The sequence below is a fragment of the Eptesicus fuscus genome, chromosome 19, assembly GCF_027574615.1.
Source record: "Eptesicus fuscus isolate TK198812 chromosome 19, DD_ASM_mEF_20220401, whole genome shotgun sequence".
Classification (NCBI taxonomy): domain Eukaryota; kingdom Metazoa; phylum Chordata; class Mammalia; order Chiroptera; family Vespertilionidae; genus Eptesicus; species Eptesicus fuscus.
Window position 1 is genome coordinate 10236934 of NC_072491.1, and position 144179 is coordinate 10381112.

The 144179-nt window shown below is 45.6% G+C and overlaps 2 protein-coding genes across 3 annotated transcripts in view; both read left to right on the plus strand.

Moving 5' to 3' along the window:
• Positions 1-11415: 11415 nt before the first annotated feature.
• Positions 11416-107410, plus strand: SDC2 (syndecan 2). Its single transcript, XM_008148521.3, has 5 exons — positions 11416-12039; positions 93253-93364; positions 97309-97442; positions 105032-105170; positions 106134-107410. Exons 1-5 carry the CDS (start codon positions 11980-11982, stop codon positions 106295-106297), a joined length of 609 nt encoding a protein of 202 aa, XP_008146743.2. The 5' UTR covers positions 11416-11979; the 3' UTR covers positions 106298-107410.
• Positions 107411-128336: 20926 nt separating this feature from the next.
• CPQ (carboxypeptidase Q) overlaps positions 128337-144179 on the plus strand; it is a 356091-nt gene continuing 340248 nt past the window's right edge. Inside the window, exon 1 of one of the 2 annotated variants that reach the window (XM_054708777.1) lies at positions 128337-128405. The gene's annotated coding sequence lies outside the window, so the exon portion shown is untranslated. Of the gene's footprint in view, positions 128406-131823; positions 131909-144179 lie in introns of those variants that run through there. The other variant, XM_054708776.1, reaches the window with a different exon arrangement.

Here is a 144179-nt window from a genome sequence, read left to right on the forward strand (position 1 = left end):
TGCCCCTGTGGGGCTTGACAGGGTACCTCAGGCCACACACCCTGCCCTGGCATCAGGCTGGGGGACTGCAGGCCACGCCCTCCATCCTGGTGCTGGGCCAGGGGACCTGAGACTACGCTCCCTGCCCAGCAGGGCTTGACAAGGGTGGGACTGGCCGGGTCTGGATCTAGCCCAAAGTGTGTGTGTGTGTGTGTGGGTGGGGGGGCTGACTGGGTCTGGGTCTCACGCAATTTTGAGGTGCATGTGGGTGGGCGGGGACTTGACTCTGGGTCCTGAGGTGTGCCCCAGACTCTGACAGGAGGAAGGTTTTCATATACATTTTACTAATTTTCTTTCATTTCTGACACTTCTATTATAGAGATATTAAATTATTTCCTCTAATTAATCCTCTTTTAATGTGCACGAATTTTGTGCACTGGGTCACTAGTTATCTATGAAGGGAAGAGTGAAATTAGATCCCTACCTTATATCAAACACAAAAATCAATTCCATATGGATAAAGATGTATAGGTCACATGCAAAACTTCAACACTTTCAGAGTTCTGTAGGTATCTTTTTGACCATGTGTATTTTAAAAATGCCTCAAAATGTGCTGGCCATGAAATAAAAGCTTGAGAAATTCAACTACATTAAAACAAGGAACTTCTACTCATCAAAAGAGACCTTTCAAAAGTAGAAAGACAAGCCGCAAACTGAGAGAAGGTATTTGTCACACCTATAACAGACACTATTGTTATGAGAGTTTAAAGGACTCCTTCAAGTTAATAAGAAAAAGACAAATAATAAAATTAGAAGCAAAAAAAAAAAATAAAAAAAATGAAGAGGCATTTCGTATGGACACGGACAATAGAGTGGTAAAGGCCTGGGAGGGGTGGTGTGGGATGGAGGAGGGCAATGGGAAAAAACAAAACAAGACACTAAAGAAGACATCTATGCCCTAACCGGTTTGGCTCAGTGGATAGAGCGTCGGCCTGCGGACTGAAGGGTCCCAGGTTCGATTCCGGTCAAGGGCATGTACCTTGGTTGCAGGCACATCCCCAGTGGGGAGTGTGCAGGAGGCAGCTGATCGATGTTTCTAACTCTCTATCCCTCTCCCTTCCTCTCTGTAAAAAATCAATAAAATATATTTTTTAAAAAAGAAGACATCTGTAATAACTTTCAGCAATAAAGATATATTTTTTAAAAAAGACTAAGCCCCAAATTCAGGATAGTGGTTGTCTCTATAGTTGAGGAAGATAGCACAGAGGTAAGTTTAATTTGGGGGTTACTTGTAGTTACTAGATTGCACAGCAGGTTCATAGGTGTTCATTAAATAATTAAACAAAAGCAAAGGAAAAAGTAAATACATGAAAAGAAGATAGCTGGGCCCCTAACAAACATGATGGTGTTTTGAAGCAAGGGTTCTGAATAACCAGAATTTTTATATTTGAGGTCTCCCCTACACCCCAACAGAGAAATAAAAAAAAAATGTGTTTTCGTAACTGGCTTATTTGTGCTTTTATGATCATTTCAAGTTTTAACACACCGACTCTATACTATTTCACAATATTCTAACCCTCCACCCTCAAACACGCACTTAGTTTGTTCTTAGTGGTTCCTTTTGGGACTACAGTTGGAGAAACAGGCACAGAAGAAAATGTGCAAATGTTTTTCTAAAATAAATCAATGATGAGCTTAGAAAAATGACTTCCTAGGCTCTTAGCTCTATTCCCAACAATACCCAGTGCATACTTCAACCTAATTACAGCACTAATATGCATAGTTCTTAGTTTTTCATTTTTACCTGTGGGGCTGCTTTTTTTTTTTAAAAAAAAAAATCAAGTTTTCCTGGGGGTTAATACAGTGAACCCTTTTTAAAATCTTTCCAAAGAACTGACGTTTTTGTTTTGTTAGTTTTCTCTACTGTTGGTCTATTTCCTATATTATTAATCTTGACTTTAGTATTTCCTTCCTTCAACTGACTTATTTACTTTGTCTTTTATGACTTTTTTTAAGTTGGAAATTTAGGGAGAGCTCATGTGAAACCTTTCTTTGTTTCTAATAGATAAGCACTTAAAACTATTCTCTGATTACTGCCTTAGTTATATTTCACAAATTGTAATACACTATTTCTAATTTTAATTCAATTAAAAATATTGAGGCTATACCTTGTGATTTCTTCTTTGATCCATTGTTATTTAAAAGTATGTCATTTAGCCTGGCCTGTGTGGCTCAGTGGTTGAGTGTCAACCTATGAACCAGGAGGTCACGGTTGGATTCCTGGTCAGGGCATATTCCCCGGGCTGTGGGCTCAATCCCCAGGAGGGGGCATGCAGGAGGCAGGTGATCAATGATTCTCTCATCATTGATGTTTCTGTCTCTTTTTCCTTCTCCCTTCCTCTCTGAAATCAATAAAAAAAAAAAAAATTTAAAAGTATGTCATTTAAATGACATACTTTTATGTCATTTGGTCTTTTTTAAGTATCTTGTTGTTACTACTTTCTAATTGGTTAATAGTTTATCATTTGCTTCTGCTCTAGTCAGATAACATTCTGTAAGATTGAAATCTTCTGAAATTGCGAAGATTTCTTTTGTAAGTCAGTTTAGGGTGTACCTTGGTGAATGTCTCATGTGAACTTGAAAAGAATGTGTCTTCTGCAATTGTTGGGTATAGCATTCTATAAATATCAATAAGGTTAAGTTGATTGGTAGTTTTGTTCATATCATCTATATTCTTACTGACTTTTAAAATCTTTTAATTCTTTTAATTTCTGAGAAAGAAGTATTAAAATATGTTAGTTCTGTCAGTTTTTGCTTCCTGTCTTTGGAAACTAGGTGCATAGGTAGTTAGAATTATCATGCATTCCTGATGATTTGATACTTCAGCATTATAAAAATGCCTTTCAATCTTTCGTAATATTTTTTGTCTTGAAGTTCATTTTCTATGATACTAATATAGCTACACCAGGTTTCTTAGGCTTACTGTTTGCCAGGTATATTTTTTCTATTATTTTACTTAAAACCTATATGAGTCTTTATATATAAAAGTACATTTCTTATAAATTGCCTATAGTTCAGACTAACTTTTGTCACCCAGACTGATTTCTGCTTTTAATTTGTGTGTGTAACCCATTTGAATTTAATGTAGGTGTTTCTATAATTGGGTTTGAGTCTACCATTTTACCATTTTTATGTTATTTGCCTCAAATATGAGAAAGGGTGACCAACCATCCTGGGAAACAGGTCAGTTTCAGGCACACCGTGAGAGTTGGTCCCGATCAGATCACAATATGCACTCTTACCTTATCAAATTCCAACTCCAATTAACATTGTACCTCCTCATATAAAATGTAAGAATCTCTATAACTTCATTTACTACCTCCTCTATTCTTTTTGCTATTGCTCTTATGGGTTTTAATTATAAATTCTAAACTAAAAGGATTATTTTTGCTTTAAACAGTCATATATGTTTTTAAAAAATCAAGAGAAGAAAAAAAATTGGAATCATTACACATATATTTACCATTCCAGGTGGTCTTCATTCCTGCCTATAGATTTAGGATCTAAATCCATTAGCCTGAAGAACTAATTTATCTTATAAATATAAGTGTGTATCTGATGACTATGAATTCTCTCAGCTTTTGCTTGTCTGAAAAATGTCTATTTTATCCTCATTTTTCAAAGATATTTTCACTAGATATAGAATTCTGGGTTGACAATAGTTTTTTTTTTTCCCCCTCCTGTTACACATTAATGATAATTTACCACTGCTTTCTGGTCACCAAGTTTGCAGAAAAGAAGTCAGCTGACATTCCAATTGTTATTTCCCTGTGCCTAATATGTCTTTTGTTTTTTAGTTTTTAAAGGTTTTTCTTTGTAAACAAATGAGACTCCATCAAACTTTTTGTTATTGTAAAACTGGCAAATAACATCTCATAATGTTACAAATCTTTATGGTTTCCAACCCAACAATTCCACTCTTGGGGATCTAGCCCACAGAAAGAAAATCACCATTAACTAGGGCAATATATTGAGGTATTTCCTGTTAGATTGCTTGTAGGAAACAAAAATGAATGCCTATATCAGGGAAATGGCTGGGTTGAGTATGAAATATGCAGTCATTAAAACAATGAATGAAAGTGCTGTCAAGTGACTTGGAGGAATTTCTATAAAATGTGGAAAGTGTTGAATAGAATTCCATGTTACAATTTCTTTTTGTAGTGATTCAGGATTTATTTGAGGAATGACAAGCATCATCTTTTGAATATCATGTAGTATGAGTCTCATTGAGCCTTTGGTGTAAATCCTAGCTAGCATGGTTGCACAAAGAATACATATTGATTCGATGCAAAATACAGTACTGCCTCTGACTTTACTCTCCCTTCAATGCCACTTCTTAATAGCTATTTCATTTACTTATTTATATTTTACTTTTTATTGAATTTATTGGGGTGACATTGGTAAAAAATTATATAGGTTTCAGATGTACAATTCTATAACAAATCGTTTGTGTATTGTATTGTGTGTTCACCAGACCAAGTCAAGTCTCCTTCCATCACCATCTCTCCTCCCTATATCCCATTTTGTAGGACATATATAACAAAACAAACAAAAGCGTGTGTTGTGTGTGTGTGTGTGTGTGTGTGTGTGTGTGTGTGTGTGTCCATACAGAGTTATATGAGTAGAAAAGGAAAAGGGGACAATTCATACTGAGCACCTGGGGTGTGAGGGTGCGCCTGTGCTGTGTCAGGGCATGAAGGGCTGCTTTTTAAAAATATATATATTTTTATTGGTTTCAGAAAAGAAAGGAGAGGGAGAGAGAGAGAGAGACAGAAACATCAATGATGAGAGAGAATCACTGATCGGCTGACTCCTACACACCCCACACTGGGGATCGAGCCTGCAACCTGGAGAATGTGCCCTGACCGGGTATCAAACTGTGACCTCCTGGTTCATAGGTCGACTCTCAAACACTGAGCCATGTGGGCCAGGAAGGAATTGGGCTGAAATCTGTAGAGAACTTCTCTTCCTTTGTCATCATATTACTAATAGCTATAAGGAAAAGAGCAAAAGTGCACATTTTGAGTTCTGACTCCTTGATAGATTGCATTTTGCCCCTTTCCATTAGCATTTTCCTTAGTTCTATCTGAATTCAAAGGGGTGATTTTGTGTGTGTGTGTGTGTGTGTGTGTGTGTGTGTGTGTGTGTGTGTTCACAATTCAACTCTCTTTACTTTTTTTCAGACCTTGCAAGTTTGGAATTTTATAGTCTTTCTCTAGATTTTTATTTGGGTTTAATCTTGTTATGGTGTGTGTTTGTGTGTTTTAAAAGATAACATGACGATGGGTCCTCTTGTTTCCTATGCCCTTCCTAATACCTCTCCATGTTTTGTTTATACTTTTAGCCACAACAGAGCATGTTTCCCTGAGCAAATGTTACCAAAACTCAAATACTTTATCCTAACTTATCATTAATAGGTGAGAATTAATTGTCTTAAATGTCTCTTATTCAGACTAAAGGGATCAGGAAGGGCCACCTGGAGGAGGTGTGTGACACATAGTAGGCACTCAAATATTTGCTAACAAGGACACTTCTACACTGACACTGAAGGGGCAAGTAGGAAGTAGCCAGGAAGGCAATTGCGAGAACAGATAAATTATTCCAGGCAGAGGAAATACTAATAGCAACAACTGGCATTTATGACAACGGACTTTTATTGAGACAACTGGCATTTACTGCAACTTTACTAAACTAACTTGTTAAATACTTCACATGCATTTAGCTCATAGACTCCGCGCATTAACCCTATTATCTCCAAGCTACAGGCAAGGAAACTGAGGCTTACATTCAGTGGCCTCCTCAGGGGTCAAGGTCTCTTAGAACACAGTAGGAGGTGGAACTGGGATTCAAACCTATCTGTCTGTCCACAAGGCCTGAGCCGTCATCCAGTCCAGTGTACAGTCTCCCCACGCTGCAGGTGGAAGGCGCTGCCTATGTCTCCTTACGCATGGGGTTACTTTACGACTCATCCAGGCATGACCAGCACTCAGGCATGACCGCCCTGTTTCACATTTCACCACCTGGAAGAATTGAGTAACGGTGCCATCCTGGACATCTGTGCACTCGGCCTCCTAGATATTGTATTAAAATACAGTGAAGCCACTTCCCACATTAACCTGTAGGTGATCCCATATCAATACTATTTTATTCAGAGAAATATCTATGTATTCTATTGATTGTAGAGTTTTTAAGATTTCTATCTCTGTTGAACCTGGAAAACATTTTCCCCAGGGAAATTCAATAATTAAAACATTTTCTTTAAAAGTTTTTTTTTCTCCCTGAAAATCTAAATATTTTTATAGTAGTTTGTCTGCATCAAGACTGTTGTTTACTTACATATGCCTTATAAATGGCAAGGATTTCATTTAAGGTAGTCAATACTATGACTCATTTTCATCTGTCTTTCTGTGGGACCATTGGATTACCAGGAACAGAACTAAATGAAAACAAGGAATTGGCCTAAGGACACTAAAGTGTCTCATAGATCCATAAAATTCATGTGCCTACCAAATGGGTACCTGGCATGTGGCAGGTGACACACACATGTTTGTTGAATGGATGAATGTCAAGTTTTGCCCGTTTTTAAAGAACCAGCCCCTTCTATTAGGGAGACAGACAGGAATGTTTTGCCTGCTCCGTTTTATTCAGGGGATAATGTATATGGGACAATTCCTTGACTTTCCTGCCTGTGTCCTGCTGCCCAAAATGTGACAACTTTGCTCAACATTAGCACCAAATCAAACCGTGAACCACAAATCACACAACTTCCCTGGCAAATGGTTGACAGAGGCAAATGGCAAGAGCAGTGGAAAGCGTTGGGCTAAGGGGAATGTGTTAGATTGCCTATAGGTTTTTGTCATGAGCTCAGCTCACCTGCCCTTATTAGCAGGGGTAATTAATAGTTGGCTGGCTGGGTTTCCTCTCATGCTCATCTTTCAAGTGAATTTAGGCAGAGCTGATCCTGCCAGGCAGATTTCTAGCCTGGATGCCTGATAACATTCCAGGGAATGGCAAGTGGAAGAACAACCACGCACAATAACATGACATCTTTTCCCTTTGCCGCTTCCTACCCTGACAGCTCACCTTGGGACACCGCACCTGCTTGTCCACGGTTATAATGTGATATCTGTGGATGCCATAGACAGAATCCAATGTGTCAGCTTAGGTTAAAAAATATGTCCCTAGTAGCTTTCATTTCCACTTTTCATTTTGCCTGGTTACCTTTTAATTCCTGTGTGTGTGTGTGTTTTTGTTTTTTTTTTTTACACGTTTGCATCTCGGTTTCTGTTTATTTGTTCCATTTTCTTCTGAGATTTTGAGGCAGGGGGTTTATTCTCTTAACAACCAGGGAAGCTATTTGGGAAGTGATTGGTTTTGATCATTTACTTGCTGTGCCCGTCAAAGAACAGCCCTCAAACAGAGGACCCGCAAACACATATTAGTGAGGAACGTTTGGCTCTGGTCACAAGCTACACTCGGTGTGTTAGACATAGCCCACAAAATCCTGCTGAGTTATAGTCCTCGTCCGTTAAAAAAGTCCAATGAACGAAACACACACAGAGGCCACTAATAGGTGTTTGTGTCCCCCCAGACTTCATATATGAAAATCCTAATCTCCGAGGCGATGGCATATGGCAGTGGGACCTCTGGGAAGCACGTAGATCATGAGGACTGTTGAAAAAAAAACAAAATTCAACTGAGTAAATGTTACAGATCTTATTGGCCTTATGCAACGATTCATGAGTTGGACAGCATCCCATCCAGCAGATAGAAAGGAGCTCCTAGGAACGGCAGGTCTTTATAGGCAGGAAGGGGGAAGGAGTGGATTGCTTCAGGCCATGTCACCTTGCTTTTGTGGACGAAAGGGGTCTGACCTCACTAGTGCTGGCCAGGGAGTTCCAGCCTTCATTGAAGATTACATTCCTGGGATAGGCCGAAACTGCAATTAGGTTAGGCGTTCAGTCTCGGTTTGGTGACACGGGGCTTAGCACAAGTGACTCCATTTTGGGGCTGTCGTCTCTGTTTTCACAGAGCTCAGCCCTCATGGATGGGACTAGTGCACGTACAAAAGAGGCCCAGAGAGTTCCCTCTCCTCTTTGCTATGTGAGGACACAGAGGAAAGACAGTCATCCACGAACCAGGAAGAGGGCTCTCATCAGACACAGAATCTTCCAGGGCCTTGATCTTGGACTTCCCAGATTCCAGAACGGTGAGAAATAAGTTGTTGTTGTTTATACGCTACTCAGCCTTTGTCATTTCCAACATTTAGACTTGTTCCTAACAGCAGCGGACATCCCGTCCCTGATCCCCATTCCACTCATCGTAGGCAATTTTTTTTTTTTTTGTATCCAGCTCTCGTGTGAGTGCTGTCATTATTAGTGATCTTCCTAATATCAGATTATCCTCTTGGCCACACCGGCTAATGTGTTTGAGCATAAGATTTTAATATTGTTATCATATGCCTGATATGTTTAATTGGCAAAACGGTACCACCCCCTTATGTTACATATACTCTCAACGTCGCATGATCATTTATAAAGAACAAGTCACTGAGAGTCTCCTAAATGTAAAGGGCCTTGGGATATGTCTCCAGGGACATGGACAATACATTCCTTCAACAGATGCATCTGCTTATTCAATTTTATCAGCCTTTGCCTCTGGCTAGGTGGGGTGCCCCAATAAACAGCAATAACTGTGAGACCCGGTGGATGACTGCATTTTTTTCCTTTTTATTAGAATTCTAAATTATTTGAGGTACTCCCTTGGGAGAGATTAGGGGGTGTGGTCTTGCCGGAAGGCTCGAGAGCAGACAAGGTCTCTTTGGGGAGTAGAGGTGACATTTTATGGCTCTGCATTTCTCTCACATTGCTCATTTTTTGGGAGCCTCCTTTAGGACGTCTCTCCTTATGAAATTCTTCAACCCACAAAGAATACTTCTTCAAAATATGGTCATCATTCATTCTTCCAAAAACCAGCCTGGACCCACACTGATTCAGAGGGGCTAGCTCAATTCCTATAGAATCAGAAGCATCCAGTGTTACAACTTCCAGTGCCCTGATCTTTTCCTCCTTTTCTTTCTTCTTTGCTCACTCTTCCGTTTCTCCATATGACCCTCCTGGCTGGCCATGCCTTAAACTTTCCCACGGGAAGCTTGGTAGTTGGCACTCAAAAGCAAAGAGCTGGATGTCTGCAATTTTAAGTTGTAACTCTCCAGTTCTCGAAATTTCTTTCTTTGAGATTTATTACAGTGGAACGTTACTAAGACATTGTAATTCTCAGAGTATGACTGTATTTTATTCTAATACTAAGTTAAAAAATTACCATAGCCTCGTATCTATCTATATATCTATACTAGAGGCCCAGTGCACAAAATTCGTGCATGGATGGGGGGTGTCCCTCAGCCCAGCCTGTACCCTCTCCAATCTGGGACCCTCGAGGGATGTCCGACTGCCATGGGGATCAGGCCTAAACGGGCAGTCGGACATCCCTCTCACAATCCAGGACTGCTGGCTCCCAATTGCTCGCCTGCCTGCCTTCCTGATTGCCCCTAACCGCTTCTGCCTGCCAGCCTGATCACCCCCTAACCACTCCACTGCCAGCCTGATTGATGCCTAACTGCTCCCCTGTTTGCCCCCAACTTCCCTCCTCTGCTGGCCTGGTCACCCCTAACTGCCTTCCCCTGCAGGGTTGATCACCTCCAACTGCCCTCCCTTGCAGGCCTGGTGCCTCCCAACTGCCCTCCCCTGCTGTCCATCTTGTGGTGGCCATCTTGTGTCCACATGGGGGCAGGATCTTTGACCACATGGGGGCAGCCTTATTGTGTGTTGGAGTGATGGTCAATCTGCATATTACTCTTTTATTAGATAGGACTAGAGGCCCGGTGCACAAAATTCATGCACGGGTAGGGTCCCTAGGCCTGGCGGGCGATCAGGGCCGATCTGTGGGGTGACCGGTGGGGTGATGGGGGGACCCTCGCTGGCACCCACCTTGGCCGGCCTGGCATCAGCTGCTAGCCAGTCCCACACCCCGCAGCCGCTGCCACCGGTCACCTCCCTCTGTGGGGCAACCAGCGGGGCAATCAGGGGTTCCCCCGCTGGCACCTGCCTTGGCTGGCCTGGGGCCTGCGGGCAGCTCCTGCATTGAGTGTCTGCCCCCTGGTGGTCTGTGTGCGTCATAGCAACTGGTTGTTCCACTGATTGTTCCGCCCTTTGGTTGATTTGCATATTAGGTTTTTATTATATAGGATCTATGTATCTTAAAGGATCACAACTCTTATGCAGTACAGATTGAGTTTTAGAACAAAATTTATTCAATAAATATTTATTGTGTGTCTTATGTACCAGGAATGAGAAAACAGTGGTGGACAAGATGGCTAGAAGCAGTATGGCTTCATTATTCATTACTCTGTAAGTCAGAGAGAAAAGTAGTTAGAACTGGAAGGGGCTATGCATTTGCCATGTTCTGTAATACACCCCAGACATAGAATTGAAAAAAAAAAATTGCAACAAAATATTTCAGATCTATTACTTTCATTCGGGAAATACATGCTCATTATTTTCTTCAAACTAGAAATTACTACATCCCTCTTTTCTTTGAAGTTCTCTTAAATCTGTTATTATTCAGGGTCTCCATCCAATTTTTCACCAAATTACCCTATTTGTAGCTTCCAAATATTAAGACCACTATGCTGAAGTGAAGTCTGTAAAACGCCTTAGGGGCTTAAACTGTGTGTGAGGCAGAAATGGTATTTAAGCTCTTAATGAAATTATGAGCTTTGAAAGTGTTGCATTTTGGGTTTATAGGCGTCTTCCTCTACTTCTTTTTTATGGGGGGCGGCGGTGGGGGACTGGGTTGGGGAATTCCCTTAATACACGTTACCTGTATTGTCTTCTCTTTTAAAACACAATTTTCATGACTTGGAGATTTACGAACACTTCCCACTGCTTGAAGGCATCTGTAAACTTTGTGTGTTTTTCCAACTCTCACAGCAGTTCTTTTCTACTGGTCTAATCCTCGCAGGTTTCTCATTGCCTCATCGATCTTTCTCCTGAAAAAAAAAATGAAAGTGAAGCGAAAACGAAATAGGGAAGCACAGAGCAAAAAGCGTGGAGATGGAGAGAGGAAAAGCGGGGAGAGGAAGAGGAAAAGGGAGGAGAAAATGAAGGAGCCACTGGAGTCCAGATTGCGGATGAGCCGAAGCGCCCAGCCGCCCACTGGTCCTCGGGGCTGCCAATCGGGGCGTAATCCCGTAGGAATTTCTCCGGGCTTTAGCGGGGAGTCACATTGCCGCCTCCTCGCTCCCAGACGCCCGGAGAGCCTGGAGCAGCCAGCTCGGGGAGGAGGAGGGAGGGAGGGAGGGAGGGAACGGAGGACGGGAGGAGGAGGACCCCGGAGGGAGGCGGCGCGCGTGGAGGAGGGGCGCAGCCGCCGAGCCACTCTCCGCGCTCCGCCGCGCTCCCCTCCAGATACTCGGGGAGCTCCAGCCGCGCGGAGCACACCCCCGCCGCGCTGCCCCCAAACTTCAGCTGCAGCCACATCCCCAGCCTTCCCAATTGATTCCCCCAGAAGAGAAGCTGAGCCGCGACGCGGAGCAGGAGCCCGCGGGGGAGCCCAAGAACCGCAGAGCCAGAAGAGCTCCGGAGAGCAGCCTCCCCGGAGCAGCAGCCCCGCGGCGTCGGGAGCGCAGAAACCAACAAGTGAGAAGGCGGCGCGTCCCCGGGCGCAGCGGAGGACTGGGGAGCGGACGCCGGAGGAGGCGGAGAGCGCCCCGAGCCGGAGCCGGAGCTCCCGAGCCGGAGCCGGACCCCCCCTGAGTCCGAGCGGCGGTCGCTGCAGCTGCTTTGCTCGGATCCCTGTTCGCGGGCTGCGCCCCGGTGCTGGGCAAGAGGCTTCGTGGCGCTCGGGTTGCCAGCGGCGGCTCCCAGCCGGTCCCCGGGGAATATGTGGCGCGCCTGGATCCTGCTCACCTTGGGCTTGGTGGCCTGCGTGTCGGCGGAGTCGGTGAGTGGGCCCGGCGGGGTCGCGCGCGCGCGCGCGCCGTTTCGGGGTGCTCAAGCGGGGAGGAGTCCGCAGCGCCCGCGGGGATCTGGGAGCACCCCGTGGGGGTTCTCACTTCCACACCCCCAGACTCGGCGCTCGGTCCCCGGGGGGGGGGGGGGGGGCTGCTGGAATGGACGCGTTCGCTCCCCACCCCTCTCATTCCCTTCCCGCAGAGGCGCCGCGCGCTGGAGGTGCCCCGCGGTCCCCGGGGACGAGGGCGCGAGAAGCGCCGTTTTGTCCAACCGCAGAGGCCCCTGAAGTCACTACCAACTTCTTCGCCTTCAGAGGGTCTTGCTGTGTCCCCCCCGGGAAGGACCTAGGGGAAAGGGTGGGAGACGGGAACCCAGATAAGGCTTGCAAGGGAACCGGCCCCCCTCCCCGCGCTCCTCGCAACCGAGGGGCTACCGAGAAACTTTGAGGTCCCCTCCTCTGCACACCGTCTCCCCACGCCGGCTTTCCTGCTCGGCTGAATACAAGTTCGGAGGAGAGAGGGCCCCGATTGAAGCCAGCCGCGTGTGTTGGGAGAGGAAAGTTTGCAAAAGTTCTTTTGTTTGATCTCCGTGGCTGGGGCGAGGGGGCAGACGCGACGTGGGAACGCTGCCCGCGGAGGCGCAGTCTGCGTTCCTGCGGGGGGTTCGCCAAACGGCGGGGAAATGCTGGGGCGCCCTGCCGCGACCCCCTCCTCCTTAACCGAGGCGGCCCGCTAGCTCCTGGGGACGGGAGGACATGTTCACATGGACTGCACTCGAGTGCAGCGTGCAGGGCGAGGTGGGATGCGGGTGACACCGCTCGCCTCGGGTCTCCAGGCGGCGGCGGCCCGGGGCCGAGGCTTGCAGCCCGCCGCGCTCGCCATCGCGGGCCCTGGCGGGGGTGCACCCGAGGCCGGGGCGACTCTTCTCCAGCCCGGGCAGGCAGTGGGCACTTGGTTTCCGGCTGTGGGCACTTGGTGTCTCCTTTGGGTGCGTTTCCGTGGCTGGATCTGGTTTCCCTACGTCGCCCTACGAGCGCCCTCTAATGGGAACTGTCTCCTGGGCTTTCCCTGGTGCGTGGCGGCCCCTACCTGGGCGCCTAGAGCTTTGTCGGGGGTGGGTGGGAAGGTGGAAGCCCAAACACCCCATTCCATTGGCAGCTTCAGCGCCGTCCGGGGTCTCGGTTAAAGCAGTACAGCTGTCTCTGTGCCTTCTCGTTCCCCACGTAGCCCCTCCCTTTGCCAGCTGATACCGTGCCCGTTTCTAATGAACGGAGGTGTCTCTTCTAATAAGCAATGCCATCTTTAGGGATGGGTGCTGTTTGCCCCTTCCCCTTGGGCGTGTAACTTCCCCTTTCTCCCTTTTTTTGAGTTGAGGCAATTGAGGGTTGGGAAACCTCTTTGGCACGGAGCAGCCGATGGGCATTTTTTCATCAGTGAGGGCGCCTCTGCGCGGGCCAGCAGGTCCCCACAGGTTCCAGGAGACGGGAGAGCAGGTAGAATTGGGCACTGCACAGAGTAGTTGAGTATTTAGGAGCTCAGAACCCAAATACTAAAACTCCGAGCCGCATCAGTGTGATTTCTCTTTGGCGAATGAGCTTGAATCCATTGGGGTTGGTAGCCTCCCAGCCAGCGATGAACTTTGGCTTGTTGTGCAAACACACACACACACACACACACACACACACACACACACACACACAAAAAGGGAGAGATTCTCTGTTTATTTCAGAAAAACACTAGTGCTCATCTTGTTGCAAAATAGGGCAAAGGGAGAACTCCATTTAAAGGTTTTCAAGAGAAGCCTGCCTCAGAGCCGTACAAGGTTGAGGAGGTCCTTTTTTTTTTACTGGGTTTACAAGGAATGTTACTATTTGGGGATTTTAGAAATAGAGTGTCTCTATCTGCTGCCTCTCTGGGTTTTAGCATCCATCGGACAGTAGTGCAGCATTTTGGCTGAACTGCACCCGTCCCCCCCAGTGGCACCTCTCCCCCAAACTCAGTTTTGGGGTTCTAATTTCCAGCCAGAACTGTGTGCTCTCTGAGGGAGCTGCTGTGGTGGATACTGTTTGCAGTTCACTGGAATATCATCCAAAAGCGTGCTTAGATATTTTTAAAATGTGAACTTGGAGACCGTCGCAGAATGTTCGTTAGGCAGTGCCCCATGGAAGCTGTTCCCTCATAGTCCACTCACATGGCTTTGCAGTCTGCCTGTCTCACGTCCATCCGCAGAGATGCATGCATCTAATTGTTAAGCCTTCAGCCATCCTATAGCACGTTATTTCCAGTACTCCACATTTCTGCTTGAAAACGGCTGTTTCCTCGGAGTTAGTCGTAGTGATCTTCTGAGCTTAAAACCTGTCTTTAAAAGGAAGAAAGGAAAAATGTCTGCAGTTAGTGAATTCTTTGGTTTCAACTAAGCCCAAGGGTAAAAAAAAAAAAAAAAAAAAGATTCTCAGGAACCAAGGCTCAAAGCTGTCTGTGAAAAGGAACCGGCCGTGCGCAAGGGGAAGGCTGGCTGAGTGTGGCGGTATAGGGATACGTTGCTGTTTCTCTGTTCCATTCCCCCCCCCCCACATGACTGTTTAGCTTTAGAAGTAATATATTGCAGGCTGTTATAAATGCATAATTGGAACTGGAAATCTGTTTTTCAAAAAGGAAGTGTTTTGAACTCGTGGGGTTTTTTATACACATACTTAGGTGTGTGTAAATGAAAAGAAACTGTCAAGTCATTCAGACCCATGCATTACCTCTCAGTGTGTTATGAAAGGCCGGCTTTGGAAAGGTTGCATGGGAAGGGAAAATAAAATGGGAACAATGTAACCTTTTGCGGTGCTTTAAAAACACATGCCTTGGCTGTTGGAGCAATGAAACAAATTACTTTTGCTAGGGAATTTTACAGAAACAAGGTCCCTTTCTCCGGGAGTTGGACAGGAGCAGTAGGTAGATGTCATTTAAGAAGGGAAGATCTTGTAAGATCAGGCTTGCCCAGAAGATGGGTGCCCTGGGAAGAATGTGAGTGTGCCCTCCAACCCTTACTTCTGGAACCCGGGGACACCTAGTTTTGGTGGGGCTCGCCTTTCGAAGGACTGTGTCACGTGATTCCTCGAATGGTGCCTTGAATAATCATTAGTTTGGAAAGGATTTCAGAGCATCCTCTAGATTTTTTTTTTTTCCAAGGTAGGACTAGTTCTCATGTCTTCAGAATCCCCCAGAGACCTGACTCATCTGATATGGGCTCATCTGATAAGCTCCGCCCAGTTCTAGGTGGCCTGGGGTCTCCTGAGGTCAGCAAGGCCCCCCTGAGGCTGACCCGGCCACATCGAGCTGGGCCACCTTTGTCAGGAAGGCTTGTGGGGAGTCTGGTCAAGCCACCGTGCTGTTGGCATGTGCCAGCTGGCACTGATCCAATAGGTCACGAGCGGAATGTCATCCGAGTGTAGATTCTCATGAGAGTGGCCCTCCTCCGTTTCCTAAAATCAAACTGAAAGATCTCACCCATCGTTTTCTTCTTCCCCATAACGGAAGACTTGCCATTCCTGCCCCTGGCCCACCGTACCTTACAACGCCTCAAAATCACCGAATTCCTTTCCTGGACCAGAAGCCAACATAAAGTTTACTAAATAAAAGCAAGAAATCATGAAGAAGAGCCTTTGCTGAAAACAAGCTTCTCTTGTCATCTGTGCCTGAGCCATCTCTTTAATTGCAGTCTTTTGGATTTGAACCTGGAAGGCGCCCTTGACTCACTTATCTTTGTTGACTTAACACGGCCGGTTGGCCTGTGCGTCCACCTGCCTGTTGTTTGTTCCACAGATATTTCTTCAGCCCCCACGCGGCGCTCCGGATAAAGCAGTAAGCAACCCAGGCGAACCCCTCTGTCTTTGGGGGGGGGGGGGCTCTCATTTCAGCGCTCCGGATAGTTTTCCCTTTCCGTTTTTCCTCCCTTGGGGCCTTACCAGCGCCTGCCTTCATGTCAACAGCCTTGTAGTTGCCCTTCCTGGCCCAGAGGCTCATCTGCTGTTTGATTTATCCTGTTATCACTTTGATCGGGTTCCCCATGCTCCCTAAACTCCGTGTTTCCTTGAGATCGTGGCGTGGGGTCTAAAGATCTCTGCCAGACTTAGAAGATGCTCCCTACTACGCTCCTTCTGACTTACACCCCCTCGCTCACTCTCGGTCATGTTTCTGGGCCTTGGCCCACGAGCCTCCCTGTCGTCAATGCTCCTGGGACACGCCCTCTTCACTCTTTCTCCTTTAAATGCTGCTGCTTCAGATCCAAGTTCCACACAGCTTCACATGCACGATCCGGCCCTTGCTTTCACCTTTCCGTGGACAGGCAGACTGAGGGGCAGGATCCCTGTGAACGCAGGTAAGAATACCGATCTCAGGGCCTCCTCTCCGACCAACACCGTCAGAAAGCTGGAAGGGGGCAGCGGTCTGTATTTTTATGAAGCATCTCAGACGAGTCTACTGAATCAGCCAGCCACATGTGGGACCACTGCTCTGGGTTACGCATGTTACCCCCGATTCCAAGCTATTTTGATTTGGTCCCAGGGCTTCCGGCGGTAAGTAGCTCAGTGACCCACGGGACTAGGGGAGAGTGCCAAGGGGTTGGGCATGGGAGGTGGACAAGCCTGGGTTCCGATGCGGGGACCTGGCCACTTCCTCAGTTTTGTCACTAAACTCGGAGTCACTTAGAAACCACACACGTGCGTGCGTATAAGTTGTACCTAAGAACGCCTTCATGACACGGCCGCTGTGAGCAGAGGCGGCGGGAGCATGGGATGGGTGCTTAAGGCACAGAGGAGCTAAGTGTGTGTTTTTTTCCTTCTTCGTTTTCTTTCTCGGCATCTGCTTTCTGGACTAGGAAACCAGGGAGCCGCATCAGATGTTCCCCAGGCCTCCTGAGGCCTCTGATGTTCTAGAGAGGTTAGGGCCCCCTGAGGGGAGGCCCTGTGTCCACACCTTGGGCCCCAGCAGCGGACACCTGGTTAAGAGGATGCCGCTGTTGAAGCGCAGGCGCCTGTGGCCAGGGCAGGCGGGCTTGGTTGGTCCTGTGTGGTCTGTGGCCAGCTGAGTCCGGCACCCAGGGTGGGCCTGGGCTAGTCTGACAGTTTTGATTCTCCAGACCTCAGCTTCACGTACATGGCAGTGTTGGCCTCAAGATGAAACAAGCCGTTGATGTCAGGTCCCGCACATCATCCGTGCACGTTCGTGCTTCCTCCTGTTTCCTTGGGCTGGATTGAGATTCCAGCGAGGAGGAAGGAGAGCGTGCAGTGTGCATCGCGTGCCGGAGTGCCATCTGGAACCGCGGTCGCCAGCCTTTCGGACCTCACGGACCGCCAGTGGTCTGCGGACCGCCGGTTGGCGACCGCTGATCTAGAATGAGGGGGAAAGGGGGGTGGTGGAGTGTTGGGAAGCTGGGGACCTAGGAAGGGAGTACTTTTTTTTTAAGGGTAGACATGCATGCAATTCCTCCTCCTAGCAATTTGAGCCTTGGATCTTACTATTAAAAATCTTCATTGGGTTCTGACAAGTCTGTTTCGAGGGCAGTGTGAGCTTTAGCAACAAGGCCAGAGGGGTGCCTGCCTGCGAGCAGGAAAGAAGAAGTACTGTTGAAGCAGAATTGTGAATATGTCCTTAGGATGATGTGAGACAAGGCAGGCAGGCGCTTTTAATACAGTGGCATCGTCATGCTCCTCGGAGTTACCTGTTTGTTACTGTGATTCTCATTCCTTGTTTTCTGATTCCCTGAAGAGGAGGGGCTTGGCACAGGAAATGGGCTCATCTGATAAGCTCCGCCCCGAGGATGGCCTGCCTTTTCTTACTGGGGCTTCCTTCCCTGACTTGGGGTGGCTTAGTTCTCTGTTGAGATATTGGGGATTGCGCCGCGCCAGCACAGCCAGGGGTTCGGCGAGCCTGAGGGAGGTCCGGTGAAGGATGAAGAATAAAGATAGACAAAGAGAAAAAGCTGGGTCTAGGTGGATCTTCTGTGCCTGGCTGAGGCCACAGAACAGATCCAGATTGCAAAGCTGATGCTTTATTTTATAGTCAGAGGTAAACAAGGTAGTTTACAATGTTCTTGTAAGTTTCACTTGTTTTGGCAGCACTTGCTGCCCCTCCCACAGTCCACTAGCTACCCAGGACAGATCTAGGGAGCAGTCACAAGATCAAGCTTAATTATGCTTAGAGGACTGTGCCTTCCAAGCTGGGACTTGTTTGCGGCTTTGCCAGCAGGTCAGTCCGAGGCTTAACCCTGTAACCGCTCCCTACAGGGGATATATATGCTGGTACTCAGCTTTCCTCTAAAGGTGGGCAATGTGAGAGGGTATGCCATTGGTTATTTCTGGCCCATGAAAGACTCCTTATGGGGACTGGATGCATCTGTAAGTGTTAAGGTGTGAAAAGCCCATCTTTTCCAGTAATGTTACCTCTACAAATCTATCCAAAGGAAATAATCATAACTGGGTAAATGTGTTTATTGAAGCCTTACTTATAAGTAGTTGAAAACTGGAAGCAGCCTGAGTGTACAATAAAGGAATGGTTAAATAAAAGATTGTAATTTATACTATAATACGATATAGCCATTAAAAATGTATTTGAAGAGTGTTTATAATTTGGAAACTGCAGTGGACAAAAAGTTGGATATGAGACTATGTAAAATAAAACTGTTTATATTAAATACATTATGTATACACATATGTATACACAAACCTGAGCATGTGATAAAATTGTATCGCAGTAAATACACGCATGCATACACACAAACAAATGAGTATAAACTGGGGAAATCTGAATAAGATTGGTGGGCTGTATCGATGTCAGTATTCTTGTTGTGATAGATTTACTGTAGTTTTGAGACATGTTACCACTGGTGGAAACTGAGTAAAGGGTACAAGAGCTCTCTCTGCATATTTCTTACAACTTTATGGGAACCTACAATGATCTCAAAACATTTTTTTTCAATGAGAAAAATGGCACCAGACCTAGATGGTTTTACAAGTAAGTTCTGCTGATCCTTCAGAACAGATACTAATTGTTGTCCGAGAGTTTAGAGAATGACAGAAGGCTATTCTTTTTCATTTTATGAGGTTAGCATTACACCAGACAAGGAGAGCATAAGAAAACAAATCTGCTGGCCAGTTTCACTTGTGATCATAGATGCCAAGATTTTAAATAGAATATTCATGAAACTGAATACAGCAGCTTGTTAAGAGAATAATGATGAGTCCAAGTAGGGTTTTTCAAGGATTGCTTCAACATCAGAAAAGCAATGCAATTATTAAGTTTAAGGGAGACAACACTCTGATCATCTCAACAGATGCAGAAAAGTATAAAGATGTTCATGTAAGGGTCTCTAATTTCTGGTTAACTGAAGGTTTACTATATTAGGGTGAGTACATCTGTGCTGATAGTTCAGTTCACTTGACATGTTTAGGAACCAGAAGGCCACTGTTTACTGAGTTGCTAGGCAACCATCTCTAGTTACATGGGTGACAGGTGGGTGACGTGCAATAAAGTATGGATCATAACATATATAGGTTTTAATTCATGTGAAGTTGTAGGTCTAGCATTGCCAAGGTTCAGTTGTGTTCTCCCAAATTAAGATAATGCAGGAGGTAATTTTGAAGGTTTGGAAGTCAGGTATATTGGGGTTCTGTTTCTCGTGATATTACCCCCTAAAAACCATGAGACTGGGGGGAAGTTTCTTAAAATATCTGAGCTTTTTTTTTTTCTTTCCAGTTTTAAATGGGATTATAATAATTTGATTCTTGGATATTTTAGAGATTAGCCTCAGTAATGATTAAGAACTTCTAACACAAAACCTGGCCTATAATAGGTTTTTAAAAAGCATTTGTTTCTCTTTTTTTCTACCTTTAAGTTTTATGAATATGGAATATTTTTATATATGCATAAATATGCATGCATATGTTTCTTGTTTTTCACTTGCATTCTGACCCTTGACACTAAAGGACATGTATTTTCACAAATTTATGACTAATTTATTTTTTACCAGGCAAAAGTGCGATGCTGAAGTATCCTTTTCCTCTCCCCATCATCCGTATTTCAACATCAGAAAAGCAATGCAGTTATTCACAGCTTAAGGGAGCTAACTTACACTCAGCTATAGCTCAAAATTGACTTGTATACAAGTTGGAAATTTAGTTAAGACTTGATAGTATAATGTAATACTTGGGATTACAATTGTAAAATTCTGAAAGAAGGTCAAATTGAAATCTTATGTTGTAATCACTGATTTATCTGTTAAGTTTACTAATGAATTAAAATATTACCTTTATGTTCCACTTCTGAACTCATTTAGGTAAAGGTGGTATTTTATTTGATAACTAGAGGCCTGGTGCATGGGATTCGTGCACTGGTGGGAGGCGTGGCCTGTGGGGATCGGCCCACTGTGGGAGCGCCACTCATCCCAGTCAGCCGAGCGGTTGTGGGCTCCTGCTCTGAGCAGCTGTTCCTACTGTGGGAGCAATGCTCATCCTGGTCAGCCGAGCGGTGCTCCAACTGTGGGAGCGCACTGACCACCAGGGGGCAGGCTCCTGCATTGAGTGTCTGCCCCCTGGTGGTCAGTGTGCGCCATAGCAACTGGTCGACCGGTCATTCTGGTCGTTCCTCCATTCGATTGTTGGGCTTTTATTATATAGGATATTACTTGATTATATTTTTGTCTTGATTAATTAATAAATGAAGTTTTGTGTTCGCTAAATCAGTCAGTTAATAGTGAACTCATTTTACTACACACCAAGGGCAAAACTCTTTATTGGTCTTGAAGTTAAAAAGAATTTATGACATGACTAGAGGCCCAGTGCACGACATTCGTGCACTCAGGGTGGGGGGGGGGGTGGTCCCTCAGCCTGGCCTGTGCCCTTTAGCAGTCCAGGAGCCCTTGGGGGATGTCAGAGTGATGGCTTAGGCCCAGGGGGAGTGGGCCTAAGCTGTCAGTCGGACATCCTTAGAGCTGCCATGGAGGTGGGAGAGGCTCCCTCCCGCCACTGCCACTGCACTCTCCAGCCATCAGCCTGGTTTGTGGTTGAGCGGCGCACTGACCACCAAGGGCAGCTCCTGTGTTGAGCGTCTGCTCCCTGGTGGTCAGTGCGTGTCATAGCGACCGGTCATTTTGCCGTTTGGTCGATTTGCATATTACCCTTTTATTATATAGGATACCTACCTTTAGGCAACTGTTACCTACCTTTTGATTATTTAGGTAGTTGAAGATGGGTTGGGCCCATAGTCAATATATACATTATATAAAATATGCATCCATCAGTTCGTTTTTGTCTAAACATATCTAGCAATTAAAACTGCCAAAGAACTATAATTGAGAAGGAGAAGAACTCCCTGTAGAAGAGAAGTCACTGCTTGACAGAAAAACACAAACATACCTGCCCTGAAGTGGCAAAGTGTGTTGGAGAAAAATCAGAATTCTATTGATGACTTGAAGACACTTGATGTTTCTTTTTCTCCACCTGCTGTCCAAGGAAAAACTTTCCGAGTGTTCAGATGTACAAAAGATACAGTGAGCAAGAAATCTTTTAGAACCTGAGTAATCTGGTGATGTTTATATCAGGGGGAAAAAGAAACCTTACATTTCACCAGCCTAATTCTTCATACTCTAGAAACTCTGGGCTCTTAAAGTTGAGAGCTGGACTTATATTATGTGTGAAGATCAAATACTCTCAGCTGATGAATGAAAGAGGCATAAAAGTGTTGGATTGAGTCTCATTATGTTCTTTTGGATTCTGGTTTTTCAATATGTGATGATGGGTTAGAGAGCTGGAATTGACTTTTAAAAAGGAAAATTATCTAAAGAGGTTTAATTAATTCGTCCAAGATCACATAGTTAGTTAATGGTAGAGTTTTAACCCTTTGCACTCGCTTGCTTTTTTCTTGATTCCTTTATTGTAATGCTAACCGTGTCGAGTCACACTCGACATCCGAGTGCAAAAGGTTAAATCGGGCCTAGGCCATCTGATTTATTAGTATTTTTTTTTCTTACCATGTAACATTTCCTTCTGGCTCCTTCTTTTCCATTCCCCACATTAATGATTGGCACTAGATAAACTTACTCTGGGCACATGTTTGACGAATAAGTGAAATACCAAATGGAGCATACACTGTATGTTATAGATACTCTGCATTATGCGCCACTAACGACTTTATTTGTCTGCAAACCATTTGGCTAATTAGGGGAGGAGAATGAGAATACTAGGAGTTGGATGACCCGGAGAGGTCAGGGACTGAAGTGAAGTTGATTTGTGGAAGATTCTAGAGACTTGTGGGCAGAAAAGAAGATAAAATCTTCCTGGAGATAAGAATCAAAACTAGAAGCAAAATCCTCGTGCATTAAATGTGAATTTAATGAGGGAAATGGCTGCTATTGTAGGTTAAGGGAAGAAGAAGAGGATTTCTTGGATGTTTATTCCTTAAAAAATCCTCACCGGAGGATGTTTTTTTCATTGCTTTTTGGAGAGAGTAAAGGGATGGATGGAGGAGGAAGCGGGGAGGAGGAGGGAAAAACGTCACTGTGAAAGAGGTACACACCCCTGGACCTGTGCCCTGTATCTGTGCCCTTGACGGAATCGATCCCATGACCCTTTGGTTTGTGGGCCCACGCTCTAACCACTGAGCACACACAGGCCAGGCCATTTCTTGGATTTTTATACTTAAAATGTGACAGTGCTTTCCAGGAAAAGAGAGTCTGAGGCACTAATGGCTCAATTGTTTTTGAAAAAAGCACTTTTTCCACTCAATTGTAATAATGGATGTAGGTTCATCTTTTCTCCCAACATTTATTTCCCCTGAACACTGCTTCTGTAAATCTAAGCATAGTAACAAAGATACCTGAGTCACAGTTGATCAGAAAATGAGTTTTGGGGATGGATTTTGGAGAAATGAATTTATTGAAAGACAGTAACATTAAAAATGACCACACGGATCTACTTAGAACTATGGTAGGCCCTTTCCATTCATTGTCTCAGGTGGTGTCACCCTGCTAGGCTGTCCTGCTTGACGAGGCTGCATTTTATGTGGCCCAGCACAAGTGGGATCCTCAGTGTTTCTCGCTTCACCTAATCCTGACGTGATCACATCATCTTCCGAGGAAGCAGTGGAAGTGTTTACATGTATAACCACTTTTTCATAGGTGTATGGGTGCAGCCCCAAAGAGCGAAATGTCCAACCCTTCACGTGCTTCGGTTGGCCCATAGATCACCGTATTCTGATTTTTAAAAATATATATTTTATTGATTTTTTTCACAGAGAGGAAGGGAGAGGGATAGAGAGCTAGAAACATCGATGAGAGAGAAACATCGATCAGCTGCCTCCTGCACGCCTCCCACTGGGGATGTGCCCGCAACCAAGGTACATGCCCTTGACCGGAATGGAACCTGGGACCCTTCAGTCCGCAGGCCGACGCTCTATCCACTGAGCCAAACCAGTCAGGGCGTATTCTGATTCCTTCACCACAGTCAGCGTAGTGTTTTCGTGGCTCCTCTCCTCAAGCTTCAGCCCAGAGTGGGAGAACTAAGGAGTAGAATGAATGGGAATCTCTTTCAATTGCAGCTCTGCCAGGATTGGTATGACTTTGGGCAGGTTGCTCAGTCTCTCTAGGCCTCAGTTTTCTCAGCTGTAGAAAGGAGCAGTCCCAGCAGCCACCACAGAGAGGCTGTGAGGATGGGTGAGTTCCTGCCTGCCAGGCGTTTGGAAGAGGCCCGCCCGGCGTGGAGTCCGCACCAGCCTCCGTGTTGAGGCTCATTGAAATGGACGGCTCAGTGGATGTGCTGATCAAAGAAGGCAGGATCCTCTTTTGAGGTTTTGAACCTGAGACAGGAGAACGATGGTGCCACTGGCCAGATGGGAAAGACAGGAGAGGCGGAAGTTTTTCCTTTTTTCTTTTCTTCCTACGTGGCTGCTGTGTTTGGGTGAAAAGAGGAGGCGTTGAAACCCCTCTAGTTCTTAGTTCTCATCTGGAGGGTGAAGGGCATAGTCTAAAGTCCGTGATTCTCAGTCCTTTCTGCACATGACATTCACCTGGGGCGCTTCTAAGCGCTCTCTCTGCCTGGGCCCCACGCAGCACCAATTCCCTACACCAGAGCTGGGGCCCGGCTGTGTGTGTAAAAGCTCCCTGGTGATTCTGACTTCCGGAAGGTGTGACCATCACGGCTCCAGGTACCTTTCTCGGTCTCTTCCGGCTTCGAGGGAAGTCAAGCAGGTAAGGTTTTTGTCATCTCCCACCGTGTTCTCTCCTGCTTGTGACGAAGCCGGCTTCCTAGGACCGAGCTGCTGCCGTCCCGCTCTAACCGGGGCGGGATTCGGAAACGCTTGCTCCCTCCCAGCTTCTCCCTTTTCTACGCTTCTCCTCTACGTCTTACGCGGCTGCCTCCGACTTCTCTGATCGTCGCGTTGAGATGACTTGAGAGCTCACTTGACAAAGCATACATTTGAGAGCTCTCCAGACAAGAGGTTCTACGCCTATGCGTACATGAAGTTTATCTGAGGATGTCTTCAAAAAATACCGAAACGTTTCCCTTTCTGAAGGAAAACGGTCCTTAGTGGAACGAAGGGTGCTTGTCCTCCTGGTCTCGTTGCGGAAAAGCATGTTTGGTCAGAGTATTAAGATTTGCCCGAGTTCATGCTTTGAACAGAGATGGGGTGTTTCACCGATTGGGAGTGTATCCTAGGACTTTCCTGAATTTACTGATCGTGTATAGGCGCTGCACAGGCGTATTAATGCTGGACCTCTTGTAACTGCACTGCAGTTCAGCTCCTTGGACCTGGTTCAAGTCGAATTAACTCCGTGAACTGTACGGTTTCCGGTTGAAGTAGGGAAGAGAGAGCGCTTTAGGGCTGTCGTGTGAATAAGGCATCAGCGTGGTCTTTAGTTCTTGGCTTCCGTAAAAACGCAGCCGCCCATTACCTAATCCACTCGCAGCTTACTTTGTCCACATATCTAATTTGGGAACATGTTTGCCCTCACTCAGCTCTGAAACACAGTTTCCCTCCCTTGAATAAAACGGGATATCTTTCATTGACTCAGGGGAAAAAAAAAACCACACACCTCATTTAAGAATTCTAGAGTTTCTCAAAGCCTTTGGAAATTGCTCTACCAGAGAGCATCATTAAAATGCTGGCCCTTTAGAAACTTCCACTCAACATGTATCTGTCCTGCAGAAGAGTTGGAAGAAGCTATTCTGAGCAAGCTGTTAGCATGAGCCATTGTTAGGATTCACAGGCTCTTAAAATCAGTAAGTCTCTAATATCTAGAATAAAACTCACCGTGACTGTTTGTTATTTTGGCGGCAGTCGGGTTAAATGCGTCTGTTCCAGAGCGTTGCTAGAATACAGTTTGCGGAAGGAAGTGTTTGTTCTCCGTAGAAATGAGGTCGATTGGGTCCGTGGTTCTCGGAAGTGTGGCTAGGTCAGCAGCCCCTGCATCACCTAGGAACTTGCTAGAAATGTAGATTTATTGGCTTCCAGACCAACCAAATCAAACTCTGGGGCTGGGGCCCAGCAATTGGAGCTTTAAAAGGGCTCCAGGTGATTCTGTTGCATGCGAGAGTGTGAGAACCACTGTTCAATGAGAGCCCCTGGCTGTGGGGCCCGGATATCAGGATATGATTCGATGAGTTTCCTAAACATAGGAGGCGGTAGCAATGTACCTTCGATGTCTTATTTAATGGTTGGTAAATATGAAGAAAGGAAAACATAAATTTGTTTTTCTTTGGCTGGTTGGTAAATGCTTTCCCTAAACCCGAAACACTAATTCAAAGGAATGTATGCACCCCTCTGTTCATTGCAGCGTCATTTACAATAGCCAAGATTTGGAAGCAGCTCAAGTGCCCATCAGTAGATGAGTGGATACAAAAGCTGTGCTACATTTACACAATGGAATACTACTCGGCTATAAAAAAGAAGGAACTCTTGCCCTAACCAGTTTGGCTCAGTGGATAGAGCGTCGGCCTGCGGACTCAAGGGTCCCGGGTTCGGTTCCGGTCAAGGGCATGTACCTTGGTTGCGGGCACATCCCCAGTAGGAAGTGTGCAGGAGGCAGCTGATTGATGTTTCTCTCTCATCGATGTTTCTAACTCTCTCTCCCTCTCCCTTCCTCTCTGTAAAAAAATCAATAAAATATATTAAAAAAAAAAAAAAGAAGGAACTCTTACCTTTTGGGACAGTGTAGATGGACCTGGTGATGATTATGCTAAGTGAAATAAGCCAGTCAGAGAAAGATAGTACAATATGATTTCAATGATATGTGGAATCGAATGAACAAAATGAAGTAACAAAATAGAGACAGACTCATCCATAGCAGGCAAATAGCTGTTGAGGCGGAGCGCCTGGGAGAGATGGAGGGATTGAGCAAAAAAGAGAAAAAACTCACTGACGTGGACAACAGTGTGGTGTGTGTTGTGGGGGTGATGGAAGGAGGTGGAGGAGGGGATTGGGGGAATACATGGTGATGGGTGGAGACTTGACCTGGGGTGGTGAACACAAAATACAATGTGTAGACGGGATGTTGTAGACTTGCACATCTGAAACGTGTGTGATTTTGTTAACCAGTATCACCCCAATAAATTCAATAACAAAGAAAAAAAAAGAAAATGAAATATTCTAAATGAAATTGTTTGCCTTTTTAACTGCTAAAGATCGTTATACACAGAGGCCTTTAGTACAGTAAATAATGAGTGTTACAAAATGATGAGTTGCCCTTAAGTTTACCCTCCCATTCTCAAGGGTTTGTTTCCTCTGAGTATATATTTTTATACCTTACTCATTGCATAGAGGAGTGGAGGTGATTTTCAGGACTGCATATCTCTTCCACAGACTTGAGAAGAAATGATATAAATGGTTGACTTATGTTTATATGCGACCAGAGCATTCTAACAGCAGCCTATACTATGCAGTGCTTTTAAAGAAGAAACTAGTAGTCTTAAACGACAAATTAATACGTAATGTTCAGAATAACGTACAGTTTTCAAGCCTCAACCGAGTGCTTATTGCCCTTTTAATAAAAATGGGGATTGAAGGCACATTTGAGATAAATTAATTAAAATTTCATTTGCCCAGAACTCTGTGTATTTCGTTAATAAGATTTACCCCAAACGCTATTATTGTTGGTTTAATAAATTTTAAGAGAGCATTTGTGAGTTGCCCCTGGGTGTTTGCTGTTTCTCTCCTTGGGCATTAACTACTCTTGTGACTCTTGACCAGGCTGCTCTTGTTATTTCGTGCTTTGAGGTATAAGTAGAGACAGAAAACCCAGAAGATTCAAATAAATTCCATACCATAAACTATTTGCAGGTATGTTTAGTATTCATTCAGAAGAGCCTTTTAGTTTATTTCATATAAAACCACTTTCTTTTAGCATTTTAGATGTACAAGAGGGTCCGTTTTTATTTTACTGGGACTTTTAAAGCAACAATCATAAAAAACGTTTTCTGGAAAGTATCATCATCTAACAAGCACCAGGAAGATTTTATGTGATGACGGATACCTGACCCTTTGTCTCCCTCGATCTTAAATTCTTTGGGAAAATTAGGAATGAGAGGGGAGGGAGCTTCCAAGGAGACATGCTTGGATTGCATAAAAGGAAAACCTTTCTAAAAGGCATCAGAGATGGAACAGACCACTTCTGAAGTAGTGAGGGCTGAGCCTGGAAGTTAGCACACGTGTGTTTGGGTGGCCATTTATTTGGGATCTTTAAAGGGGATTCCAAGCATTAGCTGGCTAGGACCGTGGTCGGCAAACTGCGGCTCCCGAGCCACATGCGGCTCTTTGGCCCCTTGAGTGTGGCTCTTCCACAAAATACCACGGCCTGGGTGAGTCTATGTTGAAGAAGTGGCGTTAGAAGAAGTTTAAGTTTAAAAAATTTGGCTCTCAAAAGAAATTTCAGTAATTGTACTGTTGATATTTGGCTCTGTTGACTAATGAGTTTGCTGACCACTAGACTAGGAGATTAGCTGACCCTTACAGTCTCCTTCTAACCTTAGAGTCTGTGGTTCTTACAGTATTTTGAAGTTGAATGCTGAGCAACTTAACATGTATTTTATTTCCTCCCTGATTAGCTTGGTCTGCCTGAGACTAGACACCCTCTGTTGCCTTTAGTTGAAGCAGTTGGTCCAAGAAGCAAAATTCTTGGACCAACTTTCTGTTAAACTGATGGCAAGACCTCTGTTTGCCGAATTTAGGGGTTTATGTAACTACTGGAATTTGACATTGCCTCAGGCTTCCAGGCACCCTGACAGGTGCCTAATCAGGTAGGAAAGCCACGTTGGCTGATGGGCCATTGGGAGATGAGGCAAGCTCACGTCACAGCCAGGAGCCTTGAAGGGGACGAACCTGAGGGGGAAGGAAGAGTCTTTGGAGGTGGGGCAGCAGAGGCTCTCCAAGACAGAATTGGGGGGAAGGGGCCACTGTCCCAACCCGTCAAGCGTTTGGGGGGGAGATAGTCTTAGCCCCCCCAAGTAGCTCTTCTTAGTCTGGACAAGGCCAGTCAGGCCATGTCTAAAACTTTATTCCAAGGTAGTAGGTAGAAAGGAAAAAAATGACTCCCCCACCCCCCCCCCCAAAAAAAAAAGCACCCATAGCACAAAGCTTTCTTTGGGAGGCTTCAGTGCTCATTGTGGAAAAACACCACGGAGACAGATGGTGGGCCGAAGGGCTCTAGGTTAGGAACCGCTTCCCTTCCACTTCCCTTTCGCCCAAGAGCATACACCCTGTGTTTCCTTCTTTAATCCGGGAGAAGCAGGAGAGTGCTGGGCAGGTGGCCGGGAGACCTGGGTTCTGATGGGCTGGCCTTTCCCTGCCGGCAACCAGCTGTGACCTCTGGTGAATCACTCAAGTTCTTGTGTGTAGGGAGCGGTTATAGGGTTAAGCCTCGGACTGACCTGCTGGCAAAGCCGAAAACAAGTCCCAGCTTGGAGGGCACAGCCCTCTAAGCATAATTAAGCTTGATCTTGTGACTGCTCCCTAGATCCTTCCTGGGTAGCTAGTGGACTGTGGGAGGGGCAGCAAGTGCTGCCAAAACGAGTGAAACTGCCAACAACATTGTCGATTACCTTGTTTGTCCCTGACTATAAATAAAGCCTCAGCTTGGCAGTCTGGATCTGTTCTGTGGCCTCAGCCAGGCACAGACGATCCACCTAGACCCAGCTTGTTCTCTTTGTCTATCATTTCTCCATCCTTCGTCGCCCCTGCTCAGGCTCGCCGAACCCTTGGCTGTGCTGGCGCGGCCCACTTGTGCCTCAGTTTCCCCGTTTGCAGCCATACATACTATATAGTTCTTTGATGGCTGTGCACTTTTTTTTTTTTAAGGAAGTCATTTTTTTCCTTCTTTCTACCTACTACCTTGCAATAAAGTTTTAAGAATTCCAGTCTCCATTTTAACATTTGCTGTATTCTCCTCTCTTCCTCTTTGTCAGCCGAGTAAATTGGTTACAGTTGTCTCTTGGACGCAGTAATCTTTCATGACTAACCATTTCCTCTGAGATGCCACTCCATGGAGCTGCGGTAGCTCAGATTTCTTCCTGCCAGATAGGAGGTTGGAGGTTGCTTTTGAGAATGGGAAATGGGATTGGAGTAGGAGGTACCGTTCTCACAGAGGGGGACATGTCCACCTGTTAGAGACAGGAAATAACTGGTGTGAAGGCCAGCTGTCCTTGTTCTGTGGCTGACAATTCCCAGCAGACCCCCACCCCCCACCCCACCCCACCCCGCATTTTAGGCTCTGCATGTTGCACATGGGGTATCTCATTTTGTTGTCCTGGAATCTGTAAGTTCTGTCAAGAACTGGGCAAGGGAATGCACTCTGAAAAGATCACGAGGCTGCCGGTGCTCAGATACTGGATCCTGGGGGTGCCACGGAGTTGAGGGCCACATCTGCCCCAGGCTAACATTTCGCTCAGCATGATCTATTTACACATTTTCTAATTTTAAAATATCCCCAATGCCTATGAAATTGAGGAGGGCAGGAATTACTATGAGGCGAGTGAAAAATACTGCCCCACTGGGATCCTGCCACACCCACCCACTCACAGCAGGACTGCCCAGATGGATCTCCTGCCGAAATGCTGTCATCTTGGGTGTGTTTTGTTAAAAATGTACATTCTTGGTTCCACCTACTGCATTTTAATGTCTGCATCCGTGGTTCCCAACATGGGGCACACGCCCCACAGGGGGGCAATTTGATTTTTAAGGGGTCAATTCTAGAAAGAGTTATTAACAGTGAATTTTTTGTATTTCTTACGGTTCTCGTGGTCTCATATATAGTATGTAAATGTATATTGTGACATATGTATGCATTTCCGTTCTCTGTTACATGTTTTGATATCTTATTTGCAATTTTTTCATATCACTTCATATTATTATTTTTTAAAATAGTTTCTTAGTGATTTCTTCCTCAACACTTCAACTGTTCTTTCATTTTTCTCTTTCATGGATGCCATGTTCTTTGGAAGCTTGTGTAGACCAAATTAATGGCCTTTTAGGCTTCCTCCACATGAATAGGAGTTCACTTTTTTTAATAATAAGAATTATATGTCACGGGGGTTGGGGGACAATCAGGATTTTAGAGATGTTTAGGTGGGGCATGGCCAAAGAAAGGTTGGGAACCACTGGCATACCTAACATTACCTGGAAATTACTTTTCCATAAAAAAAAAAAATTAGTTGATTTGGCCATTCAAGAGTCAAACAGTATTATTTATTTTGTGATACTTGTAGTTAATGTACATATGTACATAATACTTAACAGCTTTCTTGAGATATAACTCACACCCCACAAAAAGTCACTCATTTGAGGTATACAGTTTAGTGGTTTCTAGTCTTTTCACAGTTGTGCGACCGTCACCACAGTGTTCTTTTAGTACATTTTTCATCATTCCCCAAAGAAGTCTTCTAGCCATTAGCAGTCGCTTCTCCTTCCACCCCCCACCAAGGCCTAGTGGTAACTAATTCACCTTCTGTCTTTATGGATTGTGCCTCCAGGTTTGCCCATTCTGGACATTTCTTATAAGTAGAATCACATAAAATGCTTTGGTGACTGGTTTTTTCCTCCACTTAGCATAATGTTTTAAAGGTTCCTCTGTGATGCTACGTATATCAGCATTGCATTTCTCCTTATTGCCGAAGAATATTTCGCCGTGTAGATATACCAGATTTTGTTCACCCATTCATCAGTTGATGGACATCTGGGTTGTTTCACCTTTTTGGCTATTCTGAATAATGCTGCTTGGAACATTCTGCACAAATTTTATTTTATTTATTTTTTATTTATTTTTGTTTTTTAAAAATATATTTTATTGAGTTTTTACAGAGAGGAAGGGAAAGGGATAAAGAGTTAGAAACATTGATGGGAGAGAAACATCGATCAGCTGCCTCTTGCACACCTCCTACAGGGGATGTGCCCGCAACCAAGGTACATGCCCTTGACCGGAATCGAACCAGGGACCTTTCAGTCCACAGGCTGATGCTCTATCCACTGAGCCAAACCAGTTAGGGCCATTCTGCACACATTTTTGTACGGAGGTACTTTTCTCTTGGCTGTAGACCTAGGAGTGGATTTGCTGGGTCATGTGGTCACCTCTGTTCAACATCTCGAGGAACTGCCAAGCTGTTTCTAAAGTGGCTGTAATATTTTACATTCCCACCAGCAGGGCACAAGGGTTCCATTTTCTCCACATTCTTGTTAACACTTGTCATGGTCTGTCCTTTAGATTACAGTCATTCTACCTCATTGTGGTTTTGTATATACTTCATGACTAATGGTGTGGACGTCATTTTGTGTCCCATTAGCCATTTGTTGTTCCTGTTTGGAGAACTGTCCATTTAAATCCTTTGCCCATTTTAAAATTGGGTTATGTGACTTCCTGAACTTGAGCGTTCTTTATATATTCTTGATACACGTCCCTTATCAGATAGGTGGTATGCAAATATCTTCCCCCATTCTGTGGGTCATCTTCTCATTCTCATTCATGATAGTGTCCTTGGGAGCACAAAAGATTTTCATTTTTATGAAGTCCTATTTGATTTTGTTGTTGTTTTTGGTGTCACGTAAGGGACCATTAGCTAACTGAAGGTTAAAGAGTTTTATTCCTATGTTTTTCTAAGGTTTTGATTTTTTTGTTATTACATTTAGGTTTAAAATCCATTTTGAATTTTTGCATATGTTGAGTAGGGGGTACAACTTTTTTTTTTTTTTATAATGTGGTATCTAGTTGTCCCAACCCATTTTGTTGAAAAGACTATTGTTTTTTTCCCCCTATTGAATTGTCTTGCCACCATGTTAAAAATCAGTTGACCATAAACATAAAGATTTATTTCTGGATTCTTAATTGTATCCCATTTACGTGGTCTATATGCAGTAATATCTGTACATAACTATGTACATAAATACATGTATATGTGCACACACATATACACACAGAAAAGGGGATCTTTTAAAACAAACTTGGTTGTGATCAGCGTATTCCTTTGGCTTGAACCTAGGAGGTGAGGAAAGGGGGAAAATTAAAAAAGTAGGAATTAAGACATGAACTACATCAGGAGACTTGACCATGAGGTCTCTCCAGCCCCAGTTGACTGAGCCCACTTCCCAGAGAAACAAAGAGTTGGGGCAGAGTGGTTGCTGCTGTTAGCTTTTATTCTTTTCTTTCTTCCTCCTGAAGTGGAGTGTGTAACTGAATGCCTTAGCTTGGAGTGCCTTTTGGTTCTCTCTGGTCTTGGCCTAGCCTGTCAGTGAGGATGTGGTTAGGTGACCTTCCTTAAGCTCTGAACACCCTCCACCCTGTTCGCTGATTCCCGGGCCTGAGTTTCTTCGGCTGTGAAATGAAGGAGCTTGGCTGCAATGCTTCCCCCGAGTCAGCTTGAACTTCTGTGATTGGTGAGCCTGGGCACCCTTAAAAAGGGGTATATGTTATTGTTGTCTCCTCACGCATAACTGAAAGACTAAAGGTGTATCCTATCAATTCCCTCGTTTTAGTGCTGATTCTGGGGAGGCTTGGAAGACAATAAATGGTAGGCTTGATGGCGGCCACTTCTCTTAAGATATTTAGTTTAATGCTATAAAGAGCCTACTCACCTGCTGTTTGTAATGTTCCTTGGCTATTTGAGTTTGGAATGGTGAAACGCATGACGTAGGAAAAGGAAGCACCGGACTTTGATGTCACACTGGGCTTCTGCCTCTGTGAGGTGTGGTCAGAGGCATCTTACCTGCGAGCAGTGAACGGTAGGTAGGTAGCGGAAACCTCTTTCAGAATGCCTTAACTGGGGGTTCGTGGGGATTTAGAAACACAGGCTTTGGATTGTCACAGCTGGTGTGTGAAATAGTGGTGATAATAATTAGGAATAATATGGTGCACCTCTTAAGCTGTTAATTTTAATCCAGTAATTTTTTTTTTTTTTGGATCTGAAGTCTGGCGGAGTGCTTGAGTGGAACATTTGGAGGAGGTCCATCTTACTTTTCAGTCGGGGAGTGGAGTGTGCGCGTCTGCCTTGTCGTGCTCATTTGTTACAAAGATTTCGATGGCTTGCTTTTAATGCCACACTCAACGATATCCATGCAGGCTTCCTCACTGCAGAGCCTTGGAGCATAAGCAAGAAGTACCAAAAGCCTGTGTCAAGCGTGTGTGTCTGTCTGTCTGTCTCTCTTTCTCTCTCTGTCTCTGTCTGTCTCTGTCTGTCTCTGTCTGTCTCTCTCTCTCTCTCTCTCTCTCTCTCTCGGAGGGGGGAGGGGGGACTGGCATCCTCCGTGTCTGCTCTGTGGGGTGGGGGGGGGAAGAGGAGAAGGAGAGGGGGGGAGCGGGGTTGAGGACCAGGCCTGGTGGAGACAGGAGCCTTGTTAGGAGAGAGAGTTTGCTTTAAGGCTCTTGTGAATGGAGGCTGGACCCAGGCGGCACTCAGTACTTTCTTGGGGTGAAAAGAACTCTTCCAATTGCCGGGATTGTGGACTTGAAAACCATAAAGCTGATTTCATGTTGTTACCCTTCCCGCCTTGTTCTTTGTAAAGTCCTCAAATTCTAAAGTGTTATGACAATTTGTTGGTAGAGTTTACTTTCCCTGGTTTCTTAATGCTCCACCGTAGAGAAATTTTTTCAAAATGTTTTAAAATGATAAATATTTATTAAAGAAGGAGTATAAAAATAGAATATTTATTCTTAAAGAATGATTTGGATGGAAGTTGTGTTCTGGGAAACTTTATAACAACAACAAAATAGATGTCTTATGAGAACATGTGATTATATCAACTTATTTAAAAAAATACCTCTTTTCCCCTGGATAATTTGGGGAGGTAAAAAAAAAAAAATCTTAAATTTACATCTCATATGTGAAAAAAAAAAGCTTAAATCTTAATTCACTGTGTTTTTCAGATGTAGTGTTATAACAGATCATATGAAGAAATTGATAGCTTCTCATATTTTAGGCTGGCCATTAAATTGGCCGAGTTAGTAAATAGTTGTAAAATAGTTGTTGGAACTAAGTGATTCTCATAAAACATCTTCACTTTTCTCACAGGACTTCCTGGAACAGATGCCTTTTGTCAGGTGTAGTTGATATAAGAATCCTATCATGAAAACTTTGTAAGGACAAAATTTTTTTTTTCTTTTAAAAGTACACATTGAAAAAAGCTCTCTTGAATCTACAAACAGAACCCATTTCATGAAGTTAAGCTGTTAGTCCCATTCTATTTCCAGGAAAAAACATGGTAGGCTTGCCTTCACTTCAGAGGGCCGGAGAGCTGAAGTAGAGAGAAGTTGGGACTTCATGGAAACACTAGATCGGAATAGAAATGAGTGTGAGATCCGTAAATTTAGCAATTTCCCAATGGGCGCTTTTTGCCGCTCTCCTCCTGACTTTTACTTTTTCATGAAATATTGCTTGTCAGAGAGAACAGGGGAGCGGGGATACTCTCCTTACTGAGGAGCCCTGCATCCCTGCCCCTCGGAGGCCTCTTCTCCACCCCAGGCTGTTGAGATGCGATCGGCTTGTGGACACTGTGCATATGTGTTTCTAGTGTTTGCTTCTGGAGAGCCGGCTCGAAAAAGCAAAGCAGGAAAATCCATTGGCATTTGGAGAGTTGAACCTGCAGAAGATGTTGTTTGCAATGTGCCGAAAACATAAGGTCCAAACAGCCGGAGCAGGCCTGGTGCCAGACAGCTTCGCTGGGAGAGCAAGAGGAGGGCTGAGGCAGGCCTGTAGCATTCGCTCCAGCTCGGCAGCTGCCGTCTGAGTTTGATTATGCACATCCTGCTCGGGGAGACCTGCCGTCACCCCGTCACCCCGGGGCCCTGGGGGAGCTGCAGGGCTGTCTTTTAAACAAAAGACTCTTCCCCTCGACACCCCAGGGCAGTAGTCCAAACAGTATGGAGGTTAAAAGAAGGTGGAGCTTTTGAAGATGGGATTTGAGAGAACAACCTGGGAAGGAAACTGATTGGGGAAGTTGGGAACTGCCCTGGTAAGACCCTGGAATTTCACAGATGGGGAGGCAGAGGCTGAGAGAAGTTCAGTGACTTGACCCAAAGAGGAGCAGTCAGAACCGAAACGCAGGTCTGGTTTTCAGGTGAGAGCTGTCTTACGTAGTACCACCTTCTTTTTAAAAAAATATGTTCAGTTTGATTTTTTTTAGAGAGAGAGAAACATCAATCCGCTGCCTCCTGTACACCCCCCACTGGGGATCGAGCCCACACCAATCCGCTGCCTCCTGCACACCCCCCACTGGGGATCGAGCCCACACCCGGGGCATGTGCCCTGACTGGGAGTTGAACCAGTGACCTCTTGGTTCCTAGGCCGATTCTTAACCACTGAGCCACACGGGCCGGGCAGAGAGGATCACATTCCTGATGACGTGATTCTCACATCAATATAAATACCAGGAAATGATAGGTTGTGTGTTTTGGAAAACTGAGCTGAAAGAGAAGAAACTTATAAGGCATTTTGGAATTATATGCTAACCACCTGTTACCTACTGTCCAGGCATACTCGGGTTTTTCTTTGAAGTGGTCGTGTGTTATCCGTGCGTAAATCTTCATAACGGACCAGTAAATAGATTATTCCAGTAAATTCTATGTGTAATTCTTAAAGGCAGAACAGGCCTGTTGGAGAGGTGTTGGGAGGAAAACCTTGAGTGTGGAGAGACCGCTCTGAAAACTGGGAGGGATGTTTACGTAAGGAACTCTTTTGTTCAGTTCTGGTTGTCTGGCGCAGGGCTGTGGCCTCTGAGGATTTATGGCCTCCCGTCTGGAGACGGTCGCTGGGCTCACATTATCTGTGCTGAAGACCATGTGTGGGGTCTTGGTGCTTAAGGCTGTGCAGGTTACAGAAGGCTTTGCCCAAGAAGGTGGCTGTCTAGGGTTCTTGGAGAGGGAGGTGTTGCTGTTTATTTCTCATCTGTGCTGGGAATTGAACACTGTTCTTGCTTTGTGGCTATCGCAAGAGCCCTGGTTTTCTCCCTTTTTAAAGGTTGGGAAGCTTCTTTCTTGTAGGAAAGAATTCATGAAGTCCAAGGATATCACTGGAATGTGGACCTTCTCCTCTTGCCCAATGGAAGGGTTGAGCTGTTGGAGTTTTGTTGGGTATAATGGAACTGTTTATTTAACATGGTTGACCCGAAGGGTTTTGACTAAGCAAGAGAGAAAAATCAGGATGATCTCATTCACTAGAATTCCAAGTGGATTTGGAATCTGGTTTTATCCTTTTTAATAGTCGGGTTTCTCATTGCTTTATTCATCTGTAAAGTTGAGTGTGAGCTGAGTATCATTTTCTGTGTCCCACCATCTTTTCTGCAAAACTTGAAAATAAAATGCTGCATTTAGGATGCTCTGTTGAGATGCAGTGGAATGTTTTTCTGTGCATTTATTCTCTAAGATTTGGTGACGTCTGTAACTGAAAGTGGGTCGGGGGAGGTCTGCAGCGCATGGTAGGATGAAACTACACTGAGTGGCCAGATTATTGTGATCTCTGAACGCATAATAATCTGGCCACTCAGTGTATATCCTATATAATAAAAGGCTAATATGCTAATTGTCCCCTCGACCAGGAGTTCGACTAGCAGGCAGGCCGGCCAACCGCCCATGTCCCCTCCCGCTGGCCAGGCTGGCTGGACCCCACACATGCACGAATTCATGCACTGGGCCTCTAATACACACACATACACACTCACTGAGTGGCCAGATTATTATGCGTTCAGAGATCATAATAATCTGGCCACTCAGTGTATACCTCAAATAAGCAAATGAGAGAGTCTTCTTATAGAGCTATGTCTTGGGAAATGTCTTTTATTTAGTAGCCTAATTAGGACATGCCTGTGTCATTTATTGATTGATGGGCTTTTTGAAGTACTTGCTGCCTGAAAAGTGAGTTTCTCAAGTGGTTACCTGACACCCCCCCACCCCCCCTCCCCCGCTAACTAAAGAAAAGTTCAGGCTGAAGGGAAAGCTATGTATTATTTTTGTCCTTCACCCAAGACACAATTTTGGGTACTTTGGAAAGAGAAGGTAACTAAAGGTCATTAATCCTTTCCTCCTTTGTTTAATTGATAGTGGCTCTTGGCCCCCTTGAGGAACACTGTCTGAATGTTGTTATTATGCTGTAATGATATCAAAGAAAGACACCAAAGTGATTTTCTCGGTAGTCAATTATTCTAGTTTATATGATACTAGAGGCCTGATGCACAAAATTCGTGCAAGGGGCTCGGCCTTGGCAGCCACGGCGGCTTGCCTCGGCCCTTGCAGCCCTGGCTTCGTCCGGTAGGTTGTCTAGAAGGACGTTCAGAAGGTCGTTCGGCTGTCCGGTCTAATTAGCATATTACGCTTTTATTATTATAAACTAGAGGCCTGGTGCATGAAATTTGTGCATGGGAGGGGGGGTCCCCTCAGACCAACCTGCACCCTCTCCAATCCGGGACCCCTCGGGGGATGTCTGACTGCCAGTTTAGGCCTGATCCCGGGGATCGGGCCTAAACCAGCAGTCGGACATCCCTCTCACAATCTGGGACTGCTGGCTCCTAACTGCTCACCTGCCTGCCTGCCTGGTCGCCCCTAACTACCCCCCCCCACCACCCTGATCACCCCAAACCACCTCTGCCTGCCGGCTTGATTGCCCCTAACTGTCCCTCCTGTCGACCTGGTCTCCCCTCACTGCCCCCCTGCAGGCCTGGTCGCCCCCAACTGGCAGCCCCGCTGGCCTGGCCACCTCCAACTGCCCCCCCTGCCGGCCTGGTTGCCCCACTCAGCCTGCTGTTCAGTCATTTGGTCGTCCCTCACTAACCCCCCTGCTGGCCTGGTTGCCCCATGCAGCCTGCTGTTCGGTAGTTACTGTTACTGTGACAGCATCCGAGACAATTTGCATATTCCTCTATTATTAGTATAGATATTATAAACCTTTTTGGAGAACTGTCTGCACTACTAAGGTAGGAGAAATCGCTTCAGGATCTATGATCTGTACTTGAAATAGTTGTTATTTAATTGGATGTTTAGAGAGTTTCAGGCTGTAGAGTTGTCAGATAAAGCCTGCGTGGATACTGCTTCCAGTGTCACCGGGACAGAAGCAACATTCCTGGGTGGTGGCTTTCTCCAGGAGTCTGTGTCTATTTCTGGAGTAGTTTTTTACATAAATGAAGTGTATTCCCCACCTGCTGCTTTTTGCCTGGGGTTGGAATATTTCCTTTTCTCTGCTTGTCGCTTGGCATTTGCATGGGAACGTGTCCTCCCTTTCCTAGCAGGAAGATCCTGTGTAACTCATCAGGCAAAAGGCTCTCCAAGGAATGACTCCGTGGCTCCATCCTAAGTGGCTCAACACTACAGTGATGAACTTCTGAATTTGAAATCTCTTTTAAAAACATTTTTTTTCCCCCTTCAAAAAATGTACACAGTGGGTTTCTGAGCAGCTGAAATCCCATACTGGACAGCACTGTCATGCTCTGTGATCTCTCTTTAGGAGATGTGGTGGTGGTTTGCGGCTTCACTAACTCACACTCACGTGCAGTGCAGGCTTTGGACGTGGAGAGGTGTTTCAGGAATAATAACCGAGAGCCTTTAGATTTCCTTGAAGAAGAAAGAGGACCGTATGTGACTATACATGGATATCACGTTTGGGAAAATGTTACTTAATAGTTTGGGTTGTGAGCTAAGCTTCCCCTGGGTGCACGGGGCCTCTTCCAAGAGTAGCAACTGGGAGTCCCGGTGCTATTGCAGAGGTGCCTCTCATTCTTGGCATTCTGGGGAGATTTCCATCTGTAAGCCGGATAAAAATATGTGGAAAGGTGATTAGTTTAATTGGCCAACTGTTATAATTATTCAGTAGGAGGTGACTGTGGGGGCTGCTATTAAAACCCAGAATGCCTGTAGGAAAGGGGGAGGAGACTCCCTGCAAACAGCAGCAACATTATACAGTGTGGTTTCAGCGTGGCTTTAGTAACAAATTACAGTGGCACTTTAAGAGGGATGGAGGAATCTTTTAACTATTTGGGACAAGAATCCACCAAAAAATAAAGAGGGAGGGCTTTCTTCAAGGATAATTGTAAAGAAGTCTGCCAGTGATTTTTCTTGCCTTAAAACAATACACTGAGTGGCCAGATTATGATGATCTCTGAACGCATAATAATCTGGCCACTCAGTGTATATCCTATATAATAAAAGGCTAATATGAAAATTGTCCCCTCGACCAGGAGTTCGACCAGCAGGCCGGCCGGCCAACTGCCCATGTCCCCTCCCGCTGGCCAGGCTGGCCGGACCATACACACACACACACACACACACACACACACACACACTCTGAGTGGCCAGATGATTATGCATTCAGAGATCATAATAATCTGGCCACTCGGTGTATATGGAGTAACAGTATGTAGTGGGTGTAGACTCGCTCACAGTGTTTGTAAATTGCAGATGGACACTCTGAGCTGCTGCAAAAGACACTCCGGGAGGCCCTCCTGGTGGTGGTGTTTTAGCTTCTTTCAGAAAAGAATCCCCGTGCCAGGGTCATGCTGTAAAGCGGAAGTATCTCCCCCCCCCCCCCCCCCCATCAAAGGGCAGGGAATGTTCTGTAGACAGTGAGCTAGGAAGTCGGGAGCAGGCATTCCAGGACTTGCGTTGGGAAACTATGTGTGGAATGCCACAGTTCATGGACCAGGGACCCCCGAGCGAATGCAGGTGCCGGCCCCGCTGCTGTTTTCCTAGAGAAGAAATGACTGTAGGCAGAAATTGCAGCCAGATGAACCCAAAATGGAATTGATGGCTTTATTGGACATTCTTTTCGTGAGATTTAACTTTCTAATGTGCACATACATCACTCCGGGGATGTCATTATAAACGCTGACCTTTTGTTTGGGGAGCTGCTGCTGGCGGGTGCAGCCCCGCTCGGTCGCTTTGATTCCGGCCCACATCTGTTGAGCATGTGATCCATTTTTTTCCTCTGTCTCTGAAGCACACTGACAACTGGCTAAAAAGATTTAATGAAAACCAGTCAGAACTCATTTCGGTTGGATTTTCCAGCTCTTCTGGGTGCAGATGGAGACGTGACGGCTTCCTAAACGTCGCTGTGGAGGGCGACGGGCGTACGTCTCCTTGGGCAGGGGACTGGGTCTCTTTGTCCTCGTCCCCACGGTGCTCCGGGTTAATGATTGCAGGGTGGCTGCAAGGCTTGTTATCAACCAGCTCGAGGAATACTGAAACGTGGTTCCTCCCCCCCTCTGCCCCCTTTTTCTCCGAGAAGTCAGAGCTCTGATGTGGTTGCACCTCATAAATACTGCAGACTTCATTGGGCTGTTTAATGGGACCTAATGTCATGTCATTTGTGCACTTCAGTGAGCGGTTCTTATTTTTTTGTGCGGTTTACTGCTCAGTCTTGAAAAGATGTGAGGTTTGAGGACTTTCCAACAATGACTGCTTTTTTATGGAACCAGAATTGGAGTGAGAAGACTCTGGTCCTTGTTTAACAGGCCACCTGGATTCCCTATGAGCTCGGGATCCTGGAGGCATTAAGGCGCAATAATACAAAACTGTGTCCTGTGCTTCAGCTCGTCCCAGAGAAATGAATGGAACCCCTGATCCGAAAACCCGGTCGTGATTTCAGCCTCTACCTGAGTGTTCATGAGGGTCCTGAGGGGCCCCTGCCCCGGGCATGCTCTGTCCTGTATCAGGCCAATCTGGAGGCAAGACATGGTGAGGCTTCTGGTCCGTTGTGATGTCACTTAGGGCAGGAGACGGCATGGTCTTGGTCATCCCGCCCCTCCCGGGAAATCCGTCCTCCTTGGTGTGGCTTCAGCCTCCTTTCCACGCCTTCGTGCCGGCCTCCGCCCGTGTTTGGTTTGACAGGAAGCCTCAAGTCCTGTAGGCGGGACTGGGCCACGTAGGTCCCTGGACACGTGCCTCATCAGAGCCCCTTTCTCATTGGGGTGCTCGCCCCCATCCCGCCCTCCTGTCCTTGGTGGCTGCCAGGATCTGTGAGCTGTTAGGGGACAGGGCGTAGATTCTTGCCCTGGGGCTGGAAGTGTGGCCCAGGTCCACTAGCCTCTGTCTTCTCGGAAGCTCTCTGGGAACAGAACCTTCTCTGCTGTCTGCCCTCCAGGCAGGTGCCTTGAACTCACCAGATGAGAACCCTAGTGTGTGGAAGGGTCAGAGGACTTGGCTAAGCCCAAACCTGACTGGCAGACTGGATTCCCAGGTCGTTATTGATTTCTGGGGGCTTCCCCTGTGATTTGTTGGATTCCCAGCCCCTCTCCACCCTGGAAAAAGCACTGCTTGGGCCTCAGTTTCTCCATATCGTAAAATCGTAAGAACACCACTGCCCCATGTAACTGACGGGACATCAGAGGATGGTCAGTGCCTCCAGAGAGAGGCTCTGGGACGTTTGCGTAGCTCTTTATAGTTTATAGAGGCCCGGAGCACGACATTCGTGCACTCGGGAGTGGGGGGTCCCTCAGCCTGGCCTGCACCCTCTCGTGGTTTGGGACCCCTTGGGGGTTGTCTGACTGATGGCTTAGGCCCACTCCCCCTGGGGAGTGGGCCTTAGCTGGCCGTTGGACATCCTTAGCACTGCTGCAGAGGCGGGAGAGGCTCCTGCCACCGCCACTGAGCTCGCCAGCCGTGAGCCAGGCTTCTGGCTGAGCGGCGCTCCCCCTGTGGGAGTGCACTGACCACCAGGGAGCAGCTCCTGCGTTGAGCGTCTGCCCCCTGGTGGTCAGTGTGCGTCATAGTGACCCGTCGTTCTGCTGTTCGGTCGATTTGCATATTAGCCTTTTATTATATAGGAAGAGCATTTTCTACACATGATCAGGCCTCGTCCTCCCAGAAACCCTGTGGGGTGGGCACCACTGTCTTTGTTTCTCAGATGAAAGCGGGTCCCAGAGCAGTTGAAAGTGAGGCTTGTCAAAACTGAGCATTTGGCCTGAAGTTTGTTAAGCCTCAGATGACAGAGACGTGGCTTTGGGACGAGTCTGCCAGGCGGTGGTGGCATGTTTTCCCTTGTAGTTATTTCCTGATGTTTTGGTGCTGAAGGCCTCCCCAGAGTGGCTCTGTACCTATTTTTGTTATGGTTCTAAAGAGGTTAGAACTCATTGAATATGCACTGATTCTATGTGGTTCTGGATCGAAACATAGGAATCTTTCAAGGGGACGCAAACTTTAAATTTTGTAGAAAAAGAAGTGTCAAAAATCATTTTACATAGGCAAAAAGAAAAATTACAAGTCTGCATGCTTGAAATAGAGCTGATCTCCCCAAAGCAGTTGCTAAAACCACCTCGTTATCATTTAACAATGTCTGTTTCTTATTTTACAGTTGCAGGAATTTCTTCCCTCCCTTCCTTGAAGTTTAAAAGGGTGGAGCAGATGTCCGTAGGCCGGCGATTTCCAGCCTTTTTTATCTCATGGCACACGTGAACTAATTACTAAAATTCTGTGGTGGACCAAAAAATACGTTTTTTAGTGAACTGTCAAGAAATAGGTCTTATTTTGACTCATTCCCATGGGATGGCTATTGTTGGGTTGGCTGTTGTCTTTTTCTTTATTGGACAATCTAAGGGAAAAGAGGTCAGTGCCCCTGACTACATAGTCAGGTATTGCACGTTTTAAAAATTCTTGTGGCACTTGGTTGAAAAATGGCAGCAGTGCCAAGGGGTGGGTTGTCTGCTAACAGTGCCTAGATTGTGCTGAGAGCTGTGGAAACTCTACATCCATCAGGGGGAAGGAATTAAGCAGTGAGCCAAAAGTGTAAACGAGCTTCTCCCCGCTCCCCTCCTTTCCTTTCCTTTCCTTTCCTTTCCTTTCCTTCCTTCCTTCCTTCCTTCCTTCCTTCCTTCCTTCCTTCCTTCCTTCCTAGAATTTTTAAGAGCCTTTGTATACAGGGTGGGGCAAAAGTAGGTTTACAGTTGTTTGTATGTAAAATAACAGTAATCCTATATAATAAAAGCCTGATATGCTAAGTGTCTGACCGTTCGTTCAACCGTTCGACCAGTCGCTATGACGTGCACTGGCCACCAGGGGGTAGACGCTCCGACCAGTAGGTTAGCTTGCTCCTGGGGTCCGGCCAATCAGCACTGAGTGAGACGAACTGGACACGCCCTGGATGAATCCATGCACCGGACCTCTAGTTAATAAATAATAATACAAGAATCAACTTTCATGTACTCACAGCTGTAAACCTCTTTCTGCCCCATACAGTGGGGACAGTAGCACCTGCCTGCTAGACTTGTTGCGCATATTATTTAAATTATTAGATGCAAAGTCTTAAGAATAACATCTGACATGTAAACCCACAATAAATGTTGGCTGTACTATTATTTGCCACCATGGGTTGTCATTGAGTAGGGACCAGGAGGGGCCTTCGGGTACAGCCAAGAGCTATCTCCTTTCCCAGTCTCAGACTTACCCCTTTTAAGGAGAACAACAGTAGTCACCTAATTGAGTTCTTGGGGCATCAGGGAGTATGATGATTGCCAGATACCCCCAAGTCTGCCTGTTGAGGGCACATTTGTTGGAGTTATTCTACGGGGAAAATGGAAAGCCTCCCTCTGCAGGCCGACGCTCTAACCACTGAGCCAAGACGGTAGGGCTGCGAGGGTAATTTTTTAAGTGTATCTTTGGGCATCTGGTGAGGTGGCCCATGTCAGGCTATTTCACGCCAGTGGCTTTTTGAGGGTGATTTTAGATGAATGGTTCTGAATCTTCTCGTCCTCTGTCCTCTTTCCTCATGAACTTTTTAGCATCCTTCTAAGTTGTTGAAGCTCCTTTAGTTTTGTCACCAGGTCCCACACCCCATCACGGTCTGTAGCCTCACTGTGTTCCTTGCCTTCTCACTGATAGATTAGTGCCCTCTCCCCATAGGATTGCCAGATTAAATACAGGATGCCCAGTTACAATGGAATTGGAGATAAACACTTTTTTCTTTTTAGCATAAGTATGTCCCGTGCACTATTTGGGACATACTTATACAGGTGACCCTTGAACAACCTCCCCTCCCCCCTAAACACACACACACTCAAAAATCTGCATATAATTTTGACTCCCCCCCCCAACTTAACTACCAGTAGCCAAGTGTTGACCAGAAGTCTCACCAATAACATAAAGTCTATTAACATGTATTTTGTATGTTATATGTATTAAATACTGTATTCTTAAACTAAAGTAAGCTAGAGAAAAGAGTGTTATTAAGAAATTATAAAGAAAGGGGAATACATTTAGAGCATTTATTGAAAAATCCATGTATAAGTGGACATGTGCAGTTCAAACCCAGGTTGTTCAAGGGTCAGTTGTATTAAAAAGTGTTCATTATTTGAAAATCAGATCTGAATGAGCAGCCTCTATTTTTAAATCTGGCAACCCTGTGACTCCAACGCTATTCCAACTCCCACTCCCACGGCTGCATAGTTGGCCTTGAGCATGCTGGGAGGAATCAGAGCGGCTTCCCAGGTACTTCCTGAGGCCTGCTTTGACTTTCTCAGAAAGAAAGTGCCTGCAGGTCCATGGATTCTGACAGCTGGTATGGGATTCTTTGATGTCAGGGCATGCGCCGTACATACATCTTTGACTTGGGAGGGTGACACGGTATAAAAAGATGGTCCTTCACAGGTCAGTGTTACACTAGGCAGTTGTATGAAATGTGGAAATGGCTTTTTCAGGCAGCTCAAAAGGCATGATGTCCAAGGAGAAAACCCAGACAGGAATGACTTGTGTTTGTCAACCAGGGACATTTACGGAAATGTCCATGGGAAGTACCAGAGTAATCAGGGGACATGGACTTGCCCCTCAAGGAATTTAACCTTTTGCACTCGGATGTCGAGTGTGACTCGACACGGTTAGCATCGGTAGCAGCTCGAGAAAAAAGCAAGCGAGTGCAAAGGGTTAACTTATGGGTGAGACATTTTATTTTTTTATTTTTAATAGATTTGTATTGATTTTAGAGAGGAAGGATGTGGGGGAAAGAGAGAGAGAAACATCAGTGATGAGAGAGAATCAGTGATCGGCTGTCTCCTGCACACCCCTTACTGGGGATTGAGCCCGCAACCCAGGCAGATGCCCTGGAAGGGACTCGAACCCGGGATGCTCCTTTAGTTTTGTCACCCAGGTCCCACTCCCCCATCACAGTCTGTAGCCTCACTGTGCTCCTTGTCCTCTCACTAATAGATTAGTGCCTTCTACTGAGCCACACCGGCTAGGGCCTGGGTGAGAAATTTGAAAATAGCATGACTTATCCCAACTTTTCTCTTCTTCCTTTTGTTTCTCCTTTTGATCTCCCTGCTGAGAGACAGAACTAGGTCAGCCAGGACGATGGTCAGGAGTAGTCAAGCGAAGGTGGGCGTGGCCAGGGTGCTCCCAGGTAGAGGTGGCACTCATGGCTCCTGGAATTTCTTGAGTCCCCGGCTGGATGGGGGTCGTCATCTTCGTATTCCCTGAGTGCCTTGTGTGGGACACAGGCACAGCCCCAGCCTCAGGGAGCTTGTGCTCCGTCACGCAGCCTGAACTAGAAGGATGTGCCCGGGCGGGAGGGAAGCCTGGCCTCCAGCTTACGCTGCCTGGATTCCTACGCTTCCCCTGCGGCACCTGCAGGAAGAGTCTGCTCCTGGCCACCACGCTGGAATCTGTGCATTGTCGCTTGGAAAGTTTATCTGATCGTAGGTCGCTCTCATCGAGGAATTTTGGCCAGAATCTTCAGGAGCCAGACTAAGCTGACAGTGGCAGGCTTTAATAAAATAGCTAGTTAACCAGTCAGTCTAGCTATTGTTATGCAATAATGATGAAGGCACCCTCCGTGTCCGATGGAATTCCTCCTAATATTAGAGCATTATCAGTAACTTGGAGGGGGGGGGGGGAGGCTACTGTGATGAAAAATGGTAGAACTTGATAAATCAAAATGACATTTTGATACACTTGAAATGTGTTTGTTTTTATTCTTGGTTTCTTTTTTAGAAAGAGAGGGAGGGAGAGGGGAGAGAGAGAGACAAACATCGCAATCGGCTGCCTCCTGCACGCCCCCTGTTGGGGATTGAGCCCTGACCGGGAATCTTACCGGTGACCTCTGGGTTCCAGGGTCGATGCTCAGTGTACTGTGACAGTAAGCTTTTTCTCCTTATCAGAAGAATTTACACATGGTACAGAGTAAGAAAGAGGAAAATGACTCTGGCAAGTTCTGATTATTATTATTTTTTTTAAGATGAGAGGAAAAATAAGCCTGATTTTAAACTAACCCTTGGAATTTGAGCCTTTGTCTATGTTCTAGAAGCTTCTGGGACTGCTTGGGATCCCCATCCTGAAGTTTACAGAACCTCACAGTGCCCAGGTATCTCAGAAATGTCACAAAGTCCTCAGGAAATTCTGAAAACAAAATGCACAATGACTGAATGTATACAGTGGAGTACCCGTTAGGGCTGGCTGGGTTGGGTTCTCTGTTGGGGAAAATAGCAAATCAGGCAGCATTGAGGTGTAGCTAGGTCAAGAGATTGCCATGGAAATCCGTGGCTTTAGGTGTTTAGGGAACTTAAAAGAAATTAGTAACTTTTCTTCTGAAAGATTTTTTTGCTTTGAAATACTTTGCTTATTTTGTACTGGTTTCAAATGCTATTTTAATGAGCCCAGTATTTTGTAGTGGGACTGGAACCACAGCCATGAATTTTAAGGAGAATTTAGGAAATAAAAAAAGTTTCTTTCCCCTTCCTTAACGGCTAATACAGTTAAAAATATCTGTCAGCTTTGTCTTTAAAATTCTTATTATTTACAAGGGACTCCTGACTTTAGGCCTAATTGGTTCCTGCACATTTAATCTTGAGAGGCACGGCAATAACACAAAGTCTTATTTCCTGTAGGCTACGTTAAATGCAAAGCTTATGTCATAATTGGGCTTCCCTTCCTAGGAAAGGATTATTTTTAATATTCCTTAAAATATTTTTAGTATTTTGCAATATTAAAAATAAAGTGGATATTAAAATATATCAAAAATACAAATGCGCCTCTTAAGCAGATATTAGTGAAACGTTTCAAACCAAAGATACTAAAAATAGTTTAAAAAGCTTTGCTGTAAGTATTACTTTTGGGGAATTTTTTCTGTTTAGGCTGAATTGACTAAAGCTTGTCAGAATCCAACGTTAAATCTCCAGAAAACAAATATAGGCATTTTTCACCCCCATTGCTTCAAGGACCGTTAGGTTGTGTTCTGTAATAGGGTTGCCTGCCTCAAATGCTGTTGTGTGTGAGAAGTGTAGAGATGCCCCGAAGTTTGTTAATTGCTAAAAGTTGAAGGAGGGGCAGTTGCCACACATGCTCTGGGTTTTCAGAAGGATCTTCTTAGCCCAACTGTGAATGAGATAGTAAGAATCCAATCAAGTCTTCAGCGTGTGGAGAACAATTGCTAAAGAAATGCATTTGCCCCGACCGCATTAGGGCAGACAGCTGGCTGGGTCTGGACTGTCCCAGGCGAGCCAGCCTGGCCAGTCCACTGACCAAGGCATTGACTCTGTGCGTCATATTGCCGTCAGCGTTGGCTATCTCTGTGAGGATCTTATAAGATAGAGGCAGTTGCACGCCGAGCTGTCTTTGGGGTTTGAAGCCCAAACATCATTAGGATGTTCTCTTTAATCTGTTATGTGTTTGTGTCTCAGGAAAGTAAGCAAAATAGAAATTTTGGCTAAAAGACCATCTGTATGCTGTATCCATTTTCCGGTTTTTCTTTTAAGTCAAGGGACAAAGCAGGGCCTGGCTTTATCTCATAATAACCAGTACTGACCGTAGAATTTTGTGTGCGTGTGTCGATGTGAGCCGTTGGAGTTCCTACAGTGACATGAAAGGAAGATCTTTTATCTCCCAGGTTTTCAAAGATGAATCACATCTAAGCGTGTATGAGATGATATGAAAGTATTTTCTTCAAACACTTTTGGGTACTCATTTTTTCTTACTGATTTTTTTTTGACGAGGTTTTGTGCTTTGCAGGATTGCACACATGGTAAAGTACCTAAGCATTTGTGTAGTCATGATATGTGGAATCTCATTTTCTGGTCGAATTTGTATTTTTAAAAAAATATTTTAAAATATGTTTTTATTGATTTCAGAGAGGAAGGGAGGAGAGAGAGAGAGAGAGAGAAACATCAAAGATGAGAGAGAATCATTGTATCAGCTGCCTCTTGCATGCCCCCTACTGGGGATCAAGCCCGAAACCCAGGCATGTGCCCTGACCAGGAATTGAACCATGACCTCTTGGTTCAATGCAACCACTGGGCCACACTGGCCAGGCTCAAGTTTGTATTTTTTTTTAAAATATTGAGTTATGTTAATAAGGAAAAAGAAACAGTGATCTTGCATTATTGCTTGACGTCAAGTAAGCATCAATCTATAAATCAGTGTGCAGTAAGTATAGTAGACAGTTGCCTGGCGCTACAACACAGGAATCAGAGGAAGTGTGAGCAGTGATCCCTGCTGCTTTTAAGCTGCCTGGTCTGACTTTCTGACCGCTTATTAGTGATTAAAAACCAATGTGACATGAGTTGAATTAGATTTCCATGGCAATGCGCTCTACTCTACTCACATTTTTCTTTTTTTTCATTCCTTCTGTTTTCTTGGGTGAGAACACATTTCTGATATTCTTAGTCCCCTCGGTCGCTCCTCTACCCAGGTTTTCTTGTTTTTCTCAAGTGTCATTTCTCGATCAAGGTGTAATTTAACCCTTTCCTACCCTTTCTATCAGGACATCATCTGATAGAAAGGAACAGAAGCAGCTCAGACCCATTAACGTGGTTGGGAAAATGGGGTCATATGGACAGGTAGAGGCGACAGAAGAAATGCTCTGAAACATAGATCAAGCCACCGCGAAGTTCCAGGGAGTGGGAGGAAAAAGTGTGTAGTGTTCGTTATGAAAATCACCTGAGATCATGCATTTCGGAGGTCTGTTCAGAATCTCCAGGTGGAGGGAGGAAGGAGAGGGGACGTCCCTCCCGGTGCAGCGGCACTGCCTCCAAGACTGTCAGCACATACACAGCCGCGCTCATCCGGCCTCCCAGAGGGCTCATCTGCCCATCTGGGGAGGTCACCCTAGTGGAGATGGTGGGTGCCCAGAGGCCCCGCCCCCAACACTTTTTTGAACTTCTGTGGTTTACAGAAGTCAGGATTGGAGGAGATCTAGCAATGTTCATTCATTCTGCAGTGGCTTTCTCTTTCCGGATGAAGAGGCTTTCCCCTTGGCCTTTGTGAAAATGGGTTTTAGCTCTGCCCTGAAACGGAAGTGCTACCATTTCAGCTGGTAAAAAGCAAAGAGGTTTACCAGAAAAATCCCAGGCCACACGGACCAAGTGAGTTAGTGAGTCATGCCTTCTCTCGAGTGATAGGGAATAGAAGAGCCTTGGAGAAGCCTTTTGTCACCTAATTTTTATTGATTTTAAAATGGCCAGTTCATCTGCGTTTCTGGAAGGAATTTTAAATATTAACAGTCCGAGAAAGAGACTTGAAATTCTCTCACATTTGAGCAGACTGGGTTCTAGACTCTTGAGGTAGAGCTACTTCATTGATGCAGAAGGTATGCTTATGGAAAAACAATTGGTACTAATACACACACACACACACACACACACACACACACAATGGAATATTATTCAGCCTCAAAAAGGAAGGAAATGCTGAGGTATGTTCCAACATGGATGAACCTTGAGGACATTATGCTAACTGAAATAAGCCCGTCACAAAAAAGACCAGTATTGTATGATTCCACTTATATGAGGCATCTGCGGTACTCGGATTCATAGAGATTGGAGGCGGGGAGGAATAACAGATATAGTTTCAGTTTTACAAGATGAAAAGAGTTCTGGAGACTGAAGGTGAAGATGGTTGTAGAACATTGTGAATGTCCTTGAATAGTACTGAGCTATACGCCTCAAATGGTGACGATGGTAAGGTCTATGTTATACTTTAACAGTTTTAAAAAAGGTATTTATTGAGCACCTGTTTTTTGGGTGCCCATTAGAGTCCAGTGATGCACACAAAAGGTCCAGGTTGAAGGGGGCTCCCAGGCCAGTGGGAGTGTGAGGGTGCGACGCTATTGGAATGGGTCACCTAATGGTTAAAAATGCTTTGGTCCTAAATGCAGGTGAACTGGACCAACCACGAGAAGGGGCCTGGCCCAGCAGGCGTGGCTCAGTGGCTGAGCATCAACCTGTGAACCAGGAGGTCACGGTTCGATTACCCGTCAGGGCGCATGCCTGGGTTGTGGGCTTGATCCCCAGTGGGGGGTGTGTAGGAGGCAGCCTATCAGTGGTTCTGTTCTCATTATTGATATTTCTCTCTCTCTCTCTCTCTCTGTCCCTGTCACTTAGTCTTTGAAATCAATAAAAATATATTAAAAGAAAAGGGGCCTGCAATGGTTCACTCCCCCCCCCTCCCCCCCCCCCGTGATGTGCTCCTCGGCCTGCACTTTTAAATCCCCTTCTTGATGCGTGCGTGTCTCCCATGTGTACGGCCCATGCCGTGTCCTTTTCCTCCTTGCTCTATACATTCCGGGAGGACGTGAGCTGCGCCCTTTGACCTTTGCAGCAGCCAGCACAGTAAACCATACTTAATGAATGTTTTGGGCGAGGAGCTGACATTGCTAATGCCTATTTAATTGAAGGTTCCTAGTGCCTCTTTAGCAGTGAAGGATAGTCTTCAGTTTCTAGCAGAGAACAAACAAGCCCTTAAGCTTTATCCAGTGGCCCCGAGGAATTCGCATTCAGGTGTTAGCCCAGGACACACTGGCCGGCACTTAGCATCCCAGAGAGGGGGAGAGGAACAACCGGGGGCGGGGCGGCTTCCCTTCCTTGTGCACAGTCAGCCAGGGGAGCGCAGTGCGGGGTGGGTCCGAAGGCTTACTTACGAGTTCAACTTACTAAATACGCACTTGCCCTTCTCTTCCTCCGAGAAGTTGGTTTTTCTTTCTACCCAGGATAGTAGTTGTAAGTTGGGTTCCATACATCCTCGTTTTTTTTAATATATTTTATTGATTTTTTACAGAGAGGAAGGGAGAGGGATAGAGAGTTAGAAACATCAATGAGAGAGAAACATCGATCAGCTGCCTCCTGCACACCCTCCACTGGGGATGTGTCTGCAACCAAGGTACATGCCCTTGACCAGAATCGAACCTGGGACCCTTCAGTCCGCAGGCCGACGCTCTATCCACTGAGCCAAACCAGTCAGGGCATCGTTTTTTTGTTTTTTTTTTTTTAATACCTGTTTTGCTGGCTTAGTTATTAGCAGCTTCCCCCTTTCACTCTCAAGAGTGCCCTGGTTTGGAGAATCAGTTATTAGTGGAAGGTGGGGAGGCAGAGGGAGGGTAGCCGGTGGCTAGAGTTGGAGAAATGCCTGTGAAGTCTGCCATGTTGGATACTCTTTCTTGGGTTGGGAAAAATTACTTGGCTTTTAAATTATAAGCAGGCTAGTCTGATCTGTTAAGAGTTTGAAAGTCTTGAGGCTGCCTGGGATCAAAGGGACATTTATTTTAATGAGTCATACTATAGAGTCTTAGTGCGGGTTCCTATTTTTATTTAGAGCTTCAAACATTTTTATGGCGAATGGCAACAGAGTTGGCTGTGAAGCGCAAACGTATGGACATATCTTGAATGTGTTCTTTATCTCTGAGAAAGAAACGCCATCTGCTAAAGTTCTGTTTCAGGTCACTTAGATAATTGTATAGTTTGAGATTCAGTATTGATTGGCTTTCGCTATTAAGAAAAGCCAAGCTGGTGATGAAGGAAATGAGGCAGAACCATATTAATATCTTCCTGTTTGTTAAGGGAACTTCACGTAACCTGAACAAAATAAGTGGTTTTTAAAAATCAGGTATCACTTAGGAGTTAGGTTGCAAGCTTCCGTTTAAACTAGTTTGAGCTGCGTTCTGTTAAGGAGATGCATAGGGTTAAGGACTCGGGAAGTCTCGCTGCCCGTGCTTTCCATTTCCCTGCCCTGGCACCCCCGGTATCTGCTTCCGCCTGAGCCTAGCCTACCCTCGCTCTGACACTCACCATAGTGCTTGAGGTTTTAATCCCGGCAATCTTGTGTGTGACTTGTATGTAAGAGCAATTTAAAAAAAATATATTTTCAAAAGTGACCCAGTAATATTGTCTTATGTTTTGAAAGAGCTTTGCAATGAGATGTGAAGGTCCTCATTCACATCCACCTCATTGGGCCAGCAGACAGTCTTCCTGGTGGAGGAACGATCATTGGTATTTTGCATGGGAGGAAACAGAAGTGTGAGTGACTTACCAAGGCGGGATAGCTGGCAAGGTGAACTTGGACTCAAACCCAGGTCTGCTGACTTGATGCTCCAGCGAGGCTCTTGATTCTTTCTGCCCAGTTGACCTCAGAAAACTTCTCTCCCGTTTCCTTTCCATTTAGGCTTCACTTAAGGGCTGTGCCACATTACTCCTTGTTAGGAAAGAAATAACCTGGGCGCCTTTGGGCTAAGTGGGCTTGGCTTACCCATCAGCAGAGTGACTTTATGGATGCAAAAATTATCCTCATCCTCCTGGTGTACCCAAGAGAGTTCAAGGGGCCTCATTCAAATATCCTTTTTAAAAAATATATTTTTTTTATTGATTTCAGAGAGGAAGGGAGAGGGAGAAACATCAATGATGAGAGAGAATCATTGATCGGCTGCCTCCTGCACGCCCTACACTGGGGATCAAGCCTGCAACCTGGGCATGTGCCTTGACCGCGAATCGAACCGTGACCTCCTGGTTCATAGGTCCATGCTCAACCACTGAGCCACGCCGGCCGGGCCAGATACCCTTTTGACAGCTCTGCCTCCATCGCCATCCCATTCCATTCCGAGCACTGGGGTCTCTCCATCATTGTTCTCAGCTCGTGCCCTTCCTGCTCACTAACCGTCCTCTCCATTGTAACCTCCACCGAACAGACTTCCTCTCGTCCCTCAGGAACCCAGTGCGGTGCCGCTGCCTCGCGCTCCGGTCTCTGTTTATTCTGGCCATCGCTCTTCCTCCCCCCAGCTCCCGGAGAGCCTGGAATTTCTCCGATGGCGCTTATCACACGCTGCTCTGCACTCCAGCTATTTGTCTCTATTATATTCCTCCCACAAGCTTGTGCTGAGCTCAAGGGCAGTGACCACTTCTCATTCATCTTGGGGTCCCCACCGCACTCAGCACAATGCCATAGCCCTAGGAAACCTCGCAGCCACTCTTTTTTTAGAATAAATGCCTGGGTTCCGAGAGGGTTATGCCCACTCATAAGGTTTGAGGATTGCAGGTTTTTAAAACACGCGGCTATGATGGGGAACCTTATGATTGGTATAATTATCACCTGGTTTGTACATAATTAAAAAGGTAATTGTATATTTTGATGCAGTAGGTTACAGTTTTACGTCGGGACTACTTTTTTTTATGGGCCTACCACTGCGTTAAGTGGCACAGGCGTTTCTGAGGGTGCTGCTGTGTAGAAGGGGGGAGAGGGCCAGAGTCAAGGTCTTTTTCAGAAGCTCGGTGACCTGGCTCCTCGCCTTGTCCTGTGTCCTATGAGGCGGAGCCACACGCAGCTGTCTCCACCTGACCCGCGCGTTTCCTCCTGCAGTTTGCACCCATTGCATCAGCCCGGAGAACAGGGTTAAAGGATTTTAACTCTTTTTCGGCCTGGCCTGGGTTTCAGAAATATTTTGCTGCTTTTGAGAATTCTGTTTTATGTATACTTAATTTTTCTCCAAGCATATTTACATTTCTCTCCATGTCCCCCCCCATTTCTGTAGAACTTGGACTGGCCTGGCTACTTGCATTGTGAGAACCTCCCCACTTCCCCCCCCCCCCCCACACACAACTAGGTAACTCTTATGTGTGGGGTCAGAGAAGAACCCCCTCAGGAGACACCGGGGCAGATCAGCATTGGGGAGTGAGGGGCTTTGAGACGGTCCTTTTAAAAGGTGGGAGATGTAGGTCCTCGGGGAGGAGACTCTTTCCAGGTAGTCTCGGGAGAGACGGAGCATGCAGAATTAGGGCCCTAGGCAGGCTTCAGCGGAAGCTTACTGGTGGGTGGAAGAGGGCCCAGTGAGCTTATTCCTCAGCATTCACGGGGCTGTGCTCCCCCCCACCCTGAAATTCGGACAGATTGGGGTGTTCCGAGGGTTAGGTGAGGCCCGGCCACTTGCATTCCTCCCAAACATCTGACTGACCTTGAGCACCCGGAGTGATGTGAAAGAGGACAAGCTGATGGGCGGCAGGGAGTGGGGGTGTGGGGATTTAAGGGGAGACGAGCGCTCTAGCTGGGAGCTAGCTCCAGGGTTGCCCAGTAGCCCAGGTGAGCGGTAGGTGCGGTGCGGGGAGGGGGGAAGGGAGGAGTAGGGGTGAAGGTAGGCCTTTTCCTCGGAAGAAGGTGTAGACAGCTGGAAAAGGAGTTCCCTCTTCTGTAAACTGCAAAGAAATTGCCGAGAAAATGCCTCTTTACATACGTTGTTGACATTGTTTAGAAAGGTAACCTTTTTAGTCCACTCCTCGGCTGTCCTCCATCGACATTCCAAATAGCTTCAGATCAGAGATTGGCTTCATCTTGGGGCTGGATTTGGAATCCGTGAACCCAGGACACACCCTGCACAAAGGACTTGGTGAGTCAGCTCCCTGGAAACACAGAATTTGTGTGGACGCACGTTACCTGGCAGAGGGTCCATAGTCTTGATCACACTCTCAAAGGGGCGCTTTCGGGGTTTAGGGTAAGGTAATTGTAGTATTTTTCGGGTTGGCTGGCTGGATTTTTCTCTCTTCTCTCTCTTTTAAAAAAAATCCAGAATAAATTCATGTTAATGACAAACAACAAAGGCGGCGCTCACCCATAGGAAGGAGTGAGGGAGGAAGACCCATTTGCTTCTGTGTGCGGGTGTCCGTCGTGAATAATGAACTGGAGGAAGAGGGGACACGGGGGCTCTTGGTAGAAGGCGTGATGAACTTTCCTGTCCCTCCCGGAGCAGTTTCAATGGTCTCAGCTGAGCGGCAGAGAGAGCTATTGTCATGGCAGGGAGGTGAGGCCTGGTTATGACTCTCCAGTGTGGAGCGGAGGGAAAAGGCGGGTGTGTGAGACGGACCGTGTGTGAATGGGTTTCTCAAGTGTTTCATTAGAGATCCGTCAGAGTGGTTAGCCTTTTAACCATCCCGGAGTCTCCGGCTTCTGGTTCCTTTGTGTTATTAAAAAATGCGTTCGGGAAGAGGGGCTGAAGAAGCCTTTTGTTGGAATTTCCCTATATTGATTAATGGGCCCAGCAGAGCGTCCTGCTGCGAATTCCTTCTGCTGATGGTACCATCACAATGAGCAAAGCTGGTCTCAAAACGGCACGTTCCCGGCAGCCCGTAGGCTGCTCTAGTGGGTGTGACCCTTTTCAAAAAGCCGCAGTGCCGGGATGAACCCCGGGCCAGTTTCTAAATGGCCTATGGATTTGCAGAACCTATTTGTGTCGGGTTGAATGGTCTCATAATCTGAGTGGAGGGGGAAATGCAGGCTTATTTTCAGCTTATTATTGTGTCTTGACGGTTTACATCTCTTCAGTGAAATTCGCCTTCTGTCGGAAGGTCTACTTGCATCTCATGTGCCTTGGTCATGCCTGAGAAAATCTGGTTCGTTACTGTAAGACTGCTGCGGCCCCACTTACCGTGTGAGTCAGTCAGTAACTATGGATCTGGAAGGCCTATTACTCAAGCTCACCCATAAACTTGGGGACCAGCTCCCCACCAACGCTGTCTACCAGGCTATTTACAGAAGAAGCCACCACAGGTATTAGGTGTTGGCCTACTACAGCAGGACAGCCCGAAACGAGTCCCACGACCTGTGTTCTCCAGACACGCTTTGTTAAAAAAGCGTGTCTAGCGCCCTTCTGTGATTATTCCTCAGCTGCACCTGTGTAGGTCTCAGTCCTTGGGTGGCAGGAGTCGGATCGCTTGTGGCTGGGTGCCCTGATATTTCTCCCTAGTCCTACTGTTGTCAGCTCTTGGGTCCTCTCCTCAGTCCCTGTGATCACCTGCCTGCCTGGTGGGGTCCCCAGGTGTGCACATCTCACACGTGACTGTTGAGGAGGACTTGAAACCTGCCTCCTGCTCAGCCGGGGATTAGCGTGTGCACCCAGGTCTTCTCGGAGAGCAGGGCTGCGGAGAGTAGGTGACTCTCCCTGGGGAACTCCCGCTTGGTTCAGGGTTCTTTGGCCCGCACTCGCCTGTGTAGATGGTGTGGGTGCACAGAAATACCTGTCACAGCCTTGCTGTGGGTTACAGCACATGCCTCCCAACAAGCCCGCAGAAATTCATCTCTCACCCCTGAGTGGGATTAAGAGAGAGAACCTGTCTGTGGTTATAATTTTCCCAATCAAACCATCTCCCCTTCCTGGGACAGTATAAAACCAACCGCTTCCTCAGTAAATAATTACTAGTAACCAACACATACACCAAGCATGTCCAACTCAAAGGCTAACATGGGCCAAATCAACGAGGCAGGGAGCCGTTCGGAACTTGCCCAAGGTCCCTGGGCTGGTGGGACCAGGAATAAACGCCACCTGTGCCGCTCCAAGGCCCAGTCCTTGACCTCTCACCTCCCCTGCCAAGTGCAAGCTGGTTCCGCGGTGGTTGTTTCGGATGCTGATGGACTTTGCAGGTGTTGGAGTTTGATCATTGATGAGAGCCGGCAGGTCGCTTTCTGAATCTGATCTGACCAGCTCGGTGTGCCTGGCAGGCCCAGCGCTCTGGGACTTTGCTCTCCTTCCCCTCCGGGTCCCACCCCCAGGAACTCGGTGCCAAGGAGTCTTGTGCCCATTTCCTTTTTCTTGGAATAGGTTTTCACAGATATCTACATCTTCCCTCCAGTCTTCTCTTCCTCCTTCCTTTCTCTTGAACAGGATCCGCCTGTGTCCACTCTGGGTGGCGGGGAGGGTATGTGCCCCTTGAGTCGGGGACTTGATTGGAAGGGGGAGGTGGCAGTTCCTGCTGCCAGGTTTAGGGAAAGTGACAGATGACCGCCTTCTTCAGCAGAAGCAGAGACTTGCTGGTGTGCATTTGGCTCGCCTCTGACTTGAAGGCGCTCTTCTCCAGCTGCGCTTGGCCCAAACACCTGCCCCCCCCCCCCCCCCACACACACACACAGACACATACCTTGTTCCCGTTAACGTCTTGAGGATACCGATAGCATATTGTCTGGAAGATACCAACAGCATATTGTCTCAGCCTCCAGGTGAAATGAGGAATGAAATACAGGTTCTAGTATCTAATATCCAACTCGAACGTGCTTTTACTCAGAGCTCCATCTTGGGACTACATTCTAGCCAGAGGCCCCGAGGGACTTCTTTCACTCCGTTGTTTTCATATATTAAAGTTCTTCAGTTGTCTACCGTGTTTATTGATGTTGGCAAATGTGGGTTGCAAAACTGAGAGAGAAGTAAAGGGTGTAAGTGTACAGTATGCCCTGTTGTTCTGTGCATTTGCCTGAATTCTAACATCTGAAAGAAGAATGATATCAAGCTGGAGTCTTTTCACATAAAATCAGTTTATATTTTGACTTTTAAAAAATGTGGCTGGATTTAATACATCCAGTGTTTGCCATACCTAAGAGAGTTCATTCTTGTTTTTATTAATTTTTAAAAATTTATTTTATTGATTTTTTTCTTACAGAGAGGAAGGGAGAGAGATAGTTAGAAACATTGATGAGAGAGAAACATCGATCAGCTGCCTCCTGCACTCCCCCTACTGGGGATGTGCCCGCAACCAAGGTACATGCCCTTGACCGGAATCGAACCTGGGACCCTTCGGTCCGCAGGCTGATGCTCTATCCACCAAGCCAACCCAGCGAGGGCGAGAGTTCATTCTGCTTCAGGAACATTACGCAGTCCTGAGTTTTACGTAGACAACGTTTTCCAATAGTCCCACTCACGGCTGCCTTCCTCTGTACCCACGCCTGGAAGAGACAGGAGATTCGGGTTATTGTCACTGACTTAGAACGTAAGGAGTAAGGAGTTTTATACTGCTTTGCAGCCCCTCCGTCTGGTTTCCTGGCCGGGCCGTTCTTTAGGAGGGACACTTGCTTTTCAGAGTGTGGGCTCCCCTCCCCACAGAGGGAGCCCGGATGATGAAATTCCCGGGGAGGCTTGCAGCATCTTGCCTTTGTTAGCAGGGAGTATGTTTCTCCAATTCATGAAGCTTAGAAGAGTTTTCTGGTACTGAATGGAAAAGAATTGTAGGTATTTCAGGAATTCCTGAGTAGCTATTCTATAAACAGACCGATGGAAAGAAAACAGTTTTAGGGTTGGGGTCCGATGTGACACAAGTTCCAAGTTTGGAAAATGATGCCAACATCAGACACCCTTGTTTTACAAAAAATGCTCTTTTGCCCGGAAGGATACATTCCTAAAAGGCATAAAAGGTTTTACTTGATAAATATTTGAAGCGAAATGTGTTTTGGGAGGCATACTTTTTAAATAAACACAACCCCTTTGAGCCAGTATTTCTGTGGGTACTCATTTCAGGAAATTTGAATTCCAGGAATTCAGTTTTGATAGCTAATCTATAAATATATAGTCTGTCCACATAGGTTGTACAGGAGAATGTTTACAAAAATTTATTTTGTTTTATTATTATTTTTAAAATAATTTTTTGGAGATACCAATAGCATATTTTGACTATCAATGACTAGAAGTGACCTAAACAGCCTAAAAAGGTAAAAAAAAAATTTTTTTTTTGGCTGGGGTGGTCTACTCAGTCATTGGTCTTGCTACATTTGATTGCTGTAGAGCTTCCTTTTAGGAAGAGAGAAGGGCACAGGAAGCTGTAGAGATAAGCGATGTGCACAGCCGCGGTCTCAGAGCACCTGGCCCTTTTTTCTTTCTCGCTATTTTTTGGCAGCAAGAACTGCACGCAGCAGTAACGGAGTAGCTAACACAGCCACTTATCCCTCCTAAAGAACCGCCGATGCTTCTCTTTCCTATACGCCCCATCGCTATCCTTGAGAAAATCGCCTTGGACCATGAGAGCCTCTTGTACTTCAACTTACTTATGCTTAATTTTGCGCTAAGATTCTGTCTGGTTTGGCTCCAAGCGCTCTGTAGCACACAGTTCTGGACTCCTACCAGTCCTATTTTTTCTAAGGGTGTTTACCCGGTGATTATTTAAAATATAAGATTCCGGTGTACTGAAATATAACATATAAGTATTTGAGCAGCCTGCCATCCATCGGCGAAGGTCATAGGACAGGTTACCTTCTGAATTTTGACATTCTTGAGTTTTTCTGACCATCATTCCCTGCGGTGAAGCTCAAGTCTCAGAGTATTAACGTTTTAAAACTGTTTTATCTTTGGGCACATGCTTCTTAATTTGTCTCTGATTTTAAAAGGAAAAAGATGTTATGCAGATTATGGTTTGTGTTTCAGCACTTAATTTAAAAAATTGTAATGCTAATTTGCCAAATACTTGACAAAGCAGTTTCCCATACGTTGACCTAGTTCCTTCCTCACAAGGGTGCTCTGAGGTAGGTGTTAGTGTCTTCAGTTGACACGCTGAGTGGGACGGAGGTCAGGCCTAACCCTGCGTGGCACCACCTGGTTTGGAACTGGGACTTGGGACTTGGGACCCCTTGGCTGATTTGGGATCCAGTCCATTTTGTAATATGCCACACACAGCTTTTTTGTTTTTATATTTTCTTCTTCTTATGCAAGGCAGGCAGGTCTGGCCGGCCTCTGCCTTCTTCTCCTGTTTTCTTACCCCATGTCGCCTGCCATCCAGCCTGAGGGCCCAGCTTCCTCCCTCCAGGGGCTCCAGCACAAGCTGCTCTGTTTTCATGGGACTCTTCCTTCCCCCTGCCCCTTATTCCCCTTCCCTCTCCCCCCAGTTAAGGCCTCACCATTCTTCAGGCCTCAGCACAAATCTTTTTTCATCGTACACTCTCCTAATTCCACTCACGTTTTCTTGGAAGCACTTCTGCAGGTTGTTTTTTGTGGTAATTGGTTGTCTCCCTCATTAGATCAAGCTCCAGGAGGGTGGGGAAGTCAGTCCCCTTTGCGGGGGTCTCTGAGGATCTGTACACGCTACAGAAATTGCCCTTGGAGAGGCATGCGATGTTAGATTATACTCCCAGGTCCTGGAAGAGGGAGGCACCCGGTAGGCCATGCAGGGGGGCATGTGGAGGGAGTGCCCAGGGGACACGCTCAGCCCAGCAGGTGGGGAGCTGAGTGAGAGTGAGGTCCTGGGGGCAAGTTGCTTCACTGGGATCAGCGTGCAGTACACAAGCCAAAGTCCTGAGGGGGTTTCACTGAAGGTCATTAGGTCATAGACAGAGGGGAGAGGGCAAGAAGGGGAGCTTTTGGCAGGGACAGGCCTTATACTGATGCAGCTGGTCGCCTGGATGTGGTGTTGACAGCCTGAGTGAGATGTTGAGGCATGAGGAAAGTATGAAGTTTTAAAAATGTACGTTATATCCCCATTATGATCTCAGCCCCCAGCATGGTCCCTAGCACATAAGAGGTCTCCCATATCTGAATGAATGAATGAATGAATGATACAGACTTTATTTTGTCTTGTTTCTTATACCATTAGAATCATGGGGAGTTAACAGAGCTCTCAGCTAGATTGGAACAAATCAGGAATCTTTTGTTTTGTTTGGTTCCTACTCCAGCCAGTTAACCAATGCTTATGGAGTGTGAGATGAGGCATGAGTGCGGTAGCTCTGTTGTCTTATTTCTCCATCTTAGCATTTTTCATATTTACGGGGCCAACGAGAATAATTCACGTAGCTGCTGGAAGCCACCCAGAAAAAGTGCGCAGATAATAAATAGCAGTGTTTATATAGGGAGCTCCACAAACATTCAAACACAAAAGTATGTCATAATAAAGTAGGCTTAATTTGAAATTTTTCCGTGGTGTGTAGTACTTCACAATCTTGGGAGTTTTCAGAAAACAAGGCAGGTCACTTCTCAATTACTCCTGACAAAACTTACCTTTCAAATATAATAGTATTTTCTATGCCAGTGTTCTTCCATTGTTCATTTCTCAAACTCCCTTGATTGACCCTGCAAGTTGAGGCATTTATACCAATCCACAGACTTCACTTCTTTGTCTGCTGCAGAGAAGGTTCGAGGTAATGTCAGTTTTCTCTTGGTCTAAGAATAGTCTATTCCTAGCTTGAGCTTTACAAGATTGCTAACCCTAATGAAAGCTAGACCTGTCAACTTCCTCTTGAGCTTGATTGGAAAAATACAATTTGTTTGGAGTGAATTCTCAGAATATCACAAATACACACATAGTCACGTGTGATTAAGTGACGACATACTTGGAAGTCAAAGTTGAACTAGAAAGTCTACGGTTTGGATTATTTTTGTAATATTTCAGATTTCCTGCCATTATCTTCCCCTCTTTGGGGCTGATCATTGGAAAAGTTAACTACTTATCAACCAGCTTTCGTAAGACATTTTAGGTTTAAAAGAAAAAGAAAACTAAACAAGGAAATGATTCTTTCTCTTCGATTGCACCCCCACCCCTGCACACACACTTTAAACCAATTTTAGGATTGTGTCAATTAAATATTTTGCCATGTCGGTTGGTGTTTCTAGGAGAATGGTGCCAATTTTTTGCTGTGAACAATATTTTTATCTCATTGATCCTTGCCTCAAACCCAAGAACACGATAGCTGTGGTAGGGAGGTCCTAGCATACCAGGCTGGGATTTTTTTAAAAGAAGATACGTAAGTCCAGGAGGAACGCCAGTACATTAAACTGATCCCGAGGATAGATGTCAGGGCGTGTCTAAACCATGTCTACATTTAGTGTACTTTGTAAATAAAGCCCATAATTGGTGCGAATGGGTAGTTAGAGCAGGTCTAATTGCATGAAACCCGCCTGAGAGAAGGATCCATTCTGTTCTTGGCAGTGGAGATTCTAAGTGCCGGGTAGGCTGTGTGTCATTTAGAAATGGTCTGCTAGGGTTCAGACACGCTTCTCCTCTGGTGGGTGGAGACGAGGCGAGAGGAAAAGAGCTGGATTTGCTCTGGTTTTTGGGGAAGGAGAAGGGGATATGGGATTCTGGCTCAAGATTTGGGTAGCAGGAGCAATGCTCACGCAAAAGAGCTGGCTGATGGTGGGTTTGTGGGCAGCAACTGATGGGCCTTTATTGGTAGGTATGTTGCCTGTTTAGGCACTTTTGTTGTTGTTGTCTTCAATTACATCCTTGGCATGTAGGGAGGAAAGCTTTTGAAAGTAAACATGACGACAAAGAATTTCTGAATTTTATCTCCCTTGATTGGCTTAGGGTTCTGTGACAAGTTCCTGACACCTAGTTGGTTCTCTGAGATATTTGTTTATCGAATGAATGAATGATGTGATTTCTAAATGGGATAAGTCCATGTAAGTCAAATATCCCATTTTTGAAGCATTTCTATAAATTAAATGCTATTTGTGTAATGAACTAAGTGATTTATATTAGTAGAGCGCCTAGATGGGAAACGCGTAAATCATATATTATCTTAAAAGTCACATATAAAGGTAACTTCCAGATTATTTCATGGATTGCTAGTGGAGGGACAGGTTTATTTGTAGACCTGTTTTTGCATGCCTTACTGGAATTGGGGAGTAAATCTACTCATGGTAACTTAATGGCTAAGCTATCTGCTTTGTGCTCTGCTCTGGGCTAGTGGTTGCTGCGTGAGATCTCTACAAGGACTGATGGTGAAACAAGGTGGCCGAATTCAGCACAAGGGTCAGAAGGGACCAGGGGGGATACGATGACGTGGGAGAGGAGAGTCAAGGGTTAAATGGTTAAGAAGGAGGTGGAATTTGAGGTGGAGCTTAAAGGACTTGGGAATTTTGACAGCTAGAGGGGAGAAAGGAAGAGATTACTAGGGAATCTCCACTGTTTTGGAGTTGGAATTGAGTGTGAGACAGTGAGGACGATGATAATATTGAGATTATTGTGAAAAGAGAAATGAGGCGGTGTGTGGAGCAGAGGATTTAGAATTTTTAAAAACATGTGTGTTGTTTTTTTTTGTTGTTGTTGATTTTAGAGAGAGAGGAAGGGAGAGGGATAGAGATAGAAACATCGATCAGCTGCCTCCTGCACGCCCCTACGAGGGATTGAGCCTGCAACCCCGGGCACATGCCCTGACCGGGAATCGAACTGGTTATCTCTTGGTTCTTGGACTGATGCTCAACCACTAAGCCACACTGGCTGGGCAGGTTTGGGATTTAATACAATAAGTGATAAGAGGCCATCAGAGAGAAGTGGGAGAATGAAACTGTGGTTCTAAGATAAGCTTGATTTTCTATATTCATGAATCCTTCTCATGACAGTATAATTTGCTGTTTCTGTAGTCATATACCAGATGTTGTCTCCAATAGGTTTTACCCCCCTACCTTTTTAACCTAATGATCAATAATGATTTAGTGACTCAGCCTTTCTAAGTATATTACATTTTTGTCTCAGTTTTTATGCCTCTCTAAGTTAGAGTGCTAGTAAACAGTGCAGTCCCCATTCCACAGGAAGGGGAGTAGATGAAACCAAGAGTCCTGATGTTGGAATTAAGCCAGGAACAGTAAGCCAGCTTTTCTCTCCCAGTTACTACTGAGCATTTCTAATGTGAAATAAATTGTAAATACTTGGGAAGGCAAAACATCAAAGCCTTCAGATAGGACCAAATGTTCGTTTTTGAGTTGGTATTAATTTTGACCTAAAAGATTACAAAATGTCAAAAATTCATCCCCTCCCAATTTTCAGTTGATGTTTTACAGCTTTATTGAGATACTAGAGGCCCAGTGCACAAATGCCTGCACGGGTGCGGTCCGTCTGGCCAGCCTGGATTGGGGCTGGGCCAGCCCGGGGGAGGGGCCGCCTCGGGAGGTTGACCAGCTGGCCCTGCCCCTGATCGGGCTGGTTGGCCAGCCGCAGTGTGTTTCATAGTGACCGGTTCCGGTCGCGCTTGGCTTTTATGTATATAGAATAGGTGTCACACACCATACAATTCATCCATTTGAAAAGTGCACAACTCCATTGTTTTTAGCCTATTTAGAGTTGTGCAACCACCACTACCATCTAATTTTAGAACTTTTTGATTACCCCCACCCTCTGAGAAGACCTTTATATCCATTACTCCCTCCACCCTGCACGCTACATTTCTCACTTTCTCTCTTTTTCCTCCCACTCAGTTCTAGGCAACCACTAATACAATTTCTGTATCCATAGGCCAGTTGATTTGTTAAAACTTGCTATTTTATGGACTGTTACCATGGCTTTTTGGCGTCAGAAATCTGGGTTCAGTCCCCAGCTTATTAGTACTATGACCTTGAGAAAATTTCTTTGTAAAGTCTTTCTATATTTTTAAAACATGGGTAATAATAACGACTTCACAGTTTATTGTAAAGATTAAGGGATATTGATATTAAGTGCTGTATGAGTTCGTTTTCTACAGGAGGTATGTAACAATTATCAAAAGATATTGAATATTAATTCTTTAAAATAGTTGGTGGAGTGGGGGGAGTAGAAGAGGGTCAAATATATGGTGATGGAAGGAGGCTTGATTTTAGGTGGTGAACACAATGCAATATACAGATCATAAATTATACATTTGAAACCTATAAATGATACTAACCCGTATCACCCCAGTAAATTTAATAACATTTTAAAAATAGTTCATGGGACATAATAGAATGCGTAACAAATGTTTGGCTATGAAAAACAGATTTTATGTTTCTAAGGCTATGGTTTTATTATTTATATGAATTTAGGGTTTGACTTTTAAGATGGACATGTTTCTGGATTTTCCCGTAGAAGCTAGTATGTTAGTACATAAGTTGTTTTTTGGATCACAAGCTCCTTTGAAAATCTAATGAAGGCTATGCACATATACTTGATTTTATTAAAGAAAATTAGGCAGTTCACAGCTCCTTTAAAAGCATCCATAAACTCTCTGCATAACAGGTTAAGAGCCCATGAATGGCCTTTAAGTTGTTTTTCTTCATTGATCTTTCAGAGAGGGAGGAAGAGAGAGAGAGAGAGAGAGAGAGAGAGAGAGAGAGAGAGAGAGAGGGAGAGGGAGAGAGAGAGAGAAAGAGAGAGAGAGAGAGAGAGAGAGATCTGCTGCCTCCCACAGGCATCCCAACTGGGGTTGGAATCTGCAACCTAGCAACCTAGGCATGTGCCCCAACTGGGAATTGAACCTGTGACCCTGTGGTACATGGGACAACACTTCAGCCAATCGAGCCACACTGGCCAGGGCACATGGTCTTTTAAAAGAGAGAGAAAACAGTTCTTCAAAGCTGAGGTGGGCAATCCCATACACCGGCAGGAAAACATAACCATCAGCCCAGTGTGTTTATTTACCCTCCGATTTTTAATATCCACAGAAAAGTGTGCCTAGTATGTGCTTGGCCAGGCAAGGTGGGCCTGCTTCTAGGTATAGAAATGAAGAGTGGGAGAGAAATGAAGAGCAGTGTCCCCGAAAAACAGAACTGGGAGAGGAAGAACAGCAAGCAGAGAATCTTTCCTATTGCGAGCCATGGCCCTCGGGCGTGCACCTGCACCTGCACATGGGAGAGCCCTTCTGTAAACAAGCATTGCATCCCCAAAGGACGGGGAAGTGGGGATTCCCAACAGCCTTACTGTACAAGGCGAGTGGGTTGGCCTCCATGGAGTGTCTTCTCCAGATAGCTTTTACTCACAGGCACTTGATGCCACTGAAATACTGTTGTGTATTCCATGGCGGTCGAGTGGCACAACTGCGTAGCATCCTCAATAGATTTAACACAAGAAGTTCTTACCGGGTCTAAAAAGCAAATTTCTTCCTTACCAGGTCTGGTTTCCTAGTTCCTTCCCTGCATTTGAAACACGTTATGTGGGAAGATGTTTGGATACCAGTGTTAAACTAATCCAACTAAGATCACAAGTCAGAGGGGAAAGCCAAGTGAATACTGGAGTGGCCAGGTGGTCCCTGTCAAATGAGAAAGATCACTGGCTACACAACCCTTAGTCCTTCACCAGATGCGTCTTTCGCACATGTTTTCCTCCCACTCGGTGGCTTGTCTTCTCATTCTCTTGGCAGTGTCTTTTACAGAGCAGAAGTTTTTAATTTGAATAAACTCAACTGTATCCATTATTTCTTCCATGGACTGTGCTTTTGGTGGTTGTATCTGAAACATCATTGTTTATACCAAAGTCATGTAGATTTTCTCCTGGGTTACCTTATCTTTGGGGAGTTTTATAGTTCTGCATTTTGCATAGAGGTACCTGATCCATTTGGAGTTTATGTTTGCGACAGGTGTCTAGTCTGTGTCTAGACTCTTTTTTCTTTTTTTTTAACCTGTGGATGTCCAGCTGCCCAGCACCATTTGAAAAGACTAGCTTTTCTCCATTGAACTGCCTTTGACCCTTGGTCAAAGATCATTGGACGACGTGGCTCTATTTCTCTGCCTTAACAACTTTTAGTGACTTGAAGGTAAGTGGACAAAAGGTGGCATCGCTCCCTGGACTGGCTTCCCATGCTTGCCCTGGGCAGGAGTTCTGAAGGCCGTGGTCAGCGTGGGGAGTCAGGAAGGCAGGGAGCTGGCATGGAGGACGCGCCCTGTGGGACTTGGGAGTTAGGGACGGTTCTGAGGGAAGGATTTCAGTTGTCAGAGTGAAAGGGAGAGAGAGGCTCTGCCTTACTGGAATAAGAGAGCCCAGGCCTCATTCCTTCCTCTTCAGCAGGCTCCTCATTCCTAGCACACTCAGTCTAAGTGGTAAGATAATTAGAGCAACATTTTGTGTAACTACTAGAACCAGGGATTCCATTGAAACCAGTATAATTGGTAATTCTCGCCTTCCGTTCTTCATTCTCCTGAAACCTAAAATAAAATTAGGGTTGTTTACAAGCAGATCTTTTGTGCTTAAGTTACCCCCTTTCTTTCTCCACATCTGCAGGCTAACCTAAATTCCAGGTTTTCCATGTGGGGACTTGGCCGGCTCTCCCATGGAGGCCAAGGTTAATTCAGTGATAGGTTAGTTAGTGCCTGGGGGAAGGGACGAGTTCGCAGTAAAGTTCCATTCTTCTCTTTATATTTCCTCCCGGGTAGTATCACTTCACTTTGTGGCTTCAGACCATTGTTTTCCACGCACACACGGCTCAGGATGTGTTTTCCTGGCTCTGTGCCCTTTTTCTTTCATGATTCCAAGCACCCGATGGCATTTTCCCTCGGACACCCCGTTTGTACCTCAAGCACCAAAAGCAACATCTGCCGGTATCCTCCCCAACTTACCTTTTCCATTGCTGTTGCTGTAAGTGGTGTTAGTGAGATGTCTCTATTGCCAAGTCTTGACATTTCCAGTTGAGACCTTATAAATCTCTCCCTTGTCCATATTCCATGACCTTGCTCTCGATTAGCCTTCTTGACAGCCTTCCATCAACTCTTCCTAGCACTTCCTAACGCACCCTTCTGATGACCTCACTTCCTGCTTCCCAAAATGTGTGAAGAGCTCACAATTTCTCGTTAGAGTTTGTTTGGGCTTCCTAAGCTAGCACTCAATGCTGTACGATTCCTGGCCTTTCTACCCAGCTTTCATCGTTATGTTGACATTTTCCCTCATGCTCTTTTCTACCCAACTAAGCTGAGTGTTCTTCTTGTACCCCCATTTCCTATAAATATCTTACGCTTTTTCACTTTGATGTCTTTGTTCTCAGACTTCTAAAGCCAGTGATCCTCAAACTTTTAGCCGGCGTCAGCCCCGCCAGGGAGGGTGGTTGCAGCACAGATCACTGGGCCCAGCCCCGGAGTTTCTGCTTGAGCAGGTCTGGGTTGCTGTCTGAGACTTTACATCCCTAAGTATCTGGTGGGGGTGACGCTGGTGGTGCAGGATCCCTACCTTGACCTTGAGAACTGTTCTTCTAAGCACATTTCAAAGCTGAGATGGAAGTATTTGGGTGAAAAGATAAAATTTAATTCTTAAGGAGGCTGACAGTTATTCAGATCTGTGCATTGGAGCTCATGTACAATTATGTTTTGAACTTAAGAACGGAGCCCTTTGCCAGCTGACAGGCCCTTTGCCTGTAAAAGCGCTGTTGAATTGAGGGTTGTCCTTCTGTTTCCTTTCTACATATTGATGAGGACACTTGCCATATTTACCCGTGAGCCACCCGTGTCCGCACTCTGTCATTACGAAACAACAGGCCCTGCGACAGTCAACTAGCAATTACCAAACTACAGGCCTGAATTCTAAAAGCAGTGTAGCCAAGCAGTGCCAGCGTCCTGGTTGTGTCTTCAGTTACCAGGCCTACGCATCGTCTTGGAGCTGGATGGCTTGGTAATTATACTCTTTTCAAGACTCGGGTGTCCCCGGTTGTCCTGGTAAGACAGTTGTACATTTTAGTCTTGTTATGAAATGTAGGGACCGTGTCCTTGCTCCATTCTCAGTGGACGTGTAAGCTCCCTGTACCACCAATGGGGGTAGGGACAGAGGAGCGGGTGGCACTGTGGCCTCTAGCCTATTAGAGGTACTTTAGTGCTTTTACCTTTGCAAGAGCGTTTCCAAGGGTGAACGCAATTTGATGAGGGTATTTGCAACTCCTTAGAAGGTAATCAGTACCTAATAGAAGATTTTCCACTTTTCTTCTTACGCTTATATTCTGCTGGCTTAGCCTGCAGACCTTGAACATAGAGCTATATATGTTGGTTGCATGTGGCCTAGCCTCGCGCCGAGGGGTAAATGACCTCCGGTTCAGCGGGGCTTCTGTTTGGAAGGATAAGCGTGGGGAGTGCTCTCTGATTGGTGACGGCACCTCAGGGGTTTCCCTCACACACCTCTGGACTTGTGATGATCTAACCTGAAGTAAAACCCTCCAAGGAAATGCCTCAATATTCGAGATTGTTTTCTGTGGTTCATCTTACAACTTAAAAAAAAAAATCTTCTACAGGTAAATGACGAATCAGTCCTGCAGAGCTTTGGGAGAGCACCTTGCCCACTGTTGAACTTGGTGATCTTTCAGAAAACGGACTTGTCTGTTGTTGACTGTACATTCTCCACTCTGCTTCATAAACTTTGATAAGTTAGCAATGGGATATCCTTTTCTGCCCAGGTATATCTATTTATTCTTAAAAAATTATGCATTGAGGAAAGGAAAGGAATTTTAGGAAAATCACAGTGCATTAAGCATGTATATTAAAGGCATGAAATGTATCAAGTATCTTAGTTATAGATTATTATTAGGAATGAATATTACATGACTGGATTATTACTTGAATGCATATTATTCATTAATACACTAAGCTCTTATTTCTGAAGTTTTATAAATGCGATTTCTGCTTAGTATTAGTCTGGTTAAGAGAGTATATTGCTGTTTATTAATCAGTTTTTAAAAATTTCTCGGAATTTTTTTCTAGAGGTTAAAGTTTTATTAGAGATGTTCAAGTTCAATCCTTCATTTCCTAGGTGAGTGCAATGAAGTCCTGGTAAATCTCACTGATCACCAACACTGCCCTCATCTTTGATTCAAAAGATATCTCAGGGTCTTATGGGATCATGGTATTGAAAATACTCTTCATTGTTTCTCTACGCTGAATAAATGAATTTAGGTGGAGTCCTAGTTACATAGGGTTTTGGATAAGTAGAGTTTAACATATAAATCCTAATACTGTATATATCTGTGATGTACTGTATTAGGTTAGGGACAAGGCGGGAAGGGGGAGGAAAGAGAACTAAATATTGGGGGACACCAACAGCAGTTTCTCCTATGACTATAGACTTAAGAGTGTTGCCTTGTGGCTGTGTCTCAGTTTTCCCTGACACCAGTCATACCAGCATCACACAGGATGGGGAGAGACTGCATTTCCCTCCAAAGCCCTAGGAAGGGGAAGGTCTGATGGGAAAGGTTTTGTAGAAAATTGCCGGGAAGAAACTGGAGACTTGGGAATGTAATGGTGTTTTCCCTCGGAATAAGAGGGGATGGATCACATGAAGGAATCAATGACCTGGAGGTTGTGGAGCTGAAGTTAAGCAACCAGTTGAAATACCCGAGTTGTCACCTCCCAGGAGATTCATACTGTTGATGAAAAATATGGTGGTCACGCCACCCCCAAGACCTGGGCTTGAATCTTCCTTCTTTCCTGCCCCCTCTGCTGTGTGTGGTCTTGTAGGACCCTGGTCTCACATCCTTTTTGATGTTGATGGTGCCATTGCCTGGTCTACCTTACATGGTTGAGTGAGCTTCAGATTCACTAAATGATGTGAAAGTGTGTCACAGACATAAAGATGAAATGTCTGGTGTTTTATCATGGTTGTATTATATTATATTGGCTGACCTTATTGTGGGGTTCTTAGATGTTTCTCTTAAAGAAATATGGAATTTTAACTTAAAAACACATTTTGTGTAAGAACATTGGAGTTGACTTTGGTAACTTAATGAACTTAAACACTTAAATTCTCTCAGAGCCTTTACATATTTCTTGATTCTTTAAGAACCTTTAATTGGTCCTAATGCTATGCAGTTATGAAACCATTATGCTGTTCTAGCTCCGGAAGCAAAGGCTATAGCTAATTCATCACAATGATGAGGAATATTGTAGCGTTTTCAAGCATTCTACTCTCAACACTTATGAGAAAAAGAAAGGTGAATCAAAGCAGATTTTAATTGGTCATATTTTACATGCCTTAAGAAGCTCTTATATGAACTATTGTACTTATTAATTTTATGTGAAATACAACTCACAAGCATATACACCATGCCAAAAAATATTTTTGCTGATTGTTCTTAGTTTCCCTGAGATTGGTAGTCTTTTTTTTTAATCATTCTGACCAATCATGGGTATTATCTTCATACTTTAATCCCATTGTAAATATTTATATTTAAGAGGGTATATGTGCATCTATGTATGTTTTTGTGTGATTGTTCATGTATATCTTTATTTTCTAAAGTTTACGTAAGTGCAATTCATTAGTAAGGGCCCATGGCTAATAATGGCTTCTATCAGATATCATGGCAGTCTGACTTCATAAAATTTGGTAGCAAAAATATATGGAAGAATTCTCATTCCTCCATTGCAGTTTGAAGAAAACAATGGTCTTTTTATAAAATAAGTCCTAAATTTTGGCATGTTCTGCCATATTTTTAAAAAATACATTTTTATTGACTTCAGAGAAGACAGGAGAGGAAGAGAGAGCGATAGAAACATCAATGATTAGAGAGAACCATTGATCAACTACCTCCTGCACGCCCCATACTGGGGATTGAGCCCACAACCTGGGCATGTGTCCTGACTGGGAATCAAACCGTGACCTCCTGGTTCATAGGTTGACACTCAACCACTGAGCCACACTGGACAGTTGTTCTGCTATCTTTAATCTCAATGAGAGTTCACAAGAATAATTTAGTTGTCAGAGATATTTTTTCCTACACGTATCATAAAAGCCTGACTACCCACCTGTATTCTGAGAAGTGAAGTGGAAGTAACATCTATTGAGTACCTACTACGTGCCAGGCAGTGTTGGACACTTATGTGCATGTGGTCATTACAACAACCCTAGAAGGTAGTCACATAATCTTCACTTTTTAGAAGAAGAAACTCCTATGAAGTGCTGCTGTCATTTGAGCCCAGGTCTACCGCACACTGAAAAGTTCATATTTTCCCCACCGCTTCTTACAGAGGCACAATTTCTCTTTTTCTAATATGCCAGTAAAGCTCATGTCATGTTTTAGAATTAGCAAACTTAAAGGAGCGTTGTCTCCGTTTTCTTTACTTTGTCTTACAAAGTTACACGAGGTCGGAGGTAGGCAAACCCTCTGTCTGCAGCGAAGCCTGTGGGTTTTCCTCTCATCCTCAGAAGTTTGTAATTGCTCTTGGCACAGCTTGTGGTGAAAGAACACAGCTTGTGGGGGTGGAAAATGAAATGTTAACGAATAAAATTGTTAGCCAACTGAAAGAGTTGCTTTAAACAAAGGGGGTGCAGCTTGCACGCATTTCTTATAATCTATCTTTAAAACATAACCAGAACCCCTTGGAGATGCCAAAACAGCTGTCCAGTTGTTACAATGGCCTTACTTGTTCTTGGTGATGGAGCCCTGGCGCTGTCGGTATTAGCTGGACAGGCAGAGGGGGTGGAGGGGTGACATGTGGGTCAGAGAGGTTCCATGACTTGCCTAATGGAAACCTGGAGGTGGACTCCTGGTTGGAGTTGTTGATTCGTCGATGGGAATAAATGCCGCAGAGATTGAGTCAGTGCCATCGTTTCTAGTACCTGCACGTTCGGCGAATGTGAACTGTAACTTGACGTGGTCTGCTGAAGCTCAGGACCGTCACTCAGGCTGCCATCTTGGAAATGTGGGTCTTTGGTCATAAGGGAAACTAAGGGGAAAGTGAAGTCATTCAATAAACATGAATAGAACATTTTCTGTGCTTGGTAGAAAAACAGGCGCCCGGGGGAGCTATTCATCTGCTTGGGATCGGCAGACATAAGTCAGGGTGTCCTATAAGTAAGAGGCATGCAGAGCAGTGAAGCCATTGTGTGGTCAGGAGCGGGAGGAGGTTCATGTGGCCGAGCTTGGGGGAGAATGGTAAAAAGTTCTTTGGTGCTCACTCCCCCTTCTTCCTGGTAGTCTCAGCCTCGATAGCCTTTCTTCCATGAATCCCTGTTCCTGCCCCCCGGCTCCCCGCCCCAGGACTGGCTTAGGTCCCCTGGTTGTGGGGTCCTGCAGTAGGGTATTCCACTCTTAGCAGACCATCTACCCCCCACATTACAATGGACTCTTCCCTGTCTCCTACCCAACTGTAAGCTCCCATGAGAGGAAGAGCTAGGCAGACACAGCCCCTGCACTTAGTAGATGCGTAAATAATTGCTGAATGAAGTGAAGCTGTAAGGTTCGAATCCAGTTGTGGAGGGCCCTGTAATAACAACAGGAGACATTTATTGATTGCTTACTATGTGCTAGGCACTGTAAAAAAGGGCTTGCCGCATGTTAACTTACTTAGTTTTTCAACAATCCATGACGTAGGTCCTGTTACTATTCTGTTCTAGAGATGGAGAACCCAAGACGTGGAAAAGGAATGAGTTGGCAAAGGTTGCTCAGCGTGCAAGCGCAGAGCCTGGCTCAGCCCTGGCCCTTGGGACCTGGAGTCCCGCCCTCACCCACTGTGCTCCCTGCCTCTAGCTCACCCTGCTGGGCAGTTTAGACGGGCTTCCTGGGGCCAGTGGGGGCAGTGAGTGCTGTGAGCTGGGGAGGTGTGAGCAGGCGTGTCCGGTGGCTCAGGGATCCTGGCACTGCTGTGTGGATGGACTGACCAGAGAAGAAGGCCGCCCGGAGCAGTGCGAAGTCGGTCCTGAAATGGCAATAGCAAGACCTATCAGTGTGATTTAGTGACGCAATACATACCCAGTGCACTTACGGGCCAGGCTCTGTTCACAGTGCTTTACATGTGGAAGCAGCCGAAGTGTCCGTCAGTGGATGAATGGGTAAAGAGGATGTGGTGTATATGCAATGGAGTATTATTTAGGTATCTAAAAAAGAAGAAAATCTTGCTATTTCCAACCACAGGGATGGACCTACTCAATTTTGTGATCTTAGCACCCTACACATAGTCGGTGCTCAATGAATGAATGAATGAATCAACCCTTATCTTAAGTGGATACAGAGTGGCCAGCATCTTTACACCAGGGGCCCTCTCCAGTCTCCAGCCACCTTGGGAGGTTGACAAGGCCGGAAGCAGATTGGGAGACTCTGGTTGGTAGCTGGGCTACCAGGAGACCTGGAGTCTGCAGCTGGAAACGCTGGGTGAAGAGAAAGGATGGCACTGTTGCCACATTCTGTCTGCTTTATCAGCAGCAAGAAAACCTATTTGGGATGTATCTGAATTCAAGTATATACAGCAGCTGTCCCATTAGGAATTTACCTAGAATTGCCATTTGGCTATTTAGAATTTAAACCATAGTTATCCCTACATATTCCCCGCAAAAGCAGCAGTTCTCTCCCGCAAGCAACAGCCAGCTAAGGGTGGTTGTCTGTGGTTACCAGGTGCCAAGTCTCCATCAGCTGAAGAGCAGCAGAGCCAGGCCTGCTCTGCACAGAGGCTGTAGGACCTTGTACCATTGTGATCAGAATCACACCTGTGCACCGGCACCTGCCAGCTCTCTGGGGAAGGTTCTGAGGCACTCATCTAGTCTCGGACGCTGTCTGTTAGACAGACACTTAACGCCTCCCATCTTTATGTTATGCTTTACTTCTTTGGAAAACAAGAAGCATGAAACAAAGCATTCAATTACATGTATGTTCTAAGCAACTAGAAATCTAAGCCTTTCTAAAACTTAATGGAAAATGGAGATTACTTGCTGTGCTCCCTTCAGAGGCAAAGCTGCTAAAGAGGTTTGCGAATTGGCATCTCTTCGGCAGATGTGCCTGGGACAGAATCGCAGCATCCGCCGGCTCTGTATCTTGTAAATGCAGACCCGTATTAAAGAACAAGGCTTTGTTCTCTGCAATTAGGTTGCTCTCTTTTTATGTATGTTTTAATAAGCCTTTTACTGAAGTATAACACAGTCAGAAAATAGACAAATCATAAGCTTACAGCTTGAATTTGCAAGTTGCCCTCTTACTACGTTAATATGGAATACATTAATAATTTAGGATTTGGTGCTACCACCTATTTCTTATTTAATTAAATGAAGGAGTTGGGGAGGATGGAGAGAGGAGTGACGTTCTGAATGCCATTCTCTTGACACAGATGTTTTAATAACCTTCCCATAACTCACGTGCTCATGGAGGCAAAGTTTTGTTTTCCTGGTGGAAATATCTGAGCCACTCATAGCCTGTAATTTTGTTATTGTTAATCCTCACCTGAGGATATTTTTTTCCCCATCGATTTTTTAGAGAGAGTGGAAGGGAGGGGAGAGACAGAGAGAGAAACATGGATCTGAGAGAGACATATCAATTGGTTGCCTCCCACACGGTGCCCTTGTAGGAACCGGGAATCAAGCCTGCAACTCAGGTACATGCCCTTGACCAGAATCAAACCTAGGACCCTTCAGTCTGCGGCTGATGCTCTAACCACTGAGCAAAACAGGCTAAGGCATAGCCTGCAATTTTTACCTCCACTCTGTTTCTTTAGCCTTTTGAATACATACATGAATTCCACTAAGGCCACACACATCCTATCTAATAAAGACAGAATATGCAAATTGACTGTAACTCCGTGACAAAGATGGTGGCGCCCAAAGCCAATAAGGAGGGAATATGCAAATTAACATGACAAGGCGAGAGGCGGAAGGCGGCTCTGGGCCGGAGCGAAGGGGGTGCCGGCAGCCACGGGAAGGAAGGCCTATTCTTGCATGAATCTTCATGCATTGGGCCTCAGGTATATACATGGTCTGCTCCTGCCTCTATGTGTCAGTTAGGACAGTCTCTTCCACCTAAATTCAGTAATTGGTAGTATTCTACCATGTTTGCTTTATTCTTTTTTTATATAGACTTGGGGGTTGGGGGTTGTACTATGGATGGTGAATTTTGGTCAACAGCAGACTTGCACCCTGTACGCTTCGGCATTTACCTGCTATAAGCAAGGACAATATCTTATATTAGAAAGTCAGTGATGATTCTATAGTATTTTCTAATATCCAACCTATATTCAGATTTCCCCAGTTACTCCAAGAATGTCTTATTTAGTTTTGTCATTTAAACCACCATGCACTAGAGTTTTATCGCCTGTGATTTATCAGTGCATCCAGGGATTGTGGCCTCACGGTGGAGGAACAGTGGTGGAGTGCTTCGCCTCGTTCATTAGACACACGAGCCACTTTCCCCGGAGAAGACGGCACTCGCCTGTCTGCTGTTGGCAGTTTCCTTCCTTGCTTAGTGCAGCAGTGGAGGCAGGGATGGACTGAGTGAATTCATAATCCCCATCACCACGGTGAATGGTCCGCTTACAACGTTTAGAAACCCATGAATGTTTATTAATTTGGTAGAGCTAATTGAGTCAGATGCCATTGGGTGAGGCAGCCAGGTATAACGGTTGTTAGCAGTTAGGAACCATCTCTCGTGTGCCATTGTGCCAAAAACCTGTGGTCCCTCTAGCACAGAGCATAGCAGAATATTTGGGTGGGCCTCAGGAGTTTTCTAGGCATTTGGACCTCGTGGTACAAGAGACTTTATTGTTATTACTAGAGGCCTGATGCACAAAGATTTGTGTAAGAATAGGCCTTCCTTCCCCTGGCTGCTGGCACCGCCTTCGCTCTGGCCAAAGCCACCTTTCCGCCTTCACTCCTGCCTGGAGCCACCTTTCCGCCTTCGCTCTGGCCTGAGCCGCCTTCCACCTCTCGCCTTGTTGCGTCAATTTGCATATTCCCTCCTATTGGCTGTGGGCGCTGCCATCTTTGTCACGGAGTTACGTTCAATTTGCATATTCCGTCTTTATTAGATAGGATTTGGCACACTTTAAAATTTATAGACTAATTGAACAGATAGTACATAGAGTTCTATATACCCCTCTACCCTCCCCATTTCCCTTATTGTGTAACTTTGTTGTTATTGTGTACATTTGCGTATAGTGCAGTTAATGAGCCAATATCAGTACACTGTTAATAACTATAGTTCATAGTTTGTGTTAAGGTTCACATTCTTGTTGTACAGTTCTATGGGCTTTGACAAATGCATAGAGTCATGTATCTATCATTACAGTTCCATACAGGATAGTTTTGTTGTCCTCAAAACCCCGTTCTTTACCTGTTCACCCCTCCTCCTTCCCCCCTGAGCCCCTGGCAATCACTGATCTTTTTACTGTCCCCATAGTTTTACCTTTCCCAGAATGTCATTCATATAGGTGAAATCATGCATTAGGTAGCCTTTGCAGATTGACTTTTTTTTTCACTTAGTAATATGCTTTTAAGGTTCCTCCATGTATTTTGGTGGCTTGATAGCTCATTTCATTTTATCCCAGAATAATATTACACTGTACCACATTTTGATTATTCATTCACAAGTCTTGCTCTTTTATGTTTAAACAAATGATAGAACATTTCAGCTCATAGTAGGTGTTTGACAAATAGTTATTAAAGACCTAGTTAGGTTGAATCCTTAAATTTTTCTGGCAGGTGTATAGTGCCAAGGGAGAGTGATGGAAAAGGCAATTATGTTGTTGGGCATTGGTGTTGACTAATGTGAGGTGTTGTTGAAGGAGAGAGAGCATTTAGCCTGGCCAGCCTGGCTAGGTGGTTGAGCAATGATCTGTGAACCAGGAGGAGGTCATGGTTCAATCCCTGGTCTGGGCACATTCAATTCCTGGTCTGGCACAGTTGTGGGCTGGACCCCCATTGTGGGGCGTGCAGGAGGGCAGCTAGTCGACGTTGATGTTTCTTTTTCATCGATGTTTCTATCTCTCTCCCTCTCCTTTCCCTCTCTCTAAAGTCAATAAAAACATATTTAAAAAATATATTTAACCCTGCCGTGGCTTCGCCCAGCATTAGTGGGTGGCTCTGATCTCAGCTGCCAACAGCCGTTTAAAAATTCCCGCTAGAATTTCCCTAACACAGTAGCCACCAGCCACATGAAGCTATTTGAATTTAAATTGATTAAAAGTAAGTAGAATTAAAAAAAAAAAAATCATCACGCCTGTTGCATTAGCCCACTTCACCTGCTCCACAGCCAGTAGGTGGCCAGTGGCTACCATTTTGGACAAGGCGTGTATGAAACGTTCCTGTTGTCACAGTAAATTTTATCGGACAGCCTTGAGCATTCAGACAGAAGGGTGGAATGGAAATTAGTTGACCAGGCTGATTTCGGCTTCAGTGCTTAACGGTTTTGTGCTGTGACAATTCTACAATGGCAGAGAGGAAGGCCAGAGATTTGTTTGCTGGAGGAAAGTTGCTTAAAATAACTTCCTGGGGATAAAAAGGTTGCCCGGGCCAGCGGAGCTGTGAAATCCTCCTTGTGTGACGGCCCCGGGGGGCAGGGCTTGACAAAGGTTCAGGCCCTTGATCAGCCAGTGTTAAGGAGTTCTACAGAACCCTCAGCTCTGGCTGGTTTAGTTTGGTGAAAAAGCAGAGGCTTTCTCTAATTTGAGGGGTTGGGGTGGGTGTGGGGAGGGAGTGAAACTTCTCCACTAACAAAATGGCAGATTGTATACCCATCCCTTCGGTCAACTCCCGAGGTTGCAGGAGGCCAGGAATGTGACACCTGAATGATCATCAGATATTTGCCTTGAAATTGAAATTACTCTTACTTGGGAACAAAGCAAATGGCAAGGTTTTGGGGGGGTGTTTTTTTGTTTTTTGTTTGCCAGTTCTTTGGATTTGATCCGATCTAATTTCCTTCACGTGGTAAGTGCCACGCTGACACAAAGTATTATGGGTTGTCAATCTACTTAGAGTTCAGGTCTGGATGCATTTTGTGTATGGCATTTTCATAAAGTCTTTGGTACGTTTTTCTCTCCACAGAAGTGCGGAGAGCAGGCATGGCATTAAAGTGTGCCTTTTCCTTAATGCCTAACCTGGAAATTGGCTCTTGATGCCGGTGAGGGCTTTTAATATAACTTTTAAATAAAGATGCCAGATTGCGCTGTATGCACATTGTAGCTTTAAGCATCGACTTTTTTCACTTTTTGAAATGCTTGCGTTTCTAAGAGGCCTCATGTGGAAAGGCGGGTTTGACAGGGTAATATATCGACTCGAATTCCTGTGAAAAGACTTAAAACATTCTGGTATTTGGACGTTCAGTCAGGATGTGACCACTTGGAATCTTGGCTGTCTTATAAACACAGGCTTAGAATTGATAGTTTTCTCTAAGAATAGGCCCAGAGAAAATAGTATATTATCTTGCAAATGAAGAATGGGACATGCCAGATCTCCAATGAAGACAGATTTCCCTTTAATCTTCCAGCGAGTGTGTCACCTGCAAAACAACCCTTACAAGAGTTGCTGAGGTTTAATCAGCATTTAATAATTATTGCATTCGTTCGACCGACTTTTCAAAGCCAACATGTCCTTTGAATGCGAGGCAGGTTAACAGATGGATTTCTTATATCTGCTCTGGTTTTAATTTAATCTTGAAAGTATATTTTAACTTTAGACACTGTTTCATGTTAGCGAAGTCTAGAGAAATTGATTACGGTTTCTTAGCATGGGATTCTCCTTCTTAAAAGCCGTGAATGGGGAAAAGAATCGATATTAGTGATTTCCGAGTGGCAGCTTTTTTTCCAGAGCCCCCAGCACGATTGATCACAGCTGCTTTTGTAAAGGATTTTAAAAGAATAATCTGTATTAAAGACATTCTTCTTTGCTATGAGCGTCAGCAGTTCCCAGTGTGTTTCCAGAGGGGACTGTGCCGCAATGTGGCCGCTTGGAGGGATGGTGGCTGCACCGTGGGCCGGGGCAGCGGGGCCGAGGAGCGGCGATTAGGTGAGGGGCTGTTGGCTTGCATGCCAGAGAGGTTACCCGGGCAGCTGCAGTCATTCAGCCTCCGACGCAGGAGGGGCAAGAAGCAAGTGGTTTTTGTACGAGCAGTGTACAAGGTTAACAGCAGGAAGAGCGAGTCGGAAGGATGTCTTTGTTCCCAGCCTTGGCTGTGGGCAGGTGTGTTCGGTCCAAGTGGAGGAGTAATGGAAGCCGATCGCTCCCCCAGCCTCCGTGTCCCGAGAACCGTGTGGCGAGGACGACGCGTCTTCATGGGCATCTAACACATGGGCCCATGGCCAGGCTATGCCGAGGCTGCACGCTGATCTTGTCCCAGTTAAATAGCAGACCTGACTCTGTGGGCAGAGCCCTGTCTGGAGGCGGGGTGCCCGGAGCGGTTAACTCTATTAGAAGCAGGTCTCCTCTGGAAGAGCAGGTGACAGGACCCGAGAGAGGGACCATGACTGTGGGCTGGGCCCCCACGGTGTCTCGTTCTCCGGGAGACACTGTGCGCTCTGGGAAATGAAGATGTGACAGGTAGCCCAGGTGGCTTTCCTCCCCAAAAGGGGGGCTTTTTGACATCGGTTGCTTCACGGAAGGCGTTTGCAGGAATACGGTGGCCCATTCATTTGCAAGGAATGGAAGACCCTGGGGATGGGGGAACTCTTAGGAAATAGAGTGTTCAGTGTATCGTCATCGGTTTTTATTTAGTGCCCTTGGATGCTGACCCACCACAGAGGCCTTTGGGGGTGGCTTGCTTCAGAACTGGGGAAATCGCCCTGGCCCCGTCCAGGGCACGTACCTGCGCTGCAGGTTCCCCACCCTGGTTGGGGCCTGTGCTGGAGGCAGCCAGGTGATGTGGCTCTCACACGTCGATGTTTCTCTCTCTTTCTCCTCTCTCCCTCTGCCCCTCTCTTCCACTCTCTCTAAAATCAATGGGGAAAATATCCTCTAGTCAGGATTAACCAACCAACCAACAACCAACAACCAAAACCAACAACAAAAAAACACAACTGGGTGAATCAGCGGGAAAGCTGCTTTTATTACTGGACTCACTTGGAGGGGAAAACAATTACTTCAAATGGTCAGGTTTTTGACTCATATAACTATTTGCTTTTCTTGACGTCTCTCATATTTTTGGAAAACAAAATGTTTTGTCTCTTACAAAAAGGTACTTTTGAATGTGTGTTTCAACTGGAGACTTAATTATCACTGGAGTACCCTGAATCACCCCCTAATTTTGGGGAAAACGATAATAATAATACGCTCTTTTAAAATGTGTTCTGTAAAGTGCTTTGTAAATAATATTTTTTTTCACTGAGCATGTTATCTTACCGTCTCGCAGAGTTTTCTCTTCCTCCCCCTCCTCCACATCAGCTCCTAAGCATCCGAGTACAGGGTTGCATCGACAGACTGTCTTCACGGGGAGAGTCTGCCGGAGGTGGATCAGGAAGACAGAAGGCGGCGCCGAGATGGATTAGGTTACATTTGGGAAGGCTTTGGCTCCATGTCGGTTTGCACAGCCAGTAACGTATGTGCCGTTGGTGGGGGGGAAATAATGACTGTCCACGGGTCTCCTTTCCTCTTCATTTAGCAGGACCATAAGTGTGATCTTCAAATAAGTTACGCAGCCACCAACGGAAGCGCTTTCTAAAACGCTTTTGCCTAGCGATGGCGCAGGTCCTGGGACTGCACACACTCCCCGTGGAGCGCGCCCTTTTGTCTGGGAGCTCGTGTTCCTGCCTCCGGGGTCACGCTGCAGCCTGGGGGAGGCCCCGTGTCCCGGGGAGTGTCATGCAGGGTCTGTGATGGGTTTCCTAACGGACTCTAAATACCTTCCGATCCTTTCCTGGTCCCTCCATCCAGGAAGCCGTTGCTTTAAAAGCTGCTTGGCCCTCATTGTTTATTTTACTTGGTTAAAAAAAAAAGTTTGGTCAAGAACAGTTCCTTTTATAATATAGCAACAAGGAATCCAGGGCCTGGGGCTGTGAGTCTTGGGGCGGAATCAGGGTATTTTTCTTTTTCTTTTTCCAGGAGATCTCAGGAATGTGAATAATCTTTGGGGCACCCCGTGCAGCCCCACTGTGACTTCGCTTTGAGTATTAACAGTTCGGAACAGCTTGCCTCCAGTTTTTGAAATCGGGGGTCTCGTCACCTTGTGATTTATCCCCTTGTGCTTGGCTTTGCTTCCTTCCAGTAAAGGAACCAACTGCAAATGTCAGCGTCTCTGAAAAAGCTCTGTGAGGTCAGGCAGGCACTGTGTTGACCCACAGGTTTTCTGGGCTCGGCCAAAGGAGAGGCAGTACGAGCTGAGTGTAGCGGGAGGGCCCTGAACACCCCAGAGCAGCGAGGGACATCGGGGGGGCTTGCTGGCGTGGCCCCCGCTGCAGGGGACCATGCTGGGCCGGAACTGCTCTGGGAAACCCGGCGACCTCACCTTGACGTGGAGTGGCTTCCTTGCCTTACACAACGCAGGAGGCAAGAGCAGCCGGTGAGGTGGGTCACTAGATGCAGGACAGTTTAGAAGGAGACTCTTGTGACTGAATGTCCATCTTACCCGACCTTGGTCTTTGTGACTTCAGAGTGGCACTTGCCCCCAGTGCGAAGATTTTTTCATGCTGTCACGTCCACACCCGTGGCATGCTGTTGGTAGATTTTTAAAAATCGAATGCACGAAATCCCTGTTGGAACGTATTAACTGTTCAATGATTTATAATTAAGGTTTTAGAAGTCACTTGTACTGTTTGGAAGCGCTCCTTGGTCATTGGTGACCATGGGCTCATTGGTCTTGTGCTTGCTGTACATTTAGCCCGTGTGTGTGTGTGTGTGTGTGTGTGTGTGTGTGTGTGTGTGTGTGTTTTGATGTAATAGTAACATCAATTAGGAAAGAAAGCATTCACAAGCCCACCTCTTATTCTTTCGTTTTTCATTCCCATTTCAGCGCTTGGTCAAATGGATATGAAATTTTAATAGAGTTTTAATATTAGAAAATATTAAGACAGCATATGCTTTGTAAATTTAATGTAGTCTGAACATTTTTCGTTGTTGTTCTATAGCAGTGATGGGCAACCTTTTGAGCTCGGTGTGTCAAACTTCGCCAAAAAACTGAGCATAACTCGGGTAGTGTGTCACTTTGAGGAAAAAACTAACTCCAAGACTCTAGTCGCAAATGATTTCATCCTCAGGAGCAGCAAATGTTTCATCCTCGGCATGCGGCCGCGTGTCATCAGAAATGGCTACTCGTGTCAGTGCTGACACGCATGTCATAGGTTCGCCATCACTGTTCTATAGTATATGGTTTTTAATGCTATGAGAAAATTCAGGGCATATATAATTCACATAGCTACCCCTCTGTAGTTGGCCTTTCGTTGCCTCAGTAGTCTTTCTTTTCTTTTTTTCTAAATTCATCTTTATTGTTGCAAATACTACAAATGCCCCCTTTTTCCCCCATTGACCCCCTCCATCCTGCACCCCCCTGCCAGGCCTTTCCCATACTATTGTCTGTGCCCATGGGTTATGCATATTTTTTGACATGCTCAGTGATTTCCTTTAATGCAGTAATAAACACCCCAACTTTTCTTGTTTATAGAAGATTTCCTTGGCGTAATTCCTGAGAGCTGAACTATCTGGTCAGAAGGCCTAATAGATTTTAGATTTCCTGAAAACACACGAGCAGAGTGCTTCCCAAGGGGCTTGTGCCGTTTCTGGTGGGTGACGCCTAGGCCGTAGTCTTTCCTGGCCAGTCGTCAGGTGCCCATGTTCGTGCTAACAGTCAGTCTCGGTGCTGGCCTAGACCTGCAGCACGGGCTCACGTGGGAATCCCTTTTGTCAAGTGCTGTGGGGCACAGGTTCCTTCTCTGCAGGGCCCGGAGCCTGGAAGGGCAAGACCCACCCTTTGGCCCTGCGGTCTTGCCCATTTTCCTGTGGCGTTCTGTCAGCCCCATGGAGGGTGGAGGATATAGGTCGCTGTGCCTTGGGGACCCTAAAATTCCAGCAGCTGAAAACCCCTCGGAGTGAATTAATAAACCTAAACCAGAGTTTGTGGGATTCCCGCGCTTGCCTTGGAGTCTGTTCCATTATGGTAGTTGTTACAAAACACTTCTGAATTAGAAATCAATTCCAAATCTCCTTTCCCCCCCTCTCCTCCTGCCAAACAGCACCAGGAAACAGAATCTCGTTATTTCAGCCCGAATATATTAATACTGACCCTCTCCGGCACTGGGGACTTTTCAGGTTAGGCTCACACGGCTTCTATTTTTACTCTAGTCTAAACTGTGGTCATATGGATAGCAAAATAAATACTGGACTATTCTAGCTTGAGTGGTGGAGAGGCAGCGTTGCTTATAATAACACGGCTACAAACTTCTTCCCTCTGTTTGATATTCCAAAAAAGGAAGAAAGCAGAGCTTGGAGCACATCTGTAAGTAATGAACATTTTCCTTTTGTGTGTCATGCATATTCAACATAATCCCACTCGAAGTCCCAGGCGTGGCTTTCATATACATTGCTTCAGAGAGCCCTGTTTTTGTTGCCAACAAATTTAATTCAAGACAAAGGTCGCTTCCCTTCTCTTCCCTGGATCAGGAGTACGAACACACCCCCACTCCCCCCAGTTGACTTTCTTATTGCAGAGGAGGAAGACTGGTTTTTGTTTAGTATTACCAATACACGAGTTTCAGGAGGAGTATTTTTTTAAAAACTTATTAATTGAATTTTATAATTCAAACTAGAGTCCTGGTGCACGGATTCGTGCACCGGTGGGGTCCCTCGGCCTGGCCTGTGCCCTCTCACAATCCAGGACCCCCCCGGGGGGATGTTGGACTGCCAGTTTTGGCCCGATCCCTGCAGGCCAGGCCCAGGGACCCCACCGGTGCACAAATCCATCCACCCAGTCTCTAGTATGCATATAAGATCTTTGGTTAATATCTTTCCGCCCTCCCCACTTTCCCATTCCCTCTGAGATTCATCATTCTGTTCCATGTTTCCATGCCCGTGCATTGAGCATCTGTCCCCTGGTGGTCAGTGTGTATCATAGCTACCGGTTGAATGGTCGAACTGTCGATCAGTTGCTTAGGCTTTTATATATAAATATATTTCAAAACTGTCAGAAGGACATAAAGTGAAAATTCCCTCCAGGTGAGACCTTTTTCTTTTAATTAGTTGTCTCTGTCACTTCTCTAGGTTACAAAGTATGGGGTCTGTCAACAATTTGGGTGCAGAGTTTCGATTTCTTTCTGCTCGGCTTGTTTAGTTAAGGGTTCTTGGAACTCCCTGAAATGGTGGCTTATAGAAACTGGGGTTTGGATCACAGGAGTTTGTAGGTGATATGCCAGTGATAGGATTATTGATAGATGAGCATATTCTCAGTGAGTGTCTGTGATTAGGGCTGTCCATTGTTACCCAGTTCCAGATGAAAGGGACATGGAACTGGGGGATGCATCCTGCCTGTTGTGTGTGTCCCGATGCTTTGGGGGAGGGGGAGCAGTGCAGCATGCAGTTAGATAAGCACATTCGATCTTCTGGGTCATCATATCTGTGATGCTCGTACATTTACCCAACAAGCCACTTATTGAGCCCAGTTGCTGTTCTGTAGACTCAATAGACAAGCATTATGGGAAGAACAGTAATTCTGAGCACCAGCTATGCCAACATACATACAGTGAGGCACCTTTTCTGAAAATGATATTGATCCTGTTTAATCCTAAGTACATATTTCGATGAGCCAAGTGCTCCTTTGGCAAGATTTTTTGTTGTTGTTTTTGTTAACGTGCTGATTATTGTGCTGAGCATTTTATTAGAGAAAGATTCTATTTGAGCTTTGTTGGCTAGGAAATCTAACTGCTTTGAACCACATTCAGGTTTTTGGGTTTTTGGTTTTGTTGGTTTTTTTTGTGTTTTTTTTTTTTACAGAGAGGGAAATTTTTACAGTTAAGTACACTAGCTCAGTGTTGCTTTTTTAAATGCTTTTTCAGCCATTTCAATAATTCTCCAAAGGCTAGCACTGTGCCTAGCTCGTTGGAGGCGTTCTTAAAGAATCGGCTGTTTCTTCTAAGGTCATACTTACCTTCCTGGCGTCCTCCTCACAGTTAGTTAAAGGCTGAATTCCAGGTGTCCTTTTTAAAGAGACCAAGTAAGAGAACATTGATTTAGCTTACCCAGATGTGAGGTAACTTCTTTAAAAAGTATGGTTACTTCTTCTCACCAAATGGTTTAACAGTAGGTTCAACCTTTCAGACAAATGTGCCCTCTGGTTCATTAGAGCACCGTGATCAGCCGGGGGGATGCAGCAAACCTCACACCTGGTCTCCTGGGCCTCGTCCAGAAGTGTACATTCTAAGTGATGAGAAAGAGTCCACTTCATGTGAGGCATCCACCAGGAAAATCCAACCCCATCCTGAGTTCCAAACCATCGGTTCACACTTAAAGGAATGTAAATAGACACAGTAGGAATTCCGTCATCTGCCTGCGTTGGCTGTTTCAAAAGGTTCATGGAACCAGTCGTATTTCTCTCCAGTTGTCTGTAATTTGGATTTTTTTTAACTTGATTTTTCTTTTGATTTTACATTTCTATGAGCAGCCCAGTCATCCTTCAGTCTCACATTTCCCACCCAAATGTGATTCTACCTTTATGTAACCTGATTTCTTTCAGAATTGGGTTTACTTTCCTAATATGCACCAGTAAATAATTCAAATTCATACCCCACTCTATGGAAGGAAGGTGTGCTGAAGTGTTTCTTAAAGGAAAAGATGTAGCTTTCAATGTAATTAAGAACCTAGTGTTGGGAGCAGTTCTGAGCTAAAGACCTTTCTTTAGGTGGTGATTTAACAATTTTCTTCCATGTGTGACCTCATCTTTGACCTTGACTTTTGTATGTATTATATTATATACAGGATGGTAGAGCAAGCCTGGTACATGATTAGGTACCAGGTAATTGTGAACAAACCCTTAAAGTAAGTGTTGGTAAATACAACAATATTTGCTTATAAACTTATATATCAGTCATATCTCATACTCAAGGACAATAGTATGTTTTTCTGGTGGTAAACATAAGGTTCTTTCTATTACAACTTTGGTTCAGAAGGAACCCCTGAGGGAGAGAAGGTACTACTAAAAATGAATGAATGGCATTTGCTGTACATGGCTCCAGGCTTTTTCGCTATGGGGAACTTACAGGACATGGGGCAGAGAAGAAACTGTTTAGCTAGAGCTCTTAACTCTTAACCCAGAATTTCCCCATCTGTGATGCCAAGAATGCTAGTTCTAAAAGACTTTACAGAGCCCTAGCCAGTTTGGCTCAGTGGATAGAGCATCGGCCGAAGGGTCCTGGGTTTGATTCTGGTCAAGGGCACAAACCTCTGTTGCAGGCTTGATCCCTAGCCCTTGTCGGGAGGGCACGTGGGCGTGCATGGGAGGCAACCAATCAGTGTGTCCCTCTCACATCGATGTCTCTTGCTCTCTGTCTCCCCCTCCCCCTTCCTTTCCACTCTCTCTAAAAACCAATGGGAAAATATCCTTGGGTGAGGATGAACCAAAAATAAATAAATAAAAAATAAATAATGAAAGGTGTTAAATGGATACTCTGGCTCCGGTTGGGGGTGTGCGGGTGGGGGGGGGTGTGGGGTGGTGAATTTCCATGGCCAGTGTTTGAAAGTGCTGAATCAAGCAGAGTTCAGCATGATTATTATTACTCTTCTTCTCAGGGCCTTTTTATGATTATATGCAAATCACAAGCAAAGCGGGGTGGGGATAGGCACAGCGTGGCCAACACTTTCATTGAGTTCACGTGTTGCAGTTCATCCGGGCTGGAATCCCCGCTCCCTGCCTGAGCTGGAGGTCTTTGGGCAAGCCTCAGTTCCTCGGTCTGAGCAGAGATTGTTGAGACCGCTAAGTGTGCCTGTGCTTGTAAAACACACAGCTCAGAATGCCTGGCACATAAGGGACGTTTAACGGTTAGCTAGAGCTAAACCTTTGAACCCCAGGCCGGATGGCTCTGATGTCTTCATGTTCTGGGTCGTCACTGCAACAGCCCAGAGTAAGGTAACCAAAGTTTTGGCCTCCCTTTTGGCCACTAACTCGATTGGATGATTTTTAGCCAATTTGCCCCTATAGTGTTCTGTTTCTTTTAACTTTTGGAAAAAAAAAATTGATGCCTGTAATTTCTTAGTCAAACTCTAATATAATAGGCTCCTTTGGGTTATACTACAGAGGCCAGAATTGGCAAGTTCATCTCAAGGGCAAGCATATGATCTCTGAGCAACTGTGTGGGAGAAATTACTTCGTTTAATACGTGTGTCAGCTAGTAATAAAATAATTTACTAGGTCACCTCTGGAAAGATAAGCCAGAGTTACAGTCAGTTTGGCACTTCACCATAACCTTCAGTATAGAATCGACATCAGGACTGGATGCGCCTTTATCCTAAAACGAAGAGGCATCATCTGCTTTCTGTGATGTGAAACAGAATGTAATGGCAGGCAACGTGAATATTTTGCTGTTGTGTCCAAAGGCTAATTTTATGAAGGTTGGGTCCAGGGGTGGGTGGTGTTGGTGACTGTCTGACTTTGTTACTAACCTAAGTTTAAACCACGAAGTGACGTAACACCTACTGCATTGAGCTTTAATGATCTTACCGGTTCCACTAGTTTAGGGCATTCATCTAGTGCAGTGGTCGGCAAACTCATCAGTCAACAGAGCCAAATATCAACAGTACAACGATTGACATTTCTTTTGAGAGCCAAATTTTTAAACTTAAACTTCTTCTAACGCCACTTCTTCAAAATAGACTCACCCAGGCCGTGGTATTTTGTGCAAGAGCCACACGCAAGGGGCCAAAGAGCCGCGGTTTGCCAACCACAAAGCTAGTGGGTAAAGCAGCGCATCTTCCAAGGAGGACCTGGGATTTCTGAAGAGCAGACTCCCACGCCGGCAGGTGGAAGGAAGCATGGTAGTTGTTCATGGACACTTGCCTTACGTGAGAAAAATCCAGCGATTAGAAACTGTTCAGTTGCTGTCTCACAACTTTTGTTTGCTGAGAAAAATGGACTGGTTTGTGCTATTTCTTACTAAAACCCAAGATTGGTGTTGCATTAACATTTCCCTTCCTATTCATTACAAACACCATATGCATTTAGGCCGAGTCATTTTATCCAAATACTAGTTTTCATCCTCCTCAAGAATGTAGGACTAGATCACCGTTGATTTCCTCAACTTGCCATCCTTAACAGGGTGCCTTTCCTCTTAGGGTTCTTATGGAAGGAAATTGGTGTCACCAGGTCTCAGTGGAGTTTTGGTTATAGAGCCTGGGGTTTGGGTAGAAGTGGCAGCAGCTGGCGCTGGAATTGCAGGTGAGGCCACCTGGTAAAAGGGTTTTTAGCAGGGGAGTGTTGCGGTCATGCTTAGGATGGTCCCTCTGCAGAGAGTGGATTCAAAGACAAAGTCTTGAGCAAGTAGCTAAGCAGAGCGGCCAGAGTCATGGGTCCAGGCCCATGAGGGTAAATTTGGTGCAGTTTGGGGCTAGAGCAGGAGAATGGAGTCAGGAGACAAATAGGCCCCTTGCTCTCCTCCTAGGCGCTGTGGGATGCAGAACGGAGGCAGAAGTGCTTTCTGCTCTGGGAAGACCTGCCTCATGTATGGAGGCTATTTAGTGCTTCCGTTTCCACAGCTGAACATGGCACAAAGCAGGCACCTCCATCTCCGTCTGCTGCCGATTCCCCCTCATGGTACCCAGTTGCTTTCCACGACAGGTCCGCTCTTCTGTTCGCACCTCTTGCATTAGCCAAGGCCAAGGGAAAAAGGTCTGAAAGACGAGCTTTGTTTTTCTTCCGCTTGTACTCCGAGCCCTGTTGGCCAGCAGGATTGACACCGCCTCACAGAAATGGTCAGTCCCAGCACTAACCGGTTTGGCTCAGTGGATAGAGCATCGGCCTTTGGACTGAAGGGTCCCAGGTTCGATTCCGGTCAAGGGCATGTACCTTGGTTGCAGACACATCCCCAGTAGGGGGTGTGCAGGAAGGCAGCTGATCGATGTTTCTCTCTCATCGATGTTTCTAACTCTCTATCCCTCCTTCCTCTCTGTAAAAAATCAATAAAACATATTTTTTTAAAAAAAGAAAAAAGAAATGGTCAGTCCCAGATTAAACTACCTCGCCGCCCATGAAATCCTCCCGTAGGGCGACTGCTCCGCCCTTGGGGGCCGCGTCTCTGCGCCCTCCCTCCCAGGTCCTTTCATCAGGTGGCTCTGTCTCATCCAGCCAGAGGGTGTTCAGAGTGTGTGTGTGTGGTGGGGGGGGGGGGGTGTCTGGGTGTGAAAGCAGTTGTCTGGAGTCACCCCTTTGGGCGGCTTTCTCAGAGATGCACATCGTCTTGGCCTGAGGGAATGTTGGTGCATAATTCATTTCCCTCTCCAGGCGTGTTAACTGCAAAAACCTTTTCAGCACAGTGTGGCGGCTTTGCACAAAGGAATTTGTCCCTTTCGGAAAGGTATTTTCTGTTTAAAGGAAAGACACTGGAGATATTCTTGGAGCGTTATCTGCTACGGGAGTGAGAAGGGCCTACTTGTTATGAAATTGGACTCTCTGGAAGGAATTCGGCAATTCCTCGGCGCGCCTGGCCTCAGAGCCGGAGATGGCTGTTAGCTGGATGTGAGATGACGTGCCGCACCGGACGGTGGAGGAACAAGTGCTTTGAGCTCCATGGAAGCCCCTTACCCATCCTGGCCCTGCAGACCAGACCCCAAGCAGCCGAGGGCACGTCAGCTTCTCTAGACACGCCCTGACCTCCACGCCGGGTCTGGTAGCAGTTTGGCCTGACAGCTCCTGCCAGGAGCCGGCGGGCGTGGGGAAGTCGGCTGCTTGTCAGGCTCCTTGTGTGCTGGGACTGGGAGCACGGTGAGGTGTCCGGAAATCTCTGGGAGATGCTTCTGCCCATCTGCTTTTTAGTTTGACGGATGTGCCAGTCCGGACAGCTGGGTCACTTAATGAATAGAAATTGAATTGACACACAGGGATCAAATACCTTGGCGTTTCCCATGCCACATCCAACTCCCCTGACAGAGCCAAGAGGGAAGGGCAGGTCACCCGATGAGTTGCTGATAGGAAAACAGAGTCTTTTCCTTCACTTTTTAAAAAGACTCTACGTGACTTAATTGGATGCAGTGCAACACGTTCGGGGCAGATGATCGCCCAGGCTCAGACGTGAGAGATTTTCACGATCAGAACCCTGGAGCTCTCGTGATAGGTGTTAGCTCTGAAACCTGAGACGAAGGCTATTTCGTTTTAGATCCTCCGTCGACAAATATTTACTAAGAACGCATGCACTTTGGGAGGGGCAGGGAGCATCCACAGGCCACGAAGACCTGGCTTCCGTGAGTTGTCCTCAGCTGAGGGGGTGAGAGAAATACACACGTAACAGTTCAATAACCGGTGACTATGTATGTCTTAAATTGTCCATATGCTACAAAATCCAAAATAGTCGTTTGTAACTAGGGAACATATAAGGACCGGAGAAGTCAGAGGCTGTTTGGGAGTAGGCAGGCTTTTAGAAAGACCGAGAGTGCACAGGACGAAGGGTAATGCAAGCAGGACTGAGAATTGCTTTTCGGTGGGAGCACGTATAGCCCACGCAGCATTAACTGAGCACCTACTATCTGCCAGGCCCTGGCACTGCAGGGAGTTGGGGTAGATTAGTGTCGAACCGAGTACAGTCCCTGCCATCCAAGGAGCTGTGTGAGTGTCATAGGGGTCATTTAAGTTGACGGTAGAGCCGTGGAATGCAGGGCTCCTGACACGGTCCACGAGCTTTGGGAATCACGGCCTGGCATGGTGATAGCCTTGGAACCCGGTCTGTTGCAGGATGGCCGCAGATCGCAGAGTTAAGCTCTGACCATTCGAGCAGAAAAATTCCAGCACACTCCTGGCCCGGGGTGGTCACTCAATGCCCGAAGCCAGCCCGCTGGAAACCAATCCCTCAGGTTTCGGCTCAGAACGCGCCGGTGTGTGGTAGCTCAAATACACCGGGTTCCCAGGCTTTCCTGTCAGTTGGCACTGAAGCCTGGGGGGCCGGGGGGGGGGCGGGCGGGCGGTGTGGGCTCAGGTTTAAAATACTCTGGCGTCCCCAGCCAGCAGCTGAAACCTGAGAGAATAAAGTGGTAGTGTTGTGGAGGGCTGGACCCGGCTGTCCTCCTAAGAAGGTTCCAGTCATAGAACAGAAAGTTTTATTTTATTTTCCGAGGAAATCTGATGAAAGCCAACGTACTAAAGGAAACTTTTTTTTTTTTTTTTTAATAATTCCTGTTGGGAACAAACATTCTATTTGGCGTTTAAAAATAGGACACTAATGAGCATGACCCTGTTTGCAAACACAAATATTGTTTAGAGGCCGAGTCTGCTTTGTTTGTCTCTGGGCTCTTAGGAGACACTGGTGGTAAAATATCAGTTTACGAAAACCATTTGGAAAAAAAAAAAAATTGTACGTCTACTCTGCCTTCAATGCGTGCGTGTTACTCGTATTAAAGAGCTACAAGCTGTGGAACGGGTATACTTAGTGAGGGATCCGACGTAGCCGGCGTGCGATTCGCTGTTACCAAGTGGCAGAAAAATAAAAAGAATGTGCGAGGTGGGAATGGGGGGGGGGGGATGAGGACAAATATGTGATACCTTAATCAATAAAGAAATTAAAAATAAATAAAATGAATGTGCGAGTGTGGGCTTATCTGCCTTGGCCGTGAAGGCTCTGCCAAGCCAGCGAGCCCTGCAGGCGGGCTCGGGGTGGGCTTTCGCCCTTGTCAGTTGAGCATCGCGGGCCCTGCTCTTCGGAAGGTGCCGTGCCTGGCCTCTGCCTGGAGCTGGGCTGTGGCGGAAAGCTCTGGCCTGCCCAGGCCCCTGGGGAGCGCTTGGCTGTTGTGATAAGCGTGGCCAAAGCTCTGAGCATGGCCAGGCCGGCCAACGTTGGTGGGCCTTGATGGATCCCTGGGTGATGATTTAGCCTAAGCACCTTCATACCTTTGTAGGCATCCCCAAGAAAGTCTGAAATGATGTCAGTGTTTTGTAGCTTTTCCTGGTAAGGGTGCTGCACAGTGACTGTGACAAAGTGAATGCCGGAGATGGCTTAAAACTAGCCCTGGGCCACCGAAGCTCAGGTTAGCGGAATGCCACCAAATCCACGCGTGATAGGTGCTGCGGTCTCTGTGCCATCTTCGTCCTGTGGATTAGGCCACCGAGGCCTCCCTAGGGGCTTTCGTCGGTGGCCAGCCCTTCATGCACATTAGCAGGGAGTCCCGAGGAAGGGCAGGGCCAGAAGTGGGGGTTCAGGGGCACAGAGGAGAGGGAGGGGTGGTCGCTGCAGTGTAAACCTGAAGAGGACGGTAATGAGCACATCCCTCATTTCCTCACCATCCTGAACCCCTTCTCTTTCCTTTCTCAGAGGGCAGAGCTGACGTCTGACAAAGACATGTACCTTGACAACAGCTCCATTGAAGACGCTTCCGGAGTGTATCCTATTGATGACGATGACTATGCTTCTGCATCAGGCTCGGGTAAGGCCGGGGACGGCACCCTTGCCTCCGTTCTCCATGCTTGCACGTGTGCGCACACACACGTGCACACACAGTGTCCTGGCTTAGACAGGGAGTCAGGCAAGGTGCACAGGGGTTAAGAGCATGCTCTTTGTGTCCAAGGGCCTGGGTGTTCTAGCTCCCCGTCACCTAAGCTGTGAGATCTTGGGAGTGTATTTAACTTGGCCGGACCTCAGGTTCCTCATGTATAGAATGGGAGGTCCCTGCCACACAGGCGTGTTGTGAGGATTAAAGGGGTTGGCACATCTCAGAGCTCTTAAGAGTTTTTGCTGCTTGGCATGTAGTCAGTGTTCTGTCAACATTAGCTTTTAATTTTATGATTCCGGTTTTGAGAGTGATGTCATGAAAACAACTCCTTCAAAACAACTCCTTCACACACTAGTTTTATAAAACTGCCAACCCTGGGTTGAAGATTATGGATGACCCCAAGGAGAGTTCTAGTTAGTTCCTCCTAGGGTATTGCTCAAAAGTAGAAGGGGGAATGTAGCCGGGATAGCCTCAACTCCTTGGTGTATCCGTTATCTGTCGCCTCAGTGATGCTGTATAACAAACCAGCCCCAAACGTTGTGGATGAAAACAACCGTCAGGTATTTTCATCCACAACTCATCGTTCTATGGGTTGGCAGTTTAAACTGGGCTAAACGGGCTCCTGCACGCGTCAGTGGTCAGCTGCAGGTTGGGAAGGCAGCTTTGCTGACCTTGGCCGGACTTGGTCATATGTCTGGAGCAGCTGGGCAGACTTGGCTCTGGTCCACGTGGCACATGGTCTCTCATCCTCTAGCAGGCCAGCCATGTGTTCACAGGGTGGAGGCAGAGATCCCCAGAGAGCAGAACTGTGCAAAGCCTCTCAAACCCTCGGCTTAGAACTGGCACGGCATCCCTACCGCCTTTTATCGGTCAGAGCAAGGCTAGCCCATACGCCACCTCTTAACGAAAGAGCTACAAAGTGACGTGCAGAGGAACAAGGAGGACTGAGCGATTCTGGCCATTTCTGCAGTCTTCGGTACACAGTACATGTTTCACCTGGGCCAGGAATGGCCCCCAAGAAGCTGAAAAGAGAAAGAGCTTGTGCATATATTTCATTAATGGTCACGTTAGGAATTTGTGGTCAGCAACACACTAGGAAAAGTCTCATTCAGGACCGTTCTTGCTTTAAATGTCCATTGTAAATTCAACAGGTGGTAAAAGTTAGGCTGAATGTAGTTGTCTGATGATCAGATTGGCCTGGCTTCAGAGTGACCCAGAATAAATTCAGATCCACTGTATCTTGGGTAGAGATCTCGCTACCTAAGAGTGAGCGTTTTAAGTTAGCAAATGGCAAGTCTGAAAAAGACAAGTGAGGTGGTGGCTGACCTAGTAACAATGAGCTTACAGTGCAATCCTAATGTAAAAATAGCCCTAGTTATTCTCGGGAGAGTGATATATATTGCACACACAGATTGAGTGTGAAAAGAGTGCTTCTCCACAGCCCACAACTCTATTAATATATTTCGCTCATGGCACCTCTTTTTCTTCTTTGGCACCTCAACAGTGCTTTCTAACTCACTGTCATCTTCAGAATGTCCCAGGAAATAATAAACATGGATACCTGTTTATCTGCATTTCACGGATCTTAGAATCCAAGAGTTGTTAGAGATCTGTAGCTGTTGTCCACGTCATTTTGCTGATTTCTGCTGATTTGTCTTTTAAGTTTCATATCTACGCAGCCCTGTTCCTCTGCTAACTCCCGTCTCCCCATCAGGGTGAAAGGGGTTTGGAGTGAGTCATCTGAAGTCCTGAGCCCACTAATCAGGTGGCTCAAGCAGAGGCTTAGATGTGGGCTGGCATTGCTCTGCCCTGGGCCCAGCCTGGGGCACATGATTGCTGCAAAGAAGTTCATCATTCGGACCAGTCCTGGAGGGAAACTTCAGTCACTAGTTACACAGATAAATGTGTAATTACAAACTGTGATAAGTGCAATTAGGGTAAGAGAGGTGGGACTAGAAATTAACTTAACAGAAGACTCTGAGGTCTTTCCCGAGGGATGGCTTTTGTGCTGAGATCCAGAGGTGACTTAGGGATCAGCTAGGCTTGCTTTCTGGCAGAACATGAGGGGACCACATGGGACAGGCAATAGGGAAGATGTTGCTCATGGAAACTGGAAAGGTAGGCAAGGCTGGGCTTGAGGTATTTAATGTTCATCTCAAGAGCAGTGGAGAGCCATTGTAATAGTTTTTTTAAATATATATATTTTTATTGATTTCAGAGAGGAAGGGAGAGGGAGAGGGAGAGAGAGAGAAACATCAGTAATGAGAGAGAAACATTGATCGGCTGCCTCTTGCACACCCCATACTGGGGATTGAACCCACAACTGGGGCATGTGCCCTGACCGGGAATCAAACTGTGACCTCCTGGTTCATAGGTCAACGCTCAACTCAACCACTGAGCCACACTGGCTGGACCCAGGATAATAGTTTAAAACGGGAGGAGGGTGAGGTCACAGCTGGTGTGTGTAGAGTGGACTAAAAGGGGGTTCTTAGGAGGAAGGCAGGGATGCTGGTTCCTGGGAAGATTACCGTGGCTTGGATGAGTGTGGTTGCCCTGGGGCTGTAGGAAGGTGTTAGGATGAAGAGACATAAGAAGGTAAAATCAGTAGAACTGGGCGATTGGCTCGATGGGGTGGGAGGAAGAGGAAGTCAGAGTTGTGGTTTATAGGAGTGGAGGGTTCATTCATTGCAAGGTGTCACCAGGTTTGGGGGGCGAGAGGGAGGGAGATGAGGATTTCTGTTTTGGATATTTTAGAGGTGTGCAGTACAGTTGAGTCATTCAGTAAAATGTCAAGTAGGCCTGTGGATATGGACGTCTGAATTTCAGAGAAGTGATAAAAGCTAATATGTAAACTTAGTTTCTTTTATATTTGGTTGGTAATTGAAGCCATGAGCATGGATGAGAATAAAAAGTGCAGAGTAAGAAACCTAGGGCCACCCAGCCAGTGTCGCTCAGTGGTTGAGCGTTGGCCTATGAACCAGGAGGTCACAGTTTGATTCCCAGTCAGGGCACGTGCCTGGGTTGCAGGCTCAATCCCCAGCGTGGGGCGTGCAAGGAGGCAGCCAATTAATGATTCTCTCCCATCATTGATGTTTCTATCTCTCTCTCCCTCTCCCTCCCTGAAATCAATAAAAAATATATATATTTTTTAAAAGCAGCCTAGGGCCGAATCCTAAGGAAGTGTTGATATTTTGTGTCCATGGAGAAGAGAATGAATCTGCAAAGGAGACAAGTAGCTGAGAGGTGAGGGGAAAGCCAGGAAGTCAAAGTCATAGAAGGAGATGATGGTGGACAAGTGCGCAGCGGTGCTAGGAGATGCGATTAGATGAGAAGCACTATGGAAAATGCCACTGGACCTAGAAACATGGAGGACCTTGGTGACCTTGACAAAACAGGACCATAGTGTGTGTGATGACAGGAAACATCTATGACTAGAGGGAGGGGAGCAGATGAGCCCGTGAGTAGCCACAGCACCAGTGGAAAAGTCTGGCCAAGCCGAGGGGACCCAGGGCAGCAGCTCCCTCAGAGAGGGGTCAGCCATGGGAGAGTTCTCCTTTTTTGGTTATTGTTTTAAAATGGAAAATAGAGCATGTGGAAGGGAAGACATCTCATTGAGCAGGGAAGATCAACCGTTACAAGTCAAAGAAGGGCTCCTGGAGAATGTTCAGGATAGTGTTCTTTTGAAAACGTGCCAGGCTCCCCACAGGTCCACTTTGAAATCGCGTCTTCATCCCAGTGCACACTGCCGCGTTCTTGACGAGCAGCCGATTTGAAAGAACATGGCTCTGCTGGTGTCAGCCTTGGACAGTTATCACCTGATACTGCGGAAACCTGCATCGTGATTCATGGACTCGGCTCCTCTTTGCTTCTTTCCCCAGGAACGGATGAGGACGTGGAGAGTCCCGAGCTGACAACATCTCGACCACTTGCAAAAATACCGTCCTCTAGTGCGGCTCCCAAAGTGGAAACCACGACGCCGAAGACGCAGAACAAGATACCTGCTCAGACGAAGGTGGGTTTTGTTCTGCGCTGCGTTGTCAGGTTGCTATGAACGCTCCTTCATTTAATGATACAGACCAGTTCTTTGAAGGGGCCCCCGTTTTAAAATAGGTGAGGACAAATGGTCTTTTGTTACACATTGTTGTAAATGGCTCTTACTTACCCTTTTTACTCCCAGGCTACTCTTTTTGTGTGTTAAGTAGACTTTGTTTTTATTTTTTTTAAGTATATTTTCATTGATTTCAGAGAGGAAGGGAGAGGGGAGAGAGAGAGAGAGAGAAACATCAGTGATGAGAGAGAATCATTGATGGGCTGCCTCCTGCATGCCTCCTACTGGGGATCAAGCCCGAAACCCAGGCATGTGCCCTGATCAGGAATGGAGCCATGACCTCCTGGTTCAGAGGTTGATTCTCAACCACTGAGACACACTGGCCTGGCAGGCTTCATTTTTTTTCAAGCAGTTTTAGGTTACAGCAAAACGGAGTGGGAAGCACCGAGAGTTCCTTTTACCATCTGGCCCCACCTACGCACAGCCTCCCCTACTCTCAGCAACGTCCACCAGAGGGTACGTTGACACGTCATTGTCGCCCGAAGTCCACACTTCACATTCTTTGAGTTGTCATTCTTTGGGTTCTGGCAGATGCATAATGACATGTATCCACCATTGTAGGGTCATAGAGCACAGCTTTACTGTCCTAAAACTCCTCTGTGTGCTGTCTGTTCTCCCCCCACCAAACCCTGGCAACCACTGATCTTTTCACTGTCTCCATCGTTTTGCCTTTTCCAGAATGTCACATAGTTGGAATCATACACTGTGTAGCCTTTTCAGAATGTCTTCTTTCAAGATAGGTGTTTAAGGTTCCTTCACCTCTTCATGGCTTGATAACTCATTCTACTTACCTACTTTTAGCTTATATACGAATAATTTAAAATATATTTTTATTGATTTCAGAGAGGAAGGGGGAGAGGGAGAGAGAGAGAAACTTCAGTGATGACAGAGAATCACTGATTGGCTGCCTCCTGCACGCCTCCTACTAGGGATAGTCCTGCAACCCAAGCATGTGCCCTGATGGGAGTCAAACTGTGACCTCCTGATTCATAGGTCCATGCTCAACCACTGAGCCACACTGGCTGGGCTACATAAATATTTTTCAAAGGGTGGTCCTTTTAAAAGAACTCACAGGCAATTTAAGAAACAAAATCATTTTTATTTATTTGGCCCAAGCCAAGAAAATTTATTTTCATTCCATAAAGAATTTGTTCTGAGTTAAAACCATTGGGAAATTTACATATGCTGAAATAGGTTATGGAATAAGGAGACTCCAGATACTAATTGCAGTAAGATTTTCTCAGTCTCCACCAGCTCATCATCAATAGTATATAAACTTTGACCTCTTTCAATGATAATGATGATCTTAGTACATCTCTATATATTCCTTTTGAGAGCTGACATAAAGAAATAAGAGCAGAGCAAAGGTACTAGCTAAAGAAAACTCTAAGACTTATGATTTTGGCCTTATTAATATTACATTAAACTGGCAACATGAGCTGGCCACCCACTACTAGATAAGCTTTTTATGTTGGAAAATGCATATTAGAGTCTGAAGAAAGCCTGGTTTTTAAATCCTGGATCTGGTCAAATTTCTGAGCTTCTCAGAGCCCATTTCTCATGGATCATTGAGAAAGATTAAATGTGAGGGCAGGTTACGTGGCCCTTGAGTCCTGGTAAACATTCTATAAGTCTTAACTGAACTTGGTCAGAGCAGTGGAGACCAAGCCAATTGGCCAAATAAACATGTGTGACAACTGCAGTGGTAGACCTCGTAGACAGCCAGGCAGTGTGCTGCTTACGGGATCTGATTAACATTATTCCTTCTTGGAGCTCACCCAGCTGTTGGTGCCAAGCCACTGTAGCAGATAGGATGTGCAAGGCTGTGTCATGCAGGCAGTGACAGGCCTTTTCTGGAATAAGAAGCGCCCGCCCCTCTGCAGGCAGGAACACAGGTGGGCTTCCTGCCCTTCCATTTTCCTACCCTTACTGAGTGCCTTTGTTCATCCCCCTTGCCATACCCTCCCCCCATCCTCCATCCTCTGTCCGCCCAGTGACTGTGGAGGATGGTGAATGACACGGCTGGAAGGGTGTCTGCAGATGTGGAGTAGCCAGGTCAACCTTCGCCCGACTAGAGTGCTCTCTGTAGGACTAAGAAAGGTCAGTAGCTGATCGGCTTCACAGGCCAGGTGATAGGAAAGAAAGGAGAAGCTCTGTGAGCAGTGAGGCAGACACACCTAGCATGTGCTTGCCCGTGCATGGTAGCTGCTCCATAGTAAGTTGAATGAATGAAAGAAAGAAGGGGAAGGTGGGAAATGCAGATGGTGGGATGGCAGAACACCCCAGAGCGTGTGTGGCACAATTATCCATTGTGGCTCTTGAACATGCACTTGGCTTTACCACGTTTTTATTTGAACCACTTGTCACAGCTGACCATTTGGACTCCCTAGCTTGAGGCAAGAAACTCAGTTCTGGCTTTCAGTGATAAATAGTATCCTAAGCCAAATCTAAGTTGACAAAGAGTTCTGGTCAACCATGGACTGAAAATTGATTTAAGTTTTTAAAAATTAGCTTTAAGGAAGTAATTGTGTCAGGTCACCATGAAGAAGATATATGTTTGGCAGATGAGTGCAGAAATTATGGATCTTCAAACATTTAAATATATTTGCATTCCTACTATCATTTGTATAGTAATAATTTCATTCATTCATGGGAGATTTATTGAGTGCTACCATGATGTGTCAAATACTATTCTAGGCACTGATAATTGATAATATTGATAATGAATAATATTAATACTAGTGATTAATTGTTTTATTTTGTAGTTACATGGCACAGCTAAATCGAACATTGCCTCAAGGATACCATTAATGTAGACTTGGCTTTTGAATGGGTCTCACAATGGCATGAATGTCACCATTAAAGATACTCTTTCTAGTTTGATGTACATTTATGTGACAAAAAAATAAAAAGAACAGTTATTTGTTCAAGTAGAACATTGCTCTTAATCTTTCCTTCCATTACATGTCCGTGGCATTTAGACAAGCAGACATGGAGGTGACAGGTCTTTAATTGGCTTCATGAAATCATCTGTGCTCCTTTTGCTACTTTGATTTTGCACGTATATACAAGAGTTAAGGTATTTCAGACTAATTGTATACTGTAGAAAGAATTCTTCTTAGTTAAGCCCCTGCTTCCATATAATAAAACTTTTCTTTTTTTCTTTAAATATATTTTATTGATTTTTATAGCGAGGAAGGGAGAGGGATAGAGAGTTAGAAACATCAATGAGAGAGAAACATCGATCAGCTGCCTCCTGCACACGCCCTCCTGGGGATGTGCCCACAACCAAGGTACATGCCCTTGACCGGAATCGAACCTGGGACCCTTCAGTCCGCAGGCCGACGCTCTATCCACTGAGCCAAACCGGTTAGGGCACAATAAAACTTTTCAATTTAAAGAGTAAATGTCCTACTCAGGGCGCCTGGAGGCTTGTGCACTGATGGACCATCCCCCTAGGAGCACGGGGACCCCAGTTCTGTGCAACCTCCTGTCCCCACACTCGAGGAGCCCTGGAATGCAAGCTGCGTCCCTGCTGCTGGATTAGAAGCTGAGTCGGGGGGAATCGGAAGTGTCAACTCTCAAATGATTGTAGGGACTCCAAAAACCGGAGGGGCCATCATGGTATTTGTCATAACAGTGGGACAGAGATGATGTGGGTAAGGTAAACTCATCTCTTATTTCACAGTGGCTACTTATTCCATCTCGTTTGCCACCAGAACTTGCTTACCTCCTTCCCTAGATACAAAAACCTGAGTATCCACCCATGTGAGTTTCCTCTTTCCTTTCCTAAACTCTAGTGGCAGTGCGAATGAGCCGTGAAAATGTCCCTAGGCTAGAACCCAGATAACCCTTCTCTTGTCTGTTGAGTTGTCTGTCCCTCTGTCAGGCAGCTGACTAGTGATGGGATTTCAGGAGGAGAATGGAGAAAGCTCAAGCAGATACTACCAGGGAGCTTCCCTCTTCTGCTTTAGTTTGGTACATGAGGCCCTGGGAAGACCTTTCATATTTTCTTCTCTCACAGTGATGTGAGAGAGCAGTGAGATTTTAGATGTATTTTGTGCAGCTTTGAAATGATCACTTATCCATGGCCACTGTTTTTGTTGTTGTTGTTGTTTTGTTTTGTTTTTGTAAATTATAGCACATTGGGAAAGGAAGACACTGTCTCTCACTTGACTACATACTATCCTCACTGGAAGCCTAAAGCTCTGTCACCGAGGCAGGGACCCATTGACCTCACATACTCTGGAGTTCAAATGGATCTACCTGGTCTAGTTTTCCATAGTCCTTCTTGGAAATGCCCGTGATTGTTTAAGGCACCCCAAGAAGGTGAGATCTTTCCAAGGTTATTTATTCATCTAGGTGTAAGTAGTAGGCTACCACTTTGGTTGGACCCTGACCTTCGGAAAGCAGTCAGTCATTAACTGGATCATAGCTTAGTGTCCTAATGAAGATGGTTGGCTATTCTTAGGAAGAGCAGTAGAGCTAAAAGGGATTATTGTCTTCAAGAATAGCCCAAAGCATTGACAGTGCTTTTCATCAATAGTGGTGACCAACAAGAACTTCAGAGCTCAGAGAGTAAGTAACTCACATAAACTGAGATTCTCTAACCCAGTGGTCTCCAAACCATAAAATTGTCTGGCGAGCTTTAAAAACGACAAAAAATCAGTGGTAGCTTCCCCACCCCAAACTCATTGAAACAGAACCTCTAGTGGTAGGGCCTGCATCTTTTTTTTTTTTTTTTTTACTTTTTGGGTTTCACTGTAACCATAGGTCATTCACACAAGATGGACAGTGATAGAGCTGAATGCTAGAAAGCCAATAGATGACTTACGTGTTGATGTTATAGACTGTAAAGTGTTCTGGGGTTTTGGAGAGGTGAAAGATGAGGGAGGGCTTTGTTAGGGACAGATGGACAATGAAAGAAGTGAAAAATTTGGATTGGAGTTAGGAGAAATACATGAACCAAGGCACAGATGTTAAGGTCAATTTTGGTAAGTAAGTGGCAATAGAGATGGCTGTGCAGGGTTTCCTACTGGGGATTAGGCTTGGGGAGGAGTCTAGAAGCCGCCCAATATATGCGGTTATGAAGTAGTTGCAAGAATATGGGTGTGGTGTGATGAAGACCTGAACGAGGCTGTGGAAATGAGAGTGCAAGGGAAGGAACTTAGTTGGAGAGAATGGTGAAAGGCAAATTGACAGGATTGTGACACAGCAAACTGTGATACAACTTGGACTGTGCAAACATAATAACTTAGGGGGGGGGGGGCAAAAGAATAGTTGGTACCATGGATGGGAATAGAAAGAAGATTGATCTTTATTCGGTGCTGCAGCCAAGGGTTAGTGTCCTATAGGCAGCTGGGTAGATGATGATAATGCTGACCGGAGATGATGTTTTGAGAGTGATTATCTTAGACTTAGCCTTTGGAATTGCGGAATAACCAAGAGTCTGAGAGTGTTCTTCATTGGTAAGACAAACAAACAAACAAACAAACAAACCAAACCTGAGGTCCAGAAAAGTGGTGTGACCTAGAGTCACACAGGAGCTACTTGCAGCACCCAGGTCCCCTGAAGCTCTAGTTCAGGGCTTCCTGAGCTGCAAGAATGCATGAGTAGAGGCGAGGGTTGTAGAGCAAGCCTGGGGGGGGGGGGTACTCCCCACAGAGAGGGATCAGGAAGAACCCTTGGAGAGCACCTGGAGACAGTGCCTGAAAGGAAGCTGTCGCAGTGCCCAGTGTGGCAAATGGATGGAGTAAGCACTGCTACAATGCCCTGGGCCGAACAGCCAGTGCGGAAGGATGGCCTGAGGTCAGAGGAGTGTGAGAAAGTAGATATCTTTTGCAACATCAACTAAAACAACCTAACTATGTCATCAGGATTTGCCGGAAGCCAATTCCAGCATGTCAGCAAGGCTGAATCATCTGGGATGGCTAAAGGCATTTCCCCAAACCTGAAAAGAATGATTGCTTGCTGCCCGACAGCTCAGGGCATCTTAATCTACATGTTATTGCCTCCTCCTGGCCAAACACCTGAACAGCCGGAGGTAGTTCCCCAATCTGACAATGGACTCTGTAGACAAACCCTGGCCTTTGATGTGTATATCTCCACCTTGCCTTAGGACAAATTGTGTTAATAAAAAGCAAGGGGTCCTGAGACAAGGAGAACTTGGTTTCTTCAGTCAAGCTCCTCTGCCGCACCCCCACCCCCAGTGCCTTTCAAAATTATGTTTCGTCTCTGGACTCTTATTTAATTTATGCACAGCCCCTTCTCCAGATTGCTGAACCCTTCTAGATTCCAGATCAAGAACACCGGCGTTAAAGGGTGCCCAACATCCGGCATTAGGATTGTTATGCACTCTCTATCTTGCCAATACATGTGATTTTCTGTTATAAAAAAAACCCCATGAACTAGATAAACAATCCAATAAAAAAAATGGGCAAAAACACTTTTCGAAAGTAGACATACAGAAGGCTAAGAAGCATATGAAAAAATGTTCAAAGTCACTTATTATCCAAGAGATGCAAATCAAAAGGACGATGAGGTACTATCTATACCTGTCAGAATAGGTACCATCAACAAACGACAAGTGCTGGCGAGGATGCAGAGGAAAAGGAACCCTCGTGCACTGCTGGTGGGAATGCAGACTGGTGCAGCCATTGTGGAGAACAGTATGGTGTTTCCTCAAAAAATTAAAAATGGAACTGCCATTTGACCCAGTGATCCCACTTCTAGGAATATAGCCCTAGAAATCAGAAATACCAGTCAGAAAGAATATATGCACCCCTATGTTCATAGCAGCACAATTTACCATAGCTAAGACTTGGAAACTGCCTAAGTGCCTGTCAGCAGATGAGTGAATTAAAAACTGTGGTACATATACACAATGGAATACTACGCTGATGTAAAAAGAAAAAAAAAGAACTCTTACCATTTGCAACAGCATGGATGGACCTGGAGAGCATTATGCTAGCGAAATAAGCCAGTCGGAGAAAAATAAGTATCACATGATCTCACTCATTTGTGGAATATAATGAACAACATAAACCGATCAACAAAAATAGATCCAGAGACAGAGAAGCACCGAACAGACCATCAAAATCACAGAGGGAAGACCTGGAAGGGTGGGGAGATGGTGGTAAGAGATCAACTAAAGGACTTGTATGCATGCATATGAGCATAACCAATGGACACAGACAGTAGGGGGTGAGGGCCTGTGCTGGGGGGAGGGAGCGGGCTAGGAGAGAATGGGGGAAAAAAGAGACTCATGTAATATTTTTAACAATAAAGAATTTTAAAACAAACAAAAAAATTCCATGAACTACCTGTTTTTATCATAGAACTCACCCATTTGGTAAAAACATCACACAAAGTGATTATCCCAATTATTTCCTAAACTCATTGTTTGGGGGGAAAAAGCGCAACTTTGAAATATACTTACTCTCCTTTTTAACACATTAAAAAACCTTTCCGATCTTTCCCTTTCCCCATACCAGACACCTGAAGAAATTGATAAGGAGGAAGAAGTTCACCCCCCTGACTCAGAAAGGAAAAGGGACCCAGATGAAGAGGAGACAAATGTGTACACTGAGAAACACCCAGACAATCTGTTTAAAAGGACAGAAGTCCTGGCAGGTGAGTCACCTGGCAGGGGCCAGGGGGGAGGGTCCTTAAATGGGCTTCTCTGTTTGCCTAAGTGAGGTTCAGGGGTGAAGGCAAAGTTTGCTGAATGTCACCTTGCTAAGGAACGCAGCCTGGGAGAGAGGGGGTGGGGAGGGGAGCGGGTCTCATTCCAGAACAGAGAGGCAAGAGTTAGGCAAATGTCCTTGTTTTCTGTCCACTCTCTCAGGCTCGCCCTCGGCCAGCCAACCGATGTGGGGGAGCTGCGGGTGGGGGCAGAAGAGGAAAGTTAAGGTGTGAATTGGTCCAGAACAACTGGGCATGGGGGAGGGCAAGATATGAAGATCTGTCAGTCTTGCGCCAAGTCATTCTCAACGTAAATGAAAAGTTCTTGGTGGGGAAGGCAATTGACAGAAGGAACACCCAAGGCCTTACGGATGTTGCTCTCATTGTGACGCATCTGATAAAAGTATGAACATTTGATTTTAAAGGGGAAGATTGGCAAGGCTTAAGAACACGACATCCTTGAAAGGATAGCCCCAAATTCAAGTCTAGAAAAAAAAATTTGCAAGCTTTTTTTCCCCCCTACTCTTACAAAACTTTAAGTAAATCATATCATGTTTTGTTTCCACGGAAAAAGCAGTTAGCAGATGAGACTGTGAAATGTGAGAACTGAAAAGACTAAAGAATCTTCAAGGATGGAATTAGTTGAGCCTCACAGCTAGATTTTTCTTAATGAGGCTTTTGGGTGATATTATTAATACAAATCAAAGAAAGCATTGTACCTTCCTGAGGAATGTCAGTTTTGCACAAATGCCCAGTTGCTTCCTTGAATCCAGGTTTTAACATTTGGGTTTTTTTTTTTCCTCCCAATTAAGCCTTTTATGAAAGTGTTGTGAAATAGGTGGGGGGTGACAAAGCTACCTCTGCAGCCCCCAAATCTCTTCTGAAAGCAGTCTCCCTCTTGGTGTGTTTCAGCCGTCATCGCTGGCGGAGTGATCGGCTTCCTCTTTGCCATCTTCCTTATCCTGCTGCTGGTGTATCGCATGAGAAAGAAGGATGAGGGAAGTTACGACCTTGGAGAACGCAAACCATCCAGTGCCGCTTACCAGAAGGCACCCACTAAGGAGTTTTATGCGTGAAACTCCCACTGAGTGTCTCTATTTATGAGATCACTGAACTTTAAAAAAATAAAGCTTTTGCATAGAATAATGAAGATCTTCGTTTTTGTTTTTTTGTTTTGTTTTTTTTTTCATTAAAGAGCCATTCTGGCACTTTAATGATAAAACCCCATTGTATTTAAAAAAACTTTACATGTATTTCTTTAGAACAACATAAAATTAAAACTTAACATCTGCAGTGTTCTGTGAGTAGCAGTGGCAAAATATTGTTATGAAAATTCTCAATGTTCATGGAATCGGTCTAAACCTTTATGCGCAAATGATTGTTTTTCTTCAGTGGTTGGAAGACGAACGCTGTTTAATTTGTCAGCATGTCTCCCACGGACCTAGCCAAGTTGGTCTTACTTTTGTTAATTTATCTGTTGTTCCCTTCTCCTCGGCTCTCCCCTCGTGTCCCGTGAAAAACAAAACAAAACTCTATGCCTTTTGTAGCTGTTACGGTGCAATTTGTCTTTGGATAATTTTAGGTAATGGTAATTTAGTGTATATGTGATTTTCAAATATGTAAACTTTAACCTCCACTTTGTATACATTTTTTTTTTTAAGTGTCAGACTATCCATTTTACACTTTGTTTTTCATGACCTGTAGCTTCAGGCAGATTTGCAAGAGCAAAGTAATGTGTAAAATTGGATTATTACCAGAAAAACTGTTGAGTCATATCTAATCAGATCTTCTTTTGGGGGGATTTGATGTGAGTTACTGACAAGCCTCAGCAAACCCAAAGATGCTAACAGTATTTTGAGAAGTTGCTGCAGATTCCTTTGGCCACTGTCTTTGTTAATTTCTTGCAATTTGAAGGTACGAGTAGGAGTTTGAGGGAAAAATCAGTTTTTGTTCTTAAAAATGCATTTAAGTTGTAAGCGTCTCTTTAAGCCTTTGAAGTGCCTATGATTCTATGTAACTTGTCACAGACTGGTGTTAATGAGTATATATAACAGTTAAAAAAAAAGTTGGTATTTTATAAGCACAGACAATTCTAATGGTAACTTTTTTGTAGACTTATGAATAGACATAAATTGTAATTTGGGAACATAAAAACTACTGAATAAATCATGTGGCCTCATAATGGAAAATGTCACTGTTATAAATTTTGCACATTTCGATCAAATGTACATCTCCCCTTGGCTAATGACGGTCTGCTCTCAGGGATGATGTGGGTTTGATTTCTGAGTGGTCCACAGCGTCTGAGTCACAACGCGAGAGCTCCTCATCGAGGCTGTCACAGATTCGCCTCCCGATTGGCCAGAGGAGATCTGAATGTTTCATCCTGTGTGTATTGGGGCGTGGATACTAGAAGACGGCCGGGATGGGAACTGAAGTTGGCAACCTTTATCGGGTAGCTGATGGCAGTATGGAGACAGACGCCTGCTTTTGCCAACAGTTTTTAGGGCTATAAATTCCAAAGAACGGAAGGGAGTTTCCTGACGATATCTGAGATTTTGTTTTTCTTGTTAACCCTCTCTTGAGGATATTTCCCCATTGATTTGTGGTTTTGTTTTTTGTTTTTTTTTTTAAGAGAGATTGCAAGGGAGGAGGAGAGAAACAGCGATGTGAGAGAGACATGTCAATTGGTTGCCTTCATGCACGTGCCCAGACCAGGGCCGGGGATTGCCAGGGATTGCGCCTTCGACCGAGTTATGTGCCCTTGACCTGAATGGAACCCAGGCCCCTTCAGGCCATGGGCTGACGCTCTAGTCACAGCCAAACTGGCTAGTGCTGAGATTTAGTTGTATAGGTTGATTTACCTTTGAAACTGTGCTCCCCCTCTCTCCTGCAGCCTAAGCGAAGCACTAATAAATGGAACTCCCACCATGTACACCATCGGGAAGGAGAGAAGGGCGGGAGGCTCTGTGTATGAAAAGGAGTCCTTTGCTGCTGAGGGTTGAAATTGCAGCAAGCAGAGATGTCTGCGGGGGAGATGGAAGTACGAGTCCCCTGCCTGGGTACTTTTTTCTAACAAAACATTTCCTTTTTCTCTACTTTACCATTTATTTTCTCTTAAATTGTGGGCTGCCAGAATAGGAAGAAGACAGCAAGAACAGTAACCTTTCCAACACAGAATTTACTTTTAATAAATGGGAATACTTCATTTAGAGACAATTCCCTGGAATTGCCACAGGACTCTTATTTTTTTTTTTTTTAATTTAAAACAACACCTGGAACAGTGTTTACTTAAATTCTTAGTGGCTCGAATTCTCAAATTCCTGTCCGCTACATGCAGAATCGGTCCACTCTGGAGGGATTAAAAGGCAGTGATCGCAGCTTCTAAAGCTGCACAGTGCCCCTCGGTTCCAGGCGAAGGATCTAGGGGGCTTACCTCTCCCAGCGCGGGGGGCCTAGTGGAAGTCAGTTAATAGAATAGCAACTGCTGGGAAAATCTATGCCAGGAAGAGAACATTTCTAGCAAATATTTTGTCACTGCTGTAAAGCAAAATATTTGTTCAAGTGCCAAAATAAAGTCTGTCATGCTGGAAGTAAAAACCATTGTATACACGGACATCCAGTCCTCGTCCACTGTGTGTTTTCTGCTGAGCTTTCTTTTCTTACTTTTAAGATGCAATAAATAGTGCTATAGGAAGTGTTAGTGATGATGACTGAGTTCAGGAAAAGTTGGGTCCACTCTAAGTATGAAAGCCAATGTGAAAATGTCCTGTTTCCGTAACCACATGTAAATGGTTTCCTTTGTGTGAATATGGCCTTGTGTTCGGGAGACCTGCAGAATTGAAACTGTCCCATTTTCAGCATATGGGGGGAGCTCACTTTAAGTTTCAACCGCAGGTAAATGGGGACCTGGTTAATCAAATGGAATGTGGGTTGGACAAGTTTGCAGACATTGCCACCTATTAATGTTAAAAGTTGATAGTTTCAGATCCAGTGTTGAGTGAATTGGTATCTTTGTGATATACTTCTTTTTTTAAAAATATATTTTATTGATTTTTTTACAGAGAGGAAGGGAGAGGGATAAAGAGTTAAAAGCATCGTTCAGCTGCCTCCTGCACACCCCCTGCTGGGGATGTGTCTGCAACCAAGGTACATGCCCTTGACCGGAATCGAACCTGGGACCCTTCAGTCCACAGGCCGATGCTCTATCCACTGAGCCAAACCAGTTAGGGCTGTGATACACTTCTTTTTTTGCAAGTTAAACAAAATACACCTGCTTATTGAGGATGCAGTCTCTTTCTATAGGGTTTAGGAGACTAAGCTAAATAAGTAGAACATAATTCCCTTACTCTGGTTAACGTAGGATAGGGGTGGGGAACCTTTTTTTCTGCCAAGGGCCATTTGGATATTTAAAATAACATCATTCTCAGGCCATACAAAATTATCAACTTAAAAATTAGCCTGCTATATTTGGTCAAACATTTAATGACCTCACTCTTAACTCGTTGGCAGGGCCAGACCAAATGATTTCTTGGACCTTATGTGGCCCCTGGGCCAGATGTTCCCCTCCCCTGCCCTAGGAGGTTTCTCATTAAAAGGAATCAAGCCAGATGATAAACGGAGTATGAATTGAGTAAACACTAGAGTTTTTTTTGGTGCTAATATTTTGTTACAACAGTGAAATTTGAGATTTGGCCATTTCTGGGGAATTAGATTTTGCTGGCGTAGAAAACTTTAAAGGGGGTAGACCAACTGTTTGCCATTTAGTGGTAAAAACAGTATTAACATACATTTTGTCCCTCCCACCTAACTCTGGGTGACTTCACGCTTATGGTTTTGGTTCAAAGATTTCATTCCTTTTTGTTAGTTTGTTTCTCTGCTGCATGTGGTATTGAGCAGGGCCTTTTCTGACCAAGGAATCGTGGTCGCTTTGGGAGCACCATGGTGTTCGGGGAGTTAGCTGGAAGGGTGTAACCCAAGTGGCAGCGTGAAGCTTTAGGCTTCTGGTGTTCAGATGTACTGAGTGCAGACTAACTCATTCCAGGTGCCTTGGCAAAATAGCATTCAAGCAACAGATGCTTGTATGTGCAAGGCATCAGAGGTTTAATCAACAGATATTTGCCTACTGGCTCTGCCCGGGGCCCTTTTCTAGAAGCTGGGGGTGGGGGGGTAGAGGGGTGGGTGCTCTAGGTAGATGGAGCCCTGTTCTCATGGGGTTTGAGAGGGGTGCATAGTGGAAAGAAAAGCAATAAAACCAGTGGGAACTATCAGTCGGTGGTGATACCCATGATGGCCATGGTGCAGGCTAATGTCAGGTACTGAGGACTCTGCCAGCCCAGATGGGCTGGGTACGCTGCAGTAACCATCTTAAAGTCTCAGCAGCTTACAACGGCAAAGGCTTACTTCTTGCTCAGGCGACATGTCGTGGGTTGGCAGATCTCTGAATAATCGTCACCCTCAGCCCAGGTCTCAGGCCGATGGAGCAGCCACTATCTGGAACGCTGCCCATCACGGTGGTAGAGGGAAAATAGCGGTGAAGCCCACAGTGGCTCTTAAGGGTTCCCCCTAGTAGTGACATGTCACTCCCACCCACATTTTATTGGCCAAAGCAGTTCATGTGGCCACACCTACCTTTCCAGGTGCCTAGAAGTGCCATCCTACTTTGTGCCCTCGGGAGAAAGATGGGATATGTGTGACCAGCTGTAACTACTACAGCCTGGTCAGAAGGGATCTCTGAGGCGGGGTAGCTGGACGATGTGGAGCCAGTTGTGCTAAAACCAGGACGAGCATTCTAGGCTGTGGGAAGCCCTAGCCAGGGAAGGATCCTGGCATGTTGGAGGAATGGAAGGCCAGTGGCTGTTGACCAAGGGGACAGTGGTACAAGAGGTGGGATGATGGGCTGAGAAGTATAATTGCCTTATTTTTTTTGTTCCCTTATATGTTTTATAAGGGGACAAAGGAAGCGAGGCTGATCTTTACCATATAAATGGTTTTTCTGTTACTCCCTTCAATGGTTCCTATAACACTTAGAATAAACTCCTGACTCCTTACACTTGACCTCCAAGAACTGACCACTGGCCGGTGCATTATAAGGAGACAGTGGGGGTAGCATGGCCAGTTAGGAAGCCATTATTGTTACCTCGGGAGAATGGTGCTGGCTTGGCCTCAGGTGGTGATAGCAAAGATGGAAAGGACTGGAGGTAGAAGCTACAGGTCTTACTAAAAGGGTGGAGGGAGGCGGGAGTAAGGAAAGAAATGAAGCAAAGATGTCACCCATATTTTTGGCTGAGCTTGGTGAGTCACCTCTTAAGAGGGGCAACATGGGGGAGTTCCGATTGGGCCAATTAAATTAGGACTATAGGCACCCAAGCGGAGGTGTCAGGTGGACAACTGAAAGGGAGAATCTGAAGCTCAGAGAAGAGGTCTGAACGGGAGGCATCAATCGAGAAGCGGTGTCCATCCGTTGCCTGTAGGAATGCTGAATTATTTCCTTCTACCTGCTCTGCTCTGTGTAGAAGTTAGAGTGGGGAGAGGGATGACCCATGCGAACTACATTTCCCAAGCTTCTTTGCCAATAGCTTCCGAGAAAGTTTGGCCAATAGAAGGTACTGGCAGAAGGAAGACTAAAGGTCAGGAGGAAGGGAGAAGCCAGAGTACTGTCCCCTCTCCCTGCTTTGGGCAGCTTCTCTAGCATGAGTGAGTCTTCTCTGTGGTTTGGATTCCCAGTGGACAGACTCTCCTCCAAGCTCCCAGCTCCCACGGTTCCGAAACTCTCAGAAACCTCACTTTCCCGCTTTGCCTCTCCAGCCTGAGGGAGGATAGCAGCTTCCTAATGATGCTCTTCCCTGGGTTATCTCACCCTCCCCAGCCTGCTCTCCCAGCTTTCCCAGCATCTCTGTAACCAATTCCCTGGACTAAATTCCCTCTCTGCATCACCGGCATGGGTTCTATTTCCCTTCCTGGACCCCCCACTGATGACATAGGAGTGAACAGCACGGAAATGGAATTAAAAGCCGTGGGACCACATGAGAAAGTCTGGAGAGGTAAGTAGATAGAGACGGAGGATGGCCCTGAGTCTGCCTTCTAGCAGTCTGTCTTTTTAGATGAGCCATTTCTTTAGCTCTGCTCACAGGACTGGGTTTTCATTTTAGCAGATGCTTAGCAGGAAACAATCTTTAAGTGCAAAGGGGGGGAAATCTCCAGAATGTATCGTAGAGGGCTCGTTTTTGAGCAAATTAATAAGCATGGTAAAGTATCCACTTCTGCCCGGTCATTAATAACATACAGTGTGAACTGTCTTTTTTATATATTGTAAGTAATGGGGCTGAGGAGAAGAACTACTTGAATATTTAGGACGTATCTCTATTATCTGTGTTTAATGAGAAAATAGCAAACGAAACAGTAGTTCTTCTGCTCGTAGCCTTGTCCTGGGGTCACTGAAAGCAGGGCTTTAGCCTCCTTAATGACATTCCGCGAAAGCCAATTCCAGAGTAAACTTGGATTTCCTCTATCCAGACCAGGTGCAAGGAAAAGCATAAAGATGGGTCCAAATGTAGGTGGAGCCCTAACTGGCTTGGCTCAGTGGATAGAGCGTCGGCCTTCGGACTGAAGGGTCCCAGGTTCTATTCTGGTCAAGGTCATGTGGCACAATAACGGAAATATGGAAAGAACAAAGGAAGAACACACTTGGTTGCGGGCACATCCCCAGTTAGGGGTTGTGCAGGAGGCAGCTGATTGATGTTTCTAACTCTTTATCCCTCTCCCTTCCTCTCTGTAAAAAAATCAATAAAATATATATATTTTAAAAACACACACAAAAACAAAATGTAGGTGGACTTGGCTCCGTGTCAGACCCACAGCTAGGGGCTCCTAGAAAGTTTCCTTTTCTTATAACCCATTTCAGTCCTTTCCTCTTTTTACTATGTTACTTTTTTTCCCCACTCAGCTTATTTTTTCATGTGTCAGGTAAAGATACTAACATGCTGCACTGCATTGCCTTGTGGGAATTCAACGATGCACATTTAGTGAGGTGATGCACTTCGCACGATATCTGTCATCTGGTAGAACCTCAATACAGGTTCATTTATTCACTCCCCCTCCTCCCCCCCCTCCCACAAACATTCCCCAGGCACTCACTGTATACCGGGCACAGGCTCAGGCTCTGGGAATACAGGAGGCAACACAACAATGTCCCTGCTCTCAAGGAATTTATATTCTAGTGCGAAGAGACAGACAGTAAGTATGTAATATATCAATGAGAAGGTGACATTTGAGCAGCGGCTTGAAGGTGGGGAGGGATTCAGTCATGGTGGGTGGGGAGGGCCTGGGGAGCTGGGAGCTTTGCAGGTAGAAGAAACAGCAAGTGCCAAGGCCTTGAGTGCAGCCGAAAAGCAAGTGAGCTGGAGACTAGAGTGGTGGGCAGTGAGTGAAGGGTCCCTGGACCAGATGGTACATGTGTGTCCTTGTAGCCAACCTTGAAATGACCTTGGAGTGCTGTTGCAGGATTTCGAACCAAGGAGCGACTTTACCTGGCCTATGCTTAAAATTCATTCTTAAACCTTAGCAAGCATCGGAATCACCAAGAGCACTTCTTTTTTTTCTTTTTTTAAAAATATATTTTATTGATTTTTTACAGAGAGGAAGAGAGAGAGTGATAGAGAGTTAGAAACATCGATGAGATAGAAACATCGATCAGCCGCCTCTTGCACACCCCCTACTGGGGATGTGCCCGCAACCAAGGTACATGCCCTTGACCGGAATCGAACCCGGGACCCTTGAGTCCGCAGGCCGACGCTCTATCCACTGAGCCAAACCGGTTTCGGCAAGAGCACTTCTTAAAACACAGATTTCTGGGCCCCGCCTCCAGAGGGTCTGATTCTATAGGTGGGGAGAGCCTGAGAATTGGCATTTCCGACACCGTCCCCAGGCGCAGCTGCTGCTGGCCCAGGAACCACTGCATACTCAAAGGGCGTACTTCGTTACTGTGTTGAGAATAGATTGTTAGTGGGTGGTGGGTGTGGGCGAAAACACAGCAGGTGAGAGGCTATGGCAGTTTTCAGGGACAGAGACAATCACGGCGGGTGGACGTGGTGAGAGGTGACCGGGTTCTAGAGTGCCCAGGTGGCCACCAAGTCTGGAAACCCAGGTGGAAACCTAATCAACGCTTTATTGACAGCACATTATAATACTCGTCTCCCAGGTGGGCACAAGCTCTAGACTCTGTCCTTAGGATGTCAGGGATCACTGGGCTTGTCTGGTCCCCATCAACCTCACTCCTTTCCCTTCACGCCTACAGACTTCACCACATACCTGGACCCAGCCTTGTGTTATATGCACTTGCTTCTGCCTTCGGTTCTAAGTGTGTGGAGGTCCCAGATCAGGTTGAATTTGTCCTGCCACTCCTCACCTGCCGGGACCGCCTAGCCCAGGTCTCAGCGCTGGATGTACACACGCATCACCAGGCCTCTCACCGGCCTCTTCATTCCTCTCTGAAATTTAGTAAGGCCCCATAATGTCTGGGACCTTCCGCCAAGCCAGACCAAACAAACAGTCTCCGTCATGTCAGAAGTCTAAGCAGACTTCAAATAAGTAGGTGTTCACAGATATCTGTTAAAACCGTGGACTTGAACTTCACCTACTTAACACAGAAAGTGCTCTGATGGGTTAATGGTTTTCTTACAGATACAGTCTATCGTTGTTAGGTAAACATTTAGCATTTACCCAGGGAGCTTATAGTGTGTTCTTCCTTTGTTCTTTCCATATTTCCGTTACTGTGCCACATAATCCCCGTGCTGGATCCATGCTGTCCCGCAGATCAAAAACGACCCTTTTTATGAGCCTCTTTCCCATCGATGTGAAGGAGGCTGGGCTGCGAACATGGTATGAAGAAAATTCTTATATGCCATCTTGATTGCTAACATCTGTTCAAATTTCCATTCATAAAGTTAAAACCCAGGCCTCTGCAGCCATCTGTTTCCTTGCAACCATCGGAATCGAAGAGAAGCCCGAGGCCGCTGTGCAGGTGGGAGAAGAGCGTCTGCCGGCCTGGGCCCACCTCCCCGCGGTTTGCTTTGCTTCCTTTGCCCCCATCGGAGGAGGCTGCCTTCTCTGCCTTCCAGGCGGGTGGCAGTCCTTGTGCGCGGTCCCTGTCAGCCTTGGAGGAGAGGTTAGGGAATGGCCAGGTCTTTTCTTTCTCCCCATCCCTCCTTCTAATGCATTTCATCGCGTTAACCCTGTCTTCTGGACATTCTGGCCAGGGTGGAAAAAAACATTCATTCTATCATTGCTTTTCTGTGCCTTCTGTCTCTACTTGTCTCTGTCTCTCTAATTCTCTCTTCTCTCTCTCTCTCTCTCTCTGTCTCTCTCTCTCTCTCTCTCTCTCTCTCTCTCTCTCACACACACACACACACACACACACGCACACACGCACACACGCTCACATAATGAGTGGAGTGCCCACTTTATGAACAAGGAGGCGGGACCTGAAACTCGTCTTCTCACTCGCTTCCCGTTGCCCGGCAATCCCAGCAGGCCCTGGAGCAGGGGGACCCAAGCTGGCCTAGATCACAGGCGATGTCCCAGCTTGCTGAGCCACTGGGCCCCTCACCGGGCGCTTTCTCTGCCGATCTCTTTGGCATGGCTAATGGATATGATTTGGCAGCCGCCGGACCCAGATGCCACGCTAGGCAACGGCTCTTTTTGATTTTGTTCTTGGCAGTGTCATCTCTGTCTAAGGGACTGGGCTGCTGCTAAAGCCACTTGGCTTTCCTCCAGCGGTGCTCTTGCAGCAACTGTGACATGCCTTCGAAAGCTGGCATGGCATTTCGGGGGCCTGCGGGGCGACAGTGCTCGCTCCAAGGCTGCCTCGCTTGGGACTCCCTCGCTGCTTTATGTAATTATTGTTTTCTAGTTTGTCTTGGGAAGTAAGTCCTCTGCAAACCCCACGCAGAGTCTAGTTCGCATCCTAATGACTCCCCGAAAACGTCATCAGAACGAGCGAGGACCCACCCATCCCAAACCCGACTCCACTCGTCCTGCACGTGAGCTGGTGGTTTGTGGGAGCATCGCGCTGGGTCACGTGGACTCGTTTCATTCTGTCTGACGTTGCTTTTATGTACGGCTCCTGACTGCTGTTCGAATCCCACTCTGGGACCCGCCACGAGTCAGTTAACCTTTCTGACAACTTGAAATGCCACGGGAGTAGATGTCAGAACCTTGCCTCCCTTAGGCTGCTGGCGTGGGGTTCATTGCGGTGATGTTTGCAACTTTGAGGGGAGGCTTGGCCAGCATTGCTGACACAGGGATACTCAACTTACAAGTTACCCATAATTTTTGAACAGCTGTTGTCCCCCTATCAGAGGAGTCCAAGCCACTGACTTGCCCAACCCCTTCCCTCCATCCCCCGCCCCCCACCACACCCACACACACACACACACACACACACACACAGAAACCAGGAGCCGCGCAGTTTCTACTTCTATCTTTGTTCTCAGAATCCTTGCCCTATCCCCCTCCCCGGGCTTCTCAGGACTCAAGATGGAGAAGTGTTTGGAGACATGGTCACAAGCCTTAGCTTACAGCTCACCGTCAGGGCTTACAGGGGTCTGGAACAGAGAGGGCCAATGCCTGGTTTGGGGCCCTCTCTTCCATCATGGCACACACCATTCATTGATCCTATATACACCCTTCGGCTAAGGCCAACCTCAGAATCTGCTCCAGACAGCATCCGTGCAGCCACAGTCATTGATTATTGGAACCGGATGGGAAGATGTAGCCCATTTACCCTCCTCTGCCCAGAGGGACGCTGGTCTTGAGACTGTAGTGGTTCTGAATCAGTGATGTTGTGAGTTTAGTAACCTATTTAAATAGGTTGGCCTAGGAACCAAACCTACGTTGCAATATTGTTTTGGTGGGAAATGATTGGAACTTGACACGTGAGTTTACAAAGTGAACTTTTGGAAAGGAACTGGCCCATAAATTGGAGTTCTCTCCTGTACTTGGTTATGTGGTGGTGAGAGAGACTGTATCCGTTGAGGTTGAGAGCTTGGACTACCTAGTTCTGATCCTGTTCCTGCCTCTTACTTGCTGTGCGACTTTACACAAGTTAACTAACCTCTCTGTGGTTCGATTCCTACACCTATAAAATGGGGAAGGTAATAGGATTACCCTTCTCATAGGGTTATTATGGTGATTAAAAATGTATTATTTGTAAAGCACCTAGAATAGTGCCGAGTATACAGAAGGTACATTACGAATGAAAATAAATACCAAGTTCCAATCTGAACTTGGAGGCCATATCTGTTTCTTTTATTCTCTTTATTAAACAAAAGCAGAGTTGATCACAAATATTGTGTTTGTATAAGTGAGGTGCTATTGGTATCTATTCATAATTTATTCAACATTTTACGAATATGTTAACTCAGTTAATACTCCTAGTAATCTTCCAAGACAGGGTATTAGTCCCCATTTTCTAGGTGAGCTAGCAGGCATTTCTCTATGGTGTTAAAGTGAACCCATACCTCCATTCGCACCTCTCAGACACGTGTAGCAGAGTGGCCTTATGCCAGAGATGCGGGGAGGCTTCTGGGACGTGGGCCAAATGTCTTCTGTAACATCAACATGTCCCAGGTGATAAAAATGGGCTATTCAAGGTTGTGAAGACTGACTCCATTGGCTCCTTCCCCTACTTCTGTTATTTAAGTTTTATTTAAAAAAAATGATCTTCTATTACTACAAACACAGAGCATGTGCATTGTTGTATTAAAATTATTGTATATTAAAAAATAAAGGCAAGCAAAACTTAGAGAATAAAAAAGCATTCCTGCCACTCAGTGAGGCCCAGTGCTGAGGTTAGAGCTTCCTTTGTATTTCTCTTTTTTGCACAAAATGAGATCACATGACACATTTTGCTATTACCTGTTTTTTGTTTTTTTTTCCCTTTTCTAGTCAATGATCTCCACTTTTCCATTTCAACACCTTTTATCTCATCTGATAATAAACCATATTTGCATTATACAATGGTCTCCACAACGGGCTTTACTGCTGTTTATCCAAACTTGAATCTCCTCCGGGACCACATTTGCATCTGCTTATGTCCCATAGCTTCTACTCTGTGCTTGCTTTCAACAGGTTTGTTGAAGAGTCTGGGCCAGTTGTCCTGCATCCCTGACCATTTTTTTTTTAATTTGGAAACAACCACAAATTTATAGAAAAGTTGCAATACAAGTAACTTGTTTTTCATTCCTGAAGCATGTGGGAGTAAGTTGCTGCCATGGCGCCCTATCACATCCAGACACGTAAGGGTGTATTTCCTGCAAAAGACGCTCTTTTACAGAAGAACCACAGTCAGGCAGTTAATGGTGAGCATCACTACTGCCATCTCCAGACCCGTCAGGTGTCTCCAGCTGCGCCAAGGAGCCGGTCTGGAATCATGTGTTTGAGTTTGGGCGTCATGTCTCCTTAGTCTCAGAACAGTTTTCAATTTTTCCTTGACTTTCATGACCTTGACATTTGTGGAGATTAAAGTCTAGCTATTTGGTAGAATGTCCCTTCATTTAGATTTGTCTGATGTGTTTTCACGATTAGATTCAGGCTGTGCATCTTTGACAAAAATATCACAGAACGGATGCTCTCTTCTCCTCATTGCATCCCACCAGGGGGTTTAGGATTCAGATTTCCCCCATTACCGATGATGTTAACATCCATCATTGACTAAGGGGACGTCTGCCACACTGGCATTTTCCTTTTGTAATTACTATCTTATGGGCAGGTCCTTTAAGGCTGGGTAAAGAGCTTATACTATTTCTTATACTTTCCACTTATTATTTATTTATTTACATCACTATAGACACATAGATTTCTATTTTATTTAATGGATCATAATCTGTTACTCCCTTTATTTTTGTGCTTCTATTGTTCCATATTTGGCTAGTGGGAGTCCCTTCAAGCTGGGTTCTGTGTCCCTTTGATGTGACATGTCTCTACTTTCTGGCACAAAAAGAGGTTTCAAGCTTACCTTGTACTTTCCTTAAACCAGCTCTGGCATCAGACATTTATCCAAGGATCCGTGGTGGCTTTGAGTGCAGAACAGGGTTTAGAAACCAAAGTCTAGGCACTCGTTGTGCTCATTGCTCTTTTGGTGTCCTTGCTTCCAGATCCTTCTTTGCACACAGAAGTAGGGAAGTGCATATGTGTGTGTGTGTACACTTTCACTTTATTTTTCTTTATCCATCCACCCATTCATTCATCCATCCATCCATCCATCCATCCATCCATCCATCTTCTATCTATTTTGAAAATTGTGTCCACACTATCATCTACAATTCTAATACAATACCACAGGGTTTATTCTACTTTTCCCCCTTTCCATAATTTTAATTTCCATCTTCAACAAGGAGACCCCTAGCTCTCATTGTTCTGAACATATTTGCTTCTCTAATTAATCCACCTCTAGGTAAGCAATCTCCCTTCTGCCCTCCTTACACCCCTTGGACTCCGCCACCCCACTCTGGACCCACCTACCATGTGGATGCCCTGTTCACCCAGCTCCAACTCTGCCACCTCACACCACACCACCCTTCTGTGTGGGCACCCCCATCACCCTACTGGGAAGCCAACACACCACACCACCACCCTTCTGTGGATGCCCTGTTCACCCAGCTCCAACTTTGCCACCTCACACCACACCACCCTTCTGTGTGGGCACCCCCATCACCCTACTGGGAAGCCAACATACCACACCAGCATCACACCCCCAACGTAGATGCCTTCCTCACCTCTCTCATCTTCTGACACGATTGAGCCACCCGCCATATGGACATCTTCCTCTCTCTCCTCACACTTTATGTCTCAATGTGGGGGAGGGACATGCCCCTCACCTTGCTCTGGCTATGATACCCACTCAGGCTTCAGCCCCTGTACAGCCACTGCGGCTTACCACCACCCCCATATGCACAAATACACACTCTATGTGCTCAGGTCCAGCTAATGACTTTTTCACAAATTGTTTGGGAAGGAGAGAGGAAGGGAAAGCAAAGGAGGCAGAGGGACCATAATTAACTTGGGAGGAAAAAAAATGAGGGGTACGCACTGCACTACTAACATCCTCTCCCACCAATGACTGAGACCCCAAGTCCATTCCTTAGCTACCTGCTGAATGAGAACGTGCTTGGTAGTAATTCCACAAATACCATGGGTTTCTTTTCTGTGGGTAATTTTTGAGAGAAAACCAGGGAAAGTTTCCCAAAGGATTTGGTGAGGAGAAATGCCGATTTGTGAATAATTAGTAGGGGACCGTATTCATTTTCTCGGGCTATCAAAACAGAGCACCAGCGACTGGGCAGCTTAAACAATAGATATTTATTTTCTCAGTGTTCCGGAGGCTAGGAGTTCAAGGTCAAGGTGTCCGTAGGGCTGGTTTCTCCTGAGGCCTCTCCTCTTCGCTTGTAGGTGGCTGTCACCTCCCTTGGTGCTCACCTTGTCTCCCTCTGTGTATTCGTGTCCTGAGATCTTCCAGGAAGGACACCGGTCATATTGGATCAGGCCCACACTAAGGACCTCCTTTTAACTTAATCACCTCTTTAAAAATTCTCCCTCCAAAACCAGTCGCCTTCTGAGGTTCCAAGGATTAGGATGTTAACATGTGAATTTTGAGGAGACACAATAGAGCCCATTATAGGAACCCTCCTGTAAGGCTGAAAGTCTTATATTCTTTGTGTGGCCAGAGTGCCTTGTGTGATGTGGATTTTTAAGACTTCCTTATTCGAAGGACTAACCTTTTTATAAAAGCTTATTCTTTCTTATCTTTTCTCATCAAAAAATCCCTACTATAAAATCTAAGGAAAATAGTCTGAATATTTGGGTGGGCTAGAGAGGAGGTTTTGACCTTTAGGTTTCCCTGAATAACGTAAGTTAAAGCCAAGGACAACATCAAAAGAAAGTAAGCATGGCCCTGACTGGTTTGGCTCGGTGGATAGATGGACCTGTGGACTGAAGGGTCCCAGGTTCGATTCCGGTCAAGGGCATGTACCTTGGTTGTGGACACATCCCCAGTAGTGGGTGTGCAGGAGGCAGCTGATTGATGTTTCTCTCTCATCGATGTTTCTAACTCTCCCTCTCCCTTCCTCTCTGTAAAAAATCAATAATATATATATATTTTTAAAAAGTAAGTAAGCATGCATGAAGGGGACCTGAACAATTTGCGACAGGGCCCACTGAAGGAGACAGAAGGACTCGGTGATTCTCGCGCACGGAGAGATGTCTGGCTCAGCCGTCCTGGGCGACGTGCAGAGGTTGAGACACAGGCCCATGGAATTAAAAGGGTGCGGCCCAGGTTTTGGGAGGAACCACGTTCAGGGTGATCCCTGAAGTAGAAGCCAGGCTCAACGTACCATGAAGTGTCAATCCAAAGAGATCCAGGTACTGGACCACAGGACAGAAGTAAAGATAAGAAAGCAGCGCAAGAGGGTTTAGAGTGGAAAGTACGAAGTGGAACCTGGAGCAATTTTCTGAACCACTGGGGCGTAAATGTAGGAGCTGTTTACAGCTCCTCAGCAACCTTAGCCATGGGTGATGAAGGAGCTGTGAGGGCAACCAAACCAAGTTAGGTACTGTGTCAGCCAGGACTTTTTTTGGAAACAAATAACAGAAACTCTAACTGAAATAAGCTTAAATATTTAAGAAAAGGAATTTATTGGTGCATAAAGCTGAAAGGGGGCAAATCTAGCTTCAGGTGCAAAGAACTGATATCTTGGGGTTTAAATAACACCAGCTCTGCCTCCCTCTTCAGTTTAGCTACACTTTTTTCCCCCCATCACATATGACCTTTCTAGGGCTAAGAGAGTTATTTTCAAACTAGAGGCCCGATGCACGAAATTCGTGCAAGAGTAGGCCTTCGCAGTTGCGGGCCGGCTGCCTCGATCCCTCCCTCGCAGCCGAGGCGGCTGCAGCCCTGACTTGGTCCAGAAGGACGTCCGGTCTAATTAGCATATTACGCTTTTATTATTATAGATAGGGCAATTCCACGCTCCTCCATCTGTCTGGAGGAGTCCACCCTATCTCTTTCAGTGTCTGTATTAAATTTTAAGGTAGACTCTAGATGAGTTTTAGCTATGTCTATTCATAAACCAATCACATGGTCCAGAAAATGGCAGACTCTTTGTGGTCATTCTGGGTCTAGGGAGATGAGCATATCTTTGCCCAAATCCTGTGGAAGGGGCGAGCAGAGGATGCCTAGAAGGCAGCAAAGAGCTGTTACCAGAAAAAGGGAGAGTGGATGCGTGATGGGCAAAACTGCATCCATTACCTATACCAAAACCAGGGAGTGGACACACTTGACATGCCCAGGACATGCATATTCTGTGTGCTAGGTTATTCCTAACATGCAGAAGTATGACTCCAAAGACGTTGTCCGATGAGTCCATCAGACATCCTAGAGTTTCTTGCTATGGCACTGTCTCTACCTGCTAAACCAATGTCCACTATGATCTACTTTGCTTGTCATTTTAGTGTTGCCTAGAAGACCAGTAAGCAGTTAGCTTGACTGCAACACATGTAATAGGCAAAGTGCATCTAGGCTCATCCAAGAAAAGAAATGAATCTTCCGATCTCTGGTGAGATGTCTTCTGCCATAAAGGCCCAGTGACTGTTTCTGTTGTTGGTAGAAAATGTTATAATCTACTCACAAGGGGAGAAAATATTTGCTAATCATATATCTGATAAGGGGCTCAGATCCAGAATATATAAAGAACTCCTACAACATTATTGTGGCAACAGATGAACTTTTCTCCTTTTTATCGAGAAGAGTATAGCTTTGGACCATCCTTGGAATAATGGAGCTAAGAGTTACTTAAATCATTTTCTAGAGGGCTTAGCCCTCTTACAGGAACCTCCATTGAGATAGGCTGCTAGAGTGTGGTTTTCTCTGAATTGAATTATTATTATAATTATTAGTACATAATTTATTAAAATGTAAATATATTACACATTTAATAATTAATTATTAAACATAAATGTAAGGTAATGGAAATGAAATTTCTGGAGATAAATGAGGGTCACATTCATGGAACTCTGATGAAAGGAATGACCAAATCTCCTTGAGCTGGCTTCTGGGTCCTCTCTCTCCTCCGGGCAATGCATTTTAGAGAGGTGTGGGATGTGTAAGAGGAATTCCTTCTTTTGGAAAGTGGAAGAAAGGCAATTATAAAGACACCTTTCCAGAAAATCAGTTTTGGGGAGGAGGCAATATGATCGATCTTTGAGCTTCTGAATCTTGAAACTGGTGCCTGAAAATTCTCCATGCCTGTCTCTGTGTCCTGGAAAGCTCCTGAGCACTTATATGACCACACACTGCAGTGTATACCTGTTGTCCTGGTGTAATTGGTCTCCCCTGCCACTCTTGGAGAATCTCAGTTTGGATGGTATTACTGGTCAAGTGCCCCTTCTGGTTGGTTCCCCAAGGGAACACATATTCAGATTTGAAGACCATACTTATAAATTAGGAAGTGTCTGATTTAGTTCCTTTTTTTCCCCCCGTTAAATTAAAAAAAATATTTATTGTATACCTATTATGTGCCACACACTGTAAGTTACTTTGACATAGCTTATCTCATATTATCATCAGAATGGTCAGGGGCGGTGTTTTTATTACACCATCTTTTTTTGAGCAGAGAAGAAAACTGAAAACCCAGAGAGTATAACCGACCAGTCATGGCTAGGAAGTGGCTAAACCAGAACCCAAGCCCTGGTCTCCCTGTTTCTAAGGCCTATGCTTGCAATCAAGCCTAGCCCCTCATATCCTGGGTGGGCACTGCCTTGGGTTGGATCCGTTCCCTGAGGCATGAGGTCCCACCTCCTGAAACTAGGCTTTACCTTGGGCCTGCTCACTGCCAGGCTGCTCTTTTGCCCAAATCTCCACACGAAACACCTCCTGCCAGGCTCCCTTTCACATTGTCCGCGCTTTCTCTACATCTCTATCCCGGTTCTGCTCACCAGCATCTCCTCCCTCTCTGGGTGGCCGCGCGGTGCCCAATCCATTGGACAAAGGCAGCTGGAGCAAAGCCAGTCAGTCCCGTGTTTCCCACAGAATAAAGTCTGAACCCCTTTTCAAGAGTTACAAGGCTCTTCTTTACAAACGTGCACATCAGTTCTATCGAACTTTCTCCTCTTCTTTCTCCAACCCCCACCCGCCTTGCCAATTGCTTGTCCCACGTGTGTCGCTGCCTCCCTAATCTGCCTTTGATTCATACTTCATATCTCAGCTTAGACCTCTGGGCTGCTTGCCTGGGCTCTGCGTGCCACGTTCTGCCCTCCCAGGGGCGTGCTGGAGCCAGCTGGTCCCGGCTCTCAAAGCCGGTGGCTCACAGTGCTTTCCAGCTCCAGCAATGCGTGCCTTTGTGTTGGCATCTCAGAACTGGCCACAGTGCGAGTCTTTACATCCCAGACACTGGCGAATGGTACAAATCGGGGCTTTATAAAACCCTCAAACTGCTTGGTAAATATATACCAGCACCACACCGTGCCCCTCCTATATTTTCATAACACGGTGAACACCATTTATTTCTTTGTCCATTCAATGAACGTTTCCTCACTCACTGCCTACTACTGTTTAGTGCTGAGGACATAAGGGGGGCAAATAGAGTCCCTGCCATCATGGAGCTTACAGTGCTGCAAGGGGAGACTTGCCTTATTCAAATATTCACATAAATAGAAAGCAAAATGGTAATGATGTTAAGAACTAAAAATCCTTTTCCTAGGATAGTGACTCTAGTCTAGGAAGGTCTTCCTAAGCTAAAATCTGAAGGATAATTTGAGACTGGGGAAGGAACATGGTGAGGGAACAGCATTGTAGGCCAAGGGAACGACATGTGCTGTGCTCAGAGGGAGCATGGCTCTCCGGAGCAAGGGAAAGAAGACAGGAGTGTGCAGGAGGGAGCCAGGAAGCGCGGGAGATGCAGCTGCAGCGATAAGGACACATGGAGTTTCGTAGGCCTTCGTGAGCAGTTTCACCGTTAGCCTAGGACAGTGATCGGCAAACTGCGGCTCGCAAGCCACATGCAGCTCTTTGGCCCCTTGAGTGTGGCTCTTCCACAAAATACCACGGCCTGAGCGAGTCTATTTTGAAGAAGTGGCGTTAGAAGAAGTTTAAGTTTAAAAAATTTGGCTCTCAAAAGAAATTTCAATCGTTGTACTGTTGATATTTGGCTCTGTTGACTAATGAGTTTGCCGACCACTGGCCTAGGAGCAGTGGGAAATGACCGAGTGTTTTCAGCAGGAAGAACACCTGGGGTAGTGGAAAATCAGCACCGCAGGGTGGTTCAGAAATCCACTGGGGCCCAGTTGCTTGGCTCGGAATGCTGATTCTGCTGCTTACCAGCATCTTATAAGTAACTTCTCTGTGCCTCAGTTTCCTCATGGGTTAAATGGTGATGAAATAATACCTACTTTAAAGGGCTCCTAAAAACATCTTTGGTATGATAGGTGAATATAGCCAGTGGCCTGCGATCTCAGGGGGATGCAGACATAAACAAATAATTATAACATAACATGAAGTAAGCACAAAAGATAGTGTAACACAGAGGGGTGGGCGAGCTTGGTTTCCAGTGGTATTACGAGCAGAGTGGAGGGCATAAGGATGGTCCACTGGAGAGACCAGCACTAAGGCGATGCTGAGTGGGAGAGAATAGCACTAGACGCTGTGGAGGTACACAATGACACCGTGCCCTGAAACTTAAAGCTTAGTGTGGGAAACAGACATGAGAAAGACACAATGGGGGAAATCGTGTGGTAGAGGTTCAAGTAAGACGTGATCGCTTTCCACCAGAAAGCAAGTGGGGAGGCTTTGTGGAGGAGGGCCCAGCACCATGGCTGACTGCATGGGCTCTGGAGTCAGGCCAGTTCAGTCCAGAACGCTAACGTTGTACCTCATTGGTTATATAATTTGGCCCCTCTAACCCTCAATGTCCTCTTTAGTAAAGTGGGAATCCTATATAATAAAAGGCTAATATGCAAATTGACTGAACGGAGGAACGACCGGTTGCTATGACATGCACTGACCACGAGGGGACAGACGCTCAATGCAGGAGCTTCCCTCTGGTGGTCAGTGCGCTCCCGCAGGGGGAGTGCTGCTCAGCCAGAAGCTGGGCTCAAGAGAGCGGGGAGTGGGCCTAAGCCGGCAGGCGGACATCCCCCAAGAGGTCCCAGACTGCAAGAGGGCACAGGCCGGGCTGAGGGGACCCCCCCCCCCCCCCAGTGCAAGAATTTTCATGCACTGGGCCTTTAGTAATAATAATAATGAATAATGACACCTAGCTCATAGGGTTGATAAGAATTCACAGTTAATGCATGTAAAGTCTTAGCATAAAACATGCAATAATTGTTAAGCTGTTGTTTTTATTACATTATGAGTTGAACCTTGAGCGAGAAGAACTTTGATCAGCACTGAAGGAATAACAGGAGAAAAGCCACAGACTTCGAAGAGCACCAGACACACTTAGAGAACAAGTCAGGGCCAAGGAAAGTATGGTTACCAGTACCCATCCATGAACAGTCTTTACGGGTCCATGATGAGATGGATAGCGAAACTGAGAGTAAAAATGGAGAAAGGAAAAGAAAAACAAATCAACAGTAAGCTTATACTTGTATCCTTATATGCTCATAACAAACACTGGGACTTGTAGATTATTTTGTCTTTTTATAATTTTTTTTCTAGCAAGTTTTAATTGTGTCTTAAGAAACGGACAGTCTATATCAGATTGGAAATAATAAAAGCTTGTCCTTCACCCCGGATAGTTTGAGGCAAAGCAATCCCATGGAGCTGGCCGAGCACCATAGAGGAGCCTGGGAAGGTGGGCCCCCCTCACATTGAGAGGTACTTCCTGGAGCCTTGAATGTCTCAGAGTTCATACATGACTCGGTGGGCAACAGGGTCACTGAAAGTTTGGAGAGATTGTTAACTGAGGGTTATGTGTATGCAGATGAATGGACATTGCATGTTTTGTGCTCCCTCACCCGCCCCCCATCCCCCCCAGCGAGCATATGGTTTTTCTTTTTAAATTAAAAGATTTGTTTTTTTCTGGTTGAGAGACCTGGATTGCTCCGTGTTTCTCAAAGATAAATAACTGTTTGTATGTGGTAAGAGATCAACCAAAGAACTTGTATGCATATAAGCATAACCAATGGACACAGACAATGCGGTGGTGGGGGCGGGGGGGGGGCGGTGAAGGCTGGGGCTGGGGGCGGGGGTAGGCTGGGAGAGGACAATGGGGGAATAGGGGATATATGTAATGCTTTCAACAATAAAGAATAATAAAAAAAAAAGAGTGTTAAGCCAAAGGAATGCAAACTTATCAAAACATAACCCGTTGAAAATACGTGCGCACACTCTCTGACCAGCAGTGCGGGTGACGGGTTGAGATGAGCTGCTGGGGCAATCAGGTGAGCCTCCTTTCGTCTGGGTCACTCCATGCAATGAAGTCATAAGCTAAAGAGAAATGGCTCCTCCTGATCTCTGGGTCCGGTTCCTCTCCGGTTCCTCTCCTCCGCCTTTCACCTTGGCGGTCTAACTGCCCTGCGCCCGCAGGATGGGAAAGTAACGGTGCCAGGACCGCTTCCCCCGGAGGGCGTTTGGCAGCTCACAAGGCTTGCGGTTCCAGGTACCAATCGCCAGGCTCAGCGCCACCAAAACCTTGGGTTCCTTTAGCTTCCCAGCCCCTGCTGCCCTGCCTGTACCGCCGCTCCTCAAAGCACAAAGCCCCTCTGCCCAGGCCTCCCCCAAACTTGGGCTGCAGCACCGCGCGCAGGAGCCACGCGCACCCGCAGGGTCTGAGGGCCCCGCGCGCGTCCCCTTCGCCCCCCACACAGGGTAGCAAGCCCACGGGGCTCAGGACCCAGGTGACGCCCACAGGGCTAGAGGGAGCCAGGACCCAAAGGTGAGGCGCCCTAGGGCGCCCCGTGGCCCGCCCTCAGGTCCCCTGGTCCCCAGTCGTGCCCCGCCCCGGGCTGTGCTGGAGGTGCGCCCGGCCTCCGTCCTGGCCGCCCGCCGGCCCCGCCCGGCGCCCCGCGGCCCGCCTTTCCGCCTTCCCGCCTTCCGCCCGCGGCGCAGGGGCCGGGCCGCGGTCACGGTCACAGGCTGCGTGGAGGCCCCGACCTGCAGGCTGCCTCCCCTCCGTCGCCCGCCAGCAGCCCAACCAGGTGCGTCCGCCGCCCGCCGGCCCGGCCCTGGCTCCTCCGCGGGCGGCCGAGGCCGGTGCCGGCCCCGGGGTTGGACGAGCCCCCGACGGACGGGGCTGGGGGGGCCACAGGGAGACGGGCCTGCGGCCTCTGTGACCAGGGAGGCCCCGGCCCAGAACTGGGGTGGGGGGGCTGCGGGCGTCGGGCTGGAGTGGAGGCTGCAGGACCGTCTGGAGCGCCCGCACGGAGCCTCCAGGCCGCCTCCTCTGCCCCGTCGCGGGACCCAGCCCCCAGCCTCCAAGTGCTTTGCCCCGGCCCCTTTGCGGTCCGGTCCTTTTCCTTTTTCCCTTGTCCTTTCACTCTTGGTGCCATCTAAGCTCTCCGAGGGCAGAGCGGGTCTGACTGTCAGGTCCCCAGTGGGACTCGGTGCGTGATGGAGTGAGGGAGGCCCCCGGGGAGACGGGAGCCACGGAAGGAGGCTGAGTGAGTGCACGTGAACCAGAGCCCAAGGAAGGAACACCTGCACCCGCTCAATGCGGGCAAAGCGGAGGCGGCGGGCACAGGCTTACACCCCATCTCTGCTGGTTTCCCAAAGGGTGTCAATGGTGGACCTTCTGTAAATGGAGTCATTCCGGTGTGGCTACTTAAAGGTTGGTTCTGTCTTATGCTGTTTTTAAAGAAAACACGTAATCACAGAAGCACCCCCCCCCCCCCCAATATTTTACCTTTAGGTCCATTTTCGTGTATGTGTTCCTTAAGACAAAATGTTCCTAGGCTTTTTCTCGCCTGTGTTTTGTTTTCTTCGCTGGACTTTTGGAGAATCATTGTCACCATAATATTCCTGAGTGCATTTCGGAAAGGTAGGGTGCATCTCACGGCAGAACCACCTGCCTCTGCTTTTGGTAACTTGTTGGTAAAACCAGACGTGTTTCTCTTGCTTTCAGGATGATGAAGTCTTGTTTTCCGGAGCCAGTACTGGCTGGTCTGTGGGCGACGGGAGAAGGCTGATTCTATAGTCCAGGGAGGGAGAGAGAGGGATGTCCATGTACGCAGACGCTTCGGTTGAGACTATTACCGGCCAGTTCTAGGTTTCCAGACCCAGGGTTCCGGAAAAGCTGGATCGCTTTGGACTTGTCCCTTGATCTCTTTAGTTCTCGGTTTCATCATCTCCAGGATGAGGGAGGTTAGATGGGGCCCCTCCCTGAGTTAGATTTCAAGGCTTCTCTCTTTTATCCGGGGTAAAAAAGGTGGCATTCCAGGTGATTTAATGGAGTTCTGTTTAGCTCAGCTGCTCTGCTTGGGAACTCTGGACAATCTCGGGCCTCCTTTCCTCTCGGCCAACTGCAGCTCTCTCCTCTCCTCCTCCACATCTGCTTCCCAAGGGCCTGGGAGTTCAAGGTGAGGATGGCCGACTCCGAGCTGGTGGGGAGAACGGAGGGCAACATTTCATTCTGCATCGCCACAGGCTCCCGGTCCCGGGTCTAACTTGTTTTTCCATGCAACCCAGCCTGACAATACCAAATATTTCCTGGTATTGTCAAACACGTCAGTAATTTCCCACCGCTCTCGGGCTAATGAAGGCCTACAAAACTCCATGTGGCCTTAACTCTGCAGCTGCATCTCCCAAGCTTCCTGGCTCCCTCCTACCTGCCTTCTTTCCCTTGCTCCTGAGAGCCATGCGCCCTCTGAACACGGCACGCGTCGTTCCCTCAACCCCAAATTACTTTTTACTTATATTGCCCCATTTAATCCTTAGTATAAACCTAAGGGGTAAGTGCTATTGTAGTCCCCGTTGCCTTCCTAAATAGAAACAGTGCTTGGAAAATGGGAAAGTTGGGTTCTCAAAACACAGGCAGATGGAGGCAGGGTTTCTCCCCACAAGATAGACAGTCCAGGGAAAGCCTGTGTGATGTTGGGAAATGTGGTCTCCGGGGCATTGTGGGTAAGTGAATTTTGGATGGGAGTCCGGGCCAACCTCTTCCTTTATAAGAGCGACCACTCATGCAGACGAGGTACAATGCCTGCATCCCTGGAATCCAGGCACCAGAATGCAAGATACGTTTACAGGACCCATATAATTAGTCGACAAGAGCAAAAGGGGGGGGGGGGAGGCTCATAAATTAAGTGGGAAATTAATTTGTTCCTTCTTTGTCAGTCAAGTTTAGCCTCGTGGAAGGCAGAGACAAACTGCGGCCGCCGGAAAAACGGAGAGCGGATGCCAGTTTGATTTAGCTCAGGAGGCTGAGATTTTATGCCCTGAAGGCTGGTGTGCTGGAATAGACCTTCTCATTGCTCACAATATTATGAAAAAACACATTAGAGCAACAATTTTTATTACTTGCCCCGGAGCCAGAACTTTAAAATGTACTTTCTTCTCCCCCTACCCGCCCTAACCCACTTAGCTTTTAAAAATAAACCACGCATTCACGTGTTGGCCAGAGCCAGATTATGAGTCCTTTCTCTTTATTCCTGGGCCCTGTTTCCTTAATGCAGCAAAGAAGTTGGGCTGGTGAGCGTCTCGATCTGTGGAATTTTTCTTTAGTTATTTTGTTAAGCACCTATTAAGTTCGGTAACCGCTTCTTGAGTGTGTACTACGTGCCAGGGAAAGGCGAATGAGATCCTGAGTTTAACTAGGAAGGGAAGGTGGCCTGCGCACACATAATTACACCACGGGTGATGCAGAAGTAGTTGCCACTCGTTCTCCTAGGAAAGAGGTCTGGGCAGAGCCGAGGAACTGACTTCTCTGAGTGGGTGGATTTTGAAGCCTCAAAACCAAGGGAAGGGAGAGGGGTGTTCCAAGCAGAGAGAGCTACATGGGCCAGGAAAAGGAGGTGCGTGTGAGCATGGCACTCCCAGGAAGAGGCGGCCTCGGGAGAGGTCTGGTGAGGGTGGGGCCAGAGGACGAAGGCCCTTGAATGCGACCCTATTTAGATTTCATGAAAGCCTCGATCATCTTTTTTTTTTTTTTTATGAGTTTCTTGAAGCTGAATTTTTAAGCAGAGGATGCTACGTGCATTTTCTTTAGAAAACAGCTCCATGAATGATGTTTCGGAGGGAAAAGCAAGGATGCCAGAAGAAAATGAGAATGCTGTTTGCCGTAGTCCACGTGAAATAGGGTAAAGGTCTAAACTAGCCTAGGTTTGAGAGGTACTCAGAGAATAGAGGGGTTCGGATTTAATGACTAGCTGGATGTGGGAAGTAAGGTTGACAGTAATTCCGAGACTTTGGAATGACTTGACCGGGGGAATGGAGATGCCACTAATGAGAATAATAGGTATAAGATGGGGAAGAGGTCTGGGGAGGAAGACAGTGAGTACAGGTCACTGTGGAACATTCAGGAGAGATCCCCAGGATACAGCTTTGACTGTAGCTGTACTGTGACATCATACAGTTGAGAACTGCCAAAGGTTCTGACAGTTCCTCAGCCTGAAAAGACCAATCAACTCCACAAACCACTTAAAAAGAAGGAAAAACACACACACACACATCAGACTCAACTAGTGACCATTACATCATATTTAAGGTAAGTTCCTTAGAACTCTAGTTGTTATGCAAGTGCCGGCTAAGGAAAAGGGTTGGACACTTAAACACGATGAAGCGTTAGTAAAAGCCACCGAGAGAAACCGAAACAGAGCAACACAGGGAGGAGTGGTTGAAAGGGACAAAGAAGAGCAAAAGGGCAGGAGTGTAGCAGAAAGGGTTGATGGGTAAGGACACAGGCACAGGTGGCTTTGGAATACAGAGAAGAAACTTGAGCTGGCTCTTCCAGAGAACTGTTACTTCTTTACTGTAAGAATGCCACGAGCTTTAATGTCTCCTCTTATTCAACCTGTCAGGGAGAGACAAATAGGAGATTGTTCAGAGGCGCTGGGCAGGGGGTTGGATGTTCTTTTTGCAGAGAAAGTGCCGGGAGACTTTGAACTAAGGGAAGAATGACAAAGGGGGAGTAAGATAAAATGAAAAGGAGAATGATTGGGAGGAATTTTCAGAACACTTAATGGATTCTCTGACAAATAGCTGCTAACAAAGAAGGTAGATGGATGCAGTGTTCTCTGAGTATTGTGGCGTTAGACTGGCTTGGTAAAAGAGAATTTATTAGCGGAGCCCCTTATACTTTAAAATGTTTTAAAAATTTGATTGTTACATGAGCCTTCAGAAGCAGGTGCATCCAGTCACTATTGTCTTTTTTTTTTTTAGAAACAAAAATCTGGGTGTTTAGGAGGCTGAGTTGGCTTCAGATGCTATGGCTGGCAAGGCGTTCAACCCTCGGTTCTATTCATTGTACCAGGGCCTTGCTTTGCCTTGGAACCTCGGCCTTTTACAGTGTGTCCCTTCCACCCCCACCATGCCACATTATGTAAAAGTAAAGCAGATGATTTGAGGGCCAACAAAGCCAAGATCTGGGGTGAGGGGCGGTGATGGAAAAGATCCTTAGCACTGACTCTGCTACACGCAGTAGGGATGGTCATATGAAGGGTCATATATCGAGAATATCTGTGGAAATGGAATGGCACCTTCAATATGGTAGAAGCCTACAATAGAAAACAGTCTTATGATTAACTCTGCTCCTGAGGCAGATATCCCCTTTATAAAGTGAACTTAATCACCCAGTATATTGTTGGATAAATTCAGATTTTCATATATGGGTTTTGCCTAAAGCAAGATACCTCTGCAGTAAGCCGTAACTATGCTGATTATGTTACATGTGAAGACTTTTATTTTTTATCCTCACGAGGATATGTGTTTACTGATTTTTAGAGTGAGAGGAAGGGAGAGAGAGAGAAAGAGAATGGATGTGTGAGAGAAACATCTATCAGTTGCATATCAAACTGCAACCTACGTATGTGCAGTGACCAGAAATGAACCCACAACCTTTTGGTGTAAGGCAGTGGTTGGCAAACTGCGGCTCGCGAGCCACATGCGGCTCTTTGGCCCCTTGAGTGTGGCTCTTCCACAAAACACCACGTGTGGGCGCGCACGTACAGTGCGATTGAAACTTCGTGGCCCATGCGCAGAAGTCGGTTTTCGGCTCTCAAAAGAAATTTCAATCGTTGTACTGTTGATATTTGGCTCTGTTGACTAATGAGTTTGCCGACCACTGGTGTAAGGGATGATGCTCCAGCCAATTGCGCCACCTGGCCAGGCTGTGAAGTCTTTTCTAATTTGAGTATCAAATATGAAGACAGAGATTGGAATTGGTCCTCTAATCATTAGAGACCATTTAACATTATATTAGCATAGTAGGTAACCAATCAATGTTTGTAGTATGAAAAAAATGAATGAACTCATTAATACATACTAGTAATTTTTTTATTACTTTTATACAATAGAGCCCACTGGATTAAAAAAAAAAGCTTATCAAATATAAAATGAGTGGAAGAACCTTTATTCTTGTATTAAATACCCTTAAATGATACATGAACAACGTTCTTAATGTGTATTTCCAATTTAGGACTTTAAACATTTAAAAATTCCTCTTGAAGAAGGTATTAGATGATAAGAGGATACAGTGAAGGCATCATACCAAAATAATGTCATATTTTAATGTGTTGCATTTTTCAAAGCAGAGTATGGCTCAGTTATTTTTTGTTATTGAATTTGTTTTTATTTTGTTTTTCCCATCACCATTTATCTCCTCTATGCCTTCTTCCACCTATTCGCACCCCTTTCCCCCCTGCAATCACCACACTGTTGTCCATGTCCATGAGTTCTCTCTACCTCTTCTTTCTTTAAAGGTGAATGGATTCCCCCATTGCAGATATATCCTTGTTTATCTCCCAATCAAAGTGCTTTCTTATAGCTGGCATGTTAATGTGGACCAGTAGTTTTATTGCTAGATTTACCCAGTGGCCAGATAAGTTTCTATTGAACGAGTACAAAAAAATGTTTTACATAAATGTTAAAGGCACGCCTTAAAATTAAATACCCATTGCATTTTGAAGTTATTTATTACATGTTCTTACAAGTTAATCTCTTTTTAAAGTATGGTACTTTGTAAAACACTGTGTAATATGAAAACACGAGAATTCTCCTGATCTGTCCGCAATGTGCTAAGGTGGACTCCTCTTAGCTGACTTAGTCAGCTGTAGTTCCAATGAATAACAGGAACAATTCTTGGTAGTTATATCAGCTAAGATCCAGCAACTGGGCAGGGATCTAGAGTGTGACATTTTCTTTTCGTGGGTTTCCCAAAACTACTAAAACTTCAACCCTACACTTCCCAGAGATGGAATAGTCACCTCTCAGATCGTTTCTCCAAAGCCTTTTCTGAACGAGGGCAGGCAGGAACAGAGATTGGCAGGGGGAAGGACGAGGTCTGCTCACGGGGGAAAGAAGGAATCGGCTTTGAAAACACAGAGGAGGCTTTGGATGTGGAAATTTACAAGGCCCCGAGAGCCCTGGAACATCTATAGAAGCTGAGCCCAGCGGAATAATGGGAGGCTGTGTGCTGGCTTGGCATTGCAGCCTGTCTGGCACCGACTGCACTGGAAACAACCCTTCAAACATTTGCATCTGCATACATGACACTGGGTACTCAAAGTGTCCAATTAAACACTTGTCAATGGAAGAAATGTTGGTTTCCTCGGCTGACCTGGTGTCCGCCTGGCCCTTGTGAAGGGGAAGCAGTTTCAGCCGATACTGTTGTATGCTCTTCCTTTGTGGACCTGATCTTGTCCTTCGTGTTCAGAGAAAACTCTTCTTGAAAGCCACAGAGGCTGTGCCAAGTGGTGGACCGGGGGATTGGGTTAGGCAACTGATGAAGAGTGTCCAGGCTGTGAGCGCTTTTCAAACCCCCAAAAAACATACTGAACACTTTAGTTTCTTTTGGCCAGTTCTAAACTCATAGAGCTTAAAAATTATAAAAGTGATAGCAGCTGAGAAAAAGGCTATGTTGATACATTTTTAATAGTATAATTCTTGTAAGTACTGAATGTATTCTTTTTTACATTTCAACAAATATATATTGAACCAGTGTTAATAGTGGTGTTGTGTGTGTTGTATGTGTGTGTAATGTATATGTGTCCCTATCCTTGTTTTTTTTTTTAAAAACATATTTTTATTGATTTCAGAGAGAAAGGGAGAGGGAAGAGAGAGAAACATCAGTGATGAGAGGGAATCATGGATCGGCTGCCTCCTGCACGCCCCCTCCTGGGGATGGAGCCCAGGACCCAGGCATTTGCCCTTGACTGGAATCAAACCCAGGACCCTTCAGTCCGCAGGTTGATGCTCTATCCACTGAGCCAAACCAACTAGGACTCCCTATTCTTGTTGACATACACAGAAATGCTCAATTATAAGTCACTGAGATTGGTTCTGGACACATGATGTAGAAGCAGAGGAAGAGAGGAAGGAAATAGGGAGAAGAAACCCATTAAAGTTATTCTTTAGAAAAGTTCAAGTGTATGAGGAAGTGGGAAGCTTTGTGACCTTGAGTAAATTTCACAGTTCTACTAGCTTGAGTTTCCTAGTTCATAAAATGGGGGAATGTAATAACAGGAACATCAAAGGTTCTTGTCAGGATTAAGTAAAATAATCTATGTAAACTGCTTACGGTAGCAATGGCCTCTTTGTAAATGCTCAGTAAATGTTAGGAGGTTTACGCATTCCTCTGTGGTGAAGGGAAGGAGCCAAGGAGAGGGAGAAAAAATTAGAAAACTGTTACACTGTGAATAGAAAATTTGTCTTTGGAAAGGAGGGCGGGCAATTCTGTCACCGGGACATGAGCTGAGGAGGACTGTAGTTTTGAGGTGAGGATGAAGAAAGCCAAGTCATCTCGTGGTCATATTGTCCCCTCACTCATGTCGATGAGGAGAGCTGTGGTTGAGCATGAGGGGAATGGGGGTGGAATTTGGGGCTTATGGGGAACGGAAAACCTTTGTAGCAGCTATGCTGGGAAATTCGATAGGGTCAGCTGAAGATAAATATAATGGTTGCTAAGCAAAGTAGATGACCTAGTTGAGATCAGATAGCCTTAGTCTATAGTGGAGACATTTGGCATAATTATGTAAATGGTGGTGGTGGAGAAAGGACAGAGAAAATTCAAAAGGTCTTGAAATGGTGAGTTGGGTATATAGAAGTTCAGACAGACTGGAGGTGAGGAGGTGTCTTAGTCAGTTCGGGCTGCTGTAACCAAGCGCCGTAGACTGGGTGGCTTATAAACAACAGACATTTATTTCTCACACTTCTGAAGGCGAGAAGTCTGAAATCCTGATGCCCGCATGGCCAGATTCTGGTGAGGATCCTCTTCTGGGTTTGCTATAGTTCAGAGTTCCCTCCTTGGACTTGATTAATTTGCTACAGCGGCTCACAGAACTCAGAGAAACTTTTTTTTTCTTACTAGATTACCAGTTTATTATAAAAGAATATAACTCAGGAGCAGCCAGCTGGAAGAGTTGCATGGAACAAGGCGTTGGGCAAGGGCTCGGAGCTTCCATGCCCTCTCAGAGTGCACATCTCCATGTGTTCACCCGCCTGGAAGCTCTCTGAATCCTGTCCTTTTGGGTTTTTATGTGAGCTTCATGACATAGGCATGATCGATTATATCCCTGATCATTGGCGATTCAACTCAATCCCTGGCCCCATGCCCCTCCCTGGATGTGGGGGTGGGGGTGGGGGGTGGGACTGATAGTTCCAGTTCTCTAATCAGATGGTTGATTCCCCTGACAACCAACCCCATCCTTAGGCATGGTCCAAAAATCACCTCCTTAACCTTTGTTGCTCGCATCACTTAGGAAATTTCAAGGGTTTTGGGAGCTCTGTGCCTGAAATGCCCTTCTCTTTGCTTTCCTCTATCAGCCAAATGTTAACCATACTTCAAAGTCTGACTGAAGTCCTGCATCTTTTATGAAGTCCTTTTAAACTACTCATATCACTCATATTCTCTTTTTACACTTAATTATTATTACTGATTATTTTCTCTTTGATTTTTGCATATCTTTTAGTCTCCACAATGTATTTTATACTTCTGAAGGCAGGAACCTGGTCTTTTACTTCTCTTGTATTATGCAAAGTTCAGGGCATATGGTTTTAAATAAATAGTTGCTAACTGAGTGATTGTTTATTGGGAAAAAGTACTAAACTGAAATAATTTCACTTTGGACATACTTTCTGGCCTGCAACCATCTATTCTGAATTCTTGCATTGCACTCAGCATTATAATACAATGATAGGAGCCTAAGAGTTAGAGTACATGCAAACTAAAGTGTGTGTGTGTGTGTGTGCAAAGCATGTACAAGTATGTCTGAAAAGCTTGTGCAAATATGTCTAAGGAAGTGGACATAACTCTCTTTCTTCAATAGTTTTAATGTTCCATTGTGGATTGTAAGAGCTATGGTGTAAAGTGGTATTTGTAATCCCATTCGGCTCTTAACTTGCCAAGAAGAATATCCTCTCTCAGGATATGTAGCTTCATTACAGTAGTAACCATTGTGTTGTCAAATCCTTGTGAATTATGCACAACAAAAGGAAAGCAAATGGCCTAGCTAAGGTTTGGCAGTTGCAACAAGGAACCTATCAATTTGAGGTTTGCTTAAGTGCAGTACATTTAAAAGGATGTTCTTCCAAGTAATTCTAGTGCTTGGAATGAACGAAGAATCATATGAGGAATCTGCAATTTATTTCCAACAATTGGGGAAAAAAAGAAAATAAAATTCTAGCCAACTTTCCTTTGGTTTGTATTTATGGAATATATGGAAGTTTAGCATCTTAGATTTCCCCTAATTATCAGTTCACTTGTGGAATCTCTTTGAAGAACTATTTTCACATCCAAGTTATAACTGGAGTGATATAGTTCACTAATACAGTTTTCAGGGATCTGGCAGAAACACAGACTCTAGCAGATCTCCTGGTTGCAGTGGTTCTCAACCTGTGGGTCGCGACCCACAGGTTGAGAACCGCTAGCAGGGTCGCCTAAGACCATCGGAAAACACAGATATTTACATTACGATTCATTAACAGTAGAAAAATTACGGTTATGAAGTAGCAATGAAAATAATTTTATGGTTGGGGGTCACCACAACATGAGGAACTGTATTAAAGGGCCGCGGCATTAGAAAGGTTGAGAATCACTGCTCTAGAGGCACATGTTTCCAGGTTGAAACTTGGCAGAGCGGTTCAAAGACGAAAGAGATTCTAGCAAAATTGGAACAAAATCTTTGTTTGTTTGACGTAAATATTCTCTTCGTACCCGGCTACATCCACATCCCACGAAACCTTGGAAATCTTCATTTGTATTTCTTTTTTAGGAAAATAAGAAGTCCCTTTGAAAAACAGTTTGTCTTTGCAAAGGTAGAAAAAAAAACAAAACACCTTTTGATGTTTGGCTACTGATTTGCTTAAAAACAGAAACAACTGAAAGGACTTTTTATTTTTATTTTATTTATTTATTTATTTTAAATATATTTTATTGGTCTTCTACAGAAAGGAAGGGAGAGGGATAGAGAGTCAGAAACATTGATCAGCCGCCCCCTGCACACCCCCCACTGGGGATGTGCCTGCAACCAAGGTACATGCCCTTGACTGGAATCGAACCTGGGACCCTTCAGTCCACAGGCCGACGCTCAGTCCACTGAGCCAAACCGGTTAGGGCTGAAAGGACTTTTTAAAAAACAGGAAGGGTTGTCTTTTTTTTCTCTCAGGGAAGACCTAATCACACTGCAAAGGGAAACACTGATACCCTTAAAGGAAGAATCTTTATCTCCCTGGAATCAAACAAGAATATCCAAAGGTGACCTCCTCATTGGAAGAATAAATACTAAGTATATATTCATTGAGAGTTTGAGAGGAAACATGAAGCAGATAACAGGAAGCATATAAAAAGGGCTATAAAATTGTTATAGTTCTTGAGGTAACACACGCAAGTGGACACCCCACAAGGCACCCCTGTTACCAGTGGCTTGTGTATCCGTGGAGAGAGTATATTCTTTTTATTTTTTTTTTCCTTTGTAATTAAATGGTAGCTGTCTGTACATTTTGTTCTCACCTTGTCTTTGTTCTTCTGACGTTTCTTCTTGGAGGTTGTTCAATATTTGCTTGCAGAGAACAGTTCATTCCTTTTCATAGCTTCATGTCCTCCCTTATGGATGTACATAATTTATGTAATCAGTCTGCTATGCACAGACAGCTATGCTTTTCCAAACGTTTGCTATTACAAATACACTGAGTGGCCAGATTATGATGATCTCTGAACGCATAATAATCTGGCCGCTCAGTGTATATCCTATATAATAAGAGGCTAATATGCAAATTGTCCCCTTGACCAGGAGTTCGACCAGCAGGCAGGCCGGCCAACTGCCCATGTCCCCTCCCCGTGGCCAGGCTGGCCAGACCCCATCCATGCACGAATTCATGCACCGGGCCTCTAATGTATATATTGAGTGGCCAGATTATTATGCGTTCAGAGATCATAATAATCTGGCCACTCAGTGTATATAACAATGAATATCCCTGTACATAGATCATTTTGCCCATCTGTAGGAAAATTTCTAGAAGAGGAATTTTGCGTTAAAATGTACATGCATATATGTAGACCGATCTCCACAGAAATTGATTGCTCCTAGCAGCAAAATGTAATTGTGTCTATTTCCCTATTTTCTTGTACCACAGTGTGTACCAAACCTTATGATCTTTAGCAAAATGATAGAAAGAAATGGTATCTTGTTTTTAGTTCTCGTTTCTATCAGGAATGATCTTGAGCATCTTTTCCTGTGTGTGAGAGCCATTTGTATTTTCTGTGACCCTGTCTGTTCATATCATATCTTTTTAAAAGAATTATTGGTCTTTTCTAATTGTTTTGAGAATTCTTTTTTTTTTTTAAATATATTTTATTGATTTTTCACAGAGAGGAAGGGAGAGGGATAGAGAGCCAGAAACATCGATGAGAGAGAGACATCGACCAGCCGCCTCCTGCACACCCCCCACCGGGGGATGTGCCCGCAACCAATGTACATGCCCCCGACCGGAATCGAACCTGGGACCCTCCAGTCCGCAGACCGACGCTCTATCCACTGAGCCAAACCGGTTTCGGCGAGAATTCTTAATGAGTTTATGAAGGCATCCCAGTGTTTTATTTGTAAACTAGAGGCCCAGTGCACGAAATTTGTGCATAGGTGGGGTCCCTAGGCCTGGCCAGTGATCAGGGCCAATTGGGGCCTTCCAGCTGCCAGCTGGAGCCTTCCTGCCAGCTGCCGGCTGCTGGCTGGGGCCTGCTGGACGGGAGAGGGATCAGGGGAGGTTGGCAGGCCACAAGAGGTTGTCTGTGGGAGCATACCGACCACCAGGGGCAGCTCCTGTGTTGAGCATCTGCCCTGTGGTGGTCAGTGCACGTCATAGCGACTGATTGTTCTGGTCGTTCCTGTCAGTCCAGCATCCTGGTCGCTTCGGCTTTTATATATACAGATATATAGATAGTTTCCTTAGTTTCTTAGTGATTTGTCTTTTTTGTTTTTGTTTTTGCTGATGAACTTTCAAATTCATTTTTTTTTTAATTGTTTACAGTATTACAGATGTGTCCATTTATCTCTCCTTTTGTCCCCCTCCACCCAGCCCCACCCCAGGCCTTCACCACACTATTGTCTGTGATTTGTCTTTTAGTATTTGTTTCATATTTGCTATGAAGAATTTTTTATTTCTATTTTTACTAGTAAAATTGATCAGTATTCTATGGAATCTGAGTTTTGTGACATAATAAAAAAAACCTACCACCACTTTGAGATTACTTTTTAAATACTTTGTTGTGTTCTTATGCTACTTCTATCTAAGATTTATTTTGGCATAAGGTGTGATGTAGGCATCTAATGTAATTTTTTTCTCATTTAGATATCAGGTTTTTTTTTAAAAATATCTTTAAATTGTAGTTGACATACAATATTATATTCGTTTCAGGTATACAACATAGTGGTTAGACATTCATATAACTTATGAAGTGATCACCACGATAAGTCTAGTACCCACCTGGCACCATTCCTTTGCTGTATTTTATATCCCCATGACTATTTTTATAATGAGCAATTTGTACTTTTTAATCCCTTTCAACTTTTTCACCCATCTTCCCTCCCATCTAGCGGCCATCAGTTTGTTTTCTGTATATATGAATTTGTTTCTCTTTTGTTTGCTTGTTTTGTTTTTTAGATTCCACAAGTAATTGAAATCATATGGTGTTTGTCTTTCCCTGTCTGACTTATTCCACTTAGCGTAATACCCTCTCCATTCATCCATGTTGTTGCAAATGGCAAGATTTCATTCTTTTTTATGGCTGTGTAATATTGATTATAGGTATGAACCACATTTTCATTATCAATTTGTCTACAGATGGATACCTAGGTTTCTTCCATATCTGAGTTATTCTAAATAATGCTGCAACAAGCATATATCCTTTCAAATTAGTGTTTTGTGTTTTTTTTTTTAATTCTTCAGAAAATACTCAGAAGTGGAATTGCTAGGTCATATAGTAGTTCTATTTTTAAGTTTTTGTGGAACCTCCGTACTGTTTTCCATAGTGGCTTTACCAGTTTGCATTCCCACCAATAGTGCTTTTCTCCACATTCTCCCCAACACTTATTTTTTTGTTGACATATTGTTAATAGCCATTCTGACAGGTGTGAGGCGATACCTCATTGTGGTTTTGATTTCCCTTATGATTACTGATGTTGAGCATCTTTTCATTTGTCTATTGGCCATCTGTATGTCCTCTTTGGCAAAATGTCTATTCAGGTCCTCTACCCATTTTTTAATTGGAGTTTTTCTTTTCTTTTCTTTTCTTTTCTTTTTTTTCTTTTCTTTTCTTTTCTTTTCTTTTTTTTATGTTGAGTTCTTTATATAATTTGGATATTAATGTTGTATCAGATATATCATTTGAAAATACCTTCTCCAATTCAGTAGGTTATCTTTTTTTTGGTTAATCCTCACCCAAGGATATTTTTCCATTGATTTTTAGAGAGCATGAAAGGGAGGGGGAGAGACAGAGAGAAACATTGATGTGAGAGAGACACATCAGTTGGTTGCCTTCCCGCATGTGCCTTCACGGGGCCGGGGATCAAGCCTGCAACCGAGGTACATGCCCTTGAGCAGAATTGAACCTGGGACCCTTCAGTCTGAGGGCTGGCACTCTATCCACTGAGCAATCCTGGCTAGGGCAGTAGGTTACCTTTTGTTTTGTTTATGGCTTTCTTTGCTGTGCAAAAAAATTAGTTTGATGTAGTCCATTTGTTTATATTTACTTTTGTTGTGTGTTTGGTCTAGGGTGATATATAAAAAAAATATTGCTAAGACCAATGTCAAAGAGTTTATTGCCTATATTTTTAAATATATATTTTTTATTGATTTTTTTACAGAGAGGAAGGGAGAGAGAGTTAGAAACATCAATGAGAGAGAAACATCGATTAGCTGCCTTCTGCACACCCCTTACTGGGGATGTGCCCACAACCAAGGTACATGCCCTTGGCCGGAATTGAACCTGGGACCCTTCAGTCCGCAGGCCAACGCTCTACCCACTGAGCCAAACCGGTTAGGGCTGCCCATATTTTTTCTAGAAGTTTTATGGTTTCAGGTCTTACCTTTAAATCTCTGATTCGTTTTCAGTTTATTTATTTTTAAATGGTGTAAGATGCACATATCTGTTCTGTTTTTCCATTGTTATTTATTGAAAACACTGTCTTTACCCCACTGTATATTCTTGCCTCCTTTGATTGTTTTGTTTCCTTGGTGTTTTTTTGCCTCCTCTTTTTGGCTGCCTCCCTGTGTTTGTTTTTATGCGTTAGGTATATTTGTTACATCTTCCACTATTTGCATGGTGCCCTGATGAAGTAGATGTCCTCTGTGTCTAGTGTACAGTCTTCCTAGTCACCTGAGCGGGCGCTCCAGGAGGGTCCCTTATATGGGTGTGTGTGCCATCCTGTTGTATTTGAGCCTTGATTGCTGTTGGCACATCAGTGGGTGGGTTTGACCCTGTAGCTTATTGGCTGTGAGGGCTGTGACGATGGCAGACAAGCTGTTGTATGGGAGCTGATCCCACAGAGCGGGAAATGCCTTAGTGGAGCTCTGGTGTCCACTGAATTTGCCCTTCAGGTGTGTTGTTTGTGGAGCTGATTGGGTCGTGCTCTGTTGTAATCAGAAGACTGCCATCTTCAGTGTTGGTTCTGGAGCCTCTTAGAGGGGCTCTTTTGCAGGCCAAGTTCAACCACCATTTGTGGCCAGCTTGGGCTACCTGGTGGGAGCCACAAAGTGATCTGTAGTTGGTTGCCACTTGTGCTGGGCTTGAAGATACTCGAAAGAGGCTATCCTGCGAATTGTCACCTGCTGCCACTAGTGCCAGACTTGGGATTCTTTGGTGATACAATGAGAGATGAGGCCAGCCACTAATTGTGCCAGGCTTGGGGCCACTTGTTAGGAGTTACTAAGCAAGTTAAGGCCAGTTGCCACTTGTGCTGGGCTTTGGGCTGACTGGCAGGAGCTACAATGCATGTCAATGCTGGCTGTTGCTAGAGTGGGCTTTGTGGACCTTGAGAGATTCTGTAGCGGGAGGTGAGCCAGGCCACACATGTGGAGGATCCCTTGAAAGAATCTCTGGCATGATGAACAGCTTGGGTGGGGCATGGTCTCAGGAAGACACCACAGTGGGGTGAACTATGTTAGGCTAATTGAGAGTGACAGATTTTTGCCCACCTGTGCTGGGCTGGCTAGGTGGGAGGAGAGTTCAACAAAGGAACATATCTTCTGAGAGATATGAATTCTGGCAGAGAATAGAGACCGAGGCACATATGAAGGGAAAATATGGTTTGAATTTCTTTGATTGCTAA

What these genes read in the sequence shown, in the direction of transcription:
- SDC2 (XM_008148521.3), top strand. Translation starts at nt 11,980, where the DNA reads ATGTGGCGCGCCTGGATCCTGCTCACCTTGGGCTTGGTGGCCTGCGTG. An exon ending in CCTGCGTGTCGGCGGAGTCG is followed by an intron (nt 12,040 to 93,252) that starts GTGAGTGGGCCC and finishes TTCCTTTCTCAG; the next exon opens with AGGGCAGAGCTGACGTCTGA. An exon ending in TGCTTCTGCATCAGGCTCGG is followed by an intron (nt 93,365 to 97,308) that starts GTAAGGCCGGGG and finishes TTCTTTCCCCAG; the next exon opens with GAACGGATGAGGACGTGGAG.